Here is a 142,855-nt window from a genome sequence, read left to right on the forward strand (position 1 = left end):
TGAAGGATGTGCTAGAGTGGGAGACACCGCAGACAGTGAAGGAAGTCAGATCTTTCTTGGGCTTAGCTGGATATTATCGGAGGTTCATCGAGAATTTCTCCAAGATCGCGAAGCCTTTGACTTCTTTGCTAGAGAAGAATGTGGCATTCATATGGACTGATGAGCGTCAGATGGCCTTTGATGAGCTGAAGAAAAGGTTGACTACGGCGCCAGTCCTGACTCTGCCAGACCAGACGAAGAGGTTCACGGTATATTGTGATGCTTCGAAGGATGGTCTTGGGTGTGTTCTGATGCAGGAGGGCAGAGTGATTGCTTATGCTTCACGGCAGTTACGTCGGCATGAGCTGAATTATCCTACTCATGATCTTGAGTTAGCCGCAGTTGTGCATGCTCTGAAGATTTGGAGGCATTACTTGTATGGGCAGCGGTGTGATATCTACACTGATCACTTGAGCCTCAAGTACATTTTCACGCAGAATGAGCTAAACATGCGGCAGAGAAGATGGCTAGAGTTGGTCAAGGATTATGACTTGGAGATTCACTATCATCCGGGCAAGGCCAATGTTGTAGCAGATGCTCTGAGCAGAAGAAGTTATGTCAACATGGCCGTGGCTTTCCAGATGCCTCCAGAGTTATGCGAGGAGTTCGAGCAGTTGAGTCTGGGCTTCTCGCATCATACTTCCAGTACAGCATTTGAGGCAGTACCGACTCTAGAGTCAGAGATCAGGCAGCATCAGAAAGATGATGAGAAGCTGCAGGAGATTCGTGAGTTGCTCAGAAAGGGCAAGGCTCCTCATTTCAGAGAGGATGATCAGGGTACCTTGTGGTACAAGAACCGGATCTGTGTGCCAGATGTGAAGGATCTTCGGAAGTTGATTCTGAGTGAGGCCCATGATACAGCTTACTCTATCCATCCGGGCAGCACGAAGATGTATTATGATCTGAAGGAACGTTTCTAGTGGTATGGGATGAAGCGTTCAGTGGCAGAGTACGTGGCTATTTGTGACACCTGTCAGCGTGTCAAGGCCGAGCATCAGAGGCCAGCAGGTCTATTACAGCCTTTGAAGATTCCAGAGTGGAAATGGGAGGAAATCACTATGGACTTCATTGTTGGATTGCCTCGTACTCAGAAAGGGTACAACTCCATTTGGGTAGTAGTGGATCGATTGACGAAGGTTGCTCACTTCATTCCAGTGAACACTACTTACTCCGGTGCTAGACTTGCAGAGTTGTACATCTCTCGGATTGTCTGCTTGCATGGTGTGCCCAAGAAGATTATATCCGACAGAGGGTCTCAGTTCACTTCTCAGTTCTGGGAGCAGCTCCATGATTCGTTGGATACGAAGCTGTGTTTCAGTACGGCTTATCACCCTCAGACAGATGGGCAGACAGAGAGAACCAACCAAGTGTTGGAAGATATGCTGAGAGCTTGTGCCATTCAGTACGGCACTAGTTGGGATAAGTGCCTGTCTTATGCTGAGTTTTCATATAACAACAGCTATCAGGCCAGTCTGAAGAAGTCACCCTTCGAGGCATTGTATGGCAGAAAATGCAGGACTCCTCTCTATTGGGATCAGATTGGTGAAAAGCAGCTCTTCGGCCCTGAGATCATAGATGATGCAGAGCAGATGGTTCAGGCTGTGCGAGAAAATCTGAGGATTGCACAGAGCAGACAAAAGAGCTATGCTGATGGCAAACGGAGAGACCTGACTTTCAGTGTCGGTGATTATGTATATCTGAAGGTGTCTCCGATGAGAGGAATCCGCAGATTCAATGTAAAAGGGAAGTTAGCACCTCGGTATGTGGGGCCATTCAAGGTGCTAGAGCGGAAAGGCGAAGTTGCTTATCGCCTAGAATTACCTCTCAGCCTCTCAGGAGTTCATGATGTATTCCATATATCTCAGCTGAAGAGGTGTTTGCGAGTACCCGAGGAGCAGGCACCCCTGGATAGAGTAGATGTCCAGGAGGATCTGACTTATACTGAGCATCCGGTGAAGATTCTGGAGACATCAGAGAGGGTCACTCGGAACAAGCGCATCAAGATGTGCAGAGTTCAGTGGAGTCATCACAGTGAAGCAGAGGCTACTTGGGAGCGAGAAGATGAGTTGAAGAAGACATATCCAGATCTCTTTGCTAGCCAGCCCAGCTAAATCTCGGGACGAGATTTCTTTAAGGGGGTAGGGTCTGTAACACCCTAATTTAAATTTCGGCATTTATTAATAAATTTAAATGGCTTTATTCAAATTTCTAAGGTTTATTGTGTTTAGTTGGTATTTAATCTAAATTTTTGTTCTATAAGTAATTAAAATTTTATCATAGGTTTAAAAATTTGTGTTGCATTCATGCTGGTGCATACTTTTATTTGAGTGTGGTTTGAATTCAAATTTGTATTTGAATTCAAACTTTGTTTGAATTAGATTTAGAAGGAGAGAAATAGAAAGCGAACCCACACCCAAAGTCAACCCAGCCCAAACCCAACTTCTCAGCCCAACCCGCAGCCCACCTCTCTCCCCAGCCGGCCCGTTTCCTTCCCCGGGCCCAGCTCTTCTCCCTCTACCCGGCCGGCCTAGTTCTTTTCCCGCTCGGCCAGCCCAGCACTCGGCCCGCTCCGCGTGTGCGTCAACCCCACGGCCCAGCCGCTGCTCAGCTGCGACCCCCTCCTCCCCTTGGGCCGCTCCGCGGCCCAGCAGCGCTGCCTCACGCGCCGCTCCCACGCCGCGTCAGACCAGTGCGCCGCGTGCTCCACTGACGAACCGGGCCCGCCGGTCAGATCCTTCCCCGTCCTCCCCGCGCCCGCACTCAACGGCATCTCTGTAATCAGGCCGAGATTCTCGCCGTGATCAGTTTCCGCGTGACCCGCACGCCGAGGCTCGCCCTGCCCTTCTTAACCACATCCCGCGGACCCCCCCTGGCACCCTCCTCCCCTCCTCAGCCGCCACCGAACCCTAGCCCACCTCGCATCTTGCTCCGCCGGGCCGCCGCTCCTCTGCGCCGCCGTGGAGTCGCAGCTCCGCCGCACCACACCCACCAAGACCCACCGCAGCGGCTCCGCTTCGGTACCAGGAAGCCTCCCAGAGCCTTCGCCCGCGACCCCGGCCCGTGCTGCTACCGGAATTACACCAGACGTCGCCGCCGGTGAGTCGCGGCACCGCCTCGATTCCTCGCCGCTGGCGATCCTCGTGCCCTGCTGACCATTTGTCCTGCTTCACAGCTCACCTGCGCGTCGATTCGGGGGGCTCAGAAGCCCGGAGGAGCAATCCCGCACCCGGACCGCGAGCTCCGCCACGCCCTGCCGCCTGAACCCCGCCGTCGACCACGCTACACCGGCGCTCCTCCCGTTTCCAGGGCTCAGTAAGCACCAGCTCGCCTCCCTGGTCATTTTGCGCTAGTATGGTTGGCCGTAGCCCCGATAGCCCCTAGGACGTCACACACCGGTGAGGCCTCGCCGCCCAGATCCGCCATGGCCGCCGAACTCAGTGCTCTGAGCCTCCCCGGGCCCAAATAACCCCCCAGGTGGACAACGCACATCGCGTACCCCACCCACGGTCAAACCGCAGGCCTAACCGTGCCCCAGAGCGGCCAATTTGGCCGATTCCGGCGATCCCCCGCCACGGGAAATCTAACTCCGGTGGCGCGCCGCCGTTCCCCCCGTGCCCCTTCACTCCAGCCGTCAGATCCGTAACCGACGGGTCAGATTAGATCCAAAAGCCCAACCCCGCTGAGCCATCGGATCTAAATCTAATGGCCCGGATCTGCGCATACCCCTTCGGCCTGGTCTTTTTGTTAAAGAGACCCCCAACTTTGCCTAAATCAACCCGCAGTCCGATCCTATTCAAAAATAATTACAGTTTGGTCCTGTCTTTAGCAAACAGCACCCTGAGCTTTTTAAATATTAAACCCGCCGTCCTAGCTTGGTAATTTTGCGAGTTAGACCCCAGAGTTTTAGTTTAATTATGTTTTAGCCCTCGGTTTTAGCAGAAAAGCCCCTGAAACTTCAGTTTTCTTACAAATAAGCCCCTAGGACTTGTTTTTAGCCTAGAAAATGCGTTTTAGCTCCGTTTTTAGCGTTCTTTATGTCCACGCGATCGTTGTAACGCGTAGGACAGTATTAGAGTAGTTTAGTGTGCTGTTTTTATGTATTGATGTACTGTTTCTTAGTTTTTGTTAATGTTTGTTTGTATGCTTATTGTTGTGCGTTGTTTTGGCCATGTGTTCGTGAGTAGACGTTGATCCATCTGAGGAGCCCCAGTACCAGTACCCGGAGCAGCCATCTTCGGAGCAGTTTGAGCAGCAGCCAGAGCAGTACGAGGAAGGCAAGTATAACATGAACAACCCATCACTTTTAAATACATTTCCATACTGCATTTTAATACTGTATGCCTTTAAGGATTTCCTAGCCAGTTTATATCCTTTATATATACCGTTGGGTTGCATTTTGGTTAGTTGTGCTAGGTTGCTGCGCTATAACACACTTTGGTCCTTTTTAATTAATTTGATTAATGGTTTACTTGAACATAATTCTGAGAGTGGCCCTCTGTGTGGATGAGTGGCTCACGTCTCGTTAAAAGATGTTTTTGTAGAAACATGGTTTAGGGGGCCAGCACGGTGCTTAGTGCTTGGTTGGCCACTCTCCATAAGGACCGGTTCATAGAGCGACAACCTGGGACAACAGCGCTACCACAAGGCTAGAATGGGATAGACTTGGCGTAATAATTAGATCTTTTTGGTTTGGAGTAACTTACCTGCGGGGCAAGAGTAGTAAGCTTCAATGGTCCCTGCTCCTCCGGCTTGGTCTGTGCTTGGATTGCGCTCCTGTGCTTGTACCCCCGGAGGTGGGCCCCATCGTCGCCGACCTAACTCTCGCGGTTACGCCTTACCAACAAGATTCTTTGTAAAGGCCTCGTAGTGAGTCGCTGGCCATCTCACCTAAGGAAGTGTGATGAACAACTGGCGTAGCTCACGACTTGTGGGTAAAGATGTGCAACCTCTGCAGAGTGTAAAACTGGTATACTAGCCGTGCTCATGGTTATGAGCGGCCCAGATCCTCCTTTTGATTAGTGAAGTTATCTCCTTCCGACGAGGGAGGTGCTTCTCGGGGTTACCTTGGTGGCTTGGTTTTGGTATGGTTCTCAGTAGTAACATGGTTAATCTTGATTAATTACTATGTAACTGGGTTAATGGTAATTCATCAACTCGTAGTAAATAGCTTTAATAAAATCTTGCCAACACTTAAAAGCAAATGCAGTTGAGTCAGCCAACCTTAGAGCCTCATAGTTTGTGTTATACTTGTTGAGTACAAGTTGTGTACTCACACTTGCCTCTTCTCTACTTTTTCCTCTTGGCTACGCTACTGCTGCTCAGTTCCTGCCGACACGAGGGAGTTCGTCCAGCGCTACCAGGACTACGAGGACTTCTAGGTGTTCGTCTCCCAGTTGACGTCCCTGTGGCGCCCTGCTTCAGCTTCGAAGAGCTTTTATCGTATCTTGTACTTCGCTTCCGCTGTATCAGACATTTTTGTCATTAATGTAATAAATAACATTTGTATTCACTTTATTATATCTTTTTACGTGATATGTGCTTTGATATACTGTTCATTCTGTTGTATACACGTGTGACTTGATCCTGGCACGTATATGATTGCTCGGTTTATGTTCTTTTATAAACCGGGTGTTACACTCCAGTTGCAGGGTACCGACAAGCCGCTGCCAAGCAGACCCCACGCGTCAGGCGCACTATGCGCCTTTCTCCTCCACCGCGCCTTGCGCCTCTCTGCTTTTCGCCGCCGCTGCCTGTCCCGCGCGCTTCCGCTCACTCATGCGCGCGACCACCACCGCTTTGCGACAAGAAGGCGAGGCCCGCCTGCCACCTTTTCCCTTGCGCCCTCGACCGCCCGCTCGTGTGCCCCTGGAACACTAGAACACCGCACGGAGCCACTGGATGCCGGCCACGTGGTCCCGCACGCGCATACCAACCCCGACATTAATTCTAGGCATCCATGCCCTGGGCTAGCCTTGCGCCATACCTATAAAGCCCTCCTCAGCCGCTGCAAACCCTAGAGACCTCCCTCTTCTCCCCAATTGGCACTGCAGCCGCCACAAATCAAGAAACAGAGGAGGAACCTGGCGCTGCCGCCACGCCAAGAGAAGGAGCCCAATGGGAGGAGGACCCTAATGCCGGAGCCGCCGCCATGCCGTCACCGCGGATCTTCACCGCGCCGGCGCCCAAACGGCTACACCAAGGACCCCGTGTGGCACGGCACGGAATCGAACACGCCTGCACCGATCCACCACGGCGTCAAGCCCTTATTCCCTAGGCCGACTGGTGAGTTGCTGGCGTAACCACGCACCGCCATCGGCGCAACCCCGCGCCGCCACTCTAACCCCATGCACCACAGCGCCGCCGTTCTGCACCGCCATGGCCATGCCACGGCCGTGCTCTGACACGCCCACACGCACACGCGCCCATGCTGGCCAGCCTTTGGCTCGCGCACACGCGCACCGCCTTGCTGGCCGTCCGCTTGCTGTCTCGCCATCGCCGCCGCGGGCCCGGAACGACGGTGCCCTGCGCGCGCACACCTTGATTGCGCTGCGGGATTGGAGCACCCAGACACCGCACACGCGAGCACCGCCAGAGCCTCGTCCGGCCTCGCCCCTGTAGCCTCGCCGCCGCGGGACTGGGAGACCAGCGCCCCCTCGTGCGTGACGTGACGCTGCCAGGTGAGCAAAAGGGTGAACCTTGGCCAAGATCCGCCTAATCGTCCCCGCCCCGTCGCCAGGATCTCGTCGCCGTCAAGCCCACCGTCCGCCGCCCATGCACACACTGCCTCACCTCCGCCTGACCTGCCTCACTGTGGCTGTGCTGGGCATGCGCACGCCGCCACGCCAGCCAACAGGCCCCGCCTTTTGGCCTAGACCGCACGCGCACCGCCTTGCCATCGCCCGTTTCGTCCTCGCCGATGCCTTACCACCCACGGTGGCTGTGCGCATCGTTGGGACGTCGCGTCGCGACGCGGGAAGGCCGCACGAGCATACCATCGAACACCCTACGGGTGCTGGGCACACACACACGCCCCCAGGCACACACGCACTCGCACACACACCAGCACAGCCGTGCAGATCCGGGGCAAGGCCATGCTGGATCCGCCCTCTCGCTGACAGGCGGGCCCCGCTTGTCAGTGAGGGCAGGTAAAACCTGACCCGCGGGACCCAGCCGTCAGTGAGATGGAGTGAGGGAAAGAGGGGGCGGGTTAGACCTTGGGCCGTGGCCCATTCCTCTGAGGCCACCAAGCCGTAAGCTAGCCCATTCTTCGGCTCAGACCCACGAGCGGTGTGGATGATTTGCGGCAGCAGGATCGCGGCGTGAACTTTTTTTTTGACGCCTCTCATCTGGGTACAGCACCCTACACACGCACACCTCACTCACACCACTACACATGCACACCCACCCTACACACGCACACCTCACTCACACCACTATACACATACAAACAGCCCTACAACTACACTCAGAATCAAAGACCGCGTCCTTCTTGAGATCACCGGAAGATTCCGTAGGCGACGGGCGCGTCACATTCCATTTGTGGCTCCACGCGTGAGAGGCTGCAGATTTGATTAAGAGAACACTGTTCTCGAATGCGAACCCGCACCGAGCAGCGCTCGAACGCGGGTGGCAGACGCTCCACCGAACAGCCTTGCCAACGTGCTACGTGCGACTGGCGACGGCTTGTCTGCCGAGGAGACGGCCCAACAGTAATTTCAGTTGTTGGGCCTGCTGAATGGAAGTACAGATTGGGGCCCCAAAATTTTAGAGGCCTGGTGCGATCGGGCCACTGGTAGTGGGCCAAAAACGGGCTTGTCCCTCGTGGAACCATCATTCAAGTGCCAGGTTGGTTCTGCGCCTGTCGCCTGGACAAGGACGCCTGGGGCTGGACGCCGATGAGTTCCGCCCGGACCGGTTGGCCAACGGAGTGGCTGCGGCGTGCAGGCCGGCCCACATGTACTCGCCATTCGGGCACGGGCCCCGGACCTGCATTGGGTAGAACCTGGCAATGACGGAGCTGAAGGTGGTGCTGGCGCGGCTGCTGAGCAGGTTTGCCTTCGCGCCGTCGCCGAGGTACCAGCATGCGCCCGTGTTCCGTCTCACCATCGAGCCTAGCTTCGGCATGCCTCTGGTGGTCACAAGGCTATGAACCTGTGGCCTATGTCTATCAATGCTGAGCTTATATGCACCTAAAATTTTTGTATGTGTCCTCCGTTGCAAAACAAATCAGTGTCGGCACATTTTCTGAACTTGTCAATGTCATCAGGCAGGAAAATCTGCGTATCATCGGATGAACCGATGCCTCAGCAGAAAATCTGCGTATCATCGGATGAACCAATGCCTCTGGCAGGGGTAGCGTTGGTTCATCCGGTCACTCTCAGACCCGAAGTAGCCGTTGAGCTTCTGACAGCTGACACAGTGACCACCGGTTCAACCGATGCTTATCCGTCGGTTAATCCGTTCACTCACAGCACTCAACTCTTCTGCTGACGTCATTACACCGATGGTATGCACCGATGCTTCACCGGTTCAACCGGTGCTGAAGGATCTTCTCCTGGGCGCTTGACATCGTCTCTGGAACATAGTATGCCCAATGCACCGACGCCTTTCGTGGATCCGTCGGTTCATCCGGTGCCTCACAGACTTGCATCAAAAGCCAGGCCATCGGATCGTCAGACAACCATCGGATGCACCGATGCCTATAGCATCGGCGCCCTGAGACCTGCGAGGGGCGGCTCCCCCTCGACCCCCGTCCGCTAATCGGTTAGCGGAACCACCGTAGGGGCGGCCCTTCGGGCCTAGCTACGTCTATCTTTGTCATCACTTGAACCTAAAATCCTGAGAATGGTCATCTTAACAATCATATTAGTCACATTGATTGTGTTGTCATTCGATCACCAAAATCACTCAAAATGGCATAAATGGTGCCATGTTCGTTTCAGTGTCCTCCGTTGCAAAACAAATCAGTGTCGGCACATTTTCTGAACTTGTCAATATCATCAGGCAGGAAGCCATTGTTGTAACAACAGAAAGGTTAAGCTGGCTTTGAGCACCAAGTCTGTCGTGGATGCTGTCAGTGAACTGCTCAACACAGATTCCAAATTTCCATACTTGCTGAGATGTAGTAATTTTTACCCCTGATAGGGGACGGTCAGTGGTTGCAGCGGCCGCACAACCACCTCGGCCGCTCGAATAGCCCGGTCGTGCGGCTGCGGAGACACTGGCGAAATGCCACGGTGCGTATTTCATTCCCTAATATGTTTGGTTGATTGTTTCCAACAATTTGTTTGGAGGAGATTGCGGACCTTGACCAATATCTTGGGGATCTCTCCAATTATGAATTGGGAAGTTGGATTTGAATTTCTGATGGTCAGTGCTTCTTTCAGTATTGAGGGACCGAAAAGGCGACCAGAGGGGGGTGAATGGGAGCCGATCAAAAATTCTTGAAATTAAAAGCTTGTCCTATGATCCCTAGTTCACACCCAACCCTCGAATCCTAGGTGAAGTGTAGAGTAGCTATAGAGGAGCTACACTAACACAAAGCACCCCTAGGAACACGCAAGAGCGACCGCAGAAGCAACCATCAAGAGCAGCACAAAAACAGCACGGTATAACTCACCGGTTGATCTGACGCTTGAGTTTGAATGGTGTCGGTTCAACCGACGAGCAGAGCCGGCAGCAGTCAAAGCGAGCACCGGTTGAACCGATGCAGAGGCTTGGACAGTGTCGGTTCAACCGACGATCCTGCACCGGATGATCCGACAAAATCGATTTAAACGCCGGTGCAGTTGTCCAGAGAAAGCTCAAAATGAACTTCTAAGCACCGGTTAAACCGACAATCACAAACCCATAGCGCCGGTGCAGTTGTCCAGAGAGATAGCAAAACGAAACGCACTGAGCACTGGTTGAACTGACGTTAAGAAAATTCTATACGCCAGTGCAATGCTCAAAACAGCACACTATAGGTCAGTGAAAAGGTATCACCGGTTGAACTGATGCACAAGCGAGAGAATGCACCGGTGCAACCAGACGAAGAATAGAAAATCCTAATGTGCGAGAAACCATATCACCGGTTAATCTGATGCATCATATCACAAGCGTCGGTTTAACCGGTGATAGGAAAAACAGAGTCCAGAAACGTTTTTCAGCCCGCGATCTTTGGAAACTTTGATGATTGGAGAGTCAAATCAAGTCCAAAGGATCTCAAATTTTGCAGGCATGATCACAAAGGACTTGTGAACATGTCCACGGAAGGAATCAATTAATCACTCCATGATTTGGGAGGAATCGAGGAATTCCCGAGCAAGAACGGGGTTTTCTCTAGAACGCCATGAACTTCGATTCGAGTGAACTCGTGATTCCAGGGAGATTAGCACTAGGTTAGATGTATTAGAATCACTACAAAGAGTCACTCGATCATCAGAAAGCCACTCGTCGTCTCTTGCTCAAGATTCGTCGAAGGAAAATCGAAATCATCCAAAACAAAGCACAAATCGTACGAGATTGAATTGAATTCAAAACCCCGGAGGGCACAAGGAGGATTGGGCCTCCTTTCCTGATCAATCTCAGTACAAAAACTCAAGAATCCATACCTCTAATCCCTAGTCCTTGAGAGGAGAGGGAGGGAACTGAGAGGGAGAGAGGAGTGGCGGCAGGGAGAGGATGGTGGCATGTGTTATGTCTGTGGCTGGTGCAGGGGGAGAGAGGAGAGGGAGAGGGGTATTTAAGGTGCCCACGCAGGGGTCCAAAATACCCTTGACTCAAACTAGACACTAAAACGCCCGTAGGGGCAAAACCGGAAATATGTACACGATCTCATCCGACGGCGGAGTTTCTTTCTTCGACTCGAAGCCTTCTCCGCGATGCCGCCATATCGATGAAGATCTGGTTCGCGGTTTTGGGGGGTCCGCGAAACCCGGGTAGGTGGCCGGTTTTGAGAAAACCACCAAAACTCCACGCGCAGGAATATTCCCGCCTCCACGCCGTGGCCCTAGACGCCGTTCCCGCCTCGGCCTTCTAACGGCCCTAGACGCCGCCCGACGCCCGTCACCTCCTCGCCCGCAGCGAGGCCCTAGACGCCGTCGACGCCCGTCGCCTCTGTCAGTTCCGAGACCGACGCCCGTGCCTCCACGACTTGGCATCTTCAACCGCCGTCCGCCTCCTTGGTTTTGTGGCGCAAACCAAGAAACCCGCCTTCTGTCGCCGCTTGCGCCCTCGATCCAGGAGTGGACGCCACAGCTGCCACCCGGCCTGAGCTCCGGTCCCGGCTGCCCTTCACCGCCGTCCACCGCATGGTCCATCGGCCACAGCACATCCACGGCAGCTGACCGTCGACACTTGACGCCCGTGTACCTGCAATAAAAAACCAAGCACATGATCACACCGCACGGTTGACAATTCACTCATCACAAGCAGGATAGAGTACTCAACATTCCTCAATCTCCCCCTTGATGAGTGCATTGTCAACACACCACAAACGAACCAAGATTGAAACAAAAACAGTGAAGAACAAAGAAGCAAGAGAGAACTTGAACAAGTGACAAAAGCTCGAAAGAAGCAAGAACAAGTCACTTGACCAAGCAAAAATTGATTCCCTCAGACAAGGGCAACAGCTCGACGCAATCGATCAAACACAAGCATGACTCCTCAAAGACAGAGGCAGGGCTCGACACAGTCATGCCAGAAGCAGAAGGAAAACCAGGAGCTAAACAAAACAGAAACTCCATGCATTTCCCCCTCACACGTGCAACTCTCACTACATGTATGCACTCTCAAAGCCCTGTGCACAATAAGTTTTTGGTTCTCTCAAAAATCAAACAATTCCCCCCCATTGTTCGATCACTAAACTACTCCCCTTTGTTGGCACATGTACACATCAAGGCTTAGACCTAAAGCTCCCCCTGAAACTGAGACTCCCCCTGAACATATGATATGCAATGAATACAATGCAAGAGGTGTTAGTGAAAGCATTCAGGGATACAAGGATATGAGCATCATCTAGTGACAAGCATGTGTGCATCCATAAACCAGACCTACATCTAGCTCAACAGGGTATATCAAATCAGTCTAGAGCTAAGCAAGTTCCATAAAAGCATCACCCTTGATCTAGCACTAGCAAGTAGAGAATGAAAGACAGTGCAAATCAAACTCATACTGGTGAGCCAAAAACATCCAAACCATGTTTTAAACATTGATTTTGCAAACTCATTATATCAAGCAATTTAATGCCAGGGGTTGAAAGCTTGTCATGCTTTACTTAGCAACGAGACAAGCCTATGCCAAAGGCAATCAGAAGCTTAAGGCACTCGTTTCAGTCATGCACAGCCTTGCCCGGGTTCTCACAAGTGCAAAGTGAGCCGTCCCGAAAGCTCGATCAGTGCGACAAGCAATCCCACCTGGATCTTTCCATTCCATTTCATGCACAGTTCAAGCAATTTTATCAATTTTAGATCATGTCAAGTATGAATTGCTGAACGAAAGGCTACACTAGCATGAATGAGATAGCAAAGCATATCAACACGCCCTAATATGCTAGTAGCCAAGACAGGGTGACCATGTTTTCAACTTTTCAAATCAAAATAGCTTAACTCAGATGATGTCATATACACAGTGGAGCAAGCTATTCATGATCACGTTTATAAACTCACACTAGCAAGCACTAGGAGATCATAGCAAAGTATACAAGAATGCTAGTGCAAGTGAGGCAATGCAAAGTGCAAAAATGTACAATGCATATGTACAATGCAACTACCAAACCTAGAAAACTAAGAGAACAACAAATAAACCCTACAAAGCTAACCAAAGAAAAGTCAGTGATCAAAAGGGGTAACAAACCCCAAGCTCCCCTTGCAAGCGAGCAAAGGTGTCCTGCTCAAGAGGTTTGGTTAGGATATCTGCGGTTTGCCTCTCTGAAGGGACATGGATCAAGTCTATGTGGCCTCTCTCATGATTGTCTCGCAGAAAGTGGAACCGGATATCTATGTGTTTGGTTCTGGAGTGTAGGACTGGGTTCTTTGCAATACTAATAGCAGACATGTTGTCTACAAAGATGGGAACCCTATCAAAACTCAGTCCATAATCCTGCAAGGTTTGTTACATCCAAAGTATCTGGGAGTAACAGCTAGCAGCGGCAACATACTCAGCTTCTGTGGAAGAAAGTGCTATGCTAGCCTGCTTGCGAGAGGACCAAGACACCAAAGATGTACCGAGAAATTGACAAGTGCCGGATGTCGACTTGCGATCCAACCGACACCCACCGAAATCGGCATCAGGAAAGCCAACCAAAACCAGAGAAGAATCCGCAGAGTACCAGAGACCAAACTCAGGGGTGAATTTCAGATACCTGAAGATGCGTTTCACCACCTGCCTGTGGGAGGTGCGCGGCGAAACCTGATACCGCGCACAGAGGCCGACGCCGAACTGAATGTCCGGTCGCGTCGCCGTCAGGTACAGGAGAGAGCCGATCATGCTCCTGTACTCCTTCTGGTCCACCGCCTCACCGTCCAAGTCCTCATCAAGCGCCGTCGAAGTACTGATCGGAGTCAGCAGAGGTGACAAGTCACTCATGTCGAACTTCCGCAGCAAGTCCCTGGTGTACTTGGCTCGATGGACGAACGTGCCCTGAGGAGTTTGCTTGATCTGTAGCCCGAGGAAGAACTGCAGCTCACCCATCATACTCATCTCGAACTCCCTGGACATCTGCTCAGAAAACTTGGAGACAAGAGCGTGAGAAGAGCTACCAAAGATAATATCATCCACGTATATCTGAACTAATAGAAAATCAGTGCCAGACCGCATGAGGAACAAAGTTTTATCCACACATCCCATTTTAAAACCCTGAGCCAGCAAAAATGTTTTCAGTCTATAAAATGCTTTCTGAAGTTTATAAACACGGTTTGGAAACTTGGGATTTTTGAAACCAGGGGGTTGTTTCACATAAACCTCTTCTTCGATAAATCCATTTAAGAAGGCAGATTTAACGTCCATTTGGAAAACTTTAAAACCCTTAGAAGCAGCAAATGCAAGATAAATCCGAATCGCTTCCAAACGAGCAACAGGGGCAAAAGTTTCCTCAAAATCAATCCCTTCTTTTTGGCAAAACCCCTGGGCAACAAGACGAGCCTTGCTTCGAACAACCAACCCATCCTTACCGTACTTGTTTTTGAAAATCCACTTCGTTCCGATGGGATTACAAGCAGGTGGGGGCTCGACTAAAACCCAAACTTGGTTTCTTTCAAAATTTTCGAGTTCCTCATGCATGGCATTGACCCAATTAGAATCAGAAAGAGCGTGTCCAATATCTTTGGGCTCAAAAGAGGTAACAAACGCTGAATGAGCAAAGACAGCAATACTTGTAACCTTGGACCGTGTGACTCGTTCATTGAGGTCACCTAGCATCTGTTGAGGTGGATGACGACACTGAATGTGTCGCGGTGCTTTCCTTGTCGAAGTCGCCTCCTCCTCAACCAAAGCTGGTGCCTCATCAGGTGCAGCTGGTGAAGACTGAGTCACCTGCTCGACTGGCCCCCGAGAAGTAGACGTAGTAGGATCGGGGCCGTCATCATCGTCCGAGCTCGTGGCGGAGGCGACTGGGTCCACAGCACGCGTGGTAGCCTCAGCATCACCCTCCGCAGCTTCTTCCTCCTCATCTTCAAAGATGGAGGTGACGAGCTCATCTTCTCCTGCAACTTCAAAGTCAGAAGCATTGCATGGTGCAGTCTCGTCGAAAGTGACTTCACAAGTCTCTCTGACGATGTTAGAATCAATAAGCAACACACGGTATGCTCTGGAATGAGATGCATAACCGAGAAAAATGCCGTCAGACGAGCGAGACTCAAACTTATCAAGATTTCCTTCTTTCAGCACAAAACACCAGCAACCAAAAACTCTGAGATGGTCAACATGGGCTGGCGACCAAATCGCAACTCATAGGAAGTCTTGTGCAAGAAAGCACGCAAGAAAATATGATTGGACACATAACAAGCGGTATTAACCGCCTCAGCCCAGTACTTTCGAGGAGTCCTATGCTCATCGAGCATCGTCTTCGCCATCTCAACCAGCGTCCGATTCTTTCGTTCTACAACCCCATTCTGCTGTGCAGTGTAGGGAGAAGAGTACTGGTGTTCAAGACCTTGATCACTGCAAAAGGTGTCAAAACGAGCATTTTTGAATTCTGTGCCATTATCACTGCGAATTGCTCTCATGGCCTATGGTAGCTCGTTTTTCAACCTCAAGATCAAGTCTCGAACAAACTCGAAAGCCTCATCATTGGTTCTCATGAAAAAGACCCAAGAATAGCGAGAAAAATCGTCCACGATCACAAGAATGTACCACTTCCCACCAACTGACATCACCCTAGAAGGACCAACTGTGTCCATGTGTAGCAACTCTCCAGGGTGAGTGGTCATCACCTGATTAACAGGCGGATGAGAAGTAGCAATCATCTTCCCGTGGCGACATGGATGGCAAACAAGGTCCTTTTCAAACTTCAATTTGGGCAATCCTCGGATTAGGCCAAGTGAGCTAAGTCTCGACAACAAATCGAAACTCAAATGTGCAAGTCTCCTATGCCACTTCCACAAATCGGAATAAGGACCCGCCAACAAGCAACGAGAAGGGCCAAAAGGAGTTCCAGAGAAATCGACCAAGAAAACTCGGTCACGAGGAACGATCCGGCAAACCAGGTCTCCTCTGGAATCCAAAACTCGAGAACAACCCTCCTTGAAGCGAACATCAAACCCCTCATCAAGAAGTTGCGAAACAGAGAGCTAATTAAAGCCAAGATTCGAAACCAAAGCAACCTCTCTCAGGGTGAAGCGATCAGAAACTCTAACAGCACCAACACCACGTACCTTACCCTTACCATTATCCCCAAATATGATGTATTCTTTGTGGCGAGTTGGGGTGAGGCTGGAGAACCATTTGTCATTCCCGGTCATGTGGCGCGAACAACTGGAGTCCATGATCCACCTGTTCTCCAAGCCTCCGACCTGCACATCAGTAGTGAGACAAAGGGTGAGCAAAGGTCTCAACACTGGGGTTAGCAAAGTGTGAAGCAAACCAGTGTCGAGCCATTTGCTCTACAGAAGGGTTAGAAAAATCAGTAAAAGCATATCCCCTGTCCCGTCTACCGCGAGGCTGACGACCACCACCGTGAGGAAAGCATGGTGCATCGTAGCCTCCTCCAAAGCCTCGGTCCCGTGGTCCATAGTCGTACTAAGGATGACCAGGAGCACGACCGGCAAAGCGACCACCCGCTGGAGCATGGTAACCACAATCGTCTCCCTGTCCTCCACCTACACGTCGCACCCTAGCATCTTGCCTACCACCACACCGAGGAGGACCATGCTCCCGAGCAGAGTACATGTCCGGGTTGCATCTCTCCTGCTCATGCCTCACAGCCCGCTTCCTCCTGAAGCAAAACTCCTATAGGTGACCCTCTCTGTCAAAGTACTCGCAGTGGTACCTCACCTCTCTCTTGGGAGGTGGAGGCCTCGCCTGTGGACGGGGAGGAGCAGCCCCCTTCTTCTGGGCAACCTGGGCTGTGGCAGCAGGGAGCGTATCAAGGGGATTCCTCAGTTCATTGGGCTTTGGAACCCAAACCTGCTTCTGTGGAGGTGTTTTCGTTGGTTCTTTAAGCACACCATCCACGGGGTCAACAAAAGTAGGCTGCGTGCTCATGCTAGCAGTATTTAGAGAACTTGGAGCTCCAGCAGCCTTGCCGATCTTACCATACAACTTGTCAAAGTCTGACTTCGTGTATGTGTAACCGACCCCAAACCCATCACCACGCTTGAACTGCTTGATCATCATGCCCAACTGTGGCTCACTGCTAGAAACCCAACTCAGGATCGCCCTAAGATAGGTATTCTAATTCTCCAAGTTCGCTTTCTCTACCGCAAGATTATCCAAATCAGAAATCAAACCAAGGCAAACATGACAATCAATAGGTGGGCTAGACTCCACGACCTTAGTCTTCCCCAAAGACTTAATCAAGACATTCTTCTCATCTAGCTCTGACCTAAGCGTGGGACAAATCTTACACGCACCAAGCAAAATAGGCCTAGATCTAAGCTCCTCTAGTTCACAAACAACAGTGACAAACTTAGACTGCAAAGAAGATAGATCAGACTTAAAGATAGGACACTCATCGCATTCAAGCACATCACTAACAATGGGAGCGTCCTTAACCAGTTCAAGCTCATGCTTGGCCTTGGCTAGCTCGTGAGACACGTCAGAAAGCAAGGTCTTGGCAACATCCAAGTTCGCAACGTTCTCATCATGCTTGACACGGAGAGCAACAAGATCATTCATGTGAGATATGCAGCCAGCGCACTTATCCTCACTAGATTTCTCCCTTGCACAAGCCAGCTCAGCCCTAAGCTTTCTACGCTCTCTAGCTGCTTCCTTAAGCAGCCTCTTCAGGTTGTCGAGAGCGGCGTACAACTCCCTAACCTCAGTATCAAGGAGGTCGATGGTGGAGTTTACCTCTGAATCACTCTCGGATCCAGGAGAAGAGTCGACATACGTCGATGTAGCATGTCCACCTGAAGACACACGAGCACCATTGGCCTCACTCGCCATGGTGCAGAAGCCCTTGCGTCGACCGGCCGCCAAGCAAAGGCCGATGAAGCCGGTGGCATCCTTGTCCCGCTTCTTCTTCTTCTTGTTGTCGTCGTCAGAGGTCGGTGAAGAAGAGCGGTCGGTGTCGGAGCTCTTGTCGAGGTCGCTGAGCTGCGCCAGGAAGGCCTTCTCCCACTTCTTGGCCTTGTACTGGAAGTGCTTCTTGAGCGACTCCTTGTCGAAGCGTCCTCCCCGGTCACGACTGTGGTGCTTGTGGCGCCGACGCTCCTTGTTGGGGCCTCCCTCGTCGCGGTCGCGGTGGCGGTAGTAGTTGGGGTTGTTGTTCTGACCACCGCCGGACTTCTTGGGGCACTCGGCGATGAAGTGGTTCGGATCGCCGCAGTGGTAGCACCCGGGACTTGCTGATGAGAAGGCACAAGTCGTCGTCGCCCAGCGTCTCTATCTGCTCATCTGTAACAGAGGGCAGAGAGGCAAGAGAAAAGCCAAGAGCAGAGTTAACGTTAGAGCTCGATCCACCTGGGCCAGTCGCAAGAGCAATGCTCTTGGAAGGAGGGGCACCATTGAGCTTGGCTCGTGTCTGGTTATCCACCTCCGTGGCCATGAGCTTGCTAAAAAGCTCATTCACGGTCAGAGTCTCATAGCCTGCAGACTCGATGATCGTATTTACCTTGAGATCCCACACAGAGCGGTCAAGTGCGTAGAGCAACTTGAGGGCCTTCTCATGCTCTGTGTACTCAAGGGCATCAGCAGATCTGTTCGCATTGACTTTGTTCACAATCGATTGAAACCGATTGAACATGTCGCCAACGCTCTCACCCGGGCCTTGTGTGAAATTCTCATATTGACTATAATTTGTGTGTGTCACACTACCTCCTATTCAGTTATTTATCTTACCCCTGTTTATGCATTTGAATATCCAATCTAGATCAGTTCATTAACTAGCCTATATACTTCCATTCGCCGCCTTCCCTGTGAAAATATAAATGACACCCCAGTATACTCCCAGGTAAAATGTTGCAGCGGTATTTCGTGCGCTTGTGGATTTATTCGTGGTTCATAAAATACCTGCCACCCCCTTGGCGTCTGCGGTGTCACTGTTCGGGGTTACCTAGTCATGGTGGTCGGTGACGTTGGTTGTCGTCAACACATGCTACGGGCAGTGTGGATTGCTCTGTTCTGGGACGAATCAATATCGGTCAAGCTAATTGGCATGTGCAACAGAACTATACATGTCATAGTACAGGAGTATCCGACATCACCTCCTTTCCGAGTCACTTTTTGTAACATCCCATATTTTTATGGAATGTTATATAGTGTAAAAATGTGAATTTTCAAAAACTTTTTGTGTGCATGTGATAATAGGTAGAAATAATGTAAGGATTTAATTCTCTTCCATCTCAAATCCAAGTAAATTTAAAACAAATTAAATATAGGTTGATATATTTGATACTGTGCAATATTTGGACTTAATTGAATCCTTTTGAATCTACCTTGTTTGAATTTGATTTGTTTAATTTTTTTTAATTGTGTGGAACTTAATTTGATTTGAACCAATCAAATTAAGTTCAAAAGCTAACTATAACCCCTCTGTCTTGGGCCAAAACCCGTAACAAAACCTAGCCCAATACCTAAACCAAACCAAACCCGACCCAGCCCGCTTTTGCACCTGCCCAACAGGCCGGTCCGGCCCGTTTCGGCCACCTCGGCCCAAACCGCCGCTCCCTCACCCGCTCGGCCGATCTTCACCACCGCCGGACCAGCTTCCACACCAGCCAACGCCGCCCGCACCCCTTTTGCTTTGAGCCGCTGCCAAGCGGACCCCACGCGTCAGGCGCACTGTGCGCCTTTCTCATCCACCGCGCCTCGCGCCTCTCTGCTTTTCGCCGTCGCTGCCTGTCCCGCGCGCTCTCGCTCGGTCACGCGCGCGACCACCACCGCTTTGCGACAAGAAGGCGAGACCCGCCTGCCACCTTTTCCCTTGCGCCCTCGACCGCCCGCTTGAGCGCCTGCAACACTAGACCAGGTCCCGGCCGCCCGGCAGCGGGGCGGACGGGGTATATTCCTGTAAATTTCCAAATTGAAAATATATTTTTGTAAAAAATGAAAATAAAAAAAAACCGCCAGATTGGGGCCCCAAAATTTTAGAGACCCGGTGCGATCGGGCCACTGGTAGTGGGCCAAAAACAGGCCTGTCCCTCGTGGAACCATCATTCAGGTGCCCAGGTTGGTTCTGCGCCTGCCGCCTGGACAAGATGCCTGGGGCTGGACGCCGATGAGTTCCGCCCGGACCGGTTCGCCAACGGAGTGGCTGCGGCGTGCAGGCCGGCCCACATGTACTCGCCATTCGGGCACGGGCCCCGGACCTTCATAGGGCAGAACCTAGCGATGACGGAGCTGAAGGTGGTGCTGGCGCGGCTACTGAGCAGGTTTGCCTTCGCGCCGTCGCCGAGGTACCGGCATGCGCCCGTGTTCCGTCTCACCATCGAGCCTGGCTTCGGTATGCCTCTGGTGGTCACAAGGTTGTGAACCTGTGGCCTATGTCTATCAATGCTGAGCTTATATGCACCTAAAATTTTTGTATGTGTCTGAAAGTGATCGGGTGCTCTAGCCTAAGAGGGGGAGGGGGTGAATTAGGCACTAATAAAAACTTAGACCTATAGCTCCAACTAGTTTGCACAAAACTTAAACTAAAACATGCTATCTAGATATGCAACTAGGTTGTTCTAGTGTGAAAACCCCTATCCCAAAAGAGTTTAGCAACCTATAGCCTTTCCTATCAAAAAACTATTCTATGAAAGTAAAGGTACACAAATTGCTAGTATGAAATGCGGAAGCTTAATGAGCGGGATAGGAGATAGCAAACTCTTGACGCGGGTGTTTATCCCGTGGTTCGATTAGCCACAAAGGCACACCTACATCCACGTTGTTGTAGCACTCACTAAGAGTATTGCTACTCGGCCACCAAGTCTCTTCCGTGAACGCAATCACGGTCACTTTGGCCCCGGGTTCCACTAAGGAGCTTCTCCACAAAGGATGGGGGTCTCCATGTCCCCCGCACAAAGATGTCGTCGCCGCTCCACACCAAGTCGGAGGGTCGATGACGTTGCCGGCGAGCTTCACGCTCCAAGGTGCCGGCGCACCAAGCTCTTGTTTTGGTTCGCTAATGAACCACAGCACAAAGGCTCAAGGCCTTGCAATCTCACTCACTAAGAGCTAATCCTTTACACAACACTCTCAAAGTGTGCTAAGGGCTAAGGATATGAACACTAAGCTCTTGGAAGGCTTGGAGTGGTTCTTGGGTGTGTGTGGGATGTCCAGCAACTCCAGCAAACTTCAAATGGCCGGGGTGAGGCGTATATATAGGCCACCAAGTCTTTTAGCCGTTGCTCCAACGGTCAGCAGAAAATCTGCGTATCATCGGATGAACCGATGCCTCAGCAGAAAATCTGCGTATCATCGGATGAACCAATGCCTCTGGCAGGGGTAGCGTTGGTTCATCCGGTCACTTTCAGACCCGAAGTAGCCGTTGAGCTTCTGACAGCTGACACAGTGACCACCGGTTCAACCGATGCTTATCCGTCGGTTAATCCGTTCACTCACAGCACTCAACTCTTCTGCTGACGTCATTACACCGATGGTATGCACCGATGCTTCACCGGTTCAACCGGTGCTGAAGGATCTTCTCCTGGGCGCTTGACATCGTCTCTGGAACATAGTATGCCCAATGCACCGACGCCTTTCGTGGATTCGTCGGTTCATCCGGTGCCTCACAGACTTGCATCAAAAGCCAGGCCATCGGATCGTCAGACAACCATCGGATGCACCGATGCCTATAGCATTGGCGCCCTGAGACCTGCGAGGGGCGGCTCCCCCTCGACCCCCGTCCGCTAATCGGTTAGCGGAACCACCGTAGGGGCGGCCCTTCGGGCCTAGCTACGTCTATCTTTGTCATCACTTGAACCTAAAATCCTGAGAATGGTCATCTTAACAATCATATTAGTCACATTGATTGTGTTGTCATTCGATCACCAAAATCACTCAAAATGGCATAAATGGTGCCATGTTCGTTTCAGTGTCCTCCGTTGCAAAACAAATCAGTGTCGGCACATTTTCTGAACTTGTCAATATCATCAGGCAGGAAGCCATTGTTGTAACAACAGAAAGGTTAAGCTGGCTTTGAGCACCAAGTCTGTCGTGGATGCTGTCAGTGAACTGCTCAACACAGATTCCAAATTTCCATACTTGCTGAGATGTAGTAATTTTTACCCCTGATAGGGGACGGTCAGTGGTTGCAGCGGCCGCACAACCACCTCGGCCGCTCGAATAGCCCGGTCGTGCGGCTGCGGAGACACTGGCGAAATGCCACGGTGCGTATTTCATTCCCTAATATGTTTGGTTGATTGTTTCCAACAATTTGTTTGGAGGAGATTGCGGACCTTGACCAATATCTTGGGGATCTCTCCAATTATGAATTGGGAAGTTGGATTTGAATTTCTGATGGTCAGTGCTTCTGTCAGTATAGACTATGTCCTGCATCTCGTTCAGCTCTGTTCCAGTTCAGTTTCTAAAATTTCTCTTTGCCGTCTCTTGTTCTTTGAAAGCCTGCCATCACTATCATCTTATCAGGATTGTAAATTTATGCTTCTCATCCTGGCCTGCTCCGCTCATATTATTTCTGTTATATGGACGGACTGTACTGCTTTCGTCACAGCAAGTGGGCAAAGCTCTTGTCTACGGTAGCTGAGGTTTGGGATGGGGAGGTTTTTGAAATGCACCTTTAGACGATGTTTTCGCCTAGGCTGTTGAGAGCGTGGGAGGAAAATCATCCAGTTAGCCTCCACTATTTGCTTTACTGGAGATGAGGATTCTGTGATTTGGCAATATAGCTCTAATGGAGTGTACTCAACTCAATCTCTATATAGAATTGTTAACTTTAGAGGAGTAACACCAGTCTATACACCAGCTGTTCGGAGTTTGTACGTCCCTCCTAGAATCCATGTATTCCTGTGGCTAGTATCTAAGAACAAACTCTTGACTAGAGACACAATTTGGCCAAAAGAAAGCATACATCATCTTTTCTTTGATTGTTGTGTGGCCAAACAGATTTGGATAGAGTTAGCTGCAATCATTGGCTTAACTAATTTGAGTAGCTATGAACAAGTTGCTGGCATGTGGCTTAGCAATAGACGGTTTGCAGCAGCTAACATGTTTTGTGCTTCAGCCATGTGGGCTATCTGGAAACTAAGAAATTCTATGATTTTTCAGAACTGCAGGTGGCGATGCTCTGGACAAATCTGGCAGTCCATGCTAGGGATGCTAAGGAACTGGATAATCCTTTGTCCAACACGTCAAATGGAGTCGTATGTTGACTGGCTCAAACTTTTGGAGCGGCGTGCCCAGAGGCCAGAGGCGATCTGCTGGGAAGCTGAGGATGAAGAGTGATAGAGATGTTCCTTTTGACACTGTGAGGGTGGTTTTTTTTTTTCCTTTTGAGCTTCTTGTTGGGTAGCGCCCATCAAGGCTGAGGGGTGTGTACTTAAATTTGAGAATTCTTGCTCATTTGAACGTTCTAACTTCTAAGAGCCTGAACTGATGTAACAAACCTATATGGTCCTGTTGCTTCAATGCATACGGACCGGGGGCGTCTTCCCCTCGGACTCTAAAAAAAAAAAAAGCTCTTGTCTACGCCCACTAGTCTGTCTTTTTCATTATTTTTATGTCAGCAATTGGTGGTGACTCATGTGCTACCTGCTCACAGTGCGTGGGCTTTATCTGCAGACTTCAGGTTTCCAGCTTCCCTGCTCCCAGTCTCGAGCAACAGGCACAAATGGAACCTGGCTTCTTACTGCGATGGCTGAGACTGCTACTTCCGGTCTTGCTCTGTGTCTCCCTCCTCGTCGCCTACCTTTACAGCATCCTATGACTGAGACCAGAGAGGCTCAGGCAGAAACTGAGGAGCCAGGGAGTGAAGGGCCCCAAGCCGTCTTTCCTCTTCGGGAACATACAGGAGATGAGAAGAATTCAGCAGCAGCTGACCGAGTGTCATCAAGAACAAAAAGCAGGGATTACTAATCGCTTCTCCTCAAATTATGTGGCCACTCTGTTCCCTTACTTCCTCCAATGGAGGGTCTATGGTATGCTACACAAAACTTTGGCTGAATCTTTGTCTATTCGATTTCAAATGTCGATTCTTCTTTAGATTTTATTTAGATCATTATTTCTGTTGACTTATTTTCTATAAACAGACATATATTAATTTATATTAGGGAACATAATTTTTTAATACTTTTAAGGGAAATGCAAATTTTTAAGGGAAAGGGTATACTGCTAATATTTCTTTAATTTATCCTTGAGACGTGGCGATATATCTGCTTTTCCACCTTAGCACAAGTTTCACATAAAGTTTACAGGCTCAAGCGTATTTCATTTTGTGTCAGGCTCCATCTACCTGTATTCTACTGGAAGCATACAGGCTTTATTTGTGACAGATCCAGACATGGTAAAGGAGCTGGCCAACTGCAAGTCTTTGGAACTTGGAAAACCTCTGTACCTGCAAAAAGAGCTTGGAGCTCTTCTTGGTATGGGAATTTTGACATCAAATAATGGTGACCTATGGGCACATCAAAGAAAGGTGATTGCACCAGAATTCTTCATGGACAAGGTTAAGGTAAAATTCAGCCTTAACAATATAATTCTCTGTTACTGATTGAATGACTCACAGACCTAGTACCAGAAACTTCCTGCAGTATGATTTTTTTTGTTATTGCTTACTAGATGCATCATAAGAACAATTTCTTACGGCGAAGATTTGCAGGGAATGGTGAATTTGATGATGGAGGCAGCAAATGCAACGTTGAGTTCATGGGAAAATAAAGTTGACAGTGAAGGAGGTAGTGCAGAGATGGTGGTTGATGAGTTCCTGAGAAACTTTTCAGCTGATGTCATCTCAAGAGCTTCTTTTGGGAGCAGTTTTTCTGAAGGGAAGGAGATATTCAACAAGATTAGACAACTTCAGATGACAATGGCAAAGCAAAAAATGCTTATTGGTGTTCCTAGAAGTAGGTATGTAAAAAAAACTTCTCTTGGGCTATTATGCTATATATTAAAGTAGCATTTTGGGATGGCAAACTATGGTAGCACTGTGACTTATTAGAAAAACGGGAGGCTTTCTGAGGGAATACTATTGTGCTTTCAAGGAATGGAAATTCAGGAAATTTGAAGCAAAGGATCCTTACATAATTTTGCAGTAAATGAATGTCCTGTTCTATTCGCCTGGGGGGGGGGGAGCCCTATTCAGATACATGAGGCACATTATTTCGATATGCAGTAGTTCTTACATAAATGTTGTCTTAGAAATGTCAAGTCCTTTCAGATATGTCACTCTATACTGTTGGTTAATATGTGCAGCAATCTATTCAATTTCAAGCTAAAATTATTTGTGACCTTTTCCCCTGATACAAATGAGATGTTTATTCAGATATTTACCAACAATGGGCAATAGAGAGATTTGGCGTCTAGGCACAAGCATCGGCAACCTCATTTTAGAAACAGCGAAGAGACATGAACATGATTCAGTGACATCTGTGAATAAGGGTCTGCTGCACTCCATCATTGAGGGTGCTAAAGCCGCCCCTTCCAGTTCATGCACCCCTGAGGATTTCATCGTGGACATCTACTTTGCAGGGCATGAGACAACCTCGACCACCGCTGCTTGGTGCTTGATGCTTCTCGCTTCACACCCCAAATGGCAATCCAGTGCCCGTGCTGAACTTCTGGATGTTTGTCAGGGAAACACACTGGACGCCGACATGCTCCGCAAGAAGAAAATGGTATGATTATTACGTAACAGGATCGGTTGCACACTTCTTCTTAGGCAAAAGAACTAGTACTTGTTTGTTTAACATTTGGAAAGTACTATTAGAAATCGATTTTCTGACCCTTGCAAATCCCATTGTGACTTTGCAGCTAACAATGGTGATCCAGGAGACGCTCCGCCTGTACCCGCCATCAGCTTGTCACACGGGAAGCTCTGAACGACATAAAGCTTGGCAGCCTCAACATCCCAAAAGGAACAAACATCAGGATCTAAGTATCACCGATACGCGATACGCCGATACGGGTACGGGTACGGCGATACGGCGATACGGCGATTTTCAAAAAATAAGGATACGCCGATACGGCAAGTATATATATTTTTAAAAATATAAATTGCCAAATAATTCGTAAGAACGAAATAGATAATAAATATTACATTTCCAAAGAGCCAACATACGTAGTAAATGTTCAAGTTCAACCAAATATAGCTAAATGATTAGTTCAACCTGGATGGGCCTACGTTGATGGGCTCCCGATGCTCTTTCAAATGAGGTGTTATTGGCCCAAAAGTATCGGACAGAGTATCGGGAAGTATCGGACGGAGTATCGGGAATTAAATCTTTTATTTTTAAATCATAATTTTTCGATACTTCCCGATACACGTATCGGGCCGTATCGGGGCGTATCGCCGTATCGGGCCGTATCGGATATGGGTACAGCATCCATTTTGAAGTATCGGTGATTCATAGATCAGGATCCCAGTAGCACTGGTTCACCGGGATCCTGCCGTATGGGGTCCTAACGCTGACAAATTTGATCCGGGAAGGTTTGGCAACGGCATCGCAGGCGGCTGCAAGCCCTCTCACATGTACATGCCCTTTGGGGTGGGTGCCCGGACCTGCGCAGGCCAGAACCTGGCTATGGTTGAGCTCAAGGTTGTATTGTCGCTCCTGCTGTCAAGGTTTGAGTTTGCACTTTCGCCAGACTACGTGCATTGCCCTGCGTACAGGTTGACCTTTTTTTTTTGAAAGCACGCAGGAGCACTAGAGAATCATGTAAAAACTCAGTTGTGCACCTACACTGACCGCGCGCTCAACGCAGATGAGCTGCCGAGAAGTCCAAGAATGCGCCTACCGGGGCTTACACAAGCATACACACCCACACTCACACCACAGGAGCCCCAACACTCCTCTGGGGAAATAGCCCCGTGCGACACCGGGGTTGCTCCCGACGGGAGTCGAACCCCGGTGGGCGGGCTGGCCACCGCCAGCGCTCACCACCGAGCTATCTGCTCGTTCGCACAGGTTGACCATTGAGCCCGGGAAAGGTGTGAGCCCGGGAAAGGTGTGCCTCTGATTCTTAAGAAGATGTGAATCATGATCCGTGTGAGCGAGTTGCAAACTTTGTCCTCTCTTTTTTTATCTCTCTATGTAGGAGAGTGAACTGCAGAACCTTTTGGGCCCCTTGTGTCAGTTAGGCTAGGCTGTGTATCATAAGAATGTGCTGAGTCTGCATCAGGTAGCTGCAAAGGCTGTGTGCGTATGAGCAACCAATGTTTTATTATCTTGCTTACTAATATGTTTTCTACCGAAATAGTTCGTGCAAGGTCAGGATGGCCGAGTGGTCTAAGGCGCCAGACTCAAGTTCTGGTCCTCGGTTGATTCAGAGTATTTTGTTTTATTCATCGTTTTTTTTTCTAATCTCTGTTGTAACTATAAGGAAAAAAAGAAACTGTTGAGCATCCTTATCTGTTTCTTTTTTCTCTTTTTGTTAATCGTACTTGAGGTGTCATTATATTGATGATTGCCTATTTTGATAGGCGAATGTACTAATGGCCGGCTGCAATGCTGTTGCCATGACTTTTTGCGTCTGCCAATACGCAACTTGAAAGTGGCCCTATAGATTAAGATGACGTTAGGAATCAGACTAAAGAGCATCGTGTCTCGTCTCCGAGCAATGTTGTGGACTCATTCGTGGGCCGCACTTATCAGATAAGGAAAAAGAGAGGGGCGGCACAGGCAGCGCCGCCGCCAGATGGCGCACAGAGCGCCAGCCCTAGGCCTGGCAACGTGTGATAGGCATGTATCTATCTATATGTATATCTATCTATATACCTAGTTATAAAGAGCGAACCGTTTCTGCAGTGCTTTGACTTTTGGTCCGTCATCAGTGATTGACATGTGGGTCCAAGCGTCACCTCTGACTCATCCTACCCGGCGCTGGATTCGGCCACCGTTGGCCCTCCGCCCCCTCTCACCGCCGTCTGCCCCCACATCGCGCCGGATCCGGCAGCCACCAGAGCCCGGAGCTCACCAGCTCGGCCGCCGTCTCCTCCGCGCCTCCTCGTGCACCTCCACCGCTCCTCCTCCTCCGCGCCCCGCCTCGCCTCGGGGGGCAGCGCCGCCCACGCTCTCAGGGTGCCGCGCCGGAGGAGGGGCGCGACCGGAGCAGGGGCACGCCGCCGCCGGGGCCGCGGAGAGAGAGGCAGCGATGAGGCAGGCCCCGCAGTGGAATCGAAGGAGGGAGGGCGGCCCCGTAGCTCCGCTCGCCATGCCATGGATCCGCGCGCGTCATGGTCCCGCCGGCGTGGGAGGAGGGAGGAGGAGGGGAGCCGCCTGCTGAAGCCGCCGCCGGGACGCCCACCCGCCCGCCGGAGCAGAGGAGGGCCCAGCACACCCGGCCACAGCACGTCCGCTGGCTTGGCGTCTCCGCGCGCTGCCGCCAGGCCCGGCCGCCATGAGGCCACGGCCAGGGGGCAGCAGAAGCAGAGGAGGCTAGGGGGAGCGAGCAGCTCCGCGCCGCGAGGAAAAAGGGAAAGAAAAAAGAAAGAGAAAAGAGAGAAAAGAAAAAAAAGAAAAAGAATGAAAATTGACTATGTAATGTACATATTATTCAAATATCGTATTAAAATTTGCACAAGTATAGCTTTCAAAAATAATATAGCACCATGAAACATATGGATCGGGAGCAATCAGATGATGAGTGTTGGAGCGGATTAAGACCCGTAGCAACGCACGGGCATCTATGCTAGTTATTTAGGAAGTGTGATCTGATTTGGTTAGGAGATTGAGAGAAGCTAGGAAAGTTGAGATATATTAGGAAGGATCAGATTAGGAAGTTGAGATATTATAGGAAGATGTAATCTGCCGGCTCTCTATATAATGAGGCCGCCTCTATCAATGAAAAGCAAGCAAGATTAGACCTAATACTTCCCAGAGCCTCCAACGTGAGGGCGGGTAGCCTCTAATCCTGCTATCTACCACATCAGCAAGGTGTTTATGTACGTGAATGAACAAGCATATGGAACCCGATGGATGATATCATACATACATATACTAGAGTAACTAGGGTTGAAAATGGTTGGGATAAATCCCGTTCCGTTCCGCCCCGATTTATATATTTTACTCGCTCATTTTTGTATTTTCGGACAGATACGAAATTAGTACGAAATACGTGATATCAAATTCGAAAACAGGACACCCAGTAATAATAAGTAATCAAAAAGGGTTTTTGGTGGGTGGCACACCCTCAAAATATGAATTTGTGCGCAGCACACTCTACTTTTCGATTTTGTCTCTGGCACACCACCAAAATGTGATTTGGTACGTAGCACAACACCTCCAATAAACTATCGTTTTCCATCCTAGGAGGTGAGTGTTGACGGTGCTTAAGTGTCATTTTCACCCGTCAACTATACTCAATAATAAAGGAAAACTACATGCCTTACTCACATATTTGTATCACTAACCTCGCTCCACAGTTGTTTTCGAGTTTTGTACATTTCAGATGAGCAAGAGCGGAATAAGACGAAAACACACAGCAGACGCCACATAACTACGCAGAATATCGCATCCGGCGTCACACCCTTACAAAGAGGGCCCACATGTCAGAGGAAACGGGGCCTCCACGCAAGATGCACTAAAGGATAAGGATAAGATCCAACGAATCAACCACCCAGCAAAGGATCAGCACGAACGGCTGACAGGTGGGGTCGGCTGACCCCTAGAGTCGGCCGAACCTGGCCTGCAACGCGTCCAGGTGCATCTCGAGGAGGAGTCACGGCCAAAGCACCTGATCACCTTCCATATATGCGTTGGCGGGAAACCGACCTCCAAGTAGTACAAATAGGGCCTCTCTCCCCCCCCCTCTCACACACACACTTCATTCCATTCTCTCCAAGAAGGCTCTCCTCTCTCTTGCTCTCTTAGCTAGGTAGTGAAGCTAGGCTAGTTCTCTTTAGCGAGCAAGTCGTCATCGGAGTCGTTGAGCTTATCAGACTTCTATTCATAATATAGAGTTCTGCCATGGTTGCTTTACTATCTTGATAGTTTATCAATCCATGCTTAGATCGTTCATAAGGTATGCTACGGTCTTGGTTAGGCCAGATGATCCAGGTACGGATAGAAGTTCGTTGTGCTTTCGGGCTTGCTCTAGTGTTTTACTCGTCCATCCGAAGGGTGGGAGACCTGGGGGCACTAGAGTAGTGACTTCATACACGAGCGTGGTGCTCGGGTATGCGGGATCCTTCGGATATGACTGTGCTCCATGGTGTGACTGGGGTAGACGGCAGGTGGTGACAGCCCTGTCCGTCCGGCGTAACAGCGGTGTTGCGTTTAGCGTACTCCCCGACATTCGGGTTCGGTGTTGGAGTTTATGCAAAGAGGTAACGGGACTGGATGTACTCCGGTGCGGGACCTTCTCCCCGCTATCCCATTTTCTTGGCACCTGCAGTCCTAACCATGATCTAACATGACCCCAGCTTTGGATAGAAGCACTAGGACACCTAACCTAGCCTAAGCTCCAACTGACTTGACGTAGGATAGAGTAGTTCTTTGTTTTATAGTTTCTCTCCTTTATTTCTTCCTCTTGGAGTGTGGATGTGTGCTGTTTTGCATTATCCTTGCTTATTCTTTATCTGTACTTACCCTTGTTAGAATATTTCCTATTGCTTGAGGCACAATGTCATGGTTAATGTTGAGTACAATACCTTTGCCGCTGCCGTCCTTTGGGACACAAATAAATTACGATACTCTTACTCTCCGGGTGAAATGTTACAACGGTATATCCGTGCGCTTGCTGATCCATCTGTAATCGTATTGATTATACCACAAGAGTGGCACCCCTTGGGTGCAGTTGCTAGGATGGGTTCGGCGTCTTTATTTCTAGTGATTGCACTAAGGACCACCAACAGGCATTTCTGGTGCCGTTGCTGGGAATTAACCATTCCTAGTGATTGCGCTGGGGATGGAAGAGAAGAATTACAGAAGCACAAAAATACCCCTGAATTCACTAGCTCCGTTCGCTCAGCTCCGTTCACTCAGCAACACCGAGACCTTATCCGTTCGTTGCGTCCTTCCCTTCCATCCCCAAATCAGATCCCCGAGGGTCCTAGCAAGCGGCGGCAGCGGAAGCAGGCGGCAGCCGGCGGGAGCAGCAGCGGGAGCGGGCGCACGGCGGCAGGCGCAGCCAGGCGGGTGCGGGCGCGTGGCGGAGCTGGCTGGCGTGCGGATGGAGCGGACGCGTGGCGGGAGAGCGGGCGCGTGGCGGGAGCGAGCGGGTGCGGGGGCGCGGCGGGCGGGCGCTGGCGCGTGGCGGGAGAGTGGGCGCATGGCGGGCGCTGGCGCGAGGCGGGCTCGCCACCATGCTGGAGTGGGAGCCCGCCGCCACCGTCCGCCTCCTCGACAAGGCCAAGAAGATCACTTTCAACCTCACTGTGAAGCAGCTCGTCAGCATCGACCCCCGTCCGTGGACCGAGAGCGTCCGCTGCGAGTACATCAAGCTCATCGACAGCTTCTTCTCCATCCCGTTCCCCTTCGCCCACCTCCTCCTTTTCACCACCTACGGCCAGGCACAACACGGGATCCGCGTGGCGGGGTGGGGCGGTCAGCGCGGGGGGTGCGGACGCGCGTGACGGCCGGCGATCTCGCGGGCTCCGCGCGACGGCGCCGCAGTCGCGAGCTCCACCAGCACGAGAGGAGGCGGGATGGGCCATGCCGTGCGGCCGGCGTAGAGAAGAGCAGCGAGCGCCAAGATTATGTCGGGCCGCCACTCGCCGGCATGGAGTGGCGATTTTTTTCGGGTTTTTTTTATATAGGCCATTACAATTGTCTGAGTTTGGAAAAACGCCACTACAATTCGCCTATTCGGAGATCTACCATTATAATTTCATCTATCACTCATCCATGCCATTTTCTACGGCTGTCACGTATAAGGGCCCACTTTCATATACGTATGTGTTTCTCTCCGTCTCCTCCATCAGAGGACCGTCTCCTGGACCTTCGCTTCGCCTTCTCCATGGACCTTCGCTCCTTTGTCACTGCCCAGCAAGTATCTTGCCCTCCGTCCCGTCCTCCAGCGGCGGTTGCTGCAGAGGCTGTTGCCCAGCTTCGATCAACGGTGGAGGCGGCGGCGCGAGCTCCCTCCCCCTACAGCCGCCGTGCCACACGTGCGCCGCGCCTCCACGCCGCCCGTGCTCTGCGCCGCCGCCTCCCCTGCTCCGTGGCGCCACCTCCCCTCCTCTCAGCCGCGCGAGCAGAACACAGGTATGGCACGGCGGCGCGGGCGTGGAGCGGGGGCACGATGGCGGAGGGGGGAGCAGGGGCACGGCGGCGCGGGCGGGCGGGTAGCAGGGGCGGCGGGACAGGCGTGGAGCAGGGGCGGCGGCGCGGGTGTGGAGCGAGGGCACGGCGGCGGAGGGGGGGAGCAGGGGCACGGAGGCGGGAGGCGAGGCGGACGAGGACGAGCATGTCGGCGATGAGCGGCGCGGACGGGGACAAGCCGGAGAGGGCGCGGAGGATGGAAGCCGGGGAGTGGAGGCGCGCGACCGCGAGGGCGTGCAGGGGCGGCGCGAGCGTGGAGCGGTGGCACGGTAGCGGAGGGGAGAGCAGGGGCACGGCGGCGCGGGCGTGGAGCAGGGGCGGCAGCGCGGGCAGGCGGGGAGTAGGGGCGGCGGCGCGGGCAGGCGGGGAGCAGGGATGGCGGCGCATGCGTGGAGCACTGCAGAGATGAGCACGCACGGCGCCGACGTCGCCATGGCCGGCAACAGTGGGGGGCGGAGCTCCTGCGCCGGCTCCGTTTAACGGAGTAGTCTGGGAGTTAGAAGTCCGTATCCATCTCTGTAGATATACGATTTGAAAGTGGACCCTTATACGCGACAGCCGTAGAAAATGGCATGGATGAGTGAGAGATGAAATTATAATGGTAGATCTCCGAATAGGTGAATTGTAGTGGCGTTTTTCCAAACTCAGACAATTGTAATGGCCTATATCAAAAAAACCCATTTTTTTCTCAGTCCGGGAGGCTGGAGAAGGCGGACGGGTGAATGGAGCCACCAGAATATCTAAGGGTATTTTTGTTCTTCTGCAACTAGTCTCTCACCTTCAGGGAAGGAAAATATTAGTTTGTTGAAGGTGGTGCACTAATTCACGTTTTGAGGATGTGACCCAAACAAAATTCCCAATCTAAAAACAGCAGCGTCTAATCTCCAACCTCTCTAGATGCCTGCCGAGGCAGCAACAGCATCAAGCCCTCACTCCCCATCTGTCTCTGTACCAGTGCAGCGGCAAGCAACGCCACAAGTCATGTGCTCGCCTGCATCCTCCCCATCGCTGCATCGCTCTCCTCCATCCTCCCCGCGCAGCGGCGCCCACCGCCGCTTCACCCTTCCCACGCGGGGCCGCCCTCCCCGCACCGCACTCGCGCCTGCATCCCAGCACCGGCCGCTGAATCCATCGGCGCCCCAGCCCTCTCGTGCAGCTCACGCCTATCTCCCAGCTCCCTCTGGTTGCTCTGCGTGCTGGATGCAGAATGATCTCCATCGTGGGTGCTTGAGGTTGGCCTAATCTGATTTGACAGCAGCCTGTGTAGGTCCGTGCTCCCTTCAAAATTGAGGATCTCCAGCTTGCGTGCTTCAGGTTGGCCTAATCCAATTTGACAGCAACCTGTGTAGGTCCGTCCTCTCTTCAAGATTATAGCATTCTATATACATCCTTCTTTCCTATCTATATTCGAGTGGACTTTAGTAGTATACTAGAAACTGGGGCGCACCGTTGGTGCGCCAGTTTGAGCTCGTCCAGTGGATGTCGTGTGATAGTATTAGCGGAAGGTATGTTTTGCAAATTTAAAAGGCTGTGTAAGCTGAAGTAATCCATTTCAATAAGCAAATGGTATGCATGAGAATACATGGAAATTAGAAGCAAACAATCTCCCATATTTCTAAGTTTCTTTATGGCTAAAAAAAGAAGTATGACCAGCTGAGGCTCTGGTATTGAATCATATACAACAGCTACACTATTTAATACCTTTGTTCCATAGCTGACGGCATCGTTTAGTTTTCCTTTATCCAATGCCACCTTCGATGATTCCAGCAAGTTTCGACCATCAATTGAGGAGTAGACCACATGCTGAAACAGAAGGAACCCACACAAAAAAAAACAATCTAATAAAAAACCATATCCAAGAAACAGACAATATATAGTTTTCTAAGTATCAGAAATATACTACCTTGCATATAGGAACAATGCTGATAATGTCAGACTTGTCGAATGGGTTAGGGCTATTCAAATTATAATCTTTTGCAACCAACTCTAGTCCAACCTGAACAACAAACCATATCAGTGCCTATTTAGATAACAGAACTGTGAATGTTCCCATAATTAACTTCACTAAACATACCTTGCTGCAAAGCCCTCTCAGAATGATAAATTTTCACAGGTGTGCAAATTCATCTTTCAGTTTCCAGCTGAATCTTTTTGAAAGGAAGCTCTCTACCCATTTCAATCGCAAATTATGCTCGACATGTGCATCTGTATCAGCACCATTTTCAAGTCTGGGGGAGCCTAGTAATATGTTTAGAGTCTTAGCTATAGCTGCAGACATATTTTGCATGTCATCAACAGCAGCAATAACAGCTCTGATGATGTGCTTAAACGACCTAATGACCATTTCATGAATGCATATAGACTGTATATGTGGGAGCTTCTCTGCTAGCTCTAGCTGATTAATTTATAGAAAGAATGTCAGATTCTTATCTTTGTGCAAACATGGTATTAAAAGCAATCATACATAAAATGTACACCCACCACACGACCCAAGGAGGACATGTTAAGTCCCCTTGTATGCATGAAATCTGTCATGGTTCTTCCATCCACTGGAGAAAGTTCAAGGGACGCAAAATCAGACACCTGCGCAAATTGCATTCCAAAAGAAAACAAATTAAGCATTATGGGAGTTAAAAAACAATTAAGTCTCAAGACCATATATGCTTGAGTACCTTAAAGTATCAGTAACCTAACTCAAGCCCCAGTACCATAGCACGAGTTTTGTATGATGTAATGTAATTAAAGCACAAATCAGGATAAGATAATTGAAGTATAGAATGTTGATACAAGGCTTACCAGTTTTGGGAGTGCAGTATCATCATAGAAATTATGGGCCATCTCTGTAAGCCATGTTATACAGTCGTCCGACTAATCGCGATTAGTCGCGATTAGTCGACCTTATCGCTCCGTTGGCTTCGATAAGTGAAACGACTAGCTTTTGTCGATCAGATGTCTGATCGTCCGACTAATCGTCGCCTAATCGCGATTAGTCGTCCGACTAGCTACTTGGACGATCAGGCAAAAACCAAAAGATGTCCAGCAGACCAGCACTCCAGCCCGCCGCATGTACTGGGCTCAATTAGGCCCATTAGCCATTAGGGTTAGGTTAACTATATAACTTGCACCATTAGCCATTAACCATTAGCCATTAGCCATTAGGGTTAGGTTAACTATATAACTTGCACCATTAGCCATTAGCCTGTACTGTGTGGGACAAGAATATGGAGTTCTGGACAGTTCAAACATCAAATCTCACAAGTGTCACCAAACTGACTATCATTGTGGTGTTCCTGCTTGCTATATAGTATATAAGTACATATACATGTATATATATGTCGTGGGATATATAGGACGACTATAGCGACGACTAGGATCGACTAGGGTCGACTAATCGACCTGATCGACGACTAGTCGCGACTAGTCGCCTTATCGGTGCCATGGCGACTAGGTTCGACTAGACGACTGTATAACATTGTCTGTAAGTTCTTCAAGGGACTGGATCAACAAATAATAAAATTAGAAAACAAAACAACAAAAAGTTCACCAATATTTCCTTGGTGAGCTCTTGTATTCCAACATAACAGACTTCGATACAGAACTTCTGACAAAAATCCAGTACTGCAATTAGTTGCTTGGTACGTTTATCCAAAGTGAAATAGCATTAGAAGGCTCATCAGAACATAAGTAAACTTTCATATCAGAAGATATTGATTGATAGTGTTCAAAACTCTAGTATAACTGGCTTTAAAATTATTCAATAGACTTTCAAAATTTAAAACAACTCTGTGAACTTGCCTACCTTTTTGTTGTAGACATCAACAATAGTAGAACAGAAATAATGTACAAGCATTTCAGAGAGAAGTTATTAGCCAATCAGAAGTGTACTTCTAGCCAGCTTAAAACATAATTTCTAAGAGAGTGAACTTGCATAATTAAATCACCTTTTCATGAAGGCCAGCTCCCAAACTCTTCAACCGGAAGAAAGCATCCTCTGACATTAGCTTGCTTATATCAGCCCCCTTGATCGTTTCATCAACAACTATCCTATCTGATTTTGGCATACCATTCGTTGGTGAGCAATTATTGTTAGATTCTTCCTTCTCAGAACCAGAACATTCAATGTTGCATTCTTTCTTTTTTATTTTCCTTAATTGTTCAAAATGCTTTCCAAGACCTTTGACAGCTGGTTCTTTGTCAGCCTTTATTTTGTCCCCTTTACCATTATCAGACGTTGGAGAATCCTTTTTCTGCAAGTGCTGCAGCCAGGAGGACCCAAGTTCCCATCTGATAATTCTAGGATTTTTGTTAGGCATGCTATCCATCTTTCTCAAGCTGTCCTCAAGTACTGTGCGTATTGTGAATGCAACATTATTCAATCTAGGGTCATTTAATGAGTTCCAAAAAAAAATATCTTGGTTGAACATTTAGGTAATCATAACGTGAAAAATAGTAGTAAAAGGAAACTTCAACTTACGCATATGAATGGCTTTTTGGTCAATTGTAAAAGGATAGAAAGTTGTAAGTGCAGCTGAAGGGCATCGCATTATGTTTATCAGTTCATCCAGATTTGTTATAGTCCACCAACAAGCATAATTGAATGTTTATCAATCAATGGGCTTACATAGATTTGCTTCTTAAATATGTAAGCATAATCACAATTGACGTCCAATTTAATTATCAATATCTAGTTATTACTATGTTATCCAAGAAAGTTCAAGAATCAACATGTCCAAAAAGAAAGAGGGCAAAACAGATAGAGAAGGAAGTATACCTTTACATTAGAAATAGGTAGAGAGAAAATATGCAATGGTACATGTTCCAGGGGATATTTCTTTTCTAAATTTGGATTCTAGTAATGCATATTTGAGCAGGGAATCACTATCCAGCAAAATTGATTCTGGAAATTTCGTACTTACTGAGCAGGACTGATAGAAGCTAGCTGCAATGTTAATGCGGCATCAGGAGCCGCCGTTATGTCCGACGAGCACCTCGACCATGTGGCTGATCCAAGCTTTCTCTGCAGCAATCTCCACTCCATGTAGTAGAGATCTTCAGGCTGAGCAGGGAGTGGGAAGAGAGATCGAAATCCAAGCAATATGAATCCTACCTGAGCCAAATCCACCTACCGTAGATGCACTGCTCAGTAGCGGAGACCTCCAGGGCCGGTAGCGTCGGGGACGTCGACCTCCGCTAGGAGGCGGATCGAGTGAGGACAGATCGAGTGAGGAAGGGGAGAGGGGTCAATGCAGCGGAGGACGCCGACCTCCGTTCGGAAGGGGACCGAGCCGCCGCGGCTGCCATGCGCCGCCCGCAGCGCGCTCGGCGGCCCCCGGTCGCCGCACGAGGTCCTCCGCCGCCGCGCCCCGCGAGGTCCTCTGCCGCGCCGCCGTGGCCGAGCTCGAGGCCGCGGCGCCGCCCGCGCAAGGCCCCGTGGCGTCGTCCGCCCTTGCTCGGCGCGGTCGCCGGCCGCGCGCCTTTGCTCCGCGCGCCCGCCGTCCGCCCTTGCTCCGCCCTGCGTGGGCGCAGGGCCGTTGCAGCAGCGCCCGCGCGGCGCCCGCGCGGCGGGGCGGCGGCGGAGGCGGGCGCGGGTGGAGGCGGGGGTTCCCGTAGCCGTTGGATCGCCGATCCGACGGCCGTTTTTTTTTCGGGCGACGTGGCGCGGTGAGAGCCCAGGGAATGAGCCCACAAATCATGTTATAGAGATTTGGAAGATTGCTTTTCTATGGTTTCTTGGTTGAAAAAAAAAATCCATGTTTATAGTGTTATTGAAATGTAACATCTGCTTATATATATGTCGTATCCCTGACAGCGCACGTCCTATATGCCAGCTTAGTTCAGATTGCCCACTCAGTTCATGTGTAGCTGTTTATTTAGTCGAGACGAGAAATGCCTTAGCCAATTTAGTTGAGATGTCCACAGCTAGAAACATTGGACCAAGCTAAGGGGGAAAAAGTTCTTGGAACATGACATTTTTTTGCTGAAATGGAATAGAAAACACACAGTGCTTTATCAGATAATATGGTAATGGTGGCATTGGAGATTTAGAAAGCTGTAGCTTCTGTTATATTGATGTAAATGGGGATATTCCTATTAAGAACTGCAATTTTACTTCCTGCAGCTCCTTTAAAAGAGGAAGCTATAACACCTGCTATCCATTGAAATTTGCCTGTTTGGTAAAAATAGTCATCTCTTCGATGGCGTGACTTTTTTACATTCCTTGCCATTGGTTCTGTTGATGGATGTCAGCGTCATTTGAGTATTTGAGCAGCAAAAAGTTTTTTTAAAAAAAACTACTATATGTTCAGAAATACAATACACTTAATTGATGTGTGTGTATATAACTTACTATAAGTTTGAATTATGTCCTACCCGCAGCGAAGCGCGGCCTGCCAACTATCTCTCCCTCTGCTTGCTCTGCATGCTGGATGCAGAATGATCTCCATCTTGGGTACTTGAGGTTAGCCTAACCCGATTTGACAGCAGCATGTGTAGGTCCATGCTCTCTTCAAAATTGAGGATCTCCATCTTGCGTGCTTCAGGTTGGCCTAATCCAATTTGACAGCAACCTGTGTAGATCCGTCGTGCCTTCAAAATTATACCATTCTATACATCCTTCTTTCATATCTATATTTGGAGTTAGCACTTGCTTCAGATCCATTTGGAGTTACAAAGTTTTAGTACATATAGACAGCTGAATAAGGTCGATTCATCTGCCAGGTTTTTCTGTCTCATTACACTATACTTGCTTATATGATGTGTCCAGGTATCGTGCCTTCTGAAGGCTTGAGTAGTAGTATATTTGGAAGCTTGCTTTTCTATAGTGTCTTGATTGGAAAAAAAAACATGTTTATAGTGTTTGAAATATAACATCCGTTACCATATCCAGGTTATTTTATCCCTCACAGCACACGTGCTATATGCCAGCTTAGTTCGTATTGCCCACTCAGTTCATGTGTTGTTGTTTGTTTAGTCTAGAAATGCCTTAGCCAATTTAGTTGAGATGTCCATAGCTAGAACCATGTTTTCCCTATTTCAATTTCCCACTCAACTCTGTAATGTTTCTTTTGCCACATGTAGCCATCTTTGTAATCACTTATCCTGATAAGGTTAGTTCTTTTAGTACAATACAATGATTACAATTTAGATTTTTAATTGTATGCTTACAAAACACCCTGAGATCTGTTTCTTTGGATTTTCAGGGCAATAGTTGATCATATGTTCATATTCCCACTCTTCTGGGTTTTGTAAAACACAATGTCCTTTTGGTACACTGGTACACTCATCGTCATATTATGTTCTCAGATGTACTCTTCTAGCTTTGCTAATGCGCTTGAGGCAGCATTAAATGTGTTAGCGCAAAATTCTGAGTATATATGAACTTTGTGCCAGAACTCTGGAGTCCATTTCAGCTTCATGGGAGTTTTATTTTGTATTCTAAGCCTCTGTTAACCTGTTCCTCTTTAACGGTACCATCCTCATTTTTCTTTCATCTAAACCCTTGCTCCCATTGCTCCATTGAAGATGAAATGTCTTTAATTTGTTCTCACTTCATATACCGTACACCTCAGTTTTAGACTAAGTAAAGTCGTCTCCAGACTTCCAACTGAACTTGATGATAGAGGTCTCATCTTTGAAAGGCTATTGGGCACTCTACCCATTGGTATATGAGAAAATGTAGTTATAAGAATTAGTTACAAATATATTGCGCCTGTAAATTTTGTACATCACATATATTTCATATGACATTCAAAGCCATACATATAGCTCAGTGCACTGGCGGACCGCTTTGGCGGCGAAACTGGGCTCTGGCCCCCCCCCCCCCCCCCCTTGCCCAAAAGAAATTTTCAAACTATATCTCTGCAGCCCATAAAACTTAAGCCCAGTAGCCCACGAACGGGTCAACGCTGAAACAAAGAAGCTAGCAAAGCTCATAAAACGAAGCTATATATCATATATATATATATATATAATGTCATTTCTGACGTCAGCTATATGTCACTTGGATTTTTTTTAAAATTGCCCCCCCCCCCTACATTTTGCTTCACGGTCCGCCACTGGCTCAGTGTATATGCCATATTAATTTCAGATTCAGTAATATCTTTAGATGCCGCCCGCGGCAACGCGCGAGGTTCAATCTAGTTTTTAGTGATATTTACGTTCTGCAGCGTATAGTTGTTAGTTATTTTTGCATCTTCTAGTACAGTTTGATATATGCAGGGCCTATATATACATATGTACCATGATCTTAGTGATGGTGATGTGGATTTGAGAGCTCAGTCTCTTATATATACATATATACCAGTTATTAACTTATTATAGGGGATAACAATTTCTTGCTTTTGACTTGCAGATCAACGGCTCTTGGACCTCTATAAAAGCTTTGAGGGAAAGGACCCCTCTATCTGTCATTGGGGCCCCGCGGAAATCCCCTCGGATGGCTACCACCGGGCCCAGTCCGAGAACGGTCGACGACTCAAGTGCCTAGCCTGCCGCAGAGGCCCACCAGCGTGTGTGGTCAACTCTTGGTTTCGCTGTGGTTTCGCCCAGTTCCAGGGCAGATCTCGCCGCTGCGTTGCCGTCCATGTCGCCGCGCTCCCGCCACCACATCCTCTGCCTCCTGCTGCTCGCGGCGCTGGCTGGAGCGGCCGTGGCCCACGATGGCGTGGAGGCGGACGCCGCCTGCGCCGCGGCGAACCGCACCGGCGCGGCCTTCGCTCCGCCCCGACCGCCTCACGGTGCTACTAAACGGGTACTCGGAGCGGCGGCTCCCGCTGCTCCGCGCCGTCGTGGGCGCCTACGCCACACACCCGCTGGTCCTCACCGTGGTCGTGCTGCTCTGGTGCAACCCCTCCACCCCAGACCGCCTCCTCTGTGGCGCTGCTGGTGGGTTCCCGCCCGGCGTCACGCTGCGCCACGCCGCGTCGGCCTCCCTCAACGCTCGCTTCCTCCTATGGCCCTGCGACATCCGCACAGCGGCAGTCGCCGACGACGACGTGCTCCCTGATGCCGCCGCGCTCTCCTTCGCGTTCGCGGCCTGGCAGCAGCACTCGGTGGGCCGCACCGGCGCCGGGCCCCTCATCGGCTTCTTCCCGCGGTCGCACTACCTCGACCTCGCCCGCGGGAGGTGGGCCTACGCAGGGCCGCAGCCGGGGCGGTCTCGGTATCGGGCCGATACGGATACAGGGATATGTCATTTTCCTTAAAAAAACCCGATACGCGGATACGTTTTAGTATTTTTTTATAAAATAAATATTAATGCATATTAATGGTAGGAAAAGGAAAATAAAAAAGAAAAGAAGAAACTAAAAAAGTCCAACCCAAGAGACCACCAAACAGTCCATATAACCTTCCCTTTCTCTGGATCGGTCGATCGGAAGCAGATCCTCTGCTCTCTCTCTACGATACGTTCCACGGAGTATCCGATACGTACCCAAATAAGTATCCGATTTATGTTTCATTTATTTTTTTACAGATACTTCTCCGATACGTATCCGTCATGTATCCGCCGCGTCCGATACGTATCGGATACGTAATTCGCACCACCTCTGGAGTATCGGGGTAACGTAGCTCCATGGTGCTCACAAAGTTCATGCTCCTCCGTGCGGATCTCCTCCACAAGTACTCGTGTTCGCCAGAGCTCGCTGCGGCATGCGCCGTGTGGACCGGGAGCACAACTGTGAGGACATCCTCATGAACTTCATCGCTGCCGAGGAGGCCGGCGCGGGCCCCATGCTCGTGGAGGTCGGCAGCATCAAGGACTGGGGGGACCCGAGGAATGACGCGACCACTGGCGCCGGCAAGGAGGGGGGCGCGATGAAGGACGTTGGGCTGAGCTCCACAGGCAGGCTTGGGCACTGGGAGAAGCGAGGGGAGTGCATCACCGAGTTCCACCGCCTGCTCGGGAGGATGCCGCTGCGGCACAGCTACGGGAAGGTGGTGGAGGCGGCCGTCGGCGAGCAGGGGCTCTGCAGCAAAGGCAGACGCCTATGTTAACAGAGGTGTATTAGGCCTAATTGGATTGGACTCTCTGGGCATGCGCCTGGGCCTTGTCAGGCCGGCGCCCACTGCCCATGCGGCTGTGTGCCCTTGCTGGTTATGGTAGTTTGCTTGTATACGGCAAGGATCCCGTGATGTGTGCTATTTCTATAAACCATCCTAGGGTTCCTTGCCTATATATGTACATGGCTATTGCCCTCCATAATCAATACATTCTATTCCAGTGCCACATACCCTCCTTCATGGTATAACGAGTCTGGGTGATCTGCCCGGCTCCCCCTCTTCCGCTGCCCTAGGTGCGTCGTCGGCTGCACCTTCCCTGCGCCGCCGCCAGGCCGCACTCCCTGTGCGCCGGCCCCTTGGCTGCACTATGGCCAGCCCTTCCGAACCCCCGGCCACCTATCCCCCGGCGTGCTGCCCTATGCTACGGAGATCGCCGCCGCCGCCGATGCCGACGCCCAGCGCATCGCTGATCAGCGTGCCAAGGACGAATCCCTCGCTTCCTCGCGTCGCTGCTCTCAAGCGCGCCCAGGAAGCCGAGGATGAGGCAGCCCTCACTGCCAAGGAGCGGGACGCCGCCGACGCTCGAGCGCACGCTGCCCAAGAGCGCGCGCGCAAGGAGCGCGAGGCGCTGCTTCCCTCTCTTACCAATGATGCCGGGGCGAATTCTGCCACCGCCGATCTCCGTCAAGCCATGCTTCTTCATGAAGCCGCTGCAGTTCTCCAACTGCACACCTAGGCCATCGCCGTCACCAACATACGGAGCCTCATCCCTTCCGTCCTCGACTCCAACTCCGACCACTACACCCGGTGGCGCGACAACTTCCTGCTCGTCGTCGGCAAGTACTCGCTGCAGGATCATGTCCTATGCGATGAGGCCTTCCCTGACCATCCTGACTGGCTTCACATGAACTGCGTCATCAAGTCATGGATCATCGGGACTGTCGCGGCCGACATCGCCGACGCCGTGGTCTCCCGCGACGCCTCTACCCGTGCCGCCTGGCTCGCCATCGAGGAGCAGTTCCTTAGTCACCGGGAATCCCGCGCCATCTACGACGACGCCGAATTCCGGAACTTCTGTCAAGGTGATCTTTCGGTGAGGTTATCACTGACCACACCCTCGTCATGAATCTCCTCCGCGGCCTTAACGAGAAGTACTCCGCTCTTCGTCATCATCTCCAGCGCGCCCGGCCGTTCCCCACATACCAGGAGGTTCGTCGTGATCTCCTCTTGGGAGGAACTGACCTTGTCTCACAGCTCCTCGGCACCGGCGTCCGCCCTCGTTGTGGCACCCTCCTCGGCCCCTCAACAGCAGCAGCAGGCGGCTGCTGCCCTAGCCGGCGGCCCTGCCCGCCCCGGCTCCTCCACCGCCAAGCAGTCCAAACGCGGCAAGCGCGGGGGTCGCAACAACCAGTCTTCCGGGATTGGTTCCTCCGCCACCACCCCTGCTGCTGCCGCGCCCCCTGCTGCAGCTTCTGGCGATGCCAAGGCCGCCCCTCCATCCGGCTGGCCCTCCGTCTACAATCCGTGGACCGAGACCATCCACATGTGGCCCGGTCCGCGGCCTCCTCTGGCGCCAGCACCCGGGGCGGTCCAGCAGCAGTCGCTGGTTGCTCAGCAGCAGCCGCCCCAGCCACTCCCTAGGCGTCCTGGACCGTCCCCGGCTACTACAACCCAATGCTCGGTCTCCTACCTTCACGGGATCAGACTGCTCTTGCGTCCTTCAACACCATGACGCTCCAGCAGCCTCCATCCACCGACTGGTTCTTCGACTCTGGGGCCTCTCATATGGCCTCCGACGCCGGTATCCTCTCACACTCCTCACAGTCGCCTATCCATTCATCAATTGTTGTCAGTAACGGTTCCTTACTTCCCGTTACCTCTGCTGGCTCTACCTCCCTTCCAGGGAATCTTCATCTTAATAATGTTTTGGTCGCTCCTAACTTTATTAATAATCATATTTCCATTCGCCAGTTTACCATTGACAACAATTGCTCTGTTGAATTTGACCCTGCTGGTTGTTCTGTGAAGGATCTTCCATCCAGGACCGTGATCGCCAGGTGCAATAGCTCCGGGCCCCTGTACCCATTGTGCCTCCCTGCCGCCACGTCCTTTGTCGCTACCATCTCTCAGGAACTCTGGCATCGCCGCCTCGGGCATCCTGGTCACGAGGCACTTTCCAAGCTTGGGCCCTAGTTCTCCTCTAGTACCAAAGATGTTAGCACTACCTGTCTTGCGTGTCAACTTGGTCGTCATGTTCGTCTTCCTTTTCCTGTGTCAGCGTCGCGTGCAAAGAACAATTTTGATCTTATACACTGTGATTTATGGACCTCTCCTGTCGCGAGTGTTTCTGGTTACAAATATTATCTAGTTGTTCTTGACAACTGCTCTCACTACTTGTGGACGTTTCCCCTACGACTCAAGTCTGACACGTTTTCTACTCTCGCTAACTTCTTTACCTATGTACATACACAGTTTGGCGTGACAGTAAAGGCCATCCAGTGTGACAATGGGAAAGAGTTCGACAACTCCAGTACCCGCGCTTTCTTCCTCACTTGGGGCATTCATCTTCGTATGTCTTGTCCCTACACCTCGCCTCAGAATGGTAAAGCCGAGCGCATCATTCGTTCCATCAACAATGTTATCCGCTCGCTCCTGTTTCATGCTGGTGTTCCACCCTCCTATTAGGTTGAAGCGCTTCACACTGCCACCTACCTCTGCAACATCCTCCCCACCAAGACGCTTCCTCACACCACTCCCCACTTCGCCCTTCTCGGCGTCGTGCCCTCCTATGAGCATCTCCGCGTCTTTGGGTGTCAATGTTACCCAAACCTGTCCGCCACCGCCGCCCACAAGCTTGCTCCTCCATCCACCGCCTGCATCTTTCTGGGGTATTCCGATCACCACAAATGGTACCGATGTCTCGATCCTGTTTCTCACAGAGTCATCATCTCCCGCCACGTTGTTTTCGATGAAAACACGTTTCCCTTTGCCCAGTTTTTGGATTCACCCTCTCCGGCTGCGCTGGATTTTCTTGAGGCCCGACAGTCTGTCTTCCTTGTGCAGGTACCACCGCGGCATCCCCTATGCCTGATGCTGACGCCCTCCCTGAGCACCTTGACTCTCCCAGTCCGGTGCCCCCTTTCGCGACCTCCTCCGTGCCACGCGCGGCCATTACTGCGCCTGACGCCTCCCCGCCCGCGCCACGCGCGGCCCCGATGCCCACAACTGCGCCGGTGCGCCTGCCGCGTCCTCACCTGCGCCTTGCGTGGCCTCGGCGGCTACAGCCGCGCCTGGCGCGGCCCCTCGTCCGCGCCACGCGCGGCACCCGGTGCCCCGGTGGAACCCTACATCCCTGTCAAGGATGTGCGGTTCGTCTACTAGCGCCGACCTCGCGCTGCTCCAGCACCCGCCTCCACGGCGGCTCCTCCGCCTGCCGCTGCGCCTCCCCCACAGGGGCACGTTGCTCCAGCGGCCGCCGCCACAGCTGCTACTCCTCCGACTGCTGCTATGCCTCTCTCGAAGGGGGCAGTGGCAGTCCCTCCGGTCATGAATCAACATTTGATGACCACCCGGGCTAAGGAAGGGTTTCGCTTTCCTACGCAGCTCCATGCTTCGCCCCCGTCGCCCATCCCGAAGACCTTCCGTAGCGCCCTTGCCGACCCCAACTAGCGGGCTGCCATGGAAGAAGAATACGCTGCTCTCCTTTAGAACCAGACCTGGGATCTGGTTCCTCGCCCAGCGCGTGCCAATGTGGTCTCCGGAAAGTGGGTCTTCAAGCACAAGTTCAAATCTGACAGTTCTCTTGAGTGCTACAAAGCCCGCTGGGTTCTTCGCGGCTTTACTCAGCGCCCTGGCGTGGATTTTGGTGAGACTTTCAGTCTTGTGGTGAAGCCTGCTACTGTCTGTACAGTGCTCTCTCTTGCACTCTCTCACAGTTGGCCTATTCATCAGTTGGATGTGAAGAACGCCTTTCTTCACGGCACTCTGTCAGAGGTGGTCTATTGTGCTCAGCCCTCCGGATTTGAGGATTCTCAGCTTGGTCTGGTTTGTCGTCTGAATCGGTCTCTCTATGGTCTGAAACAGGCGCCTCGTGCATGGTACAGTCGGTTTGCTACTCATTTGCTGTCACTTGGTTTTGTGGAGGCAAAGTCGGACACCTCTCTGTTCATCTTCCACCGCGGCTCTGATATGGCATATTTGCTCCTCTATGTGGATGATATTGTTCTCACAGCGTCCTCTCCTGAATTACTTCGGCAAATCATTGTGGCACTGCAGCAGCAGTTCTTGATGAAGGATCTCGGTGAGCTTCATCATTTTCTTGGGATGCATGTTCAGAAGAGTTCTGGTGGTCTTCTCCTCTCCCAGCGACAGTATATGCTTGATATCTTGGATCGTGCCGGGATGGCCGAGTGCAAACCTTGCAGTACTCCAGCTGACACTAATCCTAAAGTTTCCTCAGTTGCTGGCGCCCCAGTAAAGGATCCTTCGGATTATCGCAGTCTTGCAGGAGCACTACAGTACCTCACCTTCACCAGGCCAGATATTTCTTATGCTGTATAGCAAGTCTGCTTGCATATGCATGACCCCCGAGAGCCTCATCAGGCGGCTCTCAAGCGCATCCTACGCTATATACGCGGCACTCTCTATATGGGCCTTCTTATTCGACCCTCTGCACCGGCTGAGCTGACCGTCTACTCCGATGCTGATTGGGCAGGATGTCCTGACACCCGCAAGTCCACCTCGGGCTATGCGGTGTTCTTGGGGGATAATCTTGTCTCTTGGTCTTCGAAGCGCCAGAACACCATCTCTCGCTCCAGCGCCGAGGTTGAGTATCGCGCCGTTGCCAACGCTGTGGCCGAGGCTTCTTGGCTGCGTCAGCTACTTCAGGAGTTGCATAGTCCTCTGCGCCGGGCCACCTTGGTGTACTGTGACAACATCAGCGCCATGTACATGTCCTCCAACCCTGTTCAGCACCAGCGGACGAAGCATATTGAGATCGACCTTCACTTCGTTCGGGAAAGGGTGGCACTTGGTGACCTTCGCGTTCTGCATGTACCTACCACTTCGCAGTATGCCAATATCTTCACCAAGGGTCTTCCTTCTTCTGTCTTCACGGAGTTCAGATCCAGTCTGAACGTCTGCGGTGCCGATGATCAGACTAGGGGGGTGTTAGCAGAGGTGTATTAGGCCTAATTGGATTGGACTCTCTGGGCATGCACCTGGGCCTTGTCAGGCCGGCGCCCACAGCCCATGCGGTTGTGTGCCCTTGCTGGTTATGGTAGTTTGCTTGTATACGACAAGGATCCCGTGATGTGTGCTATTTCTATAAATCATCCTAGGGTTCCTTGCCTATATATGTACATGGCTATTGCCCTCCATAATCAATACATTCTTTTCCAGTGCCACATACCTTCCTTCAGCCTTGTCCAGTGCGATCAGAAGTAGTGGCGCGTGCCGATAAGCCTTCACCGATCGCTGTCAACATATTGAATTTTTGCATAGCGCAAAATGTACTAATGGGTAATGGAATTTGGTATCAGAATCGATGACAATTAATGTTCATTTCACAGACCCTACTTCAGAAGTTTAATTTAGAGCCGTATTGATCAAGATCAATACAATTTGTGCCATTGTGTGTTCTATTAAAACCAATGGGGGCTGCAATGTGCCAAATCGCTGTAAAAGAGCTTGGAGCTCTTCTTGGTATGGGAATTTTGACATCAAACAGTGACCTATGGGCACATCAACGAAAGGTGATTGCACCAAAATTCTTCATGGACAAGGTTAAGGTAAAATTCAGCCTTAACAATAGAATTCTTTGTTGCTGACTGAATGACTCACAGACCTAGTACCAGAAATTTCCTACAATATGATTTCTTTTGTTATTGCTTACTAAATGCATCATAAGCACAATTTCTTATGGAAAAGATTTGCAGGCAATGGTGAATTTGATGATGGAGGCAGGAAATGCAATGTTGAGTTCATGGGAAAATAAAGTTGACAGTGAAGGAGGTAGTGCAGAGATGGTGGTTGATGAGTTCCTGAGAAACTTTTCAGCTGACGTCATCTCGAGAGCTTCATTTGGAAGCAGTTTTTTCTGAAGGGAAAGAGATATTCAACAAGATTAGACAACTTCGGATGGCAATGGCAAAACAAAATATGCTTATTGGTGCTCTCTTGGGCTATTATTCTGTATGTTAAAGTAGCATGTTTGTCTTGGGGTGGCAAATTATGGTAGCACTGCAACTCATTAGAAAAACTGGAGGCTTTTTGAGGGAATACTATTATGCTTTCAAGGAATGGAAATTCAGGAAATTTGGAGCAAAGTATTCTTTTCATCCTGACATAATTCTGCAGTAAATGAATGCCTTGTTCTATTCAGGGAGAAAAACCCTGTTCAGATACATGAGGCACATTCTTTTGATATGCAGTTGTTCTTACAAGATATGGCTTAGAAATGTCAAGTCCTTTCAGATATGTCACTCTATACTGTTGGTTAGGATAGCATCAATTTACAAACAGTATGTGCAGCAACCTATTCAGATTCAAGCTAATATTATTTGTGACCTTTTTTCTCCCTGATACAAATGAGATGTTTATTCAGATATTTACCAACAAAGGGCAATAGAGAGATTTGGCGTCTAGGCACAAGCATCGGCAACCTCATTTTAGAAATAGCGAAGAGACATGAACATGATTCTGTGACATCTGTAAATAAGGGTCTGCTGCACTCCATCACTGAGGGTGCTAAAGCTGCCCCTTCCAGTCCGTGCACCCCTGAGGATTTCATCGTGGACAACTGCAAGAACATCTACTTGGCAGGGCACGAGACAACCTCGACCACCGCAATGGCAGTCCAGTGCTCGTTCTGAACTTCTGGATGTTTGTCAGGGAAACCCACTGGACGCCGATATGCTCCGGAAGATGAAAATGGTATGATTGTTAACAGGATCAGTTGCACGCTTATTTTTAGTTATTTCTTTGTGTAAAGCTGTGGAAACTACTAGCATAAAACGACTTTCTGACCCTTGCAAATCCCATTGTGCCTTTGCAGCTAACAATGGTGATCCAGGAGACGCTCCGCGTGTACCCGCCGTCAGCTTTTGCGACACGAGAAGCTCGTAAAGCTTGGTGCCTCTGATTATTAAGAAGCTGTGAATCATGATCCGTGTAAGCTGTGAATCACGAAGGAGAGTGACCTCTCTAGATGCGGAGGCAGCAACAGCATCTGTCTCTGTACGATTGTACCTGCCAGTGGCAAGCAAAGAAGGGCGAGGCCACATGTGGACGGTGCGCACCCCGCCGACGCACAGCCGCACCGAACCAATCATCGATCATGGATGATGAGATCGATCAGAGTCAGAGCTTGGTGCGGTCGTGGCTGCGCACCTTCATCTCGGCGACGCCGACGACGATGCTGCAGTGCAGTCGGAGTAGGCGACGGCGTGGCGCTTGATGAATCCGAAGATCACGGTGTTCGCCTGCAACGCCAGGGAGCCGTCGGCCTGCAGCGTGAGCGCGAGGCTGACCAGGCCGTCGCCCCTGCTGGGGATGCGGCCCGGGTCGTGCTTCCCGCGGTGGAGCAGGTCCGTGTCGTAGGCGAAGGAGGCCGGGTTGGGCCACGGTGATGAGCAGCGTCACGTTGAGCTGCACCGAGACGGCCGGGAACGTGAGGCGCTGGCTGGCACGGCCAAATTGAATTGAAATAGGGATGGGAGGTCTCTGGCTGGCGGAGGTCTCTGATTACAGAGGCAACGGCTGGGATGGGAGGTTGGGGATTTGGATTAATTATCAATGCGAGGTTGACTCGTGCGTGGACCATGAATGGATTCTGATTTCAGATTTCTGAAGCGAGCCCTGGCCTGGGTTGCGACATGCCCCTGCCCTGCCGCCGTTGCGTCTGCTGCTTCTTCCCTGCTTCCAATGGTAGCCAGCCACCATGACAGCTGCTGCATCTCCTTTCATTTTCAAGCACTAAGAATCTGTTAGCAGCAACAGGTATGATCCAATTGCCTAGGTGGCGACTGAATTGCGCGGCTCCCGCTACAAGGAGAGTAACATGTTCTCCATCGCACGGCATGGCACAAGGGCTACAACTGCGACTTGTCCAGGCTGTCCAAGCAGCCGATATCCTGTTTGAAGGATCAAGCGGAAGCATTTTCTGCACCACAGTTCCATCACATCAGTTTCCTTTATTTCTCAAACATACAGGGATGAGACGTTTATTTTTTTTTTTAAAAGGTATCTACGGGGCTAAACGAATCAACAAAAAACATGGAATTTATGGGGTTAAAAGAGACAGCTTCATGTGTGAGAATTGAAGACAGGTATCTCAAGTAGGTGGATTAGTTAACACGTTTCAAATGCAGAGCATACAGTATATCAGCATGTTAGACCACCCTTAGAACTTAACTTACTGATAGCAAGTCAATTCCTTCGGGTTCCAACGTAGGGACAGCACGGGATAAGCTCTGTGGCTTCCACTGAGGAAACTCATGCCAATCCCTCAAACCACTCACTCCAGGCCACTGCTCCTCATTAGGTGTTCCCAGCAACCTTTTCCAGAACACAATTTTCTCAGTCCACAATTCAATATAAAATTAACAGAAGAAACCCAGACTGATATAGAACGTCATATATGTGTGCACGCTACTACTAGCTGTTCCTTGAAACGAATGAGAAGTAATTTTAGTCATTGGATAAGTGTCTAACAGAGATGGGTTTAAAAAGGACCAGGAAATTCAGACTATCATCACATTTAATAGCACATTCAAATATGCCACCCAAAACTACTCATGAAATTCAATAATATCTGCAGAAGAATGCTAATTGCCAGCATTCCTACAGATTCGATAAGAGAACAATAAATTACTGTGTTGTACTATGACAACTGCATCTGTAGCAGGAGCGAGCAAGACCTGAAAATGTGAAGTAACTGTTGTAACTCTGAATCGCCAGGAAAAAGAGCCTGTCTTCTGACCAATTCAGCTGCATTAAAAGGTTATGAACATCAGAATGGAGAAAAATTTCAATCACAAGTGTGAAAGGCGCAATATTCTATTTGTTTGGCCATAAATTCAAAGATGATGAGGACTATGTGGATTGTGGGACATTTTCTAATCTCTTGTACAAGGAAATGCATTGTGGTAACCATATGTTTGGTATAGTACTTTTACTCCATACTTGAACATATGATGCCTTTCAAGTTTTCTGCAAAGGTGAAGATGCGGGGTATTTGGCAACAAGACTGAAAATGCAAACAGGCGTACCAAAGATGCATCCAACTGTTGGATTCCAACAGACCACATGTCAACACCAGTTGAGTAATGGGTTGCTCCAAGCAAAACTTCAGGGGCTCTATACCAGAGTGTCACAATCTACAGAAATAGAGAATTCGAGTGAGGTTTCCAGATCGTGCTCAGAAACTAAGTTAAACGTTGCATTATTTGACCATCCAACTGCCAGATGGGGTAACCAGTAAGTAAGTACCTCATGGGTGTAACTCTTCATAGGCACAGTGAAAGCTCTGCCAAGCCCAAGATCGGCAATCTTCAGTATCCCCTTCTTGTCAACCAGCAGGTTCTGTGGCTTCAAATCCCTACGAAAATCAAGCATGTGTCACATTAGTGGAAAAGTAATGTTTTATTCATCTGTTAAATTCATTCAGTAACAAAAATCAGAGAAGAGAAATCCAACCTATGAAGGACACCATGGCCATGGCAGTGAGCAACACCTTTGCATAACTGATACAAGAAATTCTAGAGGAAGTAAAGAAAGTAAATTAGTCCAAGAGCAACCAATCAAAGGAGAGAAACTTCACACTTGCTATGTAATGGTCATCAATTACTACTCACACTGGGGACTGATCTCTGAAGTATCAATAAATAGTACAAAATAATTAGATTGCAGCAGAACTTTGCATCAGTGTATCTATTTTTTCAGTCCAATCAATTAGGATCGTAACCGTTATCAGGTACCATTTCACAATGCATAGGCTAGTGAGTTCTGATCCCGAAGTGCCCAATTGCTCAAGTCAATCGGAGAATCAGCAGGCAATGTTCATTTCTCCTTGTGATAGAGTTGAACAGAGCAGTCAATCAATCAATTGTAGTATAACCATACTAGAGCAGTAGAGCATCAAGTGCAATCTTTGAGGAACGGAGGTAGTAGCATTTTCTAAAACATGATTCATTTTGCATCCCGTTAGCCAGGCAAACTCTACTGAGTTCCAGAATTTTTTTAAAAATGTTCATTTCGAATCATTGTCTCCAGCCCCGCGTGCGCACATAGAAAAGAAAGTCGTACAGTAACGAGCAGCGGTGTTTTCATGCTTGTTACAAGAACATCAGCCTTGTGATTTGCAATGGTGTTTTCGCCACTATCGCTGATAAAGTCATAACAAAATGCCAAGTGGACCATGAAACGATGATGGCTTGGCCTCATTCTCTTCATAACCAATAATAGAAACACACTTGTCAGCCGTAGCCGGACAACATCATAAGCAGCTAACTTGTTCACAGCACAAAACGATTCATAAATTAGGAAAAAGAACAAAACAACCGCACCAACAGGCTACAGAATTGCGTAACCTTAAACCATAATTTCAACAACCAATGCCACCTCTTGCTGCCTGCAGAGGCTTCATAGCTTGAAACCAGCCACACATCAGCTCTTTGATGAAACCGACACCGAGCTCTCGAACGCAGAACCCATGTGGCTGATGACAAACCCATATATCTTGCGCTTCAAGCACTCGATCTTCTCCTTGGTTCTCTCCTCCTCGGCGATCTTCCCGACCCGATCCAACCAATCACTGATCTTCTTGAACTGTGACAGAACCACTGTTATGTGGCTGCTGTGCTTTCCTTTACTCGCAACGTTCTGATCTTCAAACAAGTGGAAGCCCACATCCAGTGCCTCGTCCACAAAATTCAGGAACCACATATGCATCTCACACCACAAGGTCTTGGCAAGCTCAACTGTCTCATGCATGCTGCTCTCGGTGTTACTCCATGTGCAGCTCACTGGAGGGCTCGGTGAGATCTTGGTCTGCACCTTTGAGGAAGCTCCGAGAGATTGCTTCCTGGACAGGCTTGTTCGTGGTGGTTCCAATGAAGATGCTTTTGGTCTATCTGCACTCTTGGTCCGACTGATGGAGTCTGTGGCACCATTCAGTAGCTTGAGAACTTCTAGATCAGTGGCTAATGCAGCATCGACCCAATGATGAGTTGATTTCTCCAGGAATGACTCTTCAGCTTTATTGGTCACCGCAGACTCAGCAATGGTCCTCCACTTGAGAGCATCTTCATAGACAGCAAGGAAAACATCTACTGTTGGGAGCGGGTTGGAGGTCTTTGAGCACGAGCAAATCTCAGAGAACTTGCTGTACACAACAATAGATTTCCACACCAATTACAACGGAATAAAATACATTGGTCTGTTCTAAGATGTGGAAAAACGAAAAAGATGCCCCTAAATACCTTAGATTCCTGATAACTGATTCAGTGATCAATGCCTCTTGCAGAGCACTAGCTGCAGCAATTGCTGCTGCATCTCTCCGTTCAACAGCGTTCTGCAAATCAGTAAAAACATTGTGTTAGAGACTCAAACCAAGAACAAAGGATGGAGATTGTTAGCCAAGAAAACTATTGTACTTACTACTTACCTTTCCAATCTTTGAGAGTTTATCAGAAAGTGCATCTAGTGGGATGCTACCATCAGTCCATTTAGGATCATGGAGTGTAATTTTCGGAGATGCGGTTTTCGGCTTTACTGAGGTCGATTCTATCTTCTTGCGAGGTTTCGGTCTCTCATCAACGGAGGAATCATCATTGCTGGATTGTTCTGTTGTAGAGTCACTTAATCGCCTTGATATTGCTTCCTGATCATAGAAAAACAGATAAAAATGTTTACTGCATAAACATTCTGTTGTATTCTAAAAGGTCACGTGACTTTATACTGTGCACACTGCACAGGCAAAATGGATTTATGGGCATGCCGCTCGATTAAATACAGAATAATAACCAGGACTCGAACTGGAAAATTACTAGTAAACTGTTCATACGTATGTAATGATAACACCAAGTACTTATTTAGATTTTTTTTTCATAGCAAATCCTGCTGGCACATACCAAATTTGCAAATTGGAAAGCATGGCACCGGAATAGTTCACAATATATCCATTCATATATGACTATTACTGAAAAGATCACAGTTAAACCAGAGTTGTGATACTATGGATCTACCATATCCTTCATTTCAATTCAACAAGGTCCTAAGTAAACTTCAGAAATTTAATTCTTCAAGTACTCTTCTAGTGACAATGCAGGCAGTAGTAAATTTTAGTCCTAGAATTCTCGGATGTAGTAACCTTCCCTATGGTTATCTTGAAATAGGTGACACTATCACTATGAAGAAAAAGGGGAAGCAACAAGCAGGCACAATTGTATCACAATGGAGTAACAGGGGGCATGCTGACCTGGGTCCTCAGGATGGTATCCTTATCCACCTTGGCCTTGGATTTCAACACGGAGCCTGCTGCGGCTGGAGCAAGAGCCATCGTCGGATCGTCCCAGCTCTTCCTCCCTGGCTTCATGGCCGATCCATTCCCCAAATCTGCCATCTTGGAGATCCCGGCAACCAAGACCCCGACTTTCTTCTTGCCGATCCCTTCACCCGACAGCCGCCGGGAGCTAGGGGACAGGGACGCCCTCCTGCCACCAACCGACGGCGACGCCGCTCCCCTTTTCCCTGCCACCGGGGAAGGTTGGCGATACCTTGAAGGGACGACAATCGCCGGCTCCCTGGCCGCCCTGCGGTTCTCCACCTTGGCCGCGACGAGGCTGGGCACGACGCACTTGGACGGCGCCGGCGACGTGGCCCTGGGCGTGCCGCCCCTGACCGCGGGCGAGGAGGCCCGTGAGGCGCCCTTCACCGAGGGAGACGACGCCCGTGAGGCGGCGCCTTTGACGGAGGGCGACGGATCTCGCTGCTTGGACGGCGCCGGCGACGAGAACCGCCGCTTGACGGCGGAGCCTGCCGGCGGCGGCGCGGGGTCGGCGACGGCGTTCTTAGGCCCAAGCACCGTCCTTTTGACGGCATCGATGGCGCTGTCGCTGGTGTTAGAAGAACCGGACGAGGGCATGAGCGGCGGCGCGGCGTCGGAGGGGGATGTGGCGGGTTGGATGACGTAGCCGCGGGCGCAGGTGGCGGGGCGCACGACGAGGGGCTCGGGGTTGCCGACGCAGGGGAGGGAGCGGGAGGAGGGCACGGTGCGGAGGCCGACGGCGCGGGGGACGGGGCGCGCGAAGCGGAGGCGGTCGAGATGGACGAGGTGCCCGACGAGGTGCGGGCGCGCGGCGAGGAGCGCGTCGGCGTCGGCGGGGGGCAGCTGGACGTAGGTGGAGTGGAGGCCGTCGGAGAGGTTGAGGAGGGAGCCGTTGGGGGGGAGGAGGAGGGAGTCGGAGGTGGAGGCGGTGAGGGCGGGGACGACGGCGGTGACCTGGAGCACCGGGGAGCGGTGCTCCCCCGCGACGCGCTCGTCGGTGTGCATGGACTGGAGGAGCTTGAGCAGCACCCCCGGCGTGACCGTCGCCATGGCTGCCGCCCGTGGATCGCAGGATCGAATTGATGAAGCGGCGGTTTGGAGATGGGGAGAAGGAATCGGGATTTGCTTGGCGAGAGATTTGGGGGGAGATAAGGAGTCAGAGAGACGTTGGTGGTGGGCGGAAGAGAGAGAGGAGCGGGTGGTGGTTTCAAATTTCAAACGGCCCGCCTGTCTGACATGTGGGCATATTAACAAGTGGGTCCACTCCCACCTATATATCTGCTGGAGAGAAGGCGCCTTTTTTATTTTTGCATTTTTCAAAAAAAAATTTTACAGAAATATATTTTTGGATTCAAATTTTACAAATCTATACCCCTACCGCCCGGCAGGTGGACGGTAGGGACCTATATATAAATAAAAATAAATTTTTTTTGCGCAGAGGTCCTTGGAGGGAGCCTGCCGCCCCCCTGCCGCCAACTGGTGGGGCGGCAGGGGGCCTGCCGCCCGGCAGGGGGGCGGCAGGCTCCCTCCTCAAATATAAAACTCCAACCCTTCCCTCTGCGACCTCATTTTCTGCCCACGAGATCCAGAGAGGGGAGAGGGGAGAGGGAGAGAGGAGGGGTGAGGGAGGTAAAAAAACCGGCGAAGCCCTGTAGGATTTTTGATCCGAACCGTAGGTAACCAATATTTCTCAACTATTATGGACTTGTTTCTAAAATAATCATGAATTAGAATAGATTTAGATTTTGGATAGTGAAATATAGAATAGTAAACTTAGTATGACAGTACCTTACTGTTATTGCAGCATAAGGCAATGTTTGCCTCCAATTCTGTTGGATTTTCATGGACCGAAGAAAAATCCAGTATATTTCTTGAGATCATGACACGTCTTGTAATCAGTAAGAAGTTGGATCCATTAGCGGATGGTACGATAGAGATGGTGTTGTCCAAATTAGTTGAGTTTAAATATTTGACATTGTTTCGAGGTATTACAATGCAAGATTTAAAGGAATACCTGCTAGAACGTAGGAAGATATACATGAGGGTATGTGAACTAGCGAATCATCAACATGTTATTGGATTCTTACAAACTACTTGTAAGATATGGATGCGGCCAGAGGTGTATGAGATGCACATTAAGGTAACTTTTATTCAGTTCTAATCACGTCCGTTATTTGTAATCCATATTTACGAAATAGTAAAATTATTGTGTAATTATATGCTAGGATTACCCCGAGGACACGGAGTTGATTAACAAATCGATACCAAATTTCAAAAAATTGGTATGTATCTTCGGTGGAGTTATGCCGCAAACTAGACGAAGGAGGTGGAAAAGATCTTCGGGTCATAGTTCTCGGCCTCCGCAAGAACACGTGACCGGAGGTTCGTCAAGTCGTACTGCACCACCTCGAGCACCTAGTTGTGTAAACTGGGATGATGATATGGATGACTTTATGCCCCCAAATCGTGGCCTCGAACACCTGATGTTCCTCCCCCTGTACATGAAAGTAGAACCATAAAAGAGAGAAAGGGAAAGTCAAGAGGTTCGTCAAGTCAAACTGCACCACCTCCAGCACCAAGTTCTGTTAACTGGGATCACGACTTAGATGATTTCATGCCCCCCAAACCATGGCCTCCAAGAGATGATGTTCCTCCCCCTGTGCGTGACTACCTAGATGATTTCATGAAATAATGTGTAACATATATTGTTCATCGGTCTAGATTGTGAAGCAAACTGTACTGAAATAATTTGGATTCTTCAGTATCATGGATGTGTACTCATTTAGCTATCTTCTATGTGTCACATTATGTGTCCAAGCATTTGGGGCTAGCCAATTTGATACAATGAACGATATATAAATATAACGTTAAACAAGATACCACATAAGGTTACGTTCATTACAACCAAATTCAATAGAAATACGCACTGCCAACTAGTTAAACAAGACATTTAGACATAGTACATACACAATATACTTAATTTCGTACACACAAATAAATGCACAACTAGATGCGGCGAATTCTTGTAGGTGGAGCCGATCCATCCGTCGGATTCCCGGAAGGTCCAGCCTCGGCAGCAGCATTGGGTACTGATAGCTGTGGGTACTTCTTGTAAGTGTGACCGTCCGCTCCACACAAGTTGCAATGTTTTTTTCTTCTTTCCAGCCTCGGCCTCGTCCATTCCGTTCCGGATACGACGTGTCTGCCTTCGGCCTATGCCCCGCTTCGTAGCTGCATCAGGGATGAGAATTGGATGCAGATTTTTTTGAGTGAATTGCTTAAGAGCCAGGCCTCATCATCCAGCAGGAGACGTTCTACAGATTCATTAGTTGGACATGCTTTGAGTGGGATGAGAATTGAACATTCCCAGTGTGTCTTGAACTTTCCCTTGTATGCATGCACTCGCCATGTACAGTCTCTATCTGCACACCTCACCTCGTATTCTTTGCTGCTAGACTTCAGTACTCTGAATTCCTTCCTCAGAGATACAGCCCAGAGCTTCACAGCATCCTTCACATCCTCAATGGTACGATACTTTGCCCCTTGTATGACCTCATTCACTCTGTATTCAAAATCCGGACATCTAATATCTTGTACCACTGGATTACCAAAACCCTCTTTACGCCATTCACCTAGCACTGGGAAGCGCTCATCGTCCTCATCGTCCGATGAGTCCCCACATTGCTCTATTATTTGTGCATCTTGGTCTTCTTTCTCCATATCCTCCACAATTCCAGGTATCCGCTCGCCTTCATCTGCTAAACCTTGTGGTTCTGGTTCTGGTTCTGGAGCTTGCACGTTCTCTTCTTCTTTATCCTCTTCCATCTCTTCATTGCAGTCAGATGTTGTGTGTGTTGACCCTTCACCTAAATCACCGGTCTTCTGGTGATTCTGAATTACCATTGCGAGAGGCCACCCACTTTCAAGAGCTGCGTGCATGTAATGTTGCCATTCTTCCGTACTATTTATATGCGTCAACTCCCAGAAATCCCCATTAGCTTCCCAGGAAGTCAAGGTATGAACCGTAAGCAAATGGGTCTTTGAATTCACATTGAACATCTTGTGAAGACATTTCCGTATGGACTCAAAACTCCTCTCTAGGGGTTTGTCTAGACTGCACTGTCTTCTTTCCAATGCTGATAGATTTACTCCATAGGAATCGTGAGTAATTCTATAGAAGTCACCGTAATGAACTTGAAATGTCACTTTGCTCGACATATCTGGAAGTGCAAAGACTTCATTTTAATTAATCTAATATCTACAAATACTAATCACTAATCCGAACCCTAAGTGCTTACAACAATAAAAAATACTAATCATAAAATTAAATATAAAATAAATCTGGAATGACAAAGTTGCGAAATATTGGTTACCTGCGGTTCGGATCAAAAATCCTACAGGGCTTCGCCGGTTTTTTTTACCTCCCTCACCCCTCCTCTCTCCCTCTCCCCTCTCTGGATCTCGTGGGTACAAAATGAGGTCGCAGAGGGAAGGGTTGGAGTTTTATATTTGAGGAGGGAGCCTGCCGCCCCCCTGCCGGGCGGCAGGCCCCCTGCCGGGCGGCAGGCCCCCTGCCGCCCCACCAGTTGGCGGCAGGGGGACAGCAGGCTCCCTCCAAGGACCTCTGCGCAAAAAAAAATTTATTTTTATTTACATATAGGTCCCTACCGCCCACCTGCCGGGCGGTAGGCCCCCTGCCGCCCCCCTGCCGGGCGGTAGGGGTATAGATTTGTAAAACTTGAATCCAAAAATATATTTCTGTAAAATTTTTTTTTGAAAAATGCAAAAATAAAAAAGGCGCGGAGAGAAGCCCATTGCTCCATTTTCTTCTGAAGGGCCCACGAATCTCATCTCTCAAATTGGACCCATACAAATGCACGGGTCCGCCCAAATGGCCGGCCTTTTCTACCTTCAATGACTTCAATGTAAGAAACTACGCCTGCTAACGGGGCGGGGCGAAACGGGTTTTTTTTGGGGCGGGTTCCATAATGGAGTGTGTATAGCCGGGTGAAAACAGGTCCTCCGAACTCACGGGTCGGGGCGGGTTGGGTTCACAAAGCAAGCGGGTTGGGTGGGTAGGGAATTGGTGTGTCCTCCCCGTGCTCCCATCTCACGATTCTAAGAGAAGCACCGCCGCCGCCAGCTCGCTGCCGTCGTCGCCGCGCCTCCGCTCCAGGCTCCAGCGTCTTCTCCTCCAACGCCGGTTGCAGATCTAGGTGCTCTTCCTCCAGATCTGCTCCCCCATCTTCTCCTTGGCGTCATCTCCTTCTCCTTCCCCTTCTCTTTCTGCTTCTTGATACGATGATGGTGGTGGAGCAGTAGATCAACAAGGAGCAAGGGGGGAGACGCAACGGGGGGGATCTGCCCAATCGATGGAGGGGGAGGCAGAGTAGGCCAACGGCGACCTCCCCGAGTCCCCGTTCGTGGCCGGTCAAGCAAGCCGAGGAGGGGTTCCGCTCCGGCAGTCCCACCCAACATCTGCAGACACTAGTGACCACACCAACACCAGTCCCACCCACCCCCTGAACCCCACCGCAAGCACCTCCATCTGCAGCCAGTGAGTGGCCGGTGGCCCCTCTCTCATGCTCTTGTTCAGTTCCTGCAGGCTGCAGCTAAAGGATCTTGTTTTAGTTTGTGCACGCTGCAGGCTGCAGGTTTGGTTTCAGATTGGTCTCCAGATATGTTCTAACTATATCCAGAGACTAAACAATTGTTTCAGAATGGGTTAGTACCAGACTGAAATTGTATTTTTCACTTCTGCAGTTTCGCTGTTACATGCTAATTATATGCCATTTCCGAAACAGATATCGCTAGTCTTCCTTCAGAAACATCTGGAACCAGTGACAGCGCCAACCATTCATCACAGGCGCCAACTAGAAGATCCAAGGTTTGGGAGCATTTTGAGCCAGGGCTGATTGAAGTGAATGGTGTCATGAAGGCAGTGTGCAAATATTGTGGAGCTAAGTTGACTATAGGCAACAAATCAGGTACAAACAGCCACCGAAATCACATTGCTGAATATTGCCCAAAAATCAGTACCGAAGATAGAAAAAGGTTTCTTGATACAGTGAAGAAGCGTTCATTAGAAGGCCCATTTACCTTTGATCCACAAAAGAGTCGTGAACTAATGATAGAATGGTGCATTAGTGCTGAGGTTCCATTCAATAAGTTCGAGGATCCTAAATTTGAACCATGGATGGAGTCATTGCAGCCTACTTTAGAATGCATAGGGCGTCAAACAATTCGTAATGATTGTGTGTCTATGTTTCAAAGAATGAAAGCTGATTTGCGAACTGAACTTCAAAGCACTAATTCTCGCATCTGCTTCACGTCTGATCTTTGGACATCAAACCAAAAGTTAGGATATATTTGTTTGACTGCCCACTATATTGATCCTAACTTTGTGTTGAAGAAAAATATCATTGCTTTCAAAGATGTGAAGTACCCACATAATGGTTTAGCAATTCAGGAATCAATTACAACATGTCTGATAGATTATGGAATAAAGGAAAAGATGTTCACTATCACTCTTGACAATGCTGGCAATAACAAAACAGCTTGTGATCTTTTGCAAGAGAGTGGGAAAGCTGATTTGTTATTTGGTGGTCAGCACCTTCTTGTTAGATGTTGTGCTCACATACTAAATCTTCTTGTCCAAGATGGTATAAATGTTGCCAATAGTGTCATAGAGACAATAAGAGATCTAGTTAGGCATATCAATTCTTCACCATCACGAATCCAAGCTTTCAATGAGATTACTGAAAGGGAATGCTTTTCTACAAAGGCTGGCTTAGTGCTTGACGTGCCGCACCGTTGGAATTCAACGCACGACATGATTCTTGAGGCAGTGGAGTATAAAATTGTTCTAAAGAGGTATGCCACTGCACAACAGCAAGCTGTTCCAGAAGATGAAGAATGGAGCCAAGCTAAACTTGTGGGTGACTTCCTTGGGGCTTTTGCAGCTGCTACAAAGTCATTCTCAGCCGATAGGTATCCTACGTCTCACCTTTTCTTGGACAATGTTCTATGTATCCACGACGCTTTAAGAGGTCAACAGTGGCAAGAGAATATGGTAATAAGAGATTTGGCTAAGGCGATGGATAGAAAATTTGACAAGTACTCGGATGGTAATTATAACATGGCCCTTGTTATATGCACCGTACTTGATCCAAGGAAAAAACTTGATTACCTTGACTTCTTTTATGATAAAGTAAGTCGGAGCTATCATGACAGTATACGAAGTGTGGATTTGGCTAAAGATTGGTTGACCAAGTACTACAAAAGTTATGCAGCTGATCTTAGGAGAGATGACACAAGTACAGTGTCTCAATCTGGTCCATCTAGAAGCTTGTTAGTTTCACCTGGGTTGGTGCTGGGCAAAAGAAGGCTGGATGAAGAATTCGCTCAATTTAGTTCTCAGAGAAGAGGTACTAGTGTTGACAAGTCTGAACTGGATGCTTATCTGGAAGAAGCCCTTGTAAGGGGTGATGAGAATTTTGAGATTTTAAGTTGGTGGAAAACAAACTCAAATAAATACCCTGTGCTATCACTTATGGCAAGAGACTTTCTAGCCATACCCCTTAGCACCATTTCTTCAGAATCCGCATTCAGTTTAAGTGGTTCAATTCTTGGTGACAACCAAAGCTTGATGATTCCACAAACACTTGAAGCTCTAGTTTGCTGCAAAGATTGGCTTTATAAATACCAGTGAAGGTATAAGTCTTCTTATATGTGCTTCACTTTTTTCTAGTATTATAATCCGCAAAGATTGGTGATCAGCACTGTACTTTCTGATACAATGCATATGTCTTAGCATCTTTACCATAATCCCCCCTTTTCTCGTGTTACAAAATTTGTAGTATTATATATTTTTTTTGCAGAACCTATCCCGTAGTATATCACTTTCCAGTACTGATATAATGCCATTTTGTTGCTGACCTTGGCAGATGCACCATTGGTAAGCCAAAGACTAATATAGCTGGGAGGGATTGTAGAAGATCATCAAGAAGGCAAAGCACTCAGTAGAGTACAGTCGATCAAGCTGACTGGGGATGGCCAAAGACTAATAGAGGAGACGTCTTTTTCACTGGATTTCTGTGGCTGTACAAGCTCTAATTTTGCACCATTACATGTTCCTGAAACGATCTAACAGTCGCATGTGTCAGGCATGGCTCTGTGTATCTGAAATCATGTTTGACCTTGCGTATGCTGGGTTTGCTTTTGGAACACTGTCATTCTGAACCTGATATGTAGATCTGTTCGACCTCTGGATCTTGTAGTTCATCAACAGAAGTTCAGTTCGCACTTCATTTTGTATTGATTTGATGAACTTCAGTTCTCTGCATGTCTTCTGCTGCCGCTTACTGCAGGAGCTCCTGCGTCGGAGGCTGCAACAGCAGCAGCTGCTCCACAGGTTTAACCCACAACCACGGGGTGGGTTGGGGCGGGTTTTAGTCATTAACACAACCACGGGGCGGGTTGGGGCGGGTGTAATCATTAAGCATCTGGACGAAGTCGGGGCGGGCGATTAAATATTCGGGCGGGGGCGGGGCGGGTGAAGACCTGCTCTGACAATGGGTAGGGGCGGGTGTGGGGTGGGTTTGTCCCCATTAGCAGGCGTATAAGAAACCAAAATTATTCTGGTAACTTTGATACTGATAAAATTAAACATTAGTTGATAATGCTCAAAATTCAGAATGAGTTTAGTTAAAATAAGAACATGTGTCCATGGGCACTGCTCACTCCTCTAGACACTTCCGGTTTTTTATCGTTTGGAACGTTTTAATGCTAATAGAGAACAACTATTGCAATATATCAAACTCGCACAACAAAATGTATTGTCGTAAATCTTGAGATCCTTTTCTGACACGAAATCATCTTATTTTACTACTGCTAGGTTACCCTGCACTTGCATGGCTTCCAGACAGTATCATCATAGTTCACAGCGCTTTACAATGCAAGCATAAAAGAAACTGCAACGATTCTTTGCAAGTGGTGCATTCGCAACCACGAGGGTCTCAGATCCAACGGATCAAGGCCTGTCATGAATACTCATCCAATTTCACTTCAATAGGCACGGTTCCATAACCACCAAAGAAAATGAAGAAACTCAAACATGCCCACCAAAGGGAGGGTAAACATACACATTCATTCATTGAACTTGAATGTCGCCACTACACAGCAAAACTGAACAAAAAATGTGGCCTTGTTCTGAAAGACAACGAAAGACACGGAGCCATCTATCCTGTTGATCCATCTATGAGTTACAAGGGGGAATGACATGTAGGGGCACGGACACTAAAAACAAATGTCAGATTGCCTATGTAAGCTTCCATTGGTACCTCCCTCAATGGCACAAGCTTCCACGGGAAGGTTGAGGCAATAAAAAAAAAACTCCGACCAGCAGGAATAACTCCATTTTATTTACCTTGCAGTTCCCTCAATCAGCCAGGGCCAACCGCAGTTTATTGCATTTTCATCAACAAATTTTACTGGTCAGGGGGGATCCACTAGCACACTAGTGTATATAAGAAGGTGACTTTGGATCGGGTAGTCTTACAACACTAGTGATACTCTCATAATCTTAATATCACTCAAAACCAACTGAGATGATGGCAATTTTACATTATCTGCATCCAATCTACCTACTGATCTGTGACGTTAATATCTGCTATGTTGGCTGTTAAGGTTATGAGTCTGTTAGTTAAGTTTATGGGTTACCTGGTGTTATCAGCCTATCTATCTGATGTCATCTATGTGCCAGCTAGGTTAACAAGGCCTTGTTGTTATTAAAGACCATCTATTTTATTGAACTATCGGATGTATGTGGTCATTCTAAATCAAGGCACTAATGTCTGCCTGTACAGTTTGGTTTGTCGTGTGTTAGTGGTTTCGGATCACGGTTTCTTTTCATGGTGCTAATGGGTGCATTTAGCGTCATTTTGTTAAATTATTATTATTCCTTTGTTAGTGTAAGAATGTTTGTATGTTTGTTACTGGAGAATCTTATTGGTTTGGTTGTTGTGCCCCATTGTGAGCCATTGTGGCATGTTATTTTAAGGATTACTATTAGGTGACCTGGTCAGCAGAAAGTTTACTTGCTTTAATATATATGACATCATGTTGCTTAGCTAATTAGATTAGTCGTCCCTCATGCCATAATGTAGAATTATGGCATGTCTGAGAAATGCATAGTTTATACGAGCTTTATAATTTTTTTTACCTCTTCATGCAGGGCATGGTCAGTGGATAAGACTTGTGTACCGCCGGCTTCAGTCAAGCACAATATTCCTGTGTCACCTTCGGCGATCAGGTCTACGAATAAAGAGGATGCTGATACTGCTGCAAAGATCAACTCGCTTGAGAAGGAGACGATCAGCGTATATGTTTTTCTTTAAGCCCCTCAAATTCTTTCATAGCACAAATTTGATATTTAAGATGTGATTCATTGTTTTGAGAGTAAGTTTCTTTCCTTGATGAACAGCCTACAAGACAAGAGCTTGAAGCTTGTAAAACACTCCTTAGATTTCTAGGGGTTCCGGTGGTGCAGGTAATTAAGTTTTCTCTGTTATCATGCTAACTGTAGTATTCTAAAAAATCATTGAACCCTTTACTGCTGGGTCACTGACTTGCCAAGTGTTATCATGCTAACTGTATGTGGTACTAATAGGCAGCTAGTGAAGGGGAGGCCCAATGCGTCAGGCTGTGCAAGGAGGCTAAGGTATGTTTTTGTCTAGCAGTATGTATCTTATTTTGATAAGGTATGTTCCCTTCCCTTCTTTTAATATTGCCTCTTATTTTGACTCAAAAAAAAATGTTGTCTATTGTTTAGGCACACGCTGTTTCTTCAGAAGACTTTAATTATCTTCCTCTCGGGGCTCCACTCTTGCTTCGGAATTTTAATCTCGACAAAACTAAACTTGTCAAGGAGTATAATGCAGCCACCGTAGGCATCGTTGTTCCGTTCAGTACTTACCTTGATGTTACAATTTTTGTTAGTGACGTCACTGTCTTATTAAATTGCAGGTTTTAGAGAAACTACAACTCTCACAGGATGAATTCATTGACTTTTGCATTATTTGTGGCGGCGACTACTGTGACAAAATTGAAGGTAACCTGTCTGTCTATATTCTATTTCATTGGACCATATGTCAATTCCTTCACTCCCAAAATATTTTATCTTGTGAAAACCTATTCTCCTTCAGGAATGGATGGAAAGGCAACATTGAATCTGGTTCGTCAGTACCGCACAATAGAAGACGTTTTGGTGGCAAATAGGTTCATCTATTTAAACACTTTGGCGAATTTCCTTTTTTTTATAATGACAATTCATATGTTCGTCAAGCAGCTTTGTAGTTCCTGAACACTGACCTTATGAAGATGCAAGAAAAATGTTCAAGGAGCCTATTGCTACAATTAATATTCCTCTTAAGTGGGCCAAAGTTGATGAACAGATAATGTTCCTCTTATATATCTAATTTCATGGACTCGGCAAAGGAGAATAATTTAATGGACTAAAGATAATGAACAGGCATGAATGTATCTAATTTCAGGAGGTTTTGAACTTTTTGGTGGGTCAGCATAATTTCAATAAAAAAGTAATGTGACAAAGGTTAGACTCTTCCTGAAGTCTGCCTCTTTTACCATTTCTAGTTAAGTCATGCAGTTTTTTTTTTCTCAATGTGTGTAGTACAGAGTGAAGATCAAGCAAACTGAGTTTTCTTCAAAATCAAAACAACCAGGAATTCAAGGGTTTCTCAAAGATAAGAGGCAACAAAGGTAGCACTCATCTCTCTATTATACTAACTTTTGAGTTTTGACCTATTATACTAACTTTTAACCAGTGTTTAAAATAGCGGGTTAAAGCATTTAGCGGCTGGTGTTTGTATAGGCTAAGAAGGCTATCGCGAGTTATAACCTAGCTAACCCATTTAGCGGTTCTATAAATACAATGTGTGGAGAAATTGGCAACTCTAACCAAATCTATATGGGAACTCAACCCTTAATTCACCATAACTTAATACAACACAAGACTTGCACTTTTTATTTGGCTACCATACCATGACACTACTACACTACATGTCAACCTTGCTATCTCCTACTTAAGACATCTTATGCCATGGTATGGCAATATGGGAAGGAAGCACCCCTATTTGTAGGACTCCATGGCTCATATGGTTTTGCCATGTGTTCATCTTCTACTCACTTCTTTACAAAATATCTAACTTTATAATTTTTCTCATACTTACCTAACTATACAAATATTAAACTTCTACAGTAGTCCATATTTCACCATGAAGCTTGGTAACTATAGTTCATGGATACTCTCTAATCTTCTAGAAGCTTCTCACAATTATGCATTTCTACTTCAACACCATGCATAAATCTATGAGTAATTTTGCATATAAACATAAAATCAAGAAAATTTCATATCCTGAAGTACTCTTGGGCTTCATTCCCTTGTTACATCAATTGACGAAATACTAAATTTTGTAAATGACAAAGTTCAATATTAAACTAACAATAAATAGAGATTAATTATAAAATTTAGCTAGCTAAATAAACCTTAATTTAGCGGCTATAGTGGGATATAGCCGGCTATTAGAGGATTTAGCCTTTTAAAGCAAAGAGATGAATATTCTATCATTCTCCTCTTCCAAAGGCTATAGCAGGCTATAGCGGTGGCTATAGGCGGCTATTTAGAACCTTGCTTTTAACCTATTATACTAACTTTTGACCTCTGACCTCATCTCTCAAGTCTAAGTGATCTCAAGCAAGGGAGCACCTCGGGGGCACCAAAACGGGTATTTGCATTTGCATTCTTAAGTGTCGATATTTTTAAATCCACTTTTTTTGTATAGCTTAGTATTCTAGGACTTTGTTTGGCTCTAATGTTTATTCTAATATATGAAAGCTAAATAGCTTGAACATCACATGGTCAATAAGAGAACCTTACTACAATATGCATTTATCACTTTTCTGAAACCCTTCCCATGAGCTGAGCGGTTTCTCAAGAGGAAGGATAAGAGTAGCAGCAGTGGTCTTGACTCTTCGATCAGAAGCTGCTTGCGGAAGAGGCCTGAAAGGAAGCTGAGGCCTGAAAGGAAGAGTAGCATCAGTGGTCTTGACTCTTGAGTCGGTTTGTTAGGGTCGTAAACTTGTAGTAGTAGCAGTATTGGATAGATCATGTGACACCCACATGATGATCTGCCCTGAAAAGCAGAAGATGAACATGTGATGCAGTTGCAGCCCCTGTTTTATTGGAAATAAAACATGATGTGTTGTCTGATGCTTGTTGTACACTTGGCCACTGCCTTGCTCATCCATCGTGACCTGCTGTTTATGTTTGTGCTGCTTGGTGCTAAACATGGAGAGAGATGCAGATGGTCGCAATCTGAAGCAAAAGGTCCCTCACCCGTCAGCACTGGTGCCCATAGTAATCCAGGTAGCAGCGTCAGCCTCAGAGCCTGTACTTGAGTTTGTATGTGGTTTTAAGAAAAGAAGGTGCAAACACAAAGCACTCTATTCAGGTTCAATTTGTGCAGATGCTGCTTTGCTTTACAGGAATTTTACAGAATTTAATTCAATTTCACAGGAAGAAAATATGAATTTTTCCTTCATTCCAAAGGAGGCCGAAAGCATTAAGCATAGATGCTTAAATCGTTTGGTGGTGATCCATTCACAAGAGCTTGTAGAATAATTGGGCCCACGTGTCATGAGACAACTGGCCCACTTTGCAGATTCGTGACTTTTCTTATTCTCTTCTCTCCTGGGCTGGCCCGGTTGGAGGGGGAGAAGCACATATTCTCCTTGCACCACTTCCACCCACCTCCTCCGCCTAGCGCCCTGGCTGCTGGAAGCCTACAAGGAAGACACAAATCCACACACAACTCTTCTAAAAGAAGAACAAGTTCGTCTCGTTTGCTTTTTTCAGTTTCAGTAATAAAGGCGTGTTTGCATGGTTGATCAAAAGAATTGGTTGTACGTTTGACCACTATTAAGGAGTATTAAACATAAATTAATGATAAAACTAACTGTAGAACCCTATGTAAAATCGCAAGATGAATCTAATGATGTATATTAATCCATAATTAGGGAATGGTTACTGTAGCATCACTGTAACATCCCGTAATTTTTACGGAATGTTATATAGTCCAAAAATACGAGTTTTCAAAAACTTTTTGTGTGGAAGTGTTAATAGCTAGAATAACTTAAGGATGTCTTCTCCTTCTCTCAAATTTCCTAGAAAATAAAAGCTAATTGAATATAAGGACAATATTGTTAGTGTGAAATATTTGGATTTATTTGAATTTTATTGGATCTACCTTGTTTAAAATTGTTTGTTGTATTTTATCCAAATTGTTTTGAGCTTGTTTGAAATTGTGTGGGGAATTATTTGAATTTGGCCATTTAAATAAATTCCCAAAAGCTAACTAAACCTCTAACATCTAACTTCCCTAACCAGCCTTGCAAACTACCCAACCCAAACCCACCTAACCTTCCCTCCGGCCCAAACCCGCAGGCCACTTCGGCCTGTTAACGCCGCTTGGCAGCCCAAACCCATCTAGCTCCCTTTTCCCCTGGCCTGCTAATCCCGCCCTCGGCCCGAACCGTCGCCCCCAGCCTGCCAACCCCTGCACCGGCCCGATCCGTCACACACAGCCCGACCGCTCAGCCTGCTAGCCCAAACCCCGCGTCCGGCCTGTTAACCCCGGCCAGCCCAACCCGTTCGCCACCGCGTGCGCCCAGCCCGCGACGCACGCACGGCCCGAGAGCACAGTCCAGCTCGCTCGCCCCCTCATCGCCTTCACCACGCTTGCCGACGCCTTGGCTCTACCTGTTAGCCGCACGCGGACGCCCCATGTTCTTCTTCTCGCCCACGCCATTTCCCCTTTCCACGACGACACCGCCCGCTTCGCTCTGCTCCGCCCAACCACCGGCACACCCGCGCCATGTCCTCCGCCGGCCACTCCTGACGCGCTAACGCCTGTGCTTGCCTCCTTGTCGGCCACGCCATGCCTCGCCCGCGACTCCGAACACGGGGAGGAGAAGCCGCGATGCCGCCACGCGTCCAGGCCCCAGCGTCCGCCCATCCACGCCGTCCGGGCCCGCACCAAACCCTTGCCGCCCGCCGCGACGCGTGCGCCTTTGTCCGCGCTAGCAGCCAAGACAGTGAAACCGCTCAGCTACGTGCCCCCTTGACCACCACCGCGCGCTCGCACCGCGCCGCACCACGCGTCCTGGCGCGGACGCCAAAATTCCCCGGCGCCCACGCGAGCCCTAGTCCCGGTGCCCCTATAAAGCCTGGCTTGGCCGCCGCGGGAACCCTAGCTTGGGGAATTTCTCCCCTTCCCATCCGCCGCCACCAGAAGAGAAGAGGGGAAGAGAAAACAGAGGAAGGCAAGGAGAGGAGAAGAAGGAGGAGAAGGAAATTAGGAGGTGCGCCACCGCCACGCCAGCAAGGAGGAGCCGCCGAGGAAGGACGCCGCCCGCCGGAGCATCAACGAGCCGGCGCCCCGATCCCCTGCACCGACGATCCTGCTCGGCGCGGCACAGCTTCGAGTCGTCATGGCCGTGCCTCGCCACCGCTCCAGGCCTGTCTTCCTCAGCCCAACCGGTAGGCCGCCGTGCACCGCTCCCTGCTCCATCCCCTTCTTAGCTGCTACCTGTGTGCCTAGCGTCGCCGACGAGCAGCCCCTAGTCTTGGCCATAGGACCCTCGACCCTTGTTTCCTGAAGGAGCCCTTTGCCGCCGTCGAACCCTCGCCGCCGAGCCCTGTCCCGAACCCGCGACACCGGTGCCTCGCGCACGGCACAGCCACGCCACGGACTTGGTGCCTCACGCGCCGACCACTGTCCGCATACCATGCCCCGCGACCCCGGCAAGCCGGGTGCTCACGTGCCAGCCCTTGCCACCGTCGCCCTGTCCCTGTGCCGCCGTGGCGAGCGTGTTCGCCAAGGCCACGCCGCGGCTCGGGCAAGCCCGAGGTCCGCGCGCATGTGTGCTACCCAAGCCAAGCCTTGCCCTTTTGAATTGCTCCGCCAACACCTCGGTTGTGCCTTCGCGCTGCCTAGGCACCAGACCAAGCTGTCGTCGTCGTGGTTGCTGCCTTCACCCTGCTCTACTTCGCCATAGCAGCGCTGTGCCCGGTGCACGCGCACACGCCGCACCCCTGCGCGCACACCAACACCTTCGCTTTGCCTTGACCCCTGCGCGCACCCCTGCCGCCGTTCACCGCTATCGAGGACCAATCTGGTCCTCGTTCCACTCGCGCACGACCTCACTGGACCTCGCCCGAGCCCAGCCTTGCCGTCGCTGCGCCGTTGGCCGTTCCGCCGCCTCTGTTCCCGCGGCACGTGAGCACGCCGAGCCTCGGTCGCACGCACACGCGAACCCGTCCAGCCCGGCCTCGTCTACGCCTTCGCTCTGGCACGCCGCCGCGGACCTAGTTCGCCGGCGACCCGTGGCCTCACCCTTGCTCGCCGGGGTTGGATCCCCGCCGCCTTGACCTCGGCTGCTTCTCGCCCCGCCTTGCCGAGCTCGCAGCCCTTGTCCCTTCCTCGCCGCCTTGCCACCGCTCCACCTTGGCCCGACCTCACCACCCTGAGCCGTGCTGTCGCCGGCAGGCCTCACCGTCGCTGCCGCCTACGCAGCACACACACGCACAGCCGGCACACACGCGAATCAGCCGCTTCGGATCCACCACAAGCCGCAGACAATCCTGTCGTCGCCGACAAGTGGAGCCGCCTTGTCAGAGAGGAGGAGGAGTGCTGCCACGCGCGCCCATTTCGTCAGCGCGATAAGGAGAGAGAAGGAAAGAAAAGAAGAGAAGAAGGGAGATGGGCCGCCTTCGGCCCAGTCCGCCAGTCTATGGGAGAAAGAAAGAAAGGAAGAAAAAGAAGAAAGAGGAGAAGGAGGAGTGGGCCGCCAATGCCTGCGGCCCGTTCGTCGACCCAAGCCAAAGATGAAGCCGGGCTGCCTAGCTGAGCCGGCCTGCGGAGCCGCGACCCCAGCAGCCCAAGTCGCCGAGCCGCCATCTGGACCGAGCCGAGCTGAGTAGTTGGGCTTTTTGGAGCCGGCCTGGTTTCTCTTTGAGCCCGTTTAATCCCTTGGCCTTTTCTTTTTCTGGTAACCCAAGCTGACAAGTGGGCCCCACCCGTTAGTCTTTCTACGCCACTGACATGTGGGCCCAACAGACCGCTGACCCAGACGTGGACCCAGTTTGACCGTTGCCTTGGTCAACATTGACCAGGTCAACGCTGATGTCATCAAAGGCCATGATGACGCCAGCATTTAGCGGACCCCGTGCTGACATCATGCTGACGTCAGCAGGACACATGGCGCTCCCAGGTGCTGCCACATGTTGGTTTGTGTGATTTTATTTTTTTGAAAACCTTTATTTAATTCCAGAAATTATTTTAAGCTTCAAAAATTCATAATAAATCAACCGGAGCTCCGAAAATTATGAAACCAGTTTCATAATTCTTCTAAAATCAGGATCTACGCATTAGAGTAGGTTTTGTTGTGAGTTGGATCTTATTTGAGTAGTTTTGTGCATTTTTGCACTTTGGCCCCTATAGTAATCCGTAATTATGAATAGGTCCTGTTGCTGAAGAGAAGACCGACAACCAGGAGTCCCAGGAGTTCTACGAGGAGCACTCAGGTTCACGCCCATCTATGACTGAATACCTATTAGGCATTGCTTGCTAGAATTGCTATTGCATTACTTGTGTGTATGTGAGATAAGCCTGCATGGCCTACTTATACCGTATTCCTTGCATCCCTATACCTTGATTGATTCTTGGATGCTTTGGCTACTATGAGAGTGTTTGGGTATGGGATTCCATGATATGATAGTCTTGGCATGCTGGAGACCCACTTTGTGAGGAGCCAGAGATAGGGCTTTTAGCGGGGGCAAACTACTGGCCGGGAATGTGTATTGGGCACATTCTGGGGAGCACCTGTGGCGGGTGCGGGAAGAGAAGGAGGGGCAATACCTGTTATGGGTGCCCAAGGATAGGCAATACCTGTTATGGGTGCCTTTGGCGGACCACTGCGGAGGACTGCGTGAGGAGTGCTTGCCCCGGCTCTTATGGACATATGCGGTAACTATGATTTGTGGGACTTTGTGAGCGTGCACACCACTTATCCACTATGAGGGTGGACCCGGTCCGAGCTAGCTATGCGAGTCACCAGACCTATTAGGGGTAGGGTTGTGCGGAGGAGGCCCGATGCGGGAGGACTATGGGCCTTACACAAACTCCGGAGGGCAAGGGGAGAGCCACACAACTCCAGGGCGACCTCTTGCGAGGGGATGCATCCCAACCTGGAGGGACATGATGGTGCCGTAGCAGTTAGTCTCGCTCTTCGGAGTGCTTCGGTAGGCCGGTGCCTCGGAGACGGTTGGAGTAGCTTGCCGACTGGATTTTGGGTGGGTGGGTACAGGTGTACAACCCCTGTAGGGTGAAACTATACGTATAGCCGCGTACTTGGTCATGTATATTCCTACTCTTCTGTTACTTCATCTAGAGTAGTAAACCCAGTTTTCTACCTCCCTCTAGTCCACTTCCCCTTGTGGAGTCAGTTGAAGTTCAGGGAGAGGGAGTTCCTGCACCGACCTGGGTTGGGTGAGAGACATGTTTATGGTTTGGGTTGATCGGTGCCGGTATGGCCCGTGTCAGAGAGTGACAGATGACTTGTATATACACTTGTGCTTGCATAGGAAACCTCAGCCTATCCTTGGCTACTTTTTATACATTTGCATCCACTTAAAGCTTGCATACGGATGGTGACGTGGACCTATCCCGTCTTTGGGGATAGTTTGGCAAGATGCAGGATCCGATCAGGAGTTTGACGCCAACACCGACGGATGGTACGATTGAAGCTTAGAAGCCCGTGCTACGCTCAAGTGCTGCCTGTGGAGGTGGAGTTCGAGAAGAAGGAAGGCCTGAAGACTAGCTACCGCTGTCGTTTTCTGTTTGTTCCATTTCAGCCCAATGGGCTTGTAATAAATTATTCGTACTGCAGATCCTCTGGATTTTGTAACAATTAAATCCATGTTTGAACCTCTTTTAAGTGAGTATGAACTAATTTACTGCCTGAAATGAGTTCTGTATATGATAGCTACTGATCCAGAGACTATCACGACGATACAGGGATTCGGGTTGTTCATTCGAAAACCCATGTCGTTTCAGTCACTGTAGCCGATCATGGATCTCTTTAGCTCCTCGAAAAATAATATCTATATGTGAAAAGGGTTTACAAATAAATTTCATTTAGTACTCCATGCATACAAGTTTCTCCTTTCAAAATGCGGAGCCAAAACTTTTGATGGGATAACCAAACACTCCCTTAAGTCCTGTCACATCACATATTTAAACACCATTTAAGAGTACTAAATATAGATTTATTGCAATACTAATTTCATAAGTCGTGACTTAACCACGAGACGAATCTAATGAGCCTAATTAGTTCATAATTGGCTACAACGATGCTACAGTAACCATCCGTTAATCGTAGATTAATATACCTCATTAGATTTGTCCAAGTCCTGATTACAACTTATGCAATTAGTTTTATTTTAAGTTGACATCTGAACATTTGAATTGGCATCCGAACATTCGATGTGACAGGTACTTTTAAAACCAAATGAGTCCTTACCCTAAAAATCTCTCTCACTTCAAATACCAGAAATCATATACCCTCTAACTTTTAAACTGGACAAAATAGCCCCCTTGACCATTTCAAAGCGGTTTTGATAACTATATCATCTTTTAATGAATATTTGAGCTCCTAAATGATCTCAAATGATTATTTAAACTAGAAATTTTTATATCACATCGTGTGCTACAAATTTGTTAAAAAACATGACTCCATCTGAAGTTTTTCAAAAATTAAAAAAAAATGAATTTTAAAATATGAAAAATTAAATGAATATTTGGGCCTCCAGAAGATCTCAAATAAAAAAGTTTTTAACTACAAAGTTGTAGATCACATTGAAAGATCCAAATTTGGTATAAACCATGTCTACATCCAAGATCGTTTAAAGATTCAAATTTCACTATATTATATTTTAAAATAAACATTTGGGACCTTGAACGAATTTAAAATAAAAAAAGTTTTCCATTGCAAAGTTGTATATCGTGACAAGCTTAACAATTTTAATATAAAGTTTGTTTTCATCCAACTTTATATGAAAAAGTTTTGATATGAGCCCACTGACATATCAGCAAAACCACATAAGAAACCGTATTTTGTCTGGTTTTAAAAGCTTGAGCGTGTATTATTTCTGATTTTCTGGTATTGAAGTTTAGAGGGGTTTTCTGAACCGTGACTAATTCTAAGGGTAAACTGGACTCGTTAAACCTGCCAAGTGGGCCCAGAAAGTGCTTACGACCCCACTTGTCAATCGCTCTGCCTGCCGGTGCGAGCGCCAGGCCGCCTCCGTTGTTCGTCTCTCCCCTCTCGAAGTTTGCTCCTCTACTATGCACGTGCTCCGACTCTCAGGATGGACACATTGATTCTTCTTACCACCAGTATCAGAACCCGAACTCACACTTTCCGTCAATTTCTTTAGCACATTGTTAAACCGGCTCATTAGGTTTCATTGCCGTGAATATCGGTAGTGCCGCATGTCTCGATGGCACACAAGGTTCCAACAATGATGTGCTTAGGCTGCTATCTTCAAGCAGCAGGACTCAATGTTTGGAGGGTCACCAAGCAAGACACAAAACCAAACACAATGCTATTGCCGAAGGTATCCTTTTGGGGTCTATCCATGTTGGAGTGTTCAATCAGAACAAAAATTCAAGTCATAATTGCCTTGAATTACTCGGATGCAGATCCGGCTTGCCAGTAAAACTACTGAACAAAAAATTCAAGTCCTAAAGTGCCTACTAGATCAAACAAGGACATGAATCAACTGGTGGTCAAGGAATTTTGTCTGAATCTTTCTTTGGCCTGATAATGCCCAGTGCAAGCGTACGAAAGGGTCTGGGCCGGCACAATATGCATTGTAACAAGACCAATGAAAAATGTCAGAACAGAAACAGAGCATGACCCTAGCCAACAATAAGAACATAAGCACAGAAACTTTTATTCTGCATGGGCAGAGCTAGCCAGGTTTTCTTGTACTCCCTCGTTCCAAAATGTTGTCAGAATAGAAACAGAGCACACACACCTTAGCCAACAAAAAGATCAGCATAAAAATTTTCGTTTGTCTGCACTATGGGCGGCCCTAGCGAGGTTATCATCTACTCCCTCTGTTCCGAAATATGGATTGTTTTAGTTTTTTCCTAAGTTTTGACTAAACTTATAGAAAAATACTCTATAATACTAAATAAATACAATATCAAGACATACTTCATATTGCGTTTAATAAAACTAATTTGACGTTATATGTATTGATGCAGTATTCTATAAACTTGGTTGAAGTTAGAGCAAATGGAGTATTAATCTAATGAATTGTTACTCCAGAGCTTTGATATTCCCCTTCTTATCATGTTTCTTAAGTTTCCATGCTGTTATTACTTACTATACAAAATTATTAGTTATGCTCCCTCCGGATAGGGGAAGATAAGCAGTACTTTGGATCATTACAACTTATTTTCCTGGAACAACTGAAAAGGACACCAGCTTCTGTTAACATTTACTTACAAATATCACAAGAAGCTGATCAAGGTTGAGAAAACACATAGCACAAACTACCTCACCATTTCTTTTTGCAAGCAGAGCGGCACATCAGAAAACACAGTTTCAACTGAGGAGCTGAATTCCTTGATGATTTGGATGCAGATAGAGGTCTAGAACAAGAATTCATTGATGACATGTGCTGCCTCCAGCGACACCTGCAGAGGCTATATCAGCAGAGGGATACAAGGGAACTTATTAGTTCAGCGGCTGCTTACCAGTTTCCACTACACCATACAGAAAAGGTGTTCTTGAATAACAGGATCAAATTGGATTGCCAATGATCACTGGAACAGACATAACCAAGGTACATACAGATTTTGCTGTCCAACGCTGATCAATCTGACAAAACTCAAGGTTCCATGACATTAGGCATGGCAGTGGACTGCAGGAAGAAGCATAACCATCCAGTTGTACCACGGTCATAATCAAATGAACAGAGAGTGCATATTTCAACTGAAGAACAATAAGTGTTATGCATCATGTAATTCAACTGTAGAAGCATATAACTTGTTCATGGAGAAACCAATATAGCATAATATTTTTCAGATTAAGGTAAAAAATCGGTCTTGAACATTTACAAGTGAATGTCTACGACCATAAAGGAACACATCAGGCCACAAAATCAGAAGCTTATACGAGTACTTAGACTCCAAACCTCCAACCGAGGAACACAAAAGACAACAAAGGAAGAAATAAGAAAGAAAGCCTGAAAGACTAAGCATAATATTAGAATGGTCCAATAACAATCACTTCAGTGGAAGGGAAAACTGACAAAAATCATCGTGAAAATGTGGGAGTGAATAAAATTTACATGAAAATTATGGCCGCAGCAAAGCCCATTTATTGACTGTGAACATGAAATTGAACGCAACCTCAGCTACAGGCAGCTGGAGATTAAAAGCATTAGGGTTAAAGACTATTAAACTCCCACATTCTATGTACCATTTCTATCATTATGATCTAATTTGACAGAAAAACATGCATACTGGAAACAGCACAATGCACTAGCTGTGCTTCAAAATGTCATACACTAGTTACAGCCTGGAACAATACATTCCCCTAATCCAAGCATCCAACTATGCAAGGCAAATAATTCTTTGCCACATTCTTAAGGTATATTCTCAACCAGCAAAATGTATTCGCATAAAGTATTATCACACACGAACTAACGTGAGTGAATCATGTAAATGCTATCACAGGAACCCATGTGCGATCAGCTGAAAGGCATGCATGCTCTGCAGCAAGAAAATATTTAAGCACCTGGTAGTACAATGATCTCAACTAAAATCAATTTATCAAAAGATCAGAAATGGTGTTTGATCATAATATTCAAGGACGGATCGATGGTAGTGTGCAAACATAATTCCACCAAAAATTTCTCAGTAAACTAAAAAGGGACGAAAGGAAATAGAGTACAGAAAATTAAAATAGGCATACATGGGCAATTGATTATATCAGACTCCCAAATTGAAATAACCACAAAGCTATGTATTGAAACCTCATTCAATTGGGCATAAACCTGAGTTTAGGAAATTCGGTACCACTAGTCTACACAGCCCGGATCATTTCGCTCCTTAAAACAAGATGCAGGGTATAAGCCTATTTACTGTAATCTCTGAAGCATGAATCAATCCTTAACTTCAAAAGGTCTGGTAAGAGCTATCTACTGCACCGCACCTGGTGGTATGTTGCTGCTGCCACCACCCAATCCAGCTTTCTGCCCCAATTCCGCAAGTTGGTGAATAAACTCAGCGCCGCTAAGAATTTCTGTTGCACCATATATGACATGCTTTGAAGGCTGTGTGCATTGTTCTAGCTCCATCAAGCTCCTGTACTCAATGTAGTTTCCACCACCGATCATGAAAACAATAGCTTCTCTGAAGGGTCCTTTAAACTGACCACCAGTTCCTGACCTAGGGGCTCGTGGGTCAAAAAGGAGGTAGTCATCCACCTCTGGGTTTGGTTTCCCTTCCATCAAAGCTTCAACTGTCCTTGTCAGCGCCAGCTGCCTCCCATCTGATAAGAGATTCTTCACACCTGCAGTCACAGCGCTAAGGGACTGCCCATAAAGCTTCTCGGCCCAATCGACGATGTTGCTCTTGGTTGCTGTGCCTGATGCAGCAGCAAATTGAGTGTTCAATGCCTTTATCCTTTTCACATACTGAAATGCTGACATGTCTACTTCCGATTCCCGAAGTGCAGCCTCAACCTGCTCCAATTCCGATGATGGTGGCGTCTCAAAGGACAGCAGGTAGGTCACAGCTAGCCGAAGCTTATCTTCCTTAGTGCCCTTGCCTCTAAGGAGGCTCAGCAGTGTGTTACGGTCCACAGTGCCATTCACAAGCATATCATTCTCACAGTCACAGTATCCATCCAGAGACCTCTCCTTAATATGCCCAAGCAATGATGTCGCAATGTTTGTGTGTTTATCAATCATCTTCTTCCGTTCTGTCAGCTCAGGGAGTGAATTCACTGCATTCATGAGATGCCTTGTGTTGCCAATCAGATCAGTTCCATCGAACTCAACTCCACTGCCACCACCAGTGCGCTGGTTCACCTCATCCACATCCTGCTTGTACTTGGCAAGCTGCGCCTCAATTTCCTCAGCGACTTTGGGGAACGGTGACCAGCTATTTGTGACCCAGAATTTATCAGAATCATCCAAATCGTACTTCTCTGCAGGTAATTTCAGCTTGTTAAGCTTCAAACCAAGCACATCGTGGACCAACGGACGGTAGCTCCAGTCGTGCTGCACTCCAACAGATAGCTCGAAATTCCTGTCGAAGAGGCACAGCACAGGGCGCTGGAACGAGGCCACAGCTGCGGATGCGGCCTCCGTGAAGAGGTTGGGCTTGGCGAGTAGGTGGTCGCGGAGCCGGGCATCAAGCGCAGCGGCGACCATCTCTGCAGGGCCCCCACGAGCGCACCTGATGACAGGCACCACACCGAGGGTGGCGAAGACACAGAAGAGGCCCAGAACGACGGCGTCGACGAGGGAAGTGATGTCGGCATCGGCGGCAGCAGGGTCGTTGAGCGCGACGTAGGCACGGGGCTGGGCCAGCGAGAAGAGCCCCTCCTCGAGACAGACGAAATCGATGTACTGGTCGGCGACGCGGGCGACGCGGCCCGCGCACGCGGGCGGCGCGGCGGCGCAGGCGGCGGCGAGGCGCTCGAGCAAGGGCCGCGGAACGGAGGTGGAGAAATTGACGTGAAACGACGCGTAGAGGCCTGCGGCGGCGTCGGCGGCGATGCGGTCGACGTTGGACGGCGTGGGGCGGACGAGGTAGACGGCCGGCGCGTCGGCGACCGCCTGACGCGGCCGGTCGATGCCGAGAGTGAGGGTGACGCCGTGGCGGCGGAGGTCGCCGACCTTGAGCACCGGCGAGAGGAGGGAGACGCAGGGCGGGTCCATCACCAGGAGCTTGTACGCCTCTTCCTCCCCCTGCCCCTCGCCGCCGTTCGGCAAGTGCTGCTGGTTCAGATGCAGCATCCGCACGATCACATCTGGATCGGATGCAGAAAGCACGGTCAGAGCCGGACATGAGCACACACCTAGGTGGAGAGAGAGAGAGAGAGAGAGGGTGGGGGGGCGAACGGGGAGAGTTAGGTCTTACCGAGCTGCTTGCGGCGGAGGCTGAGCGCCATGGCGGTGCCCCGGTGGTCGCCGGCGGGGATCAGATCGGATCTGGTCTGGAAGTGAGAGGAGAAAAGAATGGAATGGGGAAAACCACTGGCAGTTGGTCGGGCGAGTATGATTGATTGTTGTTAGACCAGACATCCAATCGCGGCCGTTGATTTGCTCGGCTCGGTTCGGGCTGCTTCGATTCGAAGCAAAAGTTCACTGTTACTAATACCTGAAAAAGAAAAGATAGAAAAATTTGGAGCTAAAAAATTATCGCGCAAAGGATTTCGCAGCGTTGGAATAGCAGGGATGTTGAATTTGGATATATTTTCCAGAAAAACACATAGAAATGTTAAAGGAAACATTAATAGGCTAAAGAGAGCAATAGCACTCTTTTTTTATATAATTTAAAAGCATTATTTTATAATACTCCATCCCTTTTAAAATGCAGATCATTTTGATTTTTCTAGATTTATAAATTTTGCTATGCACTTAAATATACATTATATATAGATACATAACAAATGCTATGGATCTAAAAAAAGTCAAAATGATATTTTAGAACGGTGAGAGTACTCTATGGAGACAAAGCATTGAAACTGTCAAAAGAATAGGTTTGGGGATCTTATGTTTAAGTAATCAAATTCTTTTTAGAAACGGGAAGTGGGAAGTTTTTACGTTTCCAAAATTGTCTTCCACAAATATGAGGATTTTCAAAATTGTCTTTCACTAATATGAGGATTTTCGTAATTCCCTTTGATTTAGAAGGGCTCTTCACTATCGACGGTTCCTAAGTGAAATTGAGGAGCCACGACCTTGGTAATAACTATATAGTTTAATGGCAACATGTTAATAAGAATTGAATTGTCTATAGTTTTAAAAACTTTAGCTTATAAAACTTTAGAGTTTGTATAAAGTTCACTATTTTTTAGGATCTACTCCCTCTGTTTCAAATTATTAGTTATTTTGACTTTTCTAGATACATCAAATTTGCTATGCATTTGATATAAATCTAGATGCATCAAACAAACTATGCATCTAGAAAAAGCCAAAACAACTAATAATTTAGAACGAAAGGAGTAGCTATATGTCATGCTCTTGAAGAAATAAGCCTCTCTTTCTTGAGTGATGTTAGGCCTTAATGTAACTGATTTTATATTAGTAGGTGTTGGTACATTTTTTCTATAAACTTCATCAACATTAGAGAATTTTGACTTACAGAAAAATAAAAATAACACACATTTTTAGAAGAATGAAGTATCATATAGAAGGAAAGAGACGAGTATTTGACTTCTCAGGTTACAAAAAAAAAAAGTTCTCGGGGAGGGTGAAGGGTTTCTCCAGTTTTGTAGACTTCCCACAAGAGGTTTATAAGAGAAATGGAGATAAGATGACCTTTGTAATACTCCTAACTGCTAATACATAGAGCATGTTTGGATCAAGGGTTAAGTTTTAGTCAATCTTTCAACTAAAGTTTAGTCCATTAGCTCTCAAAAACCAGCTAACAAGGGCAATTTCTTTCGCGAATGATAAAAATTGAAATACCCTTCCAAATGTTATCCTCTTGTAGGATGCGCTTGGCATATAAGTATATGCTTTTGTCATACTAAAATTAAAATTTAGCCTAGGTATCTAAATAGGACAAGGCTAACTTTAGTTTATATGTCTAAATATTAGTCCTGACTAATAAACTCTAGTTTTAGCACATCCAGACTATGGTTCCTAAAGGCTTTGGCTTTCAAGGTTTATTATATACTGTGTTTCTTTATCCTCCAATATATACAAAACATCTAATAAGCAGTGTTTCTCCAAGAAGAAAATAGATATACCAAATCTCAGTGGAAGAAGAGTAGAAGACACAATCTTGGATGATAAGAGGTATACACCCACACGACCACACCTCATCTCCCAAACCCACCACCCACTATATAACACAACACACCCGTGCGCCATGGATGCATATAAGAAATAAAGTTCACATTCTTTTCAGAAACTTAGTCATAATTTTATTCAGGGTAAATATATACGACTCCTATAAATGTAGGTGCTTCTCACCGAGGGATAAATTACATGCAACATTAGATCGTAGTCCGATTTAAATTATAGGTTGTTTTAACTTTTCTAGGTACCTATTTTTTGCTATATATCTAGACATAGTCTATATCTAGATGCATAGCAAAATTTATATACATAGAAATGCTAAAATAATCATTAATTTGAAACATAGGAGTAGACAGCAGCGCTGAATCGGTGCCTCTCATCAGCAAGCAACCGTGCGCGGCCCCAACTCGTATATAGCGGCCGCAATTCAAACGAGCCTCGGCTGATGGGTCTACGACATGATGACGCAGGAGTAGTTGTCGGGGTCGACCAGCGCCGGCACGAGGTACTTCCTGCCGTTCCTGCCCACCACGTTGTACCCCACCCCAGTGACCGTGTCCAGCCTCACCGCGCCGGGGTACCCCGGATACGCACCGCGGCCGTAGACACCCGGGCACGCGGCCGCCACCTCGACCGGTGCGCCGGCGTCGCCCTGGAAGAATCCGTGGCCGTACGGGTTGGTGACCGCGCCGGCCAGCATCGCCGCCAGGTTGACCAGCATGCCATCCACGCCGACGTCGCCGTTCGGCGCGCGCAGTGTCTCGCCGCGGCGCCCGGGCGCGTGCCGCGCGCCGTAGGCCGCGCCCTCCGCGGGGTGGAACGGCCACGCGCACCGGCCGGGGCACTGCACAGCGGCGTTGCCCACCCAGACGTGCGCGGCGCCCCCCGGCGCGGAGGCCCCGTGCGCCCCGCACGCGCTGCTGCACTGCCCCTCGACGGCGACGTCGGCGGCCGTGAGCACGACGGCCACGCCCCCGGGCGCCACGCCGAGGCGCGCCGCCAGCCGCTCGACCTGGAGCCTGGAGAGCGTCCTGCCAAGCGAGCACGCCTCGTCGTGCACCTGGCTGGCCAGCAGCACCCGCGGCGGGTCCCGGCCTGCCCTGCGCACGTACCGGTCGACGGTCTCCCACCACCGCGCCACCGACGGCGCCGGGGCGGGGCCAGGGGCGCCGAACCCGTGGTGCTGCGGCTGGCGCCCGCGCGGGGAGAGGGAGAGCAGGAAGTCGGCCACGACGGCCTTCTGGTGCGGCGAGAAGGCGCCGTAGTAGAGGACGGAGACCGGCACGGCGCCGTCGAGCACCGCGCCGGCGTGGTAGACCATGACGGGCGGCGGCGGGTGGTAGAGGGAGGAATGGCACGGGCGCGCGAAGGCGATCACCAGGAGGGCGAGGAGGAGGCGGCAGCCGGCGGCGAACGACCCTGCTGGGTTCTCCATGACGGCCGAACAGTGTGCGACCGTTATGCTTCAATCAAGGCTGCAATTGCAATGCAGCGACAAGTATATACATATAGGGTGGATGTGGTTTGTTGCATCGGCGACTTGCTGGCCTGGGTATCGTTGTTGCTTGCTCGAGCGGGGTGATCGAACCGAGCAGGCAAGGCATGCACGGAATGGAATGGATACCCGGCGTGCGTGCGAGATGCAAAACGCCTGCAGGTTGATGGGGATTGCTTGGAAGGCAGGCTAGGCGAGACACGTATGGTAGGTATTGTGCATGGGCTTTGAGCCTTTGAGTGAGGATGGAAGCGCATATGCTTCTTTGCTTCGTGGCGAGATTTTTGGGTTCAATTGCTGGTGCCTTCTGACATATTTTGTGGTGCTTGTGTTTTTTCTAACGATGAATTCATCAACTGATTGTCAACCCACATCACCAGTGATTACAGCCCAAGGCCCATGGAACAAAATTTATGTAGCTGTTAAATCAAAGAGAGAACACAATCCGACCTTAGCTCAGTTGGTAGAGCGGAGGACTGTAGTTGTTGCAGATAAATCCTTAGGTCGCTGGTTCGAATCCGGCAGGTCGGATTTCTTTGTTTTTTTTTCTCACCGCATCTTCACTAATCATGTTAACAGATGTCCTGTCTCCGCTGTAGGGGCTTCAAGTATCTGGCAGAAAATTGACAAGTGATAGGAAACGTTTTTGATCTTCAGCACTTAATCATCCGAGAATTTGCGCAACGCTGGCATCATCATCTTAAATCGCACTTTTGCATCTACAAACAATCCATCATCAAGCCCGTAGTAATTCAGATCAATAGTCCCATCGCAGCTCTGCGAAATCCGGGCAGGCAGGCATGCACAAAACGTCACACGCAGCAATTCATTTTCGTTTCATCAGCTCCTCCGATCCTCGTCCTGCCTCAGCCGTGGTGCCTTCCCTTGGACCTGCTCCTCACGCTGCCGTCCCCGCCGCCGCTGCGGCCCCTCGTCAGCGACGACGACCGGGGGCTCTGGGTGAGCCGCCGCGACGGCCTCTTCCGCAGGCTCCGGTTGCCGGAGCCCGACCCGCCGAGCGCGGCGCGCGCGACGCTGTCCGTGGCCGCCTCCCGCGCGCTGCGCTGCGGCTTCACGGGCTGCTTGTTCAGGTAGGCCAGGCTCGGGAGGAGGCCCGTCACGGCCCGGCGCAGCGCGTCGTCGCCGACGTTGGCCTGCACCGGGTTGCCCACCAGGTTGAGCGCCAGGAGGGAGTGGTAGTTGGCCACCAGCTGGCCCAGCGCCTTGGCCGTCGTGATCTTGTTGAAGCTCAGGTCCAGCACCGCCAGCTTCAGCAGCCGGTGGAGGCCCTCCACGTCGCTGATCTTGTTACCCGCCAGGTACAGCTCCCGGATCGCCGTGCAGTTCGACAGCCCTGCAGGTCCATCACACAGACCGAGGAATCCAATGAGAAAAACAATCTAACAATTACAATGCAGAGTCTCTGATTGTATTCGTTCTGCAATCATTTTCATTTGCATAAACCTTCTCCTAAGTCATAATTGATGCTGCAATCATCAAGATACAGGGGTCAGCAAAATGCCAGGGATTCCCTCATCGCAGCTGTAATGGTCCCAGCTCCCAGGTCCCTACAACGGTGCCCACTGACCGCTGGCAGAAAAGATATGAAGCAGATACCACAATGTCGGATGTCTCGTTCAATGATTCTGATTCAAATCGGCTTTGTCGGCTAGATGCAATCATGCATGTGTGCAACAGATAACAGACCCTGGTCTTTGTTAGTTACTACAGACATGTTCCGTAACCTGAACTCTGGCGCTGTTTAGTTTGGTGAAAAGTTGTTGATTTTGGTACTGTAGCACATTTCATTGTTACTTGGCAAATAATATTCTATTATGGACTAATTAGGTTTAAAAGATTCATCTCGTGCTAATCAGTTAGACTGTGTAATTAGTTATTTTTTTCAACTATATTTAATGCTCGCATGTGTCTGAACATTCGATGTGATGAATACTCTATAATTTTTTTTTGGAACTAAACAGGGCCTCTGAAATTTTGGAAAGACTAGTGGAAGTTCAGAGCAGGCGTGCTTACCGTGCCCGATGCGCGAAATCCGGTTGTAGCTGAGATTCAGCACGCGCAGCTTCGTCAGCTCCCGGAGCCCCTCGATGTTTGCAATCTTATTCCTCGATAGATCGAGCGAGTGCAGGCCCTTCGGCAGCGATCCTGGGGAGATATGAACTGAAGGAAGAAAAACACAGATTCAGCTCTTGTCCGGCAACAGAAAGTCAGAAACTACTCGTACTACTGTTAATGTTGTCCTAGTCCTAGCTAGATTTTGTTGGCTGTCAGCGCTTACCGATGAAGTTGCTGGAGAGGTTGACGGCTCGGAGGCTCGAGAACGGCGCGATCATTGGCATGACCTTGAGCCCCATCCCAGATATGTGCGCCACCGACGAGAAGGCGTTCAGGGACTGCACGATGGTGTTGGCCTGGACGACCTCGTCGCCCGCCGCGCAGCGCTTGGACTTGCCGTGGTTCTTCCCCGAAGATGACTCCCCGAGCTCGACGGGGCGCGGGCGCGCCGCGCACTCGCCGTGCTCATCGCCGGCGTCATCCGTGTTGTCCTCTCCGTCGTAGTTTTCGTCCTCCTCGGCGATGTGGAACGGAGGCTCGTTCTCGATGCTGCACACCCAGGCGCTGACGCGGTCGTGGAGGGAGTTCTCGGCGCAGAAGGCGACCCAATGGTTCGAGGCGAACGGCGGCGGCGACGGCGAGTCGTCAACCATGACCTTCTTCTTCTTGCGGTCTGCGGCCGGGCCCTCCTCGAGCGTGTCCGAGGTGTATCCTCCGTGGCGACCCGGAGAGCACGCCGCGGCCGGGCGCGCCGACCCCGGCCGGTGCAGGTTGCGGTGGCTCCAGAGGAAGAGCCGCCACCAGAGCTTCCGGCTGCGCGACGGCAGCACCTGGCTGGACGACCGCTTCTTGAGCATGACGCGGTCGGCCGTGCGCGACGTCTTGACCGATGCCGGGCTCGCCTCCGGCGCGCCGTGCGGAGTTGCCGACGCGTCCAGGGCGAGGCCACCGATCAGGTTCCCCAGATCGCCGTAGGAGCGCGACCGCGCCGGCATCTCCGGCGCTTCGCGTGGGCCGGGCCGCTTGGTCTCGATGTTGGAGCAGGACCGCTTCAGCTTGGGCGACGGGTCCGCCGCGTCGCCCGCTGCCGTGTCGGTGGCTCGCTTCTCCGCGCCGTCGCCGTCTGGCTTGCTGGGCGCGTGGAAGTCGAATTCGAAATCTGACAGATCGCCCCCCTTAGCCGGCGCCTTGGCGGCGACGAATTGATCACCTCGTTCGTGGGAAGCCACGGGAACCATGTCCGCGGCGGCGGCGACCTTGTTCTCGAATTCCCCGGCGCCGGGAGCAACTGGGGCATCGATGAACTCGACCGGCTTCACCTTGGGGCACTCGTTTCCGCTGACCATCTTGGCGGCGGCGATCTTGTGGCTCTTCTTCTTCTTCCTGCCGGCGGCGAGCAGAGTGGGGAAGCAGCTCATCTTGGCCATCCCTTGTTGCGCACGTGTGCTGGCGTTCAAGGACGGAATCAGGAACAGCACTTAGCCGTTATCTACGGGAGACGCCCTCCGCAGCAGCGACGCGGCGATCGCGAGGACGACGACGGGGAAGACGGAAGAGGGCAAACTCGCATGCTCCTCGCTCAAGCTGCGAGGCGGCGGTGGCGCGGGGAAGGCCAGAGTGAACGGGGGAGAGCCGGAGGCGCTTGAAGCCGGAGAGGTGCCGTCTTGGCAGCTAGCCCTGCATCAATCAATCAATCAATCGAGTCAACGACTCATCAAGAACTAATTGGTTGAAAACCCTGCATCGAAATTAAGAAAAAGAAAAGGAACTGCAGCTAATACAGACACACACAGCGATCATCCACCATGCCCCGGCAACTGATCTCAATCCGTGAGGCAAGGAGAGGCAGTGCGGAGAAGAAGGCTCTGTTTCTTGGTAGGCTGCTACTCCATGTGGTATCCTAACAGACGCGCACGACGAGTTCAAAGCAGGCCCAACCTTTGGTCGGATTCGTTGCCAATAATGGAGCCACGCAAATAAGCGACAATTCTGGAGCATTCATGCAACGGATTCGATTAAACTATTCCTCCAGAATCGAGCTGTCCAGGGATCGCGAAACGCTGCGAATGAATGAACGGAATGGAATAGCCGTGAAGTTTCAGGCCAAAATTATCGTGGTAAACTAGTGAGAGCAGGAACAGCATGTGATGGGGAGAGGGAGAGGAATGGTTTGGTCTGCCTTGTGATTGGACATGTGGGCAAAACTCCAAGGAAAACACTATCATCAGACTCTTATAGGGAGGAACTGATCTTGGTTTCCTCTCCAGTAACTAATTGGCAGCTGACAAATTCAGAATCATACCGAAAGGGATGGGCAGGGAAACACCAACAAGAGACGGAGGCAAGGCAACAGCCAAGGCTTGGACCCTCTTCTTCCCCTAGTACTACTGGTCCATACTTCAGAGCCATAAGAAGAATAGAATCATGAATCAAAATTGTAGCTACGAAAATTCAGAAAAGAAAAAAAAGAAGAGGAACACAATCCAGAGCAACAGGGTTCATGAATTTACCGGAAGAGGGAATATTGTTTCCAAGAACTCGATAACGACGGCCAAGAACGCTATCAGGGCCTGCTTAGAATGACAAGAGGGGTTACTTCATTGATTTTCGGAATCTAGTTCGAGTTGGAACCAAGTCCTAAAGATTTGAATTCACAACCCCCCCTTCTCCAAGCAGGCCCCAACGGGGGCCACACAGGTACGCGCAGGCATGGAGGAGATCGCCAAACAGGGAGAAACATTTATTCACCACTAAGACACGAAGCTCAGGCGCCGAAGATGGAAACAGAGCAAAACTTAGGTCGCAGACAGCGAGGCCTTACCTTACCTTCGCTTCGCCAGCGGCCGGAGGGGAGCGAGAAGGTCGAGGGGCCTCCTGTTTGGTTCGTTACGGGGCGCCGGTGGATCGAGTTGCTCCTGCGGCTAAAGATGGGTGGGAGGCTCGAGGCAGAGAGGGAAGGCCGGGGAGGGGGTGACGGGAAGGCGAGGGCGAGACGAGGTGGTAGAAATAGAGGGAGGGAGCAGAGCAGAGTACGCGGTGGGCACTGGGCACACGGCGACGGTAGATTCGGACGTCACTCCCACTTGGGGCCGGTGAGAACTGAGGAGAGCTAGGGAATACAGTCACACCTTCTCGGTATTTTTCAGCCTTTTTTTTTGGTAGCTCATCTTTTTTCTTCTTCTTTGAAATTCTTTTTTTATTTGTCTTGTGGGAATTGTTTTGTTCGGTTTTCTGAGGTTAGGTAGTTGAATGCAATACGGTGCTGGTTTTGCTGGAATTGTGTAGAGCTACCTGGAGGCTGGAGCCTTTACGGTGTCTGCTACTACATAAAGGGATAAAGCGGTTTTTGGCACATTTTCTATGGAGGGAAGGATTTTATTCAGTTTGTGCATGGAGACTGTTTTCGAAATGGGCCGTTCCTGCCAAATTTCATTTTTTTCAGTTGAAGAGTTTCAATCGATGTAGAAACAAAATGGTCATATCAATATCTACACTCACAGAAAACTTTGTCTTCACGCTTTCGTAGCTCCTGACGGAAAATGACTTCTTTGGAATTATGTTAAAAACGATCGGGAAACTAGAACTAAAACATACACTCATAGAAAACTAAAACTCCATGAATCGTCAAGGGACTTTGACTTCTTTGGAGTTAGAATTACCTCACAGATGGTGGAAAGATCATGGATCCTTTACATTCTTTTTGGGAAATTTTCAATGGATCCATACGTTGAAGCCGAGTTGGTGCACAATTACACATCACATGCACTGTTGACAAAGTGTAATCATGGCGCCCGAATAAAATTTGAGGCTTGTTGCATCCAGAAAACAGCCAAATATCTTTTTCCAGGATCGTGATGCTATCTTTTTTTCTTCTTTCTATTACTCCCGCAGGACAATGATATTTATCTTTTTTTCTTATGTTTTTCTTCTTATAGACTGGCCTTCTTAATGTGCAGTATTGTTTATTGCTCAACTCAACAATTAGAATAATGTGTTTAATACTCACCTAAATATTCATTTAACCAAGGATCTCATTTAGCCATGCAGCAGCAAGCAAGATATATATATCCGTTGTCCTTTTTCAGATATGCAGGTATGAAGAGGGGCACCTTTTAATATTTCCCCCCACGATTGTGTGTCTCATCAAGCTTAGATTAGTACCTAGATATGTGAGATCAGATGCCAAAAAGTGAAGTATGCAGGTCAAAAGGCTCTGGGCTGGGATAGACAGAAGCCTGAGCGCCACCTGATCTAGGGTTGGCAGCAGTTGGGAGACGATTCACTGATTCAGGGAACGGGAGTGTACTTCAGGTTCTCCATTCTGTCATTCTCACACTAACACGGGAATGAGATGCCAACTCACCATCTCATGTGCGAGGGTGGGCCCACCGCTACGAGTGGCAGTCAAGTCGATTTCTAGTAGCTGGCAAATTAAGCAATGCTTTGATGTGCTGGGTATAATAGTACATAAACAGTTTTTGATCCTTGGACGATGTGGCAGAGAATGGAGGAGAGGGAGGGGTGGCGTGGAGGGGGAGGGAGCTGCAAGGGAGAGAGAAGGAGATGGAAAATATAGAAACAAATGAGAGGGAGAGAAAGGAGAGAAGATGAGGGCACAAAAAATATATGTTGACGGATATCCCCTGGTCATTGTTATGCCTATTATATCAGCACCAGTTCGGTTTGAACCGACGGCTGCAGTAATGATTAGCCATAATCGAGCAAGCAAGCAAGAAATCTATGCAAAGAACATCAGCAGCATCAGGTCGTACCGCAGAGCAGCATCAGCAGTCATCATGGACCCAGACGAGATACATACACACCAGCAAAGCCGTACAATACGTGTCCCATTCCGGTAGCTGCTCTGCGCGGAACATCCATATGGAACACCAAACCAAATTCGCCATTCGTTCACTCATTCATTCGTGTGATTGCGATGTAGAGGTCGCTATATGCTGGACGTCCAACAAAGATCAGGTCGCCTGTGGTTTTAAATGGATGGGGTGGGTGATTCGGTAAAATTGTCTCGCACGTTTATTGGCTTTGTTTCGAGACACTTCTGATTTAAATATCAGGCTTTCTTCATAAATAGGTCGGATAGAGCTCATTTTCTTACCTTTTCTCCTCCGCAATGTTTCTAAACCCTACTATTGCATGAATATAGTTTTTATTCCCTCTTTCTCTGTCATCAAAATCCGACGTATATCACTAGTTGGCAACAAATTACCTCTCTTTGATACAGAAGCATCCGATTTTTTTGAAGGCAAGAAGCATCCGATTTGATTGCCCTCCATAACACCTGGTGATGACTTGAGTAGAGAAACAATTTTGTCTTATTGCAAGAAGCTAGCTTCCCGTGTACTTGGAAGAGTACGTAGAATTACTTGGAAATGACGCGCTTTTCTGCAAGAGTACGTAGAATTATATGGAAATGAATCTATGAAAGATTCAGGTCATCTTTAGTTAATTTTGCTTGTTATGCATGATCATTTAAGTTAGATTTTCTTTGTTTATCAAAATAGTTTTTTTAAAGATTATCAAAATAGTTAAATCCTTAAGAATTCATTTGTGATAAGAGCTAGACATGAGAAGTTTTTATCACCTGGCTAAAGTAACACAACTAGAAAATGGGCCAAAGGTCTTCTGTGGGGAGCACTGACTTCTGGGTGGACATCCAACTGGTCCCTGCAGTATACCGTCGAGATGCCGCCCTCGGCATCTCTATCCTCACCATTTGGGTTATGTAACTATCGGCTAATCTGTAGATTAATATATTTTATTAACCAGCACCGTATTCTTTGTGCAATATCAAATTTATAATATATCGCGTAGTATGGAGATTCAAAGACCCCGAAAAGAAGGATGACAGCAACGGATTGGCTTCATGATGCCCTTGCTAATCAACCAAAAAAAATACGAGGGACAATAAGGAGACGAGTACAAACCTGTTTAATTCCCTGACCGCGCAATATTACAAACCGTATATAATGATACCCTACGCCTATGCGCAATATTACCCATTTTGCCGATTATGGATTTCATGATTGGTTTGCCAAGCACCTCTCCAAGGCCTGATTCCATATGGATCATTATCGACAACCGACACCTTTTCTTCAATTACACACTATTCATACTACCAAGAAGTGAGCCGGTATTCAACTTGATCACATTGTGTTCTACATATCGCACCACATACAATTAATTTCAATAGTGACGCTCAACTCCTAGCACGCTTTTGGAAAACCAATTGCAATCTTCTCCTGTCACCAAACTGATCCGAAGTTCAGCTTATCATCCTCGAACCGATGGCCAAACTGAAAAGTGGACCGAATCTTAAAAGACACGCTAAGATCTTACATCATTCATTATGACAACCATGAAGATGATTGGCCGTTTTTAGCAGAGTTCTCACTCAGCTATTAAGCAAGTCTAAAAATAGCACTAATCGATGCCTTGTATAAGGTGTCGAACTCCTCTGAGTTTGTCGCAAACCGAAGACCACTAAATATTTGGACCAGACTTGATCATTAGGCAGAATAACAACCAAAGATAATACAAAAAAAAATCTTAGAGCTGACCACTCTAGCCAAATGAGTTATTTGGATAAAAAGAAGAAAACCTTTGCAACTGGAAGTCGGTAATAATGTCTACCTTCTGGTTTCACCAACCAAAGGCACACACACTATCCACACTTAGCATATTCACCTGAATCTCGGGACGAGATTCTTCTTAAGGGGGTAGGCTGTGACACCTCTGGTGTCAGTTTAACCAAAGCCAGGCAATTAACATAACTTCACACACAAATGAGCTAAGAAAACTTAAATAAGAACCCTATGTCTAGTTCTCGCAAACTTGTGTGTAAATGTATGTGTGCATTTGTTTGAGTGCAATGTGTTTGAAAAACAATAATTGGTACCCTTTTAAACTTGACTTGACATGTGTGGATATAAAACTTGTTCCTTTAATATTTTTGAAACTTTCATGCTCAATTTGTCACAAAAATTTAGTATAAAGACACACTCATATTTTTGGGGGCACATAGTTTAATTTAAACAGACTTTTTGCTAATTCAAAATTTAAACATTCAAATAAAGAGGAGTTCAATTTCTAGTAATAAGGAAGTTAAAATAACTTTCAAACCAATGCACTTATGCATAGGAAAATGAATATACATATTCACCATGTCATGTTAAACAAAAACCTTGTTGAAGCCTAGGAGTAAAAGTGCCAAAATTCACATGGAATGATAAATACTTCAAATGACAGTTTTTGAAATAATTAAATAACTCTCAAACCATTGCTCGAATGAAAAAGTGCATAACACAAAAGTTGTAGATCTCGAAAAACTGAGCAAAAGTGGTATTAAACACTTTTTCATTTGAGGCCAAGAAGAGGGAGAAAATTTGAAATTACAGAACCGATTTTGGAACTTCGATTTATTTACGAGACTGCCCCTGACGGCTTCTCCTACCTCTCGCCTCCCTGCACCACGCCTACGGCGGCGCCGTACGCCGCCGGCGCAACCTGGCTGGCCACTTGGCTGCTCCCAGGCCGAAACCACCTCGTGCACCCCTGGTTTTCCCAAACCCGCTACCTTCTGGCGCTACCTGAGCACGACACGCGCCCCGCCGCGTCCTCTGCTCGCCACGCCGACGCCCTCGCCGGTCACTGCGCGCCCCTGCCCGAGCTGCACCAGGCGGGCCTCCCCCAGCTAGCGTGCGCCCAGCTTCTCCCTCCCTCGCTGCAACTATAAAAGGGCAGCGCTCCACCTCGCGCGCGAGTACCAGCCGGCGACCTCCAGTAACACACCTCGCCGCCCGCCATTGACGCCGGCGACGCCCATGCATGCCGAGCTCCTCCCTCCGCCTCCCCATTCGCCAATCCAAGCAGCCCACGACATTCTCCACCTCCCGTTGACCCTCTACAACCCAACCCCCATTGCCCAGGACCATGGGAGAGGCCACTTTGGCCGCCACCATTGCTGGACGCCGCCGGAGCTCCGTGGAGCCACCGTTCCGCCCCTCCTCGGCTCCAATAGAGCCCCTGAACGGGTTCCTCTCACCGCCCTGCACCTCACCGGCCAAGCCCCGCTGCCTTTCCCTCGCCGGAGTGGCGCCACCGCCGCCACCAACCACCGCCGGCTGCCTGCTCTCGCCAGCGAGCCGCCGCGGACCGCCTGCTCTCGCCAGCGAGCCGCCGCGGACCGCCTCCGCCCCAAACCCGGACCTCTACAGGTTCGCCTCAGCCTCCTTGTTCTCCTCCCCCACTTTCCCCTCGCCGCCGGGGCTGGACCTCGCCGGAAATCGGCGCGCCCTTCCCTCCCCTGCTCTGAATCCCAGCCATGGACCTCGTTTGAGAAGAACCAAAACCTCCAGGGACTAATCTGCAAAATGTGCTTAAACTTCAAAACAGCAAACTTTAAAAATGCCTAGAAAATCGTATAAAAATAATAAAAATGCAAAATAAAATGTTTTGGAATCCTTGGAACAATATCTGCAAGTTTTTTTACATGCACATGTTCATAATCTGCCTACATTTTAATCTACGAAAATGATTAGATTAAATGGGCTATGTTTGTTCTAGGTGTTGTGCTCAGTAACCATAGCTGATTTTTGGCTAGGTGATGTATTGAAATGTTTCTAGTACCTGGTAAAAATTTGAATGACTTGTGACACCATTAACTAGGTCAAAATTCCAAGATTCCTAAATCTACTAGTATTGCTCATGTATTAATGCTGGTAGAAATAATGAGGTTCTATGTATGAAACTTTTTCCTTGTATGCATGTCACTAACAAATTACTGTTGCGAAAGTTTGACAAATTGTAGATAAGTCTAACTATATATTTGATTTAATGCTTGTTAAGTAAGCTTTAATTATGATAAATAGTTCCTTTGCTTAGAAAAATCTAATAATATTTGTGGAATTTTGTTTTAGTCATATAAACATGTCTGCAAAGTTTGAGCACCATTTACTGAATATTCTTACATTTATAATCCATGCTTGAGATATCATGCTTAGTTTTGCTATTTTTGTTCTGGAAGAAATCTGTCCTATATGGTCTTCATCATTGGATATGTTACTAGTTAGAATGAGAACTAGCCATGGTAAAAGTTTCACATGCAGTACTAGTCATATTAAAGTCCAAATGAATATGCATGTTCATATCTAGTTTAATGCATGAGTAATTTATCTTCTATAAATAATGTCTGAAAATTTTACTGTAGCATGTCTAGTCCATGTATAGACTCTGGTCAAATTTTGAGACACATAACCTGTGCAGAACTCCCTGTGGAATTTATTCTTAATGCTAGCATGTTACTTTTGTTAATTTTATAACTCCGTTTATACAAGTAGATAAAATCTGAAAAAAATTCAGTACTGAGTAGATTCTATGTAGATACTCCCGTAAAATTTGTAGCACCAGAACCTATGTCAAACGTTCAGTGCAAAAAGGTGAATCAACTAGAGTAATCTACTTACATGAATTGTTATGGTTAAGTGCTCTATGATTAGATGCTGAAATTGATACCCTAGATGCTAGAGTATATGATCTGTGTTACATTAATTTTTCATCACTAGCTCATGAGTAAATTTGTTGTTATGAAATAGTGAAAGCATGCTATGTTTTAATGATAAAAATAAAAACCAAACCACACAGCTCTTTTATGAAGTAAAGTGAATTTAAGAACTACTCTATAAATGATTGCCCAAAAAATAAAGTTAATTAAGACCACCACAACAAACACATGCTATACTAGACTACAACTTTATAGTGAAGGAAAGAAATATGTTTATATCATGTTGTAACAATATCATTTCTGCATGCATATAGAAACGGTAAATCTACTCGTCGGTGATTACGAATTGGTGCCCGCAAATACTACCACTCCGGAGAGTGTCTCTCTTAATTATTGACTTGAATCAAGACCCGAACCAATGTTCGGAAGAGCCCAAGGCTACTTTTGAACAGTGCCCAAGAAGGCAAGCCCCGGTGCATAATCCCATTATTTTACGCAATATATTCATCTTACTATTTTTGTATATGTTGTAATATTTTTTTATTGTGCATTTACGTTTTCTAGGAGTTGATCGAAAACCTTAGGTGCATGATCCCTAGGTACCTATGTTTGTTATCTGGATCTTTTTCTCGACTAGTTGCCCGCTAACTAGGTACGGTAAAAGTCAAGAGGTTTCCCGCCTTTCGCGAGATTATAGGAATTGACTGACTTTATTTCCTGCTGAAATATAAGGACAACATGCGGGGTTGTGTAGTTGTGATACCCCGCTGGTGTAGGCAAAATGGCTAAGGTCGCGGTGTGTGGCTCATTTCGTTAAGCGTTTGAAAGTACTAGCCACATGCCGAGAAATATGATAATCGGTAAGCTTAAGTACCTGATTGGACCAGCGAGTGGAACAATCTCGCACCCTCTTGGTAGAAGTAAGTTTTATTTTTGTCCGGACGTATGGGTGCAGAGACGTCGGGCTCTGTAGTCGGGGAGGGTGTGCCGGATCCACAGACTGGAAAGAAAGTGGAACTGTAGCGTGGGCGGGAGCGAAGTCGATCCCCATGCGTTTGGTCTAGGTTCCCCTGGCCTGGTTGAAATTCGATTCGGAATCGTCCGCCTCTCACGGCATGAGATTGCTTAATGTTTTCGGCCACACAGAGTAACAAGTGGAACATGATGATGATAATACCGCTGGTTGATTAAATGTTTGCTCTACCATGTTTGTGTAGAGTTAGATGCAAACTTAGAACGGTTAATCTAACTAGAAGATGGCTAATTAAAATCTGAAAAATAAGGATCCACTCTTAGTGGTGTTTTTGGCAAAACAAACCCCACCAACCAAAAAGCCTTGCATGTCTAGTTATCGGACTATGATATATCCGGAGACGGGTCAGTCTTGCTGAGTATTAATATACTTAGCCTTGCTTGTGGCACTGTTTTTCAGGTACTAACTTTGAAGATCTGTTGCAAGTCTTACTTGGCCGTGTACCTTGCCTCTGGGTTGGTCTGTTGAGTGGGATGGCCCTTCAGCTGGTGCTAACCACCCTCCCGCTGAGTGACGCTTTTCGTATGGGCTTTATCGATACGTCACTTCCTTTCGTTAGATGTTTTATTGCTTCCGCTGAGACTATGACACTTGAATAATTTGTGTAGTTTGGAACTCTGTAGTACTTCGCTACTCTGAACATGGTTTGTAATAAATTTCCTTTCCGCTGCAATCACTCTGAGATGTATGAAATGTTCTGTGTTGTAATCTCTGGGCTCACCTTCGTATGAGTGTTGTCTGCTGATCCTGGAATAGCGTGGCATTTATCGAGGCTTCACTCGAGGAACTACCGGTGAGTGCCAATTTGGGTCAGAGTTGCTTAGCAACAAAGATCAGTGCACCCAGGCCCAGTAGTTTTGGGTGGTTCCGCCACAGCTGGCATCAGAGCTCGCAGACAGCCTACCAGAGATGACAGCCTCGGTTTTCAAAACAACAAATTAAAACTTGACTTCAAAACTACTAAAGTTTTTGAAAGAGTTTAGGATCTCTAAGGACAAGTCTAGGACGTAAAGCCCTAGGGGATCTTATGGGTATAATCAGGTGGCTTATTTTGTATGGCTAACTTCCAGCACATTACTTTATAGTATTTAAATTCCGTAATTTAAATTCTGCAACTACATCGTCGCCGCGGAGGTATGCTTGCTCAGTCGGCTGAGGGACTCTGACCTTCCCGTCGGTGATGCGAGCCGAACGCTGGAGCTCAAGCAGTGGCCTACTTGAGCTGCTGCCCATATACCAACTTCGGTTGATTATATGGGGAGTAATGGTTCGAAATTGGAATTCAATTCTCCGTCAAAGACGGTACTCAGTCAATATGTTGTTTCGATGACGTATGCTTAACGTTGTCCATACGGCGGTAATTGTATGGATGCCGGTTCTATAGTGATCGGTAATGTATGGGAACGCTTTCGTGAGTGCTGGCACGAAAGGTTCATTTTATATACTGTCAATCTTCTGCAGGTACGCTAACTCGAAATCGAATCCTAGGCTAGATATCTATATCGAGTAGCTATATAGCGAGAGATGTATTATGTATGCCACCGAAGCTAACCACGTAAGTCCAAGGTTATTTGGCAATTATTTTCTTGGTGAGGATGATTAAGATCTGCATTCATTCTCAAATCATCAGCAAAGAAACATTTGGAAGAAATCGTAATAAAAAAGGTTAAAACACAATCTCAAGGATCATCTAGACAGTCTGCAAATTCTGGAAAATTTGGCTTTCTCGAATTTTTAAGATATGAATATTTGCTCAAATCAAGTAGGGTCAGTAAGATGAAATGAAGCTACCTAAATCACCAAACTACTGTAAACATTTGAGAATTTTTGAAGCCTCCTAGCTTGATGTTTTTTAACTTAGATCGATCCTCTGTAAAACTGTCAGCTTTGGGCAGTCTGTACAAACTGAATTTTTTCGACCTATTTAAGTTGCTCAAATGAAAACTAGTACAATATGAAAGTTGTAGATAACTTAATGATGAACTTACCATAAAAAATTGAATTATCTTGGTCAATTGGTTTGGTAGATATGGTCAAATCACTCGCTCTCTGGACAATCTATTTTCTGGTTTGACATCACTTCAAAACCTTGAGCATATCACCTTGTTAGGATCTGAACTGGCCTTAGTGTTGACTAGATGAAATGTTCCTCACTACCTTGGCCATATTCTGTAAAATTTTGAGAATTTTTGACCAAGTATATTGTCCTTGGTTAAGAAAACACTAGCCCTCTGTTTGCTGAATTTCCTGGACATCCAGTGAGGAAAACTTTTAAGGAAAAGACCATCATAAGGTTTTAATTAAACTTAGTCTTGACTAGAAAAGTTGTGCACAATTACTTAATACATGTCCTAGAAAAAAATTTCAAAAATTTTTGGACCCCTAAATTTCGAGTTATGAAACTCTAAGGTTGCTTCCGGAACAATTGAACTCTCATTGTCTAGTCTAAACCCCACGGGATATTGCTGAAATTTTCACCCTTGTAGATGACTTTTCTTGGATGTGAGTTGAATAACCAAGTGGTCAAAAATTTCACGATCTAGGTTCTCACAAATTTTCAACTTCTTAGAACTAGTATACTCCAAGCTATAGACAAAACACTATTGCCCGGTCTGCTGAAAACAGCCAGAACATAGAAGCAAAGGCTGAATATTTCGACCATTTTAACCATTGTTCCAGCCTTGGGGTTGAATACCAAAGTTGCTCCAAACATCCTAAGCTACATGCCTACAAAAGTTCAGCTTCATTAGATGTATATAGTAGGAGTTATGGCCTAAATACCGAGACTCTGTTCAGAAAACCAGAGGTGTAGTAATGGACAATTTCGACCATCTTACTCTTAGAATTAGCCTCTGAGTTGACTACCAAAGCTGTAGCACATGAAATTATCTAACTCCTGTCAAAATTTCAAGGCATTTTGATGAACGGAACGCGAGTTATGAGTTTTCTCGTAACCTACAGCTTCCTGCACGTTCGGTTAACCATGCCTTTCGAGTTCTACTCATCTGCCCATCTATCCTTTGAATCATACCAATGTTAGGGACCACATTGCTGGTGTTAACCCTTTCATATTGTTGAAGCGCAATGTTCTCCAACCTCAGGATGCTGGTTATCAATAGCTCAACAAAAAGAAGAATGACACAAGGGATGACTGAAATTACTTGGACGAGTTGAAGGAATTCTCATTGCCCTTCTTGCTCAAATGGTTCCTTTGAAAACTAAAAATGGTGCACGAAAATGCTAGAATATCATGCATAACCATTACTGCAACATTCATGCATTACATGTAGCTAAAGTACTACCGATGCATTGTTATTACATTCCCACGATTTAAATCACATATGCATCTGGGAAGGAATTGTGAATATTATCTGGCTCTTCATCTTCCTTTCTTGCCACGAGCATTAATTGGGTTGCTATGTTTTTACCTTGTCGTGGTGTTCGTCACTAATCTAAGGTGCCGCGACAGAACCTAGGGCCTCGTGTGTGCTACCGCAACACGATTGTGCTACTAGGTGCGTGCTGGTATCTTAGTCTGTGATAGCGACTCCGTGGCAATCTATTTTCTCGCAACCTGAATAATGTGTTGATTTGTGTGAGTTCTATTTTGGTTCAACAAAAATTAAGAGTACTTGACTGACCTTCCAGTAGCTAACCTACATTGCAACCTGAGCACCGCATGCTCACATGCATGATCATCCTACCAAATAGATATACCCCATCATGCATGAAAACCATGTGCATCGGAAGTTATACACCAGGAAAACGCCCATCATTCAATAGTATCATGACAAATGCATCATGCCATGTGCATCATGTCATCAATGTATAGATCATTTTATCTGTGCAGTGCATCCCCCACACATATATTACCTAGGTGCGTTGCCTCATTACAACCAAACACCTGCACCTAACTTATCAATGTGTATCATCAATCTCATGACATGTTGGCATCTCCACCATACATCATGACATTGAACTAGTGTGCATTTTTCTCAAAATAAGTACCAACTATTAAATAAAAGTATCTTGAGCAAGAATGTCTTGAGAAGAGTTTGTTTCTACCAAAGAATAAGATCTCCATCATACAAAGCAATCAGATGTAAGTGGACCGGTAGGTACAGAAGAGAAACCCCAATTTTTAGACCTGGCCAACTACCTCAAAATAAGTTTAGCCTGTGGAACAGAATGTAGTAAAACAAATCTCCTTACTGTTGTAAAATTTTGAAATTTTTTGGAGAATTGTAACCCTCAAAATTCAGTCTTTTGGTAAACCCCTATGATCCTGTCAACTTGTAGCAGTCTGGCCACATGAATTTTTCGACCCACTTAAACGCTTTTCCTGGGAAAACGTTCCACATGAAGGTTGTATATAACTGAGTCTAGAAGCTACTGAAAATTTTTGAGAATTTTGTTTCATGTGGTTTGATACTTACAGTCAAAATACTAGCCCTCTGTTCAGTCTGAAATCTGGGTCAACCTTCCTGCAAACACTTAAGGATTTGACTATATTAACCTCTGTTTCTGAGTAGGAGTTGACTAGAGGAAATGATCACAATTATCTTAGGCACCCCCAGTAAACATTTGAGAATTTTTCAACCTTGGATTCATCAGTTATGCTAAATTTTATCAGCTACCCAGAATCTGTCCTGCGAAAATCATCAAGCACAAGCTCTTTTAAAGAATGGAGAAGCCTAAATGTTTTACTGCGACAAGGATAGAGTTGTATGGTTTGAATCTCTATAGTGGATCCAATGAATCATGATCTTTAAAAACCAAATTCTTGATAGGTCACCTCTCTCCAAAGTTTTCCAACCACTTGGGTATTAACAAAATATATCAAGACCCTAAGCAAAATTTCTCGCTAAATATATCTCATAATGCTATAGCGGGACCACTTATAAATACCCGTTACACTCCAATTTTTGCCGATTATGGATTTCATGATTGGTTTGCCAAGCACCTCTCCAAGGCCTGATTCCATATGGATCATTATCGACAACCGACACCTTTTCTTCAATTACACACTATTCATACTACCAAGAAGTGAGCCGGTATTCAACTTGATCACATTGTGGTCTACATATCGCACCACATACAATTAATTTCAATAGTGACGCTCAACTCCTAGCACGCTTTTGGAAAACCAATTGCAATCTTCTCCTGTCACCAAACTGATCCGAAGTTCAGCTTATCATCCTCGAACTGACGGCCAAACTGAAAAGTGGACCGAATCTTAAAAGACACGCTAAGATCTTACATCATTCATTATGACAACCATGAAGATGATTGGCCGTTTTTAGCAGAGTTCTCACCCAGCTATTAAGCAAGTCTAAAAATAGCACTAATCGATGCCTTGTATAAGGTGTCGAACTCCTCTGAGTTTGTCGCAAACCGAAGACCACTAAATATTTGGACCAGACTTGATCATTAGGCAGAATAACAACCAAAGATAATACAAAAAAAAATCTTAGAGCTGACCACTCTAGCCAAATGAGTTATTTGGATAAAAAGAAGAAAACCTTTGCAACTGGAAGTCGGTAATAATGTCTACCTTCTGGTTTCACCAACCAAAGGCACACACACTATCCACACTTAGCATATTCACCTGAATCTCGGGACAAGATTCTTCTTAAGGGGGTAGTCTATGACACCTCTGGTGTCAGTTTAACCAAAGCCAGGCAATTAACATAACTTCACACACAAATGAGCTAAGAAAACTTAAATAAGAACCCTATGTCTAGTTCTCGCAAACTTGTGTGTAAATGTATGTGTGCATGTGTTTGAGTGCAATGTGTTTGAAAAACAATAATTGGTACCCTTTTAAACTTGACTTGACATGTGTGGATATAAAACTTGTTCCTTTAATATTTTTGAAACTTTCATGCTCAATTTGTCACAAAAATTTAGTATAAAGACACACTCATATTTTTGGGGGCACATAGTTTAATTTAAAAAGACTTTTTGCTAATTCAAAATTTAAACATTCAAATAAAGAGGAGTTCAATTTCTAGTAATAAGGAAGTTAAAATAACTTTCAAACCAATGCACTTATGCATAGGAAAATGAATATACATATTCACCATGTCATGTTAAACAAAAGCCTGTTGAAGCCTAGGAGTAAAAGTGCCAAAATTCACATGGAATGATAAATACTTCAAATGACAGTTTTTGAAATAATTAAATAACTCTCAAACCATTGCTCGAATGAAAAAGTGCATAACACGAAAGTTGTAAATCTCGAAAAACTGAGCAAAAGTGGTATTCAACACTTTTTCATTTGAGGCCAAGAAGAGGGAGAAAATTTGAAATTACAGAACCGATTTTGGAACTTCAATTTATTTACGAGACTGCCCCTGACGGCTTCTCCTACCTCTCGCCTCCCTGCACCACGCCTACGGCGGCGCCGTACGCCGCCGGCGCAACCTGGCTGGCCACTTGGCTGCTCCCAGGCCGAAACCACCTCGTGCACCCCTGGTTTTCCCAAACCCGCTACCTTCTAGCGCTACCTGAGCACGACACGCGCCCCGCCGCGTCCTCTGCTCGCCACACCGACGCCCTCGCCGGTCACTGCGCGCCCCTGCCCGAGCTGCACCAGGCGGGCCTCCCCCAGCTAGCGTGCGCCCAGCTTCTCCCTCCCTCGCTGCAACTATAAAAGGGCAGCGCTCCACCTCGCGCGCGAGTACCAGCCGGCGACCTCCAGTAACACACCTCGCCGCCCGCCATTGACGCCGGCGACGCCCATGCACGCCGAGCTCCTCCCTCCGCCTCCCCATTCGCCAATCCAAGCAGCCCACGACATTCTCCACCTCCCGTTGACCCTCTACAACCCAACCCCCATTGCCCAGGACCATGGGAGAGGCCACTTTGGCCGCCACCATTGCTGGACGCCGCCGGAGCTCCGTGGAGCCACCGTTCCGCCCCTCCTCGGCTCCAATAGAGCCCCTGAACGGGTTCCTCTCACCGCCCTGCACCTCACCGGCCAAGCCCCGCTGCCTTTCCCTCGCCGGAGTGGCGCCACCGCCGCCACCAACCACCGCCGGCTGCCTGCTCTCGCCAGCGAGCCGCCGCGGACCGCCTCCGCCCCAAACCCGGACCTCTACAGGTTCGCCTCAGCCTCCTTGTTCTCCTCCCCCACTTTCCCCTCGCCGCCGGGGCTGGACCTCGCCGGAAATCGGCGCGCCCTTCCCTCCCCTGCTCTGAATCCCAGCCATGGACCTCGTTTGAGAAGAACCAAAACCTCCAGGGACTAATCTGCAAAATGTGCTTAAACTTCAAAACAGCAAACTTTAAAAATGCCTAGAAAATCGTATAAAAATAATAAAAATGCAAATTAAAATGTTTTGGAATCCTTGGAACAATATCTGCAAGTTTTTTTTACATGCACATGTTCATAATCTGCCTACATTTTAATCTACGAAAATGATTAGATTAAATGGGCTATGTTTGTTCTAGGTGTTGTGCTCAGTAACCATAGCTGATTTTTGGCTAGGTGATGTATTGAAATGTTTCTAGTACCTGGTAAAAATTTGAATGACTTGTGACACCATTAACTAGGTCAAAATTCCAAGATTCCTAAATCTACTAGTATTGCTCATGTATTAATGCTGGTAGAAATAATGAGGTTCTATGTATGAAACTTTTTCCTTGTATGCATGTCACTAACAAATTACTGTTGCGAAAGTTTGACAAATTTTAGATAAGTCTAACTATATATTTGATTTAATGCTTGTTAAGTAAGCTTTAATTATGATAAATAGTTCCTTTGCTTAGAAAAATCTAATAATATTTGTGGAATTTTGTTTTAGTCATATAAACATGTCTGCAAAGTTTGAGCACCATTTACTGAATATTCTTACATTTATAATCCATGCTTGAGATATCATGCTTAGTTTTGCTATTTTTGTTCTGGAAGAAATCTGTCCTATATGGTCTTCATCTTTGGATATGTTACTAGTTAGAATGAGAACTAGCCATGGTAAAAGTTTCACATGCAGTACTAGTCATATTAAAGTCCAAATGAATATGCATGTTCATATCTAGTTTAATGCATGAGTAATTTATCTTCTATAAATAATGTCTGAAAATTTTACTGTAGCATGTTTAGTCCATGTATAGACTCTGGTCAAATTTTGAGACACATAACCTGTGCAGAACTCCCTGTGGAATTTATTCTTAATGCTAGCATGTTACTTTTGTTAATTTTATAACTCCGTTTATACAAGTAGATAAAATCTGAAAAAAATTCAGTACTGAGTAGATTCTATGTAGATACTCCCGTAAAATTTGTAGTACCAGAACCTATGTCAAACGTTCAGTGCAAAAAGGTGAATCAACTAGAGTAATCTACTTACATGAATTGTTATGGTTAAGTGCTCTATGATTAGATGCTGAAATTGATACCCTAGATGCTAGAGTATATGATCTGTGTTACATTAATTTTTCATCACTAGCTCATGAGTAAATTTGTTGTTATGAAATAGTGAAAGCATGCTATGTTTTAATGATAAAAATAAAAACCAAACCACACAGCTCTTTTATGAAGTAAAGTGAATTTAAGAACTACTCTATAAATGATTGCCCAGAAAATAAAGTTAATTAAGACCACCACAACAAACACATGCTATACTAGACTACAACTTTATAGTGAAGGAAAGAAATATGTTTATATCATGTTGTAACAATATCATTTCTGCATGCATATAGAAACGGTAAATCTACTCGTCGGTGATTACGAATTGGTGCCCGCAAATACTACCACTCCGGAGAGTGTCTCTCTTAATTACTGATTTGAATCAAGACCCGAACCAATGTTCGGAAGAGCCCAAGGCTACTTTTGAACAGTGCCCAAGAAGGCAAGCCCCGGTGTATAATCCCATTATTTTACGCAATATATTCATCTTACTATTTTTGTATATGTTGTAATATTTTTTTATTGTGCATTTACGTTTTCTAGGAGTTGATCGAAAACCTTAGGTGCATGATCCCTAGGTACCTATGTTTGTTATCCGGATCTTTTTCTCGACTAGTTGCCCGCTAACTAGGTACGGTAAAAGTGGAGAGGTTTCCCGCCTTTCGCGAGATTATAGGAATTGACTGACTTTATTTCCTACTGAAATATAAGGACAACGGGCGGTGTTGTGTAGTTGTGATACCCCGCTGGTGTAGGCAAAATGGCTAAGGTCGCGGTGTGTGGCTCATTTCGTTAAGCGTTTGAAAGTACTAGCCACATGCCGAGAAATATGGTAATCGGTAAGCTTAAGTACCTGATTGGACCAGCAAGTGGAATGATCTCGCACCCTCTTGGTAGAAGTAGGTTTTATTTTTGTCCGGACGTACGGGTGCAGAGACGTCGGGCTCTGTAGTCGGGGAGGGTGTGCCGGATCCGCGGACTGGAAAGAAAGGGGAACTGTAGCGTGGGCGGGAGCGAAGTCGATCCCCATGCGTGTGGTCTAGGTTCCCCTGGCCAGGTTGAAATTCGATTCGGAATCGTCCGCCTCTCACGGCATTAGATTGCTTAATGTTTTCGGTCACACAGAGTAACAAGTGGAACATGATGATGATAATACCGCTGGTTGATTAAATGTTTGCTCTACCATGTTTGTGTAGAGTTAGATGCAAACTTAGAACGGTTAATCTAACTAGAAGATGGCTAATTAAAATCTGAAAAATAAGGATCCACTCTTAGTGGTGTTTTTGGCAAAACAAACCCCACCAACCAAAAAGCCTTGCATGTCTAGTTATCGGACTATGATATATCCGGAGACGGGTCAGTCTTGCTGAGTATTAATATACTTAGCCTTGCTTGTGGCACTGTTTTTCAGGTACTAACTTTGAAGATCTGTTGCAAGTCTTACTTGGCCGTGTACCTTGCCTCCGGGTTGGTCTGTTGAGTGGGATGGCCCTTCAGCTGGTGCTGACCACCCTCCCGCTGAGTGACGCTTTTCGTATGGGCTTTATCGATACGTCACTTCCTTTCGTTAGATGTTTTATTGCTTCCGCTAAGACTATGACACTTGAATAATTTGTGTAGTTTGGAACTCTGTAGTATTTCGCTACTCTGAACATGGTTTGTAATAAATTTCCTTTTCGCTGCAATCACTCTGAGATGTATGAAATGTTCTGTGTTGTAATCTCTGGGCTCACCTTCGTGTGAGTGTTGTCTGCTGATCCTGGAATAGCGTGGCTTTTATCGAGGCTTCACTCGAGGAACTACCGGTGAGTGCTAATTTGGGTCAGAGTTGCTTAGCAACAAAGATCAGTGCACCCGGGCCCAGTAGTTTTGGGTGGTTCCGCCACACTAGAGGTGCGTTCTACCACGATGACCATATCAATGGACTATCCGCATTGTGGTCGCGAGGGGCCTAGTACTTACATTGTAAACATTACTTGTATATTTGTAACTATTTGTAAATGTGACGTCACATTATTTGTATATTTGTAAATAATATTAGAGCTAAATAACTTAATTACATGATTGCCCGTGATTTTAGTTATTTTCATACATTATTTTAACATGAACGCGAGGAATGGACGTATAATAGTGTAGAGCTCGGGTACACATAGAAATTCTAAAAGAACGAACAATAATAAATAATTGAAACAAAACAGGATTTAGGAAAAGCTGGAAAAAATACTTTATTACCGGTTGTTCTTACATCCATCACCAAGGAGGCTAAAAGCACACCGGGTACAATATCCGGTGTTCTAGACCGACCCCATCGGTCTCGGTTCACTAGTACGGGTTAAAAAACTGGGTCCAAAGCCGGTTTTCAACCGGTACTAAGGGGTTGTTTTCTAGTAGTGTAATAACAAAAGATGTAAAACCATTGAGGACCAAATTGAATTATGATATTTTAGAAAGGTAGTTTGATCATTTAATGATAATGTTTTTTAACCTAAGTTACAAAACAATGGTTTTCTCGACATGTTTCAAATTCTAAAGCAACCAATTTTCTTTTAAAATAGGTCTATCTAATGAAAGAAATTGCCAAACTATTCAAATATCCTTAAAATAAGAGTCACATCTTAAAATGGTAAGCCTGAGATATAATTCGATTTACTCTTACAATGATTTCTTATACACAAAAAAGTGGCTCCATTTTTTTCCGAAACTCCAATCCATTATGAACTGATGGCCCAAAACAGTATAACCTCCCGATTCTTACAAAAGTATTTTTTTTGGCGTACAAAAAAGTGGCTCTATTTTCTCAAAGTTACATCAAAGAGTTATGAAGCGATAGGAGCAACCACATGCTACTCTCATCGCATACTCGTATAGCCTGTGCCTTGCTCGCGACATGTGCCACCACTACTCAACGCACATAAAAGAAAACCTCTAGAAAAGAAACAGAAAACGATAATATCACCCGCCCTCAGAGAGCTCGACCTGGACTCGATCGATAGGAACATGCATTTAGCAATCAATCAAGCCATGACTCTTGGCGAGAATTGTTAGCCCCTCAGATTAAAAAAAAAAGAATGTGGAATCCAAAACATATAATCGTGGAACCAAAGAAAAGAGTGGCTCTGCCTGCAGATGAGGACGTTTGGCGCCGAACTAATAGCTAGCACGACTCGTGGGGTGCTGCACGAGCCACTCCTCTCGATAATACAGCCAGATTGTGGGGCCCTAACAAAGCTTAGCTGTGGGACAGTGACAGGTGGGCCCGCGGGCGCATTATGCGCGCGGATGGCCCGTCGACGTCGTGCCGCGTGGCCCCGCCGCATGGTCCGGCATGATGGAGGTCGCTTTAGTTCCTTACACGCCGTATACCGGCCAGTTGTACGGCCACGTCCTTGCTACGTGCTTGCTCGTCCGCCAGTGTGTTGCGCGCGCGTGCGTGCAGAGGTGCAAAGAGATGACTCTTACATCCACCTCCAATTCTTTTTAGTTTAAAATAAAGAGGATTGTAAATGTACCTAAAGAATATTAACTTGCATCCGTACGCGCGTCCACCGCCCAGCTGATGGATGATACAAAATGAACGCCGACGTCACTGCTGCATGTGATGGGGGTGGTTGGCGCCTGCCGAGGCGGCCTCAAATTTCCGATTGCAAATTGTGGACGATCCTGCAATCTCTGAGGATCTAAAACCGGTGAATTTCTCGAGCTCAGATTGCGCCACATCGTCCACTTTTTCCGGCCGTCGGATCGAGCATGCGGAGAGCCCAAATCGTCCGATCAAGTTCCTATCATTTTGAAAAAAAAATCCTCAACCTTTAGTGAAATCAATCCGGAGTCCGACCTCCTCCCATAGGTAGAACACACAACTTTTATCTAAATCAACACGCAGTCAAACCTTCACGGTTCTGGAAAAAATCTGAAGTCTTTATAAAATCAACCAGCAATCCTAGTCCTGTCTTAGCAATTTTTTTAGAAGAACCCTTAGATTTCAATTAAATCTAAAACCGGAGAACTTCTCGAGCTCAAATTGTGCCACGCCCTCCTCCTTTCCCGGCTGTTGTATGGGGCGTGCGAACAGCCCAGATCATCATTTTGCAAAAAATATTCAACTTTTAGCGAAATCAATCCATAGCCCGACCTCCTCTCACGGATATTTTTATTGAAAGAACCCACAACTTTTATTTAAATCAACATGCAGTCCAACCTTCACAGTTCATGGAAATTTGCGAAGAAAACCTAAAATTTTTATAAAATCAACCCGCCGTCCTAGTCCTCTCTCAGTAATTTTTTTAGAAGAACCCTCAAATTTCAATTAAATCAAACCACAACCCTTTCCATTTATTACTTACACACGAGCAGTTTTAGAAGTACAATTTGAACACCAAAATATATTGAAATAAAAAATCATTCAATATAAAATTTGATAAAAAATCTAAGAACTACAACTTTATTATAGAATAAATTTTAAAATTCAAAGCACTCTCGCAATTCGTTTGCACTAATACTTAAATCCTCAACCTACAATTTCGACACCAAAATTTCTTAAAAAAATTATTCGATACAAAAGTTAATTATAATTTCAAAAAGCTGGAGATAATGTATTACTCTATTTAATTCCCGCACTTGTTTGTTCATGGTAAGCTTAGAAATAAGTAGGAAAGGTCGATCAAGAGTGATTCACTAGAAGCTCTCCATCTCTATGAAAGAAAAAGAGAAAAGTGAGTGAGGAAACACTCTTACTCGAGCAAAGGGGAAAGACGAAGGAGCCAAGATCAAACACCACTCAAAGGTTATTCATCCCTCACACACATGCACAGGACCAAGTCCTAAAGATGACATGATTTCTTAGAGACAACATTTTTGACTTTGCAAAATAAATGAGGAAGATATGCATTTTACCCATATCCTGAGCTACACAAAATCCTATTTAAAAGTAGGAGAGGTTTCTCAAAAGATTTTAGTGAGGTTCAAACACAAAAAGAGAGACTAAGAGTGAGTTGAAAGAAATAAGAGCATGCCTCCTGTTTTGAAAATTTTACAAAATCTCTAAGTACCGAGAAAAGAAAATGAACCACATCAAGTTGTTCTGGGGATCAATATTTAAAAGTGAAGGTGTTAGCTGTTGACGCTCACTAACGATTAATTCTAGGCGTCAACTTGATCAGAAAATTATGAGAGTTTGCATTTTTTACACGCATCATTTATCAAATAAACCCCGAATCACACTTTACCTTTTGAAAATTGCAAGATGAGTTTTCGAGCTAATTTGCAGGTTGCGAGCACACTTTGATATGAGATAAAATCACAGATAAATTTAGAGCCCAGAATCAGGCTCAAATGAACCAAGCGAAGCCCAAAGATTAAGCCAAACCGACTTAGGATAGGTTGTGCCTCAACGTTTGGACAAGAGGAGGCCTATGACAACCAAATGAAAGAAGCTGGGGGCGGTTGGTGGCAGTGGGCCGTCGGGCGACCAGCCCGGTCGGCCGGCCGGCCTGTGAGCCCCACCGCCTTAATCCAGCTACGTAGCGGCGTGTCATTGGCTCCCAACATCGGTTCTGCAAGGAATGGGCGCTACTCAGCCGTGACTTCCTCCTATAAATACAAGGGGAGGAGGTGAGAATTAACACACACACACACACACACACACACACACAAACACACACACACACACACACACACACACACCTCAACACACTCACTTCAAGGAAGCTCTCTTGCTTTAGTCTATAGTTTAGAGGAGTTTAGGAGAAGTCTAGGAGTCATCGAGTCCTCGGAGTTGCTTAGCAGTTCTGGTATGGGTTCTTCTCTAGTTCTCTCGTGTAATTCTCAGTCGTTTGTAATAGAATTAGATTATGGTTACCAATATCTGCTTGAAGTATATTCTGAGTTATCGTGATCTGGTTGCGTTATCAATTGATGCTTGCAAAAATCAACAAACTATAATTTGGAACTGATGAGGGAGTATGTTTCTTCTTTCTTTTTGTTTCCTTGTCGTGTGATTTGGCCTGGACTGATGGGTATAGAGTTGATTACTTCATGCATGTGTCGCGAACACATTTGCATGCAGCTGGTGTGGCATATTTGTAAGTGCAATAATGGAATTATTAGGTTGATGATCATTCTCTATACAATTAAAATTAAGATGTATTATATGGTGCGGTGCCTTTCGTTTTCACTGTAGGCTCGCGAGATTGTGACTGTATTAGGTTGATTCGTGTCAACGGAATCATACCAATCTCAGATAGAAACCATTCTTTGATGGGGGTGACATCAGCCACTTACTAACTCCCAGCAAGGTTCATCTAGTCTAGGGCTTAAGTGATGACTTACAAGTTGCTTCCTTAATTTATTTCTAATTATTTCCAGGAAAAGGGTCCACCACGCATATACAATCTATCTTCCAACCATGCTGTATATACATGTTTCTATATTTTCTCTTGCAATGACGACTGTGTGATAAGGTAGGCAGTAATTGAGGGCTTCATCTGCTGAACAGGCACTTACTTCTAATTAGTATGTCTGGCTTTCTGAAAGCATTTATCCATCCAACACAGGTTGTAAAGATCTGACCATATGAATAAAGATATTAATTGAAAGAAATTCATAATGTTAGAGGGACCTCAGCACCTTATCAAGCATCTAATTTATTGTCAGTTAATAAACTTTCTTTTGATGACGACTTTTTTCTATGATTTAATAAAATATTGATAGGAATATTTAGGTTTTGTAAAACTTTAGAAGGATGGGAACAGTTTCCTAGTGTGAAAATTTTCAATAAAACATTGTGAATCTCAGTAGCTCACTAATGAAGTCCGTTGAAGAAAGTAGAGACCAAACAAATCTGTGGCAGAGTTGAGGATGCTTCAGATTTGTAGCCAGGTCAGCTAAATTTGTTGGTTCTCAAATGAATGAAGACGAAACTCAGATAAATAATGGCAACCATGCCAATTTGATGTACTATTAATTTGATTTGGATGCATATACATATAAACAAATGCATATATAATTTAATTGCATATTTAGACCCACTTGTCACCTGTGTGTGGAATTACTTCTTGGCTGTACCTGATCGCGTTGCTACCTTTCCGACGTTCACAGTTACGTGCAAACATCTGCAGGTGGCTCTTGGGCCTTGGCTTTTGGCTTCTGGGTTGTTTCAGTAGCCATTTGCAGTTCAGAAGGTCTGAAATCAATATACACACATTATCATTTCCGTATATAGCATGCCGCACTACTAGAAAACGGACCTTGGGCACCGGCTGAGAAAGGCCAAAGGCACCGGTTTCCCAACCGGTGCCCCGCAACCGCGGCCATTGGCCTCTACTTAAGACACCGGGTTTTTCAACCGGTGCCTTAGGCTTCCATTGGTACCGGTTGGAAATACCAGCCGGTACCAAAGAGGCTTCCACGCTGATGTAAGGTGGCAGCCCCTTTGGTACCGGTTGATATTTCCAACCGGTACCAATGACCTTTTCCCTTTTTTTTTCCCAAATCCAGTTTTGTTTGTTATAATTGCTAAACGCACTCAAGCTCTACAGTACTCTACGTTCATTGGTTGTTCGTGTTCATTTTCAGAGAATATTTGAAACTAACTAAAAGTGAAATGCGAGCATATAATTAAGCTAATTAGATGAACTAATATATTTACAAATTTCCAAACATCAAGGCATAATGTTTAAAAATATTTACAAATGTACAAGTCATGTTAGCCGTCCAACTACTGGTCCCCTTAGGATGTCGATGGAAGTCCTCTATAGATGTGACCGTCGTGGTAGAACTCGCCTCTAGGATCCAAGATCTCGTTTCAAAATGAATCCGGCGAGCTGCTCGCACACGGCGTTGATCCGATCAGTAGAGTAACATTCATCCCCCATTTGAGACATCTATCATTTAGGAAAAAAGCATTAGCATTATGTGCGTTAGTACAATTATGAAAATATACTAGTGAATGGTTTGGACGTACTCTCGTTTCTTCATCAGTAGCCTTCCCGCATGGAGTCATGATATGCAAGTAGTCGCATACGTAGTACCCGCACCAATCAGTTCCTTGTTGTTGTCTCGCACACTTAAGGAGAAACAAATAAATTACTTAATTTAGAACAATTTGGGATTATATACTTAACTAGACAAATCTTTATGAATGAACATACCGGATAATCCATGTTAACGTTCAGTTCGGGCCTCCATTGATCACGTCCTTTGTTATTTTTCACAATTTTTTTTCAAAACCTGCGCTCAAAGTTAAGTTTGATATTCAGGAATTGTTATTAACAGAAAAAAGATTTGATTGTGCAAACTGAACTTACCTGTTCAAGGGGTCTATGATATGTTGGATTGCGGACTTTGGATTTCTCATTGAGTCAAAGACTATAAGATTGCCGGTCTCTACGGAAAGTATGAGTAAAATCCAATGATAACTGCAGATATAGATATGATATATACATAAATGTATTAGACAACTTAGTATTTATTTTGTAATATAACAGAGGTTTGAGTCGATCAAGGCTTACCCAAGGTTGTATGGTATGAATATATAGGATTTGTAACTTTGCCTAGTCAACGAATCGTACATGTTTTCGCACGTTTCCTTGTAACTTTCGTTGATCAATTTCTGGTTGACTAGCAAAGGAGACATGAAGCCGATCTGATGGTGCCATCCATATTTTCGGCTTCTTTGGGTCTCCTGTCTAAACGATGCAATAGAAATTTTATAATGCACACATATAATTATGTTCTTGTTAACAAAAAGTATTAATGTAGAGGTAAGTGATACTTACAAAACCCAAATGGTGATGATAGAGGCGTCGAGGGCTTGTCGATGGTAAATGTGATATAAATTTTGAAAGTACACCCAGAAGTCGTCCTCCTCGCGGAAGAAATCATGGTCACGATACTTGACTCCAAATATTTTCCCTTCGTCTTTCGCCATTCGCAGGTACCATCTATGCAAATTGAACATCTGCGTGCCTAGACTTTTCTCCTCTTCCTCAGTGACAAACGGTTTTCCATGCTGGAATGGAGTAATAGTGCGAGCGACAGGGATTTTTGCCTCCACATGCCCCGTTGCCTCCTCTAGCGTTAATCCAGTTTCAGAAAGAAATATTGCGGCATGTAGGTCCGCCTGGAGTTGTACGTCCGTCGGGTGTAGGAGTGGCAACCCTGGCACCCGGAGGGGCTCGAGTTCTTTTTGTTGTGTGCTAAGCTGAGGAATGGTCTTGCCACATTTTTTCTTCAGATTTCTCACCTTGTGTGCCTTTGTCAGTGTACGATCATAGTCCGAGGGTAAGCTTTTCGGTTTTGGTGGGTTGTCTAGGTTTGCGAGAAGCTTTTTCCCTAGTTCTAGAGGTACCTTTTCCCTCGGCGGGGGGACTTTAGGCTTCAATTATTCTTTTATATATCGAGCAGTCTCCTCTTCCAACTCCTCAGCGGTTTTCTCGTAGGTTAATTGTCTTTCGACCGTTTTCTGCTTCTTCTTTGAGGGTCCAGCCGCTGGGAGGGATGCTGTCTTTTTCTTTCCCTTTTCTGGTGTAGGAGGAGTTGGAGTACTCGTGGCCCTTTGCGCCGGCGGAGACGGTGGTGAAGGAGGTGTTAGTGGGGACGGCGGTGAGGTAGGCCGCGGAGACGGGCGATCGGTTTGCACGGGAGCTGTTGTGCTTGCAGTAAGTTTGATGTCGGCCTTGCGCCATAGAACGACCCCGTGCAGTGCGTCTCCCAATGTCTTCTCTCCATCCCCTCCAACGAAGTCGAGCTCAAGATCCTCATTGTTTCCAACTATCTGCTCAACTGTGACGGAGGTGTAGCCAGGAGGTATCGGCCTTCCATGAATTGTAGTAGAAGGATTCAGGGGCAGGGCTGACCCGTATGCGACATGAATGGATATATTTCTTGCTCGCACATTAAGCTCGCACGGTGTCGGCATGGTGACATCATCCACTGGATACCTCTGGTCATCTATCGCCGTTGGCTCAATCTGGGGTTGCTGTTCCACTTGTACGTCGGGCGCCGCCGTCAATGCACAGTTGCTGCGTCGCTGAGAGGCCGGGCTTATCACAACATCCGGGTGTGACCCAGCAGTGCCCCTTTGGCTCAGAGCTAGCCGCACCGCCTCATTGACCCTGGCGTCCATCTGAGATTCCAAGGACGCAACCTTCTTGTTCATCTTTTCTTCTATGGCACGAAGTTTCTCTTCCTGTTCGGCTTTGCTCTTTCGGTGAGTCTTGTAAGAGGGATCTCCGGCCCAAGCAACTTTCCATGGGACCACGTCGATGCCGCGGGCTCGTCCAGGGTGTTCCGGATTCTTTAATACCCTTGTCAGCTCATCATTCTCCCTTTGAGGATGGAATGTTTCTTGTTGAGTCTCATCTATTGCAGCGACTAGATCGCGGGACACTTCTTGCATATGCTCGGGCACGACCAAACTTCCATCCAACTGGTTTAGTGTCACGCCATTAGCAAATAACCACCACTTTTATCTATCCGGCCAATCCCAAGTCGTCGGCCTGATGCCTCTATCTATAAGGTCCTGCTCCATCTTCTGCCATTTTTTAACTGACTTCTTGTACCCGCCAGCCCCAAGGTGGTGGCTGTACTTCTTATTTGCTGCATTCACCTTGGCTTGTTCGGATTTTTTTTGGGCTTCCTCTGATAGTTTGTATTGTTTGAACTCCTCCCAGTATGGTTTAACCTGAGGAAGATCGTCCCAGTTCGGCTCCTTATCCTTCTTGATGTAATTCGTGTACAACTTCTTCTTGAAAGTTGCAAAGGCAAATACCATCTTTCTCAAGGCACATTTCTTCACAAGTTCTTGGTCAACTCCTTCAGAAAGAGTGAACATATCCTTAAGTTCTGCCCATAGCATTTCCTTCTGATGTGCAGGCACGGCGTGTTGCTGTTCTTCGGGTTTGGTCGTTTTCCATAGTCTTGTGGTGATCGGAATTCTTGCCCGAACAATAACCCCACATTGGTTGACAAATTTTGTGCTAGCATCCTCTGGAGCACTTGGACAGCCCTCTGCGTCCACTTTTGTGACGACCTGTCTTCCCTCCATTTTCTTGGTTGGCCGGCGTCTCCCTTTTGACTGGCTCAACGAAGTCGATGCGGAGGTCGACTAAATTACAGAAAAGATATGTTAATTGCAAAACTAATCTACCGAAGTCACCATGCATATAGTTTTAAGATTCGTACTGGAACATGCTGCTGTTGATTGGGCGGCGGCGCAAAGTCATCATCTTCTTCATCGGCATCTCCAGACATATTCAGGAACGAATCAGCTGTCCGAGCATCTTCTTCAGTGATTGGCTGGGTGGTGTTAGTCCTCGTATCTTCGTTTATTGCATCCAACATGTATTGCCCGGCAGCCTGCTCATCACCGAAGGGGTCCATCCTTAACTGAAACCGTAAAAATGTGTTAGAGTATGTGTCCATCCTTAAATGAAGCAGGAGAATTCAATTCTTTGAACGAATATGCGTGTTTGAGAGAGAGAGAGAGTGTGTGTGTATGTTAGAGGGACAGAGAAAGAGAGAGAGTTAGTGAGTGTGTGTGTGTGTCTGTGTGTGTTAGTGTGAGTGTGTGTGTGTGTGTTAGAGTGTATTAGACAGTGTGTGTGTGTGTGTGTCGTGGAACGGGGTCGAGGAACCAGGTCGAGGAACGGGGTTGCGAGTTGAGGGTCGAGGAACCGGGTCGAGGAACGGGGTTGAGGGTCGAGGTCTAGAGTTGAGGGTCGAGGGATGGCGAATGCGTGAGTTAGAGAGCGAATACGAAATTACTCGTCGTTGTTACTCGTCATTACTCGTCGTCGTCACACGAGTTACATGATAAATACATGAGTTACAGAAATACATGATAAATACATAAATACAAGCATTATTCACTCTCTATTTAAATACATGATTAAATAAAGTCTCTCTAATAACTAAATTCTATAACTAAATTATACACTATATATAAAGGATATAAAGTGGCTAGGAAAGTCCTTATAGGCGTACAGTAAATACATAAATACTTGCCTTCCTCAAACTGCTCCTGCTGCTCAAACTGCTCAGAAGATGGCTGCTCCAGGTACTAGTACTGGGGCTACTCAGATGGATCAACGTCTACTCACGAACACATGGCCAAAAACAATACACAACATAAACTTACATGCAAACAATAGCAAAAACTAAGAAACAGTACAACAATACATGAAAACAGCAATCAAAACTATGCTAGAACTATTCTACGCATTATAACGATCGCGTGGACATAAAGAACGCCTAAAACGGAGCTAGAACGCGAAAACTAGGCTTAAAACAAGATCTAGGGGCTTAACTGTAAGAAAAACAGAGTTTCTAGGGGTTTTCTGCAAAAACCGAGGACCTAAATGTAAATAACGCATAGATCTAGGGTCTAACTCACAAAACTACAAGGGCTGGATGGCGGGTTCTATTACTGGAAAGTTCAGGGGGGTCCGTGCAAGATTTTGGGCTGAACTGCAAATACTTTTGAATAGGACAGGAGCGCGGGTTGATACTCAGAAAGTACAGGGGCTCTATAGCAAAATGTCCAGGCCGAAGGGGTACGCGCGGATCTGATCCGCTGGATCACGATCCCGCGGCTCAGATTAGATCCGGATGTGATCTAATCTCGTCCGTGGGCTGAGGATCGGGCGGCTGGGATCGACTGGGCGCGCGGGGCGGCGGCGGGGCTGGCCGGCGGCCTTGCTCCGCGGCGGAGCACGGCCGGAGTTGTTCGAACTCGGCGTTTTCGGGGTGAATCGAGCTGGGGTTTGGGTCGGGAAGGGACTACGCGACATGCGTAGTCCACTTGAGGCCTTTGCGGGCCTCGGGGAGGTCCGTGGCGGCGTGTGCTACGACGGCGATGGCCCTGCGCGGCGGGGTTCGTCGGCGCGTGGCGTGCAGGCTGCTGGGGTGCGCTACGGGCTAAAGCAATCTAGCGTAAAAGCATGGCGGGGACTAGAGGGTGCTCACCGAGGCTTGAAACGGTCGGGGGGCGTGACGCAGCAGGGTTGGCGGCGAGCTCCGGCGGCGAGGATGGTGCGGAGCTCGGGGAAGGGGCGCTGCAGGGCTTGCTCCGGGCCTCGGGTCTCCTCGAATCGATGCGGTGTGTTGCTGCGGATGTGTACAAGGGGTCAGCGTGGCCGGGGGATCGCCAGCAGCGAGTAATCGCGGCGGCACATAGAACTCACCGGCGTGGAGTTCCGGGGAAAATCCCGTGCGCGGTGCTTGTGGACGGGTCGATGCAGGGGTCCTCCGGGCCTCTGAACTCCACGGGGAACTTCGGGATCGAGCTGCGAAGCCGGTGGAGGGGTCAGGGAGGTCGGCGGTGCGTGCGCGGAGATGGAGGGTGGCGGCGGTCGACCGGAGGAATTGAGGAGCAGTGGAGAATTGGGAGGAAGAAGGCAACGAATTTATACCCCTGGCCAAGGGTACCGGGTCAAAAATTCAGCTGGTACCTATGTAGGCCTTAGGTACCGGTTGTATCTCCAACCGGTGCCTTAGGCGAGGCCTTATGTACCGGTTCTCCGCACACCCGGTGCCTTAGGGGCCCAACGGGCGGGAAATGAAAAGCCCCTATGGTACCGGGTGGATTAACAAAACCGGTACCTTAGGCCTTTTGAAGTTCACTTTTCACTCTTCTTTGACCCCCTTTGAACGGAATTCGTCAGTATCTCAATGGTAACTCGCGGTAATTTGGGCTTCGCGGCCACGGTTCGACTCCCGCGCGACGCCCCACTTTTTTTTACCCAAATAGGACCCTATGGTACCGGTTGGATTTTCCAACCGGTACCAAAGATTATCTTTTCTTTTCCCCTTTCTTTTTCTCTTGTAAATATATTAATTGCCTCATAATTCATAATAAATCTGATATTTGCATAATAAATCTGATAATTGCTTAGAAAATCTGATAATTATCTAATAATTTAAATAATTATCTAATAGTTAAAATAATTGTCTAATAAATTTGTTATTTGCTCAATAAATTTATTAACTGCCTAGTAAATCATTCAACTAAGAAAATATTAACTATGGTTTTAGGTGCACAATAATAAATCATTTAAATGTACAATAATTTTAATTACTACATAATAAATCATTTAGGTGCATAACTAATTATTTTAATTACATAATAAATCAAATAATTGCATAATAAATTATTTAAATGTAAAATAATTCTAAATACTACATGATAAATCATTTAGGTGCATAACTAATCATTTTAATTGCATAATAAATCAAATAATTGTATAATAAATCATTTAATTGTCCAATAAATCAATTCATTGCATAAGAAATCTAATAATGTTCACAGAAAATATTACAAGACATAATCATTCAACTAAGGGAATATTAACGATGGTTCGCTTTACAATCGTCCCTTCATTATGATCATGACGTGCGTACGGAGCCTCCTCTTCGGCTAAAAGAATACTTGTGTCAACCTCCACTGCGAACGGAGTCATGTCTTCAACCTTATTGTATTCTTCATCATCTGTGACATCGTTGACTCCCACAATTTTTCTTTTTCCTGCCAGAACAATATGGCGCTTTGCCTCATCTCCGGCACCTACAAAACTTGATTTATTCCTGGACTTGTCCTTTCTCGTTTTGCTAGACATGTCCTGCACATAGAAAACTTGAGTGACATCTTTAGCTAGGACGAATGGTTCGTCTCGATAGCCAAGCTCTTTGAGGTCTACCATTGTCATTCCATACTCGTCGATATCGACACCTTTTCCTGTGAGTTTAACCCATTGACAACGAAATAGAGGTATGTTCAACGGCCCATAGTCGAGTTCCCAGATCTCTTCAATGTAATCAAAATATGAGTTCGTTTGGCCACTAGAGTCGGTGGCATCTATACGGACACCACTATTTTGATTGGTGCTTTTGTTATCTTGGGCTCTTGTATAAAATGTGTAACCATTAATTTCACATCCTTAGTACATTAGGATTGAATTTGCCGGACCCCTGGCCAGCCAAGCTAGCTGCTCATGAATTTGATCGTTGGCCATGACTTCCTTCTGCAACTAGGTGGCGAATGTATCGTTATGATATTTTGTAATCCATGTCTCAGACTTCAAAGGGTATATACTTCGCACAATTTGCATGTGCTCCTCCATGTATGGAGCCACCAAGGCTGATTGTTGCAGAACTGTGAGATGTGCTTTGCTCAATGTGGCATGATCTGTGGCATTTACTGATTTTCTTCCAAGTGTGCCCTTTCCAATCAGCCGCCCCTCATGACGTGATACTGGAATCCCAATTGGGCAGAGTTCTTCCACATAGTCAACACAAAATTCAATGACCTCCTCTGTGACATAACCCTTCGCAATGCTTCCTTCTGGACGAGCCCGATTACGAACGTATTTCTTTAGTACTGCAAAGTATCGTTCAAAAGGGAACATATTATGAAGGAAAACATGACCGAGAATACCAATCTCTTTGACCAGGTGAACTAGAAGATGCGTCATAATATTGAAGAATGATGGAGAAAATATCATTTCAAGACTGACTAAACTTTGGACAACATCCTCTTTTAGCCTGCTTAAACTCGATGGATCGATTGCCTTCTGAGAAATTGTGTTGAGAAATGCGCATAGCTTTATGATTGTTGCTCGAACATTAGCTGGTAGAATACCTCTAAGTGTAATTGGAATCAATTGCGTCATCAACACGTGACAGTCATGGGACTTTACGTGCGCGAATTTCTTCTCTTTCAAGTTCAGTAGCCTCTTTATATTCGAAGAGTAGCCTGATGGGACCTTGATACTGTTCAAACAGCCGAACATACTTTGCTTCTCTTCGTTACTAAGAGTGTAGCACGCTGGACCTAGATAATGACGTCCTTTATCCCTTTTTTCTGGATGTAGGGCGGCCCGTTGTTTCATACGTTGAAGATCTTGCCGCGCTTCCAATGTATCCTTTGCCTTACCGTATACACCAAGGAAACCTAGAAGGTTCACACAAAGATTTTTTGTTAGGTGCATCACATCAATTGCGTGGCGGACGTCTAAGACTTCCCAATAAGGTAACTCCCAAAAATACTCTTCTTCTTCCACATAGGTGCACGTCCGTCATCACTCTGCACTGATTTGCTGTTGGGTCCTTTTCCGAATACTACTTTTATATCTTTGACCATTTCAAACACCATTTTCCCACAACGGTGCCTAGGCTTGGTACGATGATCTGTCTTTCCATCGTAGTGAGCATGCCTCCTCCTTAATGGGTGCTTGATCGGAAGAAATCGACGATGACCCATATACACGGTCTTCCTACAGTGCTTGAGGTACATGCTGTCGGTTTCTTCTAAACAATGGGTGCATGCCCTATAACCCTTATTGGATTGTCCGGAGAGATTACTTAGTGCTGGCCAATCATTGGTGGTTACGAAAAGCAATGCACGCAGGTTAAAATGATCCTCTACGTGCGCATCCCACATACGAACACCCTCATCTTTCCACAACAATAGAAGATCCTCAATCAGTGGTTTCAGATACACATCTATATCGTTACCGGGTTGCTTCGGGCCGGGGATAAGCACCGGCATCATAATGAATTTCCGCTTCATACACAACCAGGGAGGAAGGTTGTATATACAGAGTGTTACAAGCCAGGTACTATGACCACTACTCTGCTCACCGAAAGGATTCATGCCATCCGTACTTAAGCCGAATCTTATATTCCTCGCTTCATTTGCAAATGTTGGGAATGTTCTGTCCACTTTTCTCCACTGCGACCCATCAGCGGGGTGTCTCAACATATTGTCTTGCTTACGTTCTTCTTTGTGCCATCGCATCAATTTAGCATTCGTTTTGTTCATGAACAAACATTTCAGACGTGGTATTAGAGGAAAATACCACATCACCTTGGCAAGCACCCTCTTCTTGACACGCATCCCCTCAACGTCGCCTGGATCATCTCGAGGGATCTTATACCGGCATGCGTTGCATACAGGGCATGAATCCAAATTTTCATACTCACCTCGATATAGGATGCAGTCATTAGGACAAGCATGTATCTTCTGTGCCTCTAATCCTAAAGGACAAACAACTTTTTTTGCCTCGTATGTTGTCTCCGGCAATGTGTTACCCTCAGGGAGTAAGTTTTTTATAAGTTTCAGCAACTTCTCGAATCCCTTGTCAGACAAACCATTTGATGCCTTCCATTGCAACAATTCCAATGTGGTACCCAACTTCTTTTGGTCTTGTTTGCAATCAGGGTACAACAATGTTCTGTAGTCCTCCAACATACGCTTCAGATCTCTCGATTCCTTTTCTGTTTCGCAACCTTCCTCAGCTTCGCGCAGCATCTGACCAAGATCATCTTCTACAACGTATCCTTCAGTATCTTCTTCAGGCTCACCCATTGCAGTGTCGTTGAAAAATGAATTATAATTGGCTGCAAAGTCAGGAATCCTGTCCTCTTCTTCTACATTATTATCCAACACAATTCCTCTTTCGCCATGCTTGGTCCAAACATAGTAGTTCGGCATGAAACCACTATTGAACAAGTGACTATGGATGGTTCTTGATGATGAGTAATCCTTATCATTCTTACAGAATTTACATGGATAACGAACGAAACCGCCATACTTGTGTTTCTCGGCCGCTTCTATGAATTCATGCATGCCATCAATGAACTCCTTTGAACGCCGATCGGCCATGTACATCCATTGCCGACTCATCTAGGTCCACAATACATTTATATACATCATTGTAGTGTACAAATAGTTCATTCATACTATAATAAATTTGAATTCAAATATATAATTGATAATGCATATAACTATAATAAATAGATAATATTCACTTATCAAATAAATTAAATGATAACTGCTTCTAAAAACTAATTGCTAAGTTATGGAGAAAAATAAGTAACCTTTTTTGAAAAAAAACAAAAATTCGCCTCCCCTCCCCTCACTCAGCTGCCATGAACAGTGAGTTCACGACAGCTTGGAGGGGGGGGAGGGGTTGGGGTATTTATAGGCGTGGCTCAAATGCACCGGTTGGTGCTCAACAACCGGTGCCAAACAAAAGGCATAGTCACCGGTTGATGTTACCAACCGGTGCCTTTGTTGTGGGCACGTGGCGGCACCGGGCCATGGCCAAACCCGGTGCCATTGTCCACCCTTTAGGCACCGGTTGGTTCCACCAACCGGTACCTATTCCTCCTTATTCTTTGGTACCGGTTGGTGGCACTAACCGGTTTCTATATTGGGGTTTTGGTACCGGGTGATGCTTTAACCCGGTACCAAATCCCTTACCTTTGATCGCCGCTGGCCAAAGGTACCAGCTGCTTTTGCAACCGGTACTGATGCGTGGCATTAGTACCGGTTGCAACAGCAGCTGATACCTTTGGCCAGGACCTTTGGCCTGTTTTCTAGTTGTGCCGGTCAGTACGTAGCATAATTCAAACATATTTAATCTAAATTTGTGATTGACAAACTTAAACAATTTGTCACCTGTTACAATATATATATAAAAAAAAATAGGCTGATCTGAGTAGCGATGGAAGGGTGATTCCTGCGGAATGAGTTTTCTACTTTGCCAATCGATGGATCGGCTGATCACATATACCTATATTACTAATTAAGAATTACTAGTACAAAATTTCATTAACTGAGACACTTTAAAATTCCCTCGGAGGCGGGCACATTAAAAAACCACCTCGGTTAATGCCTTCGATTAACCGAGGCGGTCATTTTTTATTAACCGAGACGGTTCTAAAAAACCGCCTCGCAAAATCAATTAACTGAGGCGGACAACCTTAACGTGACCGCCTCGGTTAATAGTCCTATTTTCGAAGGCAGGTCACTTATAAAGGTCCGACTTGATTAATAGACAAGCCCAAACAAAGTCCAAATAAACCCAATTGCTAAGAACAAGTATATACCCACGCGCCTCTCACCTCTCCCATACCCACGCGCGCCTCCCAACTCTCCCAATTCCTCCCACTTCCGGCGAGCGTGCCCACCGCTCTTTCCTCCCGGCGAGCGTGTGGCGCGGTGGGCGGCGGCCCCACGCGGCCGCGTGCGCGCGTGCAGCGGCGGCCCTGCGCGAGCGACGGCGGTAGCGGACCTGCGCGAGCAATGACGGCGGCGAGCGGCCACCGAGGCGGATCCGGCGGGGACGGGGACGGCGGCGCGTGGACGTCGGCGTGGTCGCGGCCTCTCCCTCGAGCTTCGCCGCGCCGGCCCCTCTTCCTCGAGCTCCTCCGCCGCGTCGGCCCCTCTTCTCTCTTCTCTCTTCTCTCTCAGATCCAGCGGCGGCAGCGCTCCTCACTGCGGCGCGAGGCTGGGACGGCGCAAGGAGTGCGGCGCAGCGAGCCCGCGGAGGCGGGGGCGGAGCACGCGGCGCGCAGGGGCGGAGCCGGCGGGGTCGGCGGCCTACGGCGGCAGTGGTGGTGGCGGCTCGAGGCGGAGGAGCACGCGGCGGCGGCGGCGCCCGCGGCCTGAGGCTGAGGAGCACGCTGCGGCGGGGGGCACTGCGGCGATGGGCTTGGCGAGCCCAGAATGGCCTGCCGGGCTTTTTCTTTTTTAAAATTGTTTTTGATTAACCGAGGCGGGCATCAAAACCGCATCGGTTAATGCTGGATTAACCATGGCGGTAGTTCCGAGGCGGTTGCGAAAACCGCCTCGGTTAATGCTTTTTGCCCGCCTCGGTAAATGTTTTTTGTATTAGTGAATATTCTACGATTTAACCAGCACTATTCTTTCAGTGGTAGGTGACGTGCCCGTCGATAGCGAGACGCCAGCGGTGACTTTGTCAATATCGAGGATCTGCCGGCTCAGTCTCTTGGAAGTGCTCATAGGGGGTGGATAGCATGTATCTATTTGTTGGGGTGAGTGTGCATGCGTTTGTACTGTGTTTCTTAAAAAAAGAACGCACCATGTTTTTGAAGATCTGATCGGGAAATCAGACGGTAACCATGCATATATGCTAGCTGGCTGGGGCATCTTGACATTTAGTAGGTCTATTATCTAGGATCTGTACGGTTATCGATCACATAAGTATATTTACTTGGATCCGCACATGATCGCTTGAAGCCATGGACAGCGTGATTAAACATAGATCAATCATGGCACATCTTGATCGATCGACTGTGGCACATACATTCAGTACCTCAATGGCCCGAGATACCAGAAATATATCCAGCTTGCATCACATGTATGGCATGTTGCTGAAGCATCGTTTCTTCAACCTCTGCCGGACTAATTAATCAATCCGGTTCATCCTGCGCCCAGTCGATCGGCTTTGTATTTATTTTTGTTTGTGGCTGCGTTTTTTTGGTTAGGTTTGCAAATGTTTTCTCTTGTTGTTTTCTGATACATACCACCAAACATAAGCAAGCTATGCTGAAATTAAATCCATGGTACATGGAAATAAACCTTTCTTCTCAAGTAAAATCAATATAATGTTTTAGCCGGGCGATATTTATATATACAAACGAATACTGCATGTAAAGTTTGAAGACATCAATAGTTACTATACTGTCACTATATATGACCGAGAACACAAAGCACGTGCATGCCATCTTATTCTAGATCTCTGATCTCTTTGCCCCATGATAACCTGTCGGGGCCACGGCTATCGAGTTGATCTGCACAGCTACGTTTCACATGGATTCATTCAGACCATTTGTCTGCTTTTTGTGAATTGTTCAACATTTATTCTGGTTGACAAAATATAATATAGGGTAAAGTCTGGTTTACACCGTAGAACTGTCATAAAAGTCTGATTTTCAACCTTCAACTACGAAATCGGATAACAGAGGTCATCCAACTGTTGAAACTGAGAAAGTTTGGCCCTTTAGGTGGTTTGGAAGGTGGTTTTCTATTTTGTGAGAATTAAAAATATTCAACTTTAACTAAAAAATGTAAGTAATTAATTTTAAGTAAAAAAATACAAAGTAGGTACCAAAAGTTTCCTAAAAATATAACCTATATATTTGCACGATACAACTGAGTTATTCATATCCATTTTTATGTTCATAATATTTGATTGCTTGTAGTTATGCACATTATTTTTGAATAACTAAGATTGAAATATAACAATAATAGATATGTTATATTTTTAGAAATTTTTTATACTAGTTTCCTATTTTTCTAAATTAAAATTAGTTTTGATTTTTGTAGATCTAATTAGAATTTTTTTAAAAAAAATACGAAACCACCTCAAGGGCCAAATTTGTCCGGTTTCAACAGTGGGATGACCTCTGTTATCCGATTTTGTAGTTCAAAGTTGAAAATCGGACTTTTGCGTTAGTTCGAAGGTGTAAATTGGACTTTTTTCTATAATTTATTTGCATCAAAACTACTTATCATCGACTGAATAGATGGTAAAAGCATTTGATTACCACCTCGCTTGGCACCTCTTGGTTAGTTTCAGCCGCCTGATTAAAGTCATTAAAGCTGCAATGAGTCGTATTTTTTGTCTTTTTGCGAGCAGTTTCGTTTTGATAATCCATTGCTTTAGTAACATTATATTATTGATGCAGTGAATGCGCTAATTTGTTCTAGCGGCTATTACATTGTATACTGACAAACAACCTTTCAATAGCCAATTAGTTTTGCAAAGCTGCATTGCTTAGGAAAGAGTTAAAAAAATGCGAAACATCCATTTCGATGACTACCATGCTAAAGATTCTCTGAAAAAATTAACACCATGCCGACAGCACGTAGCACTAGTACGAACAGAGCCCAATCAGTAGGCAGGGAGCATCTCAAATCACATGGTCGTTTTGCGTTGGGCTCGACCGCTGGGGTCACATGGACAAGATTTCAGTTTGATATGTGTGTAGCTAAAGCTTTGTTAGATTATTCCAGAGCCTTATTATTTGTTTGTTTGTTTCCCTGGAAAACATTTTGATTTTGGAGGTTCGTATATTGCTGCTACAAAATGATCTTCAAACTAGATTGTACTATGGACAACCCTAGAAAAAAAGAGTTCGTTACTTTCTCTGATTCGCCTAAAATTTTAAGACATTCTTAGATACATTATCTGTTTCTGGACATAGGACACTTGTATTACTGTTGATATCGACATAGTGCTCGCAAAGGCTGAAACATAACGAACTTTCAGTTACATAAGAATATAAAAAATTCCAGCTGGGATTTGAAGTTCTCAAAACTCGCAAACATATTTCCATAAATTCAGTTGCTGCCCACTTGCCCACTTTTCTTTCAAATCAATGTTATTATTTTCTTAGTAGCATTTTCTTAAATATCCCACTCAATGTCGAATTGGTACATACTCTTGAAAAGAAAATGTGCTAACAAGGGTAGTACAGCCTGGCCTACTTGATGTAGCCGTATATACTCCTATACATGTGCACAACCTTCCTCAACCAAAGCAGCTGTGTACAAGATACAGAACAGTGAATGTACACTCCATCAGAATTTCATCTGATCCCATGTCACAATCAGAGAATCAAATTAACTGGAATCTCGTGCACCGCTGAAGGCAGTATATTTACGCTCTATAGCAGCGGTCGCGAAGAGTCCACCTTTCTTAGGCTCGACCCAGCAAACCTCCTTATCACATTCTTCCAAGATCCCTGCGAACACGAGAGGCATTTTTGTCTAAAATGTCGGTGAAGTAAAAAGCAAATGTGAAACGTGGGGACCTTGAATTCAGGCAGGTGGAGCTCTTCATTCTACTGCTCAAAGGGTTTCAATGTGTATTCAGATCAATTTAATAAAAATTCTACAATGGCTATATAGTTATGTACCTTGCAGTCATCCCGATATTTGACTGTGGGATCGACGATGTAGTTCCTTATAAGTCTGCAAAGCTCTGCTGGCTTTTCACGGTTTATGGCATGACCGGCATTCTTCACTATGACTAGTTCTGAAGTATCTCCCAGATGCCTGAATTTGGATACCAAAGCTTAATGGATTATCATTAAGACTCAAATAGGATGACAGATGTGAATAGATAAACCTCTTCAGCCTTAGGCCAAGTTCCAATGGAAAGACCTGGTCTTGCTCTCCCCAGATTATCAAGGTTTGCTGCCAAATCAACACAATATGCAACAATTATATTCTTCAACTGTGAACAGGAGCATTTTTTGTTTAGATCTAGTATGATCCCAAAGTCAATTGCTTGCGCAATGCAAATCATTACCTGACTAATTTTAGGAAGATCTGAAAGCTTCCTACTACTGATCAATGCATATAACAGCTCAGTCTTCTCTTTCACATTGTCAGTGCACATAACCTGCAATATAATATAAATAAAATGTATAATCCTACTGTGCATATAACAAAGTTAAGAAGCCACTTCCTTTGTCAAAAGCACACAAACCATGTATGAATCTACTCAATTTGATTTCAGACCAATCAGCCTGGTACACTCTTTTGCAAAGCTGGTTACTAAGTTATTGGCCAACAGATTGGCTGGTCGTCTGGATCAATTGGTCTCCCCAAATCAAAGTGCCTTTATAAAAGGGCGTTTCATCTTAGATAATTTCTTGTTGGTGCAGCATACCACAAAGTTCTTGCATCAACAGAAGCAGCCACGAATTCTTCTGAAGCTGGACATCACTAAGGCCTTCGATTCTGTATCTTGGCCTTTTTTATTGGAGGTTCTGAAGAACTTGGGATTTGGGCCTGTTTGGTGTGACATCATCAGTGGGCTGCTGGCCTCTTCCTCCACTCAAGTCTTGCTCAATGGCTCCCCTGGAAATAAAATTGCACACTGCAGAGGTCTAAGGCAAGGCGACCCCTTATCACCGATGCTCTTCATACTTGTAATGGATATTCTGTGTCTTATGGTGAAAAAGGCATCGGAGGAGGCACTGCTGCAACCTTTGGCTTCTCGTGCGCTACAGCAGCGGATCTCCCTTTATGCTGATGATGTAGTCATCTTCCTTCATCCTGCAGCAGAAGACATTGGGGTTACTCTGGATATTTTGCAGCTCTTTGGGGAAGCCTCAGCCCTCCGAACTAATGTGCAGAAGAGTTCTGTCCTTCCTATACATTGCCTAGAAGAGGATAGAGCAATCTTACAAGAAAACCTTCCTTGCCCAGTCTCGGATTTTCCATGTAAGTATCTTGGAGTACCCCTCTCACCTCACAAGTTGACAAGAAATCAGATCCAGCCTTTGATCGATAAGATCGCTGATCGACTCCCAAGCTGGAAAGCGGACTTGCTCACCAAAACTGGACGAAAAAACTTGGTACAATCAGTTCTCACCTCCATGACTGTCTATTTGCTTATGGCATTGGATCTTCCTCCTTGGGCTTTGAAGGCAATAGATAAGTGCCGACGCGGTTTCTTATGGAAAGGTCGAAAAGAGGTCAGAGGTGGTCATTGTCTCATTGCCTGGCACAAAGTTGCAAGGCCAATTGAGCTTGGTGGTCTTGGTATCTCAAGTTTGCAGCATCTTGGTTGGGCACTCAATTTACGGTGGCTCTGGTTGCAGAAAACTGAGCCTGACAAGGTCTGGAATTTCTTCACAGTTCATGCCCCAAAACAGGTCAGAGCATTCTTTTCAGTGGCCGTTATCTCTGAAGTCGGAAATGGAAAAAATACTTGCTTCTGGACGGATAGGTGGCTGCATGGGCAGAGACTGGATCAGGAAGACTGAAACGCCTGGCTGGGCAGGAAACCCAGCCAGATCGCCGAAGAACAGGCCGCCTAAGGCTGGTTCTATTCTTCTTCGATAACTCTAACCCTAGGATTCAGGCCACCTTTATAGACTGGGCACCACAGGCCTACTCCTCTAACCTGCTCCTCTGGGCAGCTCATGAGATAGCCGCCGCCGCCGCCGCGAGCGTGTACGTCCGGAGCAAGGATGGCACCCAGTCCTTGTTGTCCATCGGCGGCTGAAAAGTGGTGGACAGAGGATGAGGACGAGGGCACCGCCAACGCGGATGCCGTGGCGGAAGCCTCCGCCTCCCCCTTGGCCCTCCGATGCAGCGGCACGTAGCGTTGAACAGCGGCGGAGGACGCCGCCGACGCGGATGCCGCAGCGGCGATCTCTGCCTTGGCCGCCAATGGTGCTGTTGCCGCCCCCGCCGCTAGTGCAGAGATGACTGTAGGGGCAGCCACGAGCAAAGTACTAGCGGTCACGCCGACAGACAGTGCACCGCCGCCGATGTCCGCCGCCGCCGCTGCCAGTGCAGCAAATTGTGCAGCAGTGTGGAACTGTGCTAGCACCGCTGCGGCTGCTGGCGATGTTGTTGAGGACAGCGGTGTAGCAGACGGGGCGCCGACGATGATGTAGCCGCCGGCCAGCGTCGCCCGCCTGAGCAGCGACCCCACTTTCTTCGCTTGCTGAAATTTCTCCAGGCGCGTAAGGCGCTCCTCGTGGGAATCCAGCTTCTCATTGATGATGGAGAGTTGCGTGAGGGCGTAGTCGATCTTGGCGGATATGGTGGAGAGGGTCGCAGGATCGATGCTAGGGCCAGTCATGGTGTATGACGAGGCCCCTGCGCTGGATCTTTGATACCAATTTGTTATGGCTTGACTAGATCAGGAAGATTGGAACGCCTGGCCGGGCAGGAAACCCGACCAGATCGCCGAAGAACAGGCCTCCTAAGGCTGGTTCTATTCTTCTTCGATAACTCTAACCCTAGGATTTAGGCCACCTTTATAGACTAGGTGCCCTAGCTAAACCCTAATCACCCACGGGGTACTGTTCGCGCGTACTGTAGCCGCGTGAACAGTACCGCGGGCCTCCCTTTTGGGCTCTACTCAGCCCATACAGGCCCTGCCTGCTGCCATAACACCTAGAGCACGGAATCGATCTGTTTTTGATGCCTTTACAGGTGCTAGATGGATTACAGACATAAAGGGAGCTTTTACTTTGGATGTCCTAGTGGAATACCTTGCACTTTGGGATCTCCTCTCGGAAGTTACTTTACATTCAGATATAGATGATGTGCATGTGTGGCAATTATCTACTACGGGGCAGGACACCGCCAAATCAGCTTATGAGGCTTTGTTCATTGGAGCCACTAGTTTGGGCCCTTGGGAGAGAATTTGGAAAAGTTGGGCGCCTGCCGCCTGGCAAGTGCAAGTTCTTTCTGTGGACTGCTGCACTAAATAGGTGCTGGACAGCTGATCGCTTGGCCAGAAAAGGCCTCCCCCACTCAGCGGCATGCCCTCTTTGTGACCAGGTTGCAGAAACTATCGATCACTTACTGGTCGAGTGTGTTTTCTCCCGACAGGTCTGGTTTAGTGTTTTGCAGCATTTCAGTCTTCAGGTTTTAGTTCCACAGACCAATTCTTCCTTCTTCGATTGGTGGGAAGCTGCAATCTCAAGAGTGGATAGCCAGGTCCAAAAAGGTTTAAATACCATCATCATCTTGGTAGCTTGGTCCATTTGGAAACACCGCAATAGATGCATCTTCGACGGTGTTGTGCCTGATGTTTCTTGTGTGGTCTCGGTCTGTAAAGAGGAACTGCGCTAGTGGTCCTTAGCCGGGGCTCGAGAGGTGTCTTACCTCCTCGCCCAGGAACACCCAGTGGGTTAGGTTGTTGGTCAGATCTCACCCTTGTTGGTTTCTTGAGAGAATTTTTCAACAGGTGTCTTTTGCAAGGGCATGATATAGGCCCCTAACTGTATCACCCAGGGTTTTCACCCCTCTTTTTCTTCTTAATATATTGATGTGCAGCTCTCCTGCGTGTTCGAGAAATTTTTTCCATCAAGCTATTTATTACAGAAGATGAGGAACAGCCAGACAATGACCCGTCCAAATTCAAATACCGCTTTCTCCATGCACAAAATTAATAAAAAACTTGACCTACGGGGGGGTATGACGGCCCCCGGGATCCTAAACCCCTGCCCCACCCTTACACAGCGGTGCCGTTGCCCATACTGTAACCTGTGTGAGAGCGGGTCAGGACCTATTTTCCATGTGCTTTGGTGTGTAGGCAGGTGAGGGGATTTCTTTAACCCCAGCCTCAAATTCGCTCCTACGGGGAGTCAAACTCAGGACTTGAGGAGTGCTACTGAGGCCACTTAACCAATCTGGCTAGGCACCCATTTGCCATGCATAAAATTAATTAGTAGCCCCCTTTGTCAGTCGTGTCTAGTAAGAAAAAAAGACATGATTATAGCAATCACAAAATTGATGGTATTCACCTTCTAATAACGGTCAATGTAATGATGATACCGCCAGAATAGAAGAGAAGGAGATTGTAGAGACGTTTTCAATGTAAAAATAGATGCTTACTGTTTTTGAGCACTAAATATCAAGTTGATTAAATGGCTAGGGAAAGCACGAGGAACTTATGGGTTCATAAGTCCACCAAAATTATATTTTGTTTTCCCATCATCAATCCTTGAGTTTGGTACAGTACAATAGATTAATATTTTGCTATTGCAGGTTCAACCAAACAAGTCAGTATTTAAACCACTAACTCCTCTTGCCATGTCCAATTTATAATGAACATCTTGCAGCAGCATATCAATTAATCAATCTATAACAAATCAAATTCGAAGCATTCTCCAGGATTTTTATGACGTTGACGAATTAGGTTTAATCAATCTATAAACCTGAAGTGATATTAACCATTACTAAATGCCTTAATCAGGGTTTCTTTCATTCACAATATTAACAACTACAAATGCCTCAGCTATAATTCTATCACTGCTAATTGCCTATTGACCTGATCCAAGCATAAATAGTTTATTATAGTATCACAACAAACAAGTGCTGACAATAATAATACAATGAAAATCCTCACTGTTGAATTATACAATGTACGGGGAAATTAGATCGTTTAGATGAACATAAGAATCCTGAATTGCCACCGAATTGACTCTCATTCCTGAACTCCCTTTATACAATCCTACAGGTGGCTTTTGGAACTTTGGATGGGCTTTAGGAATGGGGCTGGGACAAGAGGGAGGTTGTATAAACAGGCAAGTTTGGGTTGGATATGATAACTCAATAGGTTTACTAAATTGCTGTGTCTTCAACTAGGAAGCTATGCACTAACTAACAGCACCTGCAATGCAACGGATGGACCAATCAGGGGAACAATTGTGGATCTACAAGCTCTTAACTTCAACACCGAACCACCGAGCAGAAGAAGTCGTACCAAATAACCACTCATTCTCAATTACCAACGCTGCAGGCTGCAGCACAAGAAACTGCAGGTGAATTTAGTTGGCACGACGCTGAATTTACCTACCCTGATGTAGTCCCTGATGAAGCAGGACGGCATGAACCGCGGCGGGTGGCAGAAGGTGAGCCCCACGAGCCTCCTGAGATCCTCCGGCCGCTGCGGCAGCAGCAGGCTGGCAGCCTCGGCGATGTCCTCGACAGCGAAGAGCCCCGCTGCCAGGTCTGCGTCCTCGAGGCACACTCCCGCCGCGACGAGCACGAGCCGCTCCACCGCCGCCGGGAACGCGTGGGCGAGGTGGTACGCGACGAACCCGCCGTAGCTAACGCCGACGACGGCGTACCGCTGCGGCGCGGAGGGGAGCGCCGACATGGCCGCGGCGATGCAGGCGGCCTGGTACGCCGGGGAGCGGTCGGCCGCGGGGGAGGAGGAGGCGCCGAAGAAGATGAGGTCCGGGACGTAGGGGGCCAGGCCGGCGGCGAGGAGCGGGCGGAGGAAGGGGGCCCACTGCCAGGTGGCGTTCGCGCCGAATCCGTGTAGGAGGAGGACCGGGTGCAGGGGGGCGGCCCCAGTAGTCGCGGCCGGCGGGAGCCAGAGGTGCACGACGGCGCCGTCCTGGAGTGGGACAGCGACCCGGCGGAGCCCCGCGGAGTGGAAGCAGCGCGTGTAGCAGCGATCACGCACGAGCGTAGGGCTGAAACGTTTCTGCCACCGGCGGCGGGGAACGGCGGCGGGCGGTGGCGGCTGCGCGGGCATTTCGCTCGCCAGATCGCCGGAGGCGGCGGCGGGAGATCCCGAGGGAGGACAAGCGCGTGTGGGAGGGTGTGGACTGGGTCTATGCTCCAGCCTCCAGCGGCAGTACGTGGCTATGCGCACTCATCCTCTATTTTCGTATCTCAGGTTATCGAAATTCTGGCACGTGTTTATTTAGTGGTTTTGCATATTTCTAGTCACATATTTAAAACTAATTCTATATTAATTTTATAGAGCTATATAATATACTTCATGGTATAAAAGTTCCACCAAATAGACAAATCAAGAATATATAAATCGCAAAATCCAACAAAATAAAATTAATAACAATAATAATGGAGCATAAGAACTTGTCTCAATCCATTATTGTTGGTTATTGATTGATATGGGAATTTAAAATATGACCAACTTAAAAAATGTAGCAAGATCCATCCATATTTCTTTCTCACATCAGCCATGGTATGCGATTAATTTATCTAGATATATTTCTCCACGCAGGTGTTACATATGGTCTTTAGAGCTCCGGCTATATCTTCAGGAATGTTATCTTTGCTCTCGTTCCATAACCACTTCAGTAGATCTATGACCAACCACTTCCTCAGAACTCTCACATCCTGCTATACAAGGCATCACCACAACAAAATGTTAGTTAGATGGCTAATAGCATAGCATCATCATAGCAAGAGCATTTAACTTTGACGAAGAGTGTTACTAACCACACACAACAATTGATGAAATTGTTTACCATCCCACATGTCCATGAGACTGATAGCAATAAACCTCGCCAAATTACTGGCGATTGCAATATGTAGTTGGGATTTTGATTACAGCTAGCCTCTCATGGAAGGTACTGTTCATAATGGCCAATTCCTCAGTGTCTAGACCTGCAAAGGTCAAGAAAGATTAAGAGCTTATCAATCTGTACAATAAGGATTTACCAGAATAAGTGCCTGCAGCTATGTTTTAAAACAAAATGGGAAAATAAATTTTTAGGACATGTGACTATAATAAAAGGCAACAATTACACTAAGAACGGTTTGATTCATTGGTATTGGGCAGTGTTCATGATAATTGCAACATTCTGCCGGTGGACAGCAAGAAAAGATATTTGAACCCGATGACATGATAGCTTTTATTTTTTTTTTGTCATCAAGTCATGATTCCAATTGGATTTTTGCAATTACCATATAAATTAATCTGCACTCTAAATAAATGCTAAGTCGCTAATCCTACATCTGCTCAGCATTTAAAACTCAAAACAGTAAGAAAAACATGCAGATGGAAAGAGAATGTGCTTAGGGAGAAGTTATTTTTGGCATATCTGGCCAGAAAATTTGACAGAACTAAGAGAAATATCAAATAGACAAATACTTTACCTAATTATATCCTAGCAGAGATCTTGGGTCACAGATATAAGCAGAATACAACAAGAATGGTTGATTTGAACTTTTGGTTAAGACCACCTTCTCTAAAGTATTAACTACATACATGGGAACCCAAAATCAATCAGAATTAAACAAAGGGACGCAATGATACCGAATCTAGATAATTCGCTTTCAAATGGTGATCAAAAGAAGGTCAATAGGTATTTTCTGATGGCATAGAGGAACAAAGAACCAACTAATGAAAAGTAATCTGCTAAGATAAAACACAAAGTTTTCATGTTGGTTCTTTTTTTCTATTGCTCAATATTTACAATTTTGTGAGAGAATTAATGGACTTGTTTGCGAATATGAATGAACGAAATTTAATATATATAAAAAAGAACATCTTTCAATTTTACAGATGTGACAGAGCACTTGCATCATATATATACTCTTTAAAGAAGCAATAGAGACTTACTCCAGGAGTGTATTGCTTTATTTCTGCAGGCATCCATGTGTCAGGAACCTTCATGTATTTCTCAAAGTCATCAAGCATGTTAACTGAAAAGATATGAGACTTGTCGAGGTTGTACCCATTGGCTTTTTCCCTTGCAAGCCCACCTTTCTAGCAGTATGTCAAACAAAGATAAATATAATCAACCTAATTCCTTTAAATGAAGAAGATTTTTTTCTGTTTCAATCAACTCAAGGGTTAAAGAGGGAGCTGAAACAAAAACAATGGAGGAAAAGTAACATGGTTCAAATTATCAAAACATTTTCTTAACAATACACAATTGCAAAATCGTATGGACCACATCCCAGATGCAAGGAGTGTGAAAATGTTCAAAAAAAAGTCAACTGTATGTTTGGATAAAATGACCATCAGTCCATCAATAAGAGAGTCATTAAGCAGAGAAGGAAGAGAAATATAACTAACAAGAAGAAGTGAAGTACCTGAGGCCTGAGGGTATTATACTCAATGAAACAGTAACCATAATAATATTATGCATGTAGCACTTCGCAGACAAACTATCCTTTTAATTTTGCTTTAATTAACTGTCGTGGTGTGATAAATCACAGCCGAGTGGCGGATTGCACCCGCCTAAGCCCAGAGGGTGAGTACTCGGGGGTTAGCTAGGACTAGTTCGATCTCGCTGGAAAAACACGATGAACACAGTTGGTTTAGAGTGGTTCGGGCCGCCGGAGCGTAATACCCTACGTCCACTGTGTGTTGTATTCCCTTAGCCTCGAGAGAGTCTGAGAGAGCTTAAGCGTGTGTGAGAGCTTCTCAGTCTTCCTGTGTACAACGAGCGCCTCCCTTTTATATCTCAAGGGAGGCGCGTACATGGCCGTTGGGTCCCCGACAGGTGGGCCCAAACGATGTAGTATAAAATAACATAATGTTCATGCATTATGGCGTTCCAGGCGAAGGAGATCGCATTCCTAGATTTTCTTGCCTGCTCCTGGGAATCCTCCGTCCAGCATACCCATGCGCTGTCTTGGCGAAACGGTGCCAGGCGTAGCTTGCGGCGTTGCCTGCAGCGTAGCTGAACGGGCCGTGTAGCTTGCAGCGTAGGCCGCATGATGGAAAAGTGTCGTGCCGTCGTATCCAATTAATGCTACAGACGGGCTCAGCGCGGATGCGGCGCAGGCGGCTGCATTGTGTACCTCGGTAACACGCGGTCTACAGTGAGACCTGACAAAGGCTGCCCCGCGTGCTGCGGCAGCAGAGCTTCCAGCGGAAGACCCGCGCCCGCACCTGCGGGACACGTGGCGCCTCTGGACCCCCCCCCCCCCGCGGTATGTTGGTTCTATGCGCGTGGGAGGTCCGGATGGATGCGGGAGGTCCCGGACCCCTATGGGGGGTCCGCGGCCTCAGCTGTTGGCTCGGAGCTTCCCCTCCTCAGGGACATGTGGCGTCACCGAACCCGTCCCAGAGCGGGGAGCGGGTCCGGGGTTGTTGGCCCGGTGAGAAAAGAGGCTGACCCATGGGGCCTGGCTGCTCCGCCCTCATCGTGTAGTTATGGATGACTACGCGAGTCCTGCCTTGCTGCAGTAAGAGTGGGTATCCCTGCTACAGGGTACCGACAGTGGCCCCCGGGCCCTCCTCGGGAGAGGTGACGAACCCGCAGGTGGGGCCACTACTGCGATTTGGCTCTTCATAACTTGAAGCCTCTTACTGCAGGAGTCTTGACCGGCTTTGACCATCCATCGGGTTTTTTGCTGCCTCATCACATCGCAACGGCTTACTGACTCGTGGTCCCCACATACAGTGGTACACCTAGTCACGCGAGCGACGCTCGGCATTGTTGCGGCCGGAGTAAACGGGATATTTACCACCAGCGCAGTTCCCGAAGAGTCTGGTCATGCCAGCGCTTTATGCGCGCACTTCAGCTCAGCTTCTGCCTCGCTTCGCGGGCGGGCAACGATTCAGATCCCGCCTTTTCACACCTTTGTTTGTTACCCGCCCTCCCTGACAGGCGGGCATGGGCCCCCTTGTCATGGACTGGGCAGTTGACACCAGGCGTGAGCGTTGCTTGTCTTCCAGCTGCGGTTTCGGGGCGCACCGGTTGGGTCAGGCTTCATAAAGGGACGAACCGCATACCGCGGTTACCTTTCCGCATTCGCCTTCTTCCTTCCAACCTTTGCGCCCCTTTGCCTTCGAGCCTCCTCGCCCCCTTGCTCTTCTGTGTAGATTGCTCCTCGCCTCCATAGCAAGATGACATCCCTTGTTCGTCCCCGCCGCTTCCAGACTGAGGAGGAGCTGAACACGGTGCGTCGGCTGCTAGGGTGGAGTCCACAGGAGACTGCCTGGGGGATTCGAGCAGGCTCGGTTCCCCTCGGCGACCTGTGCGCCGGGGAATTTGTGCTGTTCATCTCGCACATTTCCACCAGCCTGGGGCTGCCGATCTCCTCATTCTTTCTGCTGCTGCTGAAAGATTTCGGCCTCCAGCTTCAACATCTCACGCCGCACTCCATCCTCCTGACGGCCATCTTCGTCCACCTGTGCGAGATGTTCGTAGGGGTGCGGCCCTGTGTCATCCTCTTCCGCCACTTCTTCGTCCTGGTGAAGTCCGGGAAGGGCAAAGACGAAGTGGGGGAGATGGAGGCCTCTGCTCGAGAAGGCGTGCAGGACGTCGTCGACTTCGTCGCTACCTACTTCAAGCATGAGTCTGCAGATTCCGGAGCTGGGCCATCACAGCAGTAGCACTTTTGTTTTGTTTTTTGTAGATGTAAAGACATTGTACTTGTTGAAATTTTAAATAGAATGAAATTTCAACTTAGGTGTTTGTCAGTTGCTGTGGTTTACGGTATGTAGCACCCCGGCGCCCTGGCCCCCTGGTAGATAGGTTCAGTTGTTAGGACCTATCTTCCATCGGAGCCGAAGAAGACACTCCGGACCCCCGTATGAGGTTGAGCAAACGTCCTTGGGCGTAGGTGTAGCATAGATTGCAACTCGAACGAGCGACTTATTGCCTGTATAGCAGAAAAAACTACAGAGAGGAAAATCAAACTCTTGTATGGTAGTAATGATACTGCAACTTAGCTGTTTGATGCATGCAGAATCGATCCGTGATGTCTATCTCAAAGCGAACGCTCCGGGCCCCCTGGGAGACTGGCTCAGCTGTTTTGAGTCTGTCTACCACAGAGACTGGACCTTGATCTGCATGAAGCCTTAAAGCGGATGCCGGGACCCCCTGGTAGGAAGGCTCAATGGTTTGAGGTTAGCTACCACCAGTCAAGGCTTAACCTGCGTACCACTCAAAGTCACAGCTTGGCAGCAGGCCCGCGGGACCTGTTCTGACCGGCCCCCATGCTAGTACGAGGTCCGGAGCTCCGAATGCGCAGGTCCAGGCAGTACGATGCTTGCTACAGAGTGGTGGTGTGTGTAGGCTTACGGTGCGGAACCAGGGTAAGGCGCTACACAGGGCTCCGGACCACTCCAGGAAACAAACATGACTTTACCGGACCTGGCTCCGACGTTCCAGACCCCTCCTAGCAGTGGGTGAGGTCATTCTGTCGTACTCGATCCTTTGAGATATGGAGCTGGAGCTACCGTGTAGGACTTAGGAAGCCAACCCTTGAGCTAGAACGAGGTCCGGACCCCTAATTACCCAGCTCCAAATACTATAGCACTCGTTACAGGGTGGTGGAGTATGTAGGCTTTGGGTACGAAACCAACTAAGCAGCTACACAGGACTCCGGACCACCCCAGGAAACAAGCACCCCCTCTCTAGAACAGGTCCCTAGGGGTCCGGACCCCTCTCCCAGCAGCAAGGGGGTCCGTACCTGTACGACAGCCCAGCAACTCAATACAGATCTTAGCTGTAGCGACCAGAGTGGAAGTCCGCGCGGGTGTTAGAAAGGTAAAAACTCAAGAATCGAAATGCGAAATAAAATTTTGACACAAAGACAGAACTGGGAGCAAATCTTTCCTTTGCAACTTGATATACATGGCTTGCGCGATGGATGCCAGAGGCCGGGTTTATGAGGGCGGACCTCTACCGCTCTGGGCCGCGCGTTAATGCTAGCCGATGATGCGATGGATGCCAGAGGCCGTGTTTACCTAGACGGACCCCCACCACTCTGGGCCGCACGCTAATTCTATCTTATTACAAAGGAAAAATTCATTTCCCTGCTCTACCTAAGTGTAAACCTTACTCAGATGCTCTATATTCCATGGGTTGGGAAGCGGCACTCCATCTTCTGTGGCAAGGCGAACGCATCCGGGCCGGCATACTTCTGTAACTTTGAAGGCCCCCTCCCAGCTGGGGGAGAGTTTGTGGAGCCCTGCTCGGTTCAGGATTCGCCTCAGGACGAGGTCGCCAGCCCGGAGCTCCCTACTGTGCACGAACCATTGATGATAGCCCCTGAGCGCCTGGTTGTAGCGTGCATTTTGGATTGCTGCGCGCCACCTTCGTTCGTCAACGAAGTCCACATCGTCACGCCACAGTTGTTCCTGCATGGATTCGTCAAAAGCCTGGACCCGTGGTGAGCCCAGGTGAATTTCTGGGGGAAGGCATGCTTCAGCCCCGTAGACCAGGAAGAATGGAGTCTCCCTGGTGGCTCAGCTGGGTGTGGTCCGGTTGCCCCATTGTATGCACAGAAGCTCATCAACCCATTTGGCACCATGCTTCTTCAAGCAGTTGTAAGTGCGGGTCTTGAGTCCCCTGAGGATCTCTACATTCGCTCTCTCGACCTGTCCATTGCCGTGGGGATGTGCCACGGACGCAAAGTATAGCTGGATGCCGATGTCCTCACAGTACTCTTGGAAGAGTCTGCTTTTGAATTGGGTCCCGTTGTCCGCGATGATGCGGTTTGGGATGCCAAATCTGCACACAATGGACTTGAGGAATGCGACTGCTGATTTTTTGGTGATGTTCACCACAGGGGTAATCTCCGGCCATTTTGTGAATTTGTCAATGGCAACGTAGAGGAAACGGTACCCGCTGACGGCCCGAGGGAACGGCCCCAGGATATCCACGCCCCATACGGCGAATGGTCATGAGGGCGGGATTATTTGCAGAGCTTGAGCCGGTGTGTGTATTTGTTTTGCATGGAACTGGCATGTTTTGCAGGAGTTTACCAGCTCAGCCGCATCCTAGAGTGCTGTCGGCCAGTAGAAGCCATGCCGAAAGGCCTTACCAACAAGCGTGCGAGATGAGGAATGACTTCCACACTCGCTTCCATGGATCTCCGCGAGCAACTCGCGGCCCTCTTCTTGGGAAATGCACCACATGAGGATACCATTGGCGCCACGGCGGTAGAGATCCCCTTCGACCACCGCGTAGCGTTTAGCCAATCGTACTATGCGCTCAGCGGGCACATCGTCATCAGGAAGGATATTGAATTTCAGGTAGTCCCGGATCTCGGAAATCCATGCATCGGGAGCTCCCTGAGCAGGTGGGATGGCTCTATGAGGTCTCCAGGATCCTCAATAGCGCTCACAACTCAGGGCGGGCACCACAGGTGGAATGCCGCCGGGACCGCTAGCTTCGAGGTGCTTGCTTGATCCCCTTCACCCAGTTCGGCAGGCTGGGCGGTAGGCCTCAGCAACCGTCTTTCAAAGATGCCCTCGGGCACGGATGCCCAGGTAGATGCTCTCACGGAGAGATCATCTGCTGCTGAGTTGAGTTCGCGGGGAACATGTTGCAGTTCCAAGGCATCGAAGTCCTTCTCGAGCTTCCTCACGTGGATGAGGTATGTCGCGAGCTGGCGGTTGTTGCAGCTGCAATCCCCTCGGATTTGCTTGATGATTAGCTGAGAATCTCCCTTCACCAGAAGTTGCTGGACCCCCACAGACAGGGCTTGTGTCAGGCCAAAGATCAGAGCTTCGTACTCCGCCATGTTGTTGGTGGCCTTGAACTCAAGGTGTACCATGTACTTCAGCTGATCTCCGTTTGGGTCGATGAGGACCACACCAGCTCCAGCCCACTGCTTGCGGACGGACCCATCGAAGAAGAGTGTCCAGTGGGGCTCGGTGAAGACTGGTGTCCTGACTTCCGGCTCCGGGGGTTCGGCGTTGAGGTCCGGACCCCCAGAATTGCTTGGGGAAGGAGTCCATTCTGCTATGAAATCAGCCAAGATCTGACTTTTGACTGCATGGCGGGGCTGGAAGTCCAGCTGGAACTCAGCCAACTCTGCTGCCCACTTGGCGATTTTGCCCATGGCGTTGGAGTTGTGCAGGATCGCTCTTAGCGGGTAAGAGGTCACTACGACAACTCGGTGTGCCTGAAAGTAGTGGCGCAGTTTCCTGGACGCAATAAGTATGGCATAGATAAGCTTATGCGTCTCAAGATACCAGGCCTTTGCCTCGTGGAGGACTTCGCTGACATAGTAGACTGGCTTTTGGATGGTCCGTACCCTGGCGACCGGGCCCGGCTCGCCCTTATCCACCATGTTAGGTCCTTGGGCCCCCATCAGTTCTGGGTTCCCACTGGAACGAGGCTCCTCCAGACCCCCTTGTCCGGGGTCCGGACCTTCAGACAGAGGAATGTCTGCCGGACCCCCATGTCCGGGGTCCGGCTCACCATCCGTGGCCGGGGAGACCCTGGTGTCCCCGTAGCGAGCTTGCTCCATCCTTTCAGCGACCAGCACCATGCTGACCGCCTCTGCAGACGCAACAAGATACAAAAACAACATCTCACATGGCTCTGGGGCCACCAATACTGGCAGTGAGGTGAGTTGTTGTTTCAGCTCTTGGAAGGCTTGTTCATCCTCTTCGGTCCAAGAGAATGGACCGGACCTCCTCAATAGCTTGAAGAAGGGGAGGGCTGTCTCAGCCAGCCTCGAAATGAAGCGGCTAAGAGCAGCCAGAGATCCAGTAAGCTTCTGGATGTCCTTGATGCGACCGGGAGGCCTCATCGCTTCGATTTCCTTGATCTTGGCTGGGTTTGCCTCGATGCCTCGATGTGAGACCAGGAAACCCAGCAGCTTCCCCACCGAGACGCCGAAAATGCACTTCTCGGGATTTAGCTTCGTACGCGTGGTGCGCAGCCGGTCGAAGACGAGGGACATGTCCTCAACTAGTGTTGTCCCTACCTTAGTCTTGACCACAATGTCATCAACATACACCTCAACAATATCTCTAATTAGATTACAGAAATTTTTGTTCATAGCTCGTACAAACATGGGTAAGGCATTCCATAGATCATATGGCATGACAATATAGCAATAAAGTCCATCCACTGTTACAAAAGCAGTATGCTTCCTATCCTCTCTAGACATCTGAATCTGGTGGAAACCAGAGTATGCATCTAGGAAAGACAAAAGGTCGCACCCGGAGGTGGAGTCCACGATCTGGTCGATACGTGGAAGAGGATAGGGGTCTCTAGGACATGCCTTGTTGATGCTGGTGTAGTCGATGCACATCTGAAGCTTCCAGTTGGCCTTTGGGACGACGACTGGGTTGGCCAACCACTCGGGGTGGTGGAAAAGTGCCGTGCAGACGGGCTCAACGCGGATGCGGCGCAGGCGGTTGCACTGTGTACCTCGATAACACACGGTCTACAGTGAGACCTGACAAAGGCTGGCCCGCGTGCCGCGGCGTCAGAGTACGCCTCAACCACCCGCATTGAATGCGGTGGGTGGGCGAGTCTTCCAGCGGAAGACCCGCGCCCGTGCCCGCGCCTGCTGTTGGCTTTACGCGCGTGGGAGGTCCGGACCCCCCCCCCCCGCGGTATGTTGGTTCTACGCACGTGGGAGGTCCGGATGGACGCGGGAGGTCCCGGACCCCTATGGGGGGTCCGAGGCCTCAGCTGTTGGCTCGGACCTTCCCCTCCTCAGGGACACGTGGCGTCACCGGACCCGTCCCAAAGCGGGGAGCGGGTCCGGGGCCGTTGGCTCGGTGAGG

At 47.5% G+C, this 142,855-nt stretch overlaps 6 protein-coding genes, 3 long non-coding RNA genes, 1 other non-coding gene and 3 pseudogenes across 17 annotated transcripts; 6 read left to right on the forward strand and 7 right to left on the reverse strand.

Moving 5' to 3' along the window:
• Window positions 1-23,398: 23,398 nt before the first annotated feature.
• On the forward strand, window positions 23,399-27,127 carry LOC120651202 (annotated as a pseudogene).
• A 6,435-nt stretch (window positions 27,128-33,562) lies between these two features.
• LOC120651205 lies at window positions 33,563-37,262 on the reverse strand. Of its 3 annotated transcripts, XR_005665984.1 has the most exons (7): window positions 37,144-37,262; window positions 36,953-37,053; window positions 34,833-36,381; window positions 34,518-34,619; window positions 34,111-34,431; window positions 33,940-34,032; window positions 33,563-33,839 (listed from the first exon to the last, which is right to left on the reverse strand). It is a non-coding gene; the product is annotated as an uncharacterized LOC120651205 (long non-coding RNA). The 3 variants fall into 3 exon arrangements; XR_005665983.1 differs by lacking the exon at window positions 37,144-37,262 and having other exon boundaries at window positions 36,953-37,063; XR_005665982.1 differs by lacking the exons at window positions 36,953-37,053; window positions 37,144-37,262 and having other exon boundaries at window positions 34,833-35,531; window positions 35,978-36,117.
• A 201-nt stretch (window positions 37,263-37,463) lies between these two features.
• LOC120651203 lies at window positions 37,464-42,261 on the forward strand (annotated as a pseudogene).
• A 3,093-nt stretch (window positions 42,262-45,354) lies between these two features.
• LOC120651206 lies at window positions 45,355-48,384 on the forward strand. The gene is made up of 2 exons (XR_005665985.1): window positions 45,355-47,824; window positions 47,964-48,384. It is a non-coding gene; the product is annotated as an uncharacterized LOC120651206 (long non-coding RNA).
• A 1,042-nt stretch (window positions 48,385-49,426) lies between these two features.
• On the reverse strand, window positions 49,427-57,224 carry LOC120647938 (annotated as a pseudogene).
• On the reverse strand, window positions 52,432-55,783 carry LOC120651207. The gene is made up of 4 exons (XM_039928625.1): window positions 54,514-55,783; window positions 53,701-53,916; window positions 53,516-53,607; window positions 52,432-53,418 (listed from the first exon to the last, which is right to left on the reverse strand). The coding sequence occupies exons 1-4, from the start codon at window positions 55,630-55,632 to the stop codon at window positions 52,701-52,703; spliced, it is 2,145 nt and encodes a 714-aa protein (XP_039784559.1). The 5' UTR covers window positions 55,633-55,783; the 3' UTR covers window positions 52,432-52,700.
• A 3,152-nt stretch (window positions 57,225-60,376) lies between the features above and the next one.
• On the forward strand, window positions 60,377-62,830 carry LOC120651208 (zinc finger BED domain-containing protein RICESLEEPER 2-like; the record flags this gene model as incomplete). Its single annotated transcript, XM_039928627.1, has 2 exons — window positions 60,377-62,295; window positions 62,529-62,830. A coding segment is annotated over one exon (1,917 nt), but the record flags the coding sequence as incomplete, so codon positions are not given.
• Window positions 62,831-77,544: 14,714 nt separating this feature from the next.
• Window positions 77,545-80,040, reverse strand: LOC120651209 (SEC1 family transport protein SLY1-like). Its single transcript, XM_039928628.1, has 2 exons — window positions 79,887-80,040; window positions 77,545-79,776 (listed from the first exon to the last, which is right to left on the reverse strand). The coding sequence occupies exons 1-2, from the start codon at window positions 79,915-79,917 to the stop codon at window positions 77,936-77,938; spliced, it is 1,872 nt and encodes a 623-aa protein (XP_039784562.1). The 5' UTR covers window positions 79,918-80,040; the 3' UTR covers window positions 77,545-77,935.
• Window positions 80,041-81,858: 1,818 nt separating this feature from the next.
• On the reverse strand, window positions 81,859-83,614 carry LOC120651213 (protein PHOSPHATE-INDUCED 1 homolog). Its single transcript, XM_039928636.1, has one exon. The coding sequence runs from the start codon at window positions 83,208-83,210 to the stop codon at window positions 82,227-82,229; it is 984 nt and encodes a 327-aa protein (XP_039784570.1). The 5' UTR covers window positions 83,211-83,614; the 3' UTR covers window positions 81,859-82,226.
• A 101-nt stretch (window positions 83,615-83,715) lies between these two features.
• On the forward strand, window positions 83,716-83,801 carry TRNAY-GUA. The gene is given in 2 exon segments: window positions 83,716-83,752; window positions 83,766-83,801. It is a non-coding gene; the product is annotated as a tRNA-Tyr (tRNA).
• A 129-nt stretch (window positions 83,802-83,930) lies between these two features.
• Window positions 83,931-88,331, reverse strand: LOC120651210. 6 transcript variants are annotated; one of them, XM_039928629.1, is made up of 4 exons: window positions 88,173-88,331; window positions 85,570-87,023; window positions 85,305-85,451; window positions 83,931-84,624 (listed from the first exon to the last, which is right to left on the reverse strand). In XM_039928629.1, the coding sequence occupies exons 2-4, from the start codon at window positions 86,771-86,773 to the stop codon at window positions 84,137-84,139; spliced, it is 1,839 nt and encodes a 612-aa protein (XP_039784563.1). In that variant the 5' UTR covers window positions 86,774-87,023; window positions 88,173-88,331; the 3' UTR covers window positions 83,931-84,136. The 6 variants fall into 6 exon arrangements, with proteins under 6 accessions (XP_039784563.1, XP_039784568.1, XP_039784565.1 ...); XM_039928634.1 differs by having other exon boundaries at window positions 88,168-88,331; XM_039928631.1 differs by having other exon boundaries at window positions 87,857-88,331.
• A 21,635-nt stretch (window positions 88,332-109,966) lies between these two features.
• On the forward strand, window positions 109,967-124,338 carry LOC120651214. The gene is made up of 2 exons (XR_005665986.1): window positions 109,967-110,101; window positions 124,026-124,338. It is a non-coding gene; the product is annotated as an uncharacterized LOC120651214 (long non-coding RNA).
• A 2,108-nt stretch (window positions 124,339-126,446) lies between these two features.
• LOC120651211 (2-hydroxy-6-oxononadienedioate/2-hydroxy-6-oxononatrienedioate hydrolase-like) lies at window positions 126,447-133,248 on the reverse strand. Its single transcript, XM_039928635.1, has 5 exons — window positions 132,455-133,248; window positions 127,433-127,525; window positions 127,250-127,317; window positions 127,038-127,176; window positions 126,447-126,863 (listed from the first exon to the last, which is right to left on the reverse strand). Exons 1-5 carry the CDS (start codon window positions 133,139-133,141, stop codon window positions 126,786-126,788), a joined length of 1,065 nt encoding a protein of 354 aa, XP_039784569.1. The 5' UTR covers window positions 133,142-133,248; the 3' UTR covers window positions 126,447-126,785.
• Between the last annotated feature and the right edge of the window lie 9,607 nt (window positions 133,249-142,855).

This window comes from Panicum virgatum, chromosome 9K (assembly GCF_016808335.1).
Source record: "Panicum virgatum strain AP13 chromosome 9K, P.virgatum_v5, whole genome shotgun sequence".
NCBI classification, from domain to species: domain Eukaryota; kingdom Viridiplantae; phylum Streptophyta; class Magnoliopsida; order Poales; family Poaceae; genus Panicum; species Panicum virgatum.

Excerpts from the sequence above, each read along its gene's own strand:
- LOC120651207 (XM_039928625.1), bottom strand. The coding sequence starts at position 55,632 with ATGGCGACGGTCACGCCGGGGGTGCTGCTCAAGCTCCTCCAGTCCATG. Across the intron at positions 53,917-54,513 it reads ATACCATCCTGAGGACCCAG|GAAGCAATATCAAGGCGATT; the intron begins GTCAGCATGCCC and ends TTCTATGATCAG. Across the intron at positions 53,608-53,700 it reads AACTCTCAAAGATTGGAAAG|AACGCTGTTGAACGGAGAGA; the intron begins GTAAGTAGTAAG and ends ACTGATTTGCAG.
- LOC120651209 (XM_039928628.1), bottom strand. The coding sequence starts at position 79,917 with ATGGCGCTCAGCCTCCGCCGCAAGCAGCTCG. Across the intron at positions 79,777-79,886 it reads CCTCCGCCGCAAGCAGCTCG|ATGTGATCGTGCGGATGCTG; the intron begins GTAAGACCTAAC and ends CATCCGATCCAG.
- LOC120651213 (XM_039928636.1), bottom strand. The coding sequence starts at position 83,210 with ATGGAGAACCCAGCAGGGTCGTTCGCCGCCGGCTGCCGCCTCCTCCTC.
- LOC120651210 (XM_039928629.1), bottom strand. The coding sequence starts at position 86,773 with ATGGCCAAGATGAGCTGCTTCCCCACTCTGCTCGCCGCCGGCAGGAAG. Across the intron at positions 85,452-85,569 it reads CCTCTCCAGCAACTTCATCG|TTCATATCTCCCCAGGATCG; the intron begins GTAAGCGCTGAC and ends TTCTTCCTTCAG. Across the intron at positions 84,625-85,304 it reads GATTTCGCGCATCGGGCACG|GGCTGTCGAACTGCACGGCG; the intron begins GTAAGCACGCCT and ends ATGGACCTGCAG.
- LOC120651211 (XM_039928635.1), bottom strand. The coding sequence starts at position 133,141 with ATGCCCGCGCAGCCGCCACCGCCCGCCGCCGTTCCCCGCCGCCGGTGG. Across the intron at positions 127,526-132,454 it reads TCATCAGGGACTACATCAGG|GTTATGTGCACTGACAATGT; the intron begins GTAGGTAAATTC and ends ATTATATTGCAG. Across the intron at positions 127,318-127,432 it reads ATCTTCCTAAAATTAGTCAG|CAAACCTTGATAATCTGGGG; the intron begins GTAATGATTTGC and ends TTGATTTGGCAG.